The 131,494-nt window shown below is 51.8% G+C and overlaps 8 protein-coding genes and 2 long non-coding RNA genes across 12 annotated transcripts; all 10 read left to right on the top strand.

Moving 5' to 3' along the window:
* Positions 1–8,934: 8,934 nt before the first annotated feature.
* On the top strand, positions 8,935–9,706 carry LOC146758325 (uncharacterized). The gene is made up of 2 exons (XR_014934736.1): positions 8,935–9,047; positions 9,145–9,706. It is a non-coding gene; the product is annotated as an uncharacterized LOC146758325 (long non-coding RNA).
* Positions 9,707–11,284: 1,578 nt separating this feature from the next.
* On the top strand, positions 11,285–19,767 carry LOC146758324 (uncharacterized). Of its 3 annotated transcripts, none has more exons than XR_014934735.1 (6): positions 11,285–11,640; positions 12,482–12,580; positions 13,497–13,659; positions 18,593–18,695; positions 18,782–18,845; positions 19,206–19,767. XR_014934735.1 is itself a non-coding variant. In XM_085516639.1 (6 exons), exons 4-6 carry the CDS (start codon positions 18,596–18,598, stop codon positions 19,278–19,280), a joined length of 447 nt encoding a protein of 148 aa, XP_085372765.1. In that variant the 5' UTR covers positions 11,285–11,640; positions 12,482–12,580; positions 13,497–13,659; positions 18,593–18,595; the 3' UTR covers positions 19,281–19,767. The 3 variants fall into 3 exon arrangements, 1 of the variants encoding a protein (XP_085372765.1); XM_085516639.1 differs by having other exon boundaries at positions 18,998–19,767; XR_014934734.1 differs by lacking the exon at positions 11,285–11,640 and having other exon boundaries at positions 12,155–12,580.
* A 2,817-nt stretch (positions 19,768–22,584) lies between these two features.
* On the top strand, positions 22,585–130,425 carry LOC146758316 (uncharacterized). Its single transcript, XM_085516638.1, has 6 exons — positions 22,585–22,641; positions 23,558–23,720; positions 28,657–28,759; positions 28,846–28,909; positions 129,656–129,766; positions 129,864–130,425. The coding sequence occupies exons 3-6, from the start codon at positions 28,660–28,662 to the stop codon at positions 129,898–129,900; spliced, it is 312 nt and encodes a 103-aa protein (XP_085372764.1). The 5' UTR covers positions 22,585–22,641; positions 23,558–23,720; positions 28,657–28,659; the 3' UTR covers positions 129,901–130,425.
* Positions 30,521–39,234, top strand: LOC146758323 (uncharacterized). Its single transcript, XM_085516633.1, has 4 exons — positions 30,521–31,763; positions 32,605–32,703; positions 33,620–33,782; positions 38,719–39,234. Exon 1 carries the CDS (start codon positions 30,793–30,795, stop codon positions 31,651–31,653), a length of 861 nt encoding a protein of 286 aa, XP_085372759.1. The 5' UTR covers positions 30,521–30,792; the 3' UTR covers positions 31,654–31,763; positions 32,605–32,703; positions 33,620–33,782; positions 38,719–39,234.
* On the top strand, positions 40,587–49,296 carry LOC146758322 (uncharacterized). The gene is made up of 4 exons (XM_085516634.1): positions 40,587–41,825; positions 42,667–42,765; positions 43,682–43,844; positions 48,781–49,296. Exon 1 carries the CDS (start codon positions 40,855–40,857, stop codon positions 41,713–41,715), a length of 861 nt encoding a protein of 286 aa, XP_085372760.1. The 5' UTR covers positions 40,587–40,854; the 3' UTR covers positions 41,716–41,825; positions 42,667–42,765; positions 43,682–43,844; positions 48,781–49,296.
* On the top strand, positions 50,645–54,065 carry LOC146758321 (uncharacterized). The gene is made up of 3 exons (XM_085516637.1): positions 50,645–51,887; positions 52,729–52,827; positions 53,744–54,065. The coding sequence occupies exon 1, from the start codon at positions 50,917–50,919 to the stop codon at positions 51,775–51,777; it is 861 nt and encodes a 286-aa protein (XP_085372763.1). The 5' UTR covers positions 50,645–50,916; the 3' UTR covers positions 51,778–51,887; positions 52,729–52,827; positions 53,744–54,065.
* LOC146758320 (uncharacterized) lies at positions 91,195–94,563 on the top strand. Its single transcript, XM_085516095.1, has 2 exons — positions 91,195–93,045; positions 93,962–94,563. The coding sequence occupies exon 1, from the start codon at positions 91,195–91,197 to the stop codon at positions 91,993–91,995; it is 801 nt and encodes a 266-aa protein (XP_085372221.1). The 3' UTR covers positions 91,996–93,045; positions 93,962–94,563.
* On the top strand, positions 101,074–104,627 carry LOC146758319 (uncharacterized). Its single transcript, XM_085516636.1, has 2 exons — positions 101,074–103,109; positions 104,026–104,627. The coding sequence occupies exon 1, from the start codon at positions 101,199–101,201 to the stop codon at positions 102,057–102,059; it is 861 nt and encodes a 286-aa protein (XP_085372762.1). The 5' UTR covers positions 101,074–101,198; the 3' UTR covers positions 102,060–103,109; positions 104,026–104,627.
* LOC146758318 (uncharacterized) lies at positions 111,138–114,691 on the top strand. Its single transcript, XM_085516635.1, has 2 exons — positions 111,138–113,173; positions 114,090–114,691. The coding sequence occupies exon 1, from the start codon at positions 111,263–111,265 to the stop codon at positions 112,121–112,123; it is 861 nt and encodes a 286-aa protein (XP_085372761.1). The 5' UTR covers positions 111,138–111,262; the 3' UTR covers positions 112,124–113,173; positions 114,090–114,691.
* LOC146758317 (uncharacterized) lies at positions 121,966–124,753 on the top strand. The gene is made up of 2 exons (XR_014934733.1): positions 121,966–123,235; positions 124,152–124,753. It is a non-coding gene; the product is annotated as an uncharacterized LOC146758317 (long non-coding RNA).
* Positions 130,426–131,494: the final 1,069 nt, after the last annotated feature.

Here is a 131,494-nt window from a genome sequence, read left to right as displayed (position 1 = left end):
TGTGCATCAGCCTCCCCTTGAGGCCCAAGGAGTTGTTTGTTTTTATGTATTCACTATTGGTGTGGCATTTTGTTGTTTTGTTCTGCTTAGAGATCAAGGGGTAATTTAACACCGTTGGAAGTCATTGGGGTTCAGGAGTAGCACATGTAGAATTTTGATCATGCAGCAAGTTGTGATTTCTACTGTGTTAAAGAACTGGCACACACATATATGCCTGCAGCCGGAGCTTGATTGACTCTCGTCAATACGGCCTTCCAAAGCCCGGCCCTGGGGAGTTGTCCAAAAATTTTCCAACCTTTTGTATTACCTAAGTTTATTTTAAGCAGACAAGGAGGAGTAATCTCTTAAAGGCTTTTTTAAAGGCATTGGACTAGGTTTTGATTATCACGTCTCAGGAAGCTTCTGCATTCCACCTAGTGCTAATGTGATACATCAAGAGCAGATGACACAAGAGATTCAGGCCTTGCTGCCAGTCTTTTACGAATCAGAACTTTGTTTCATGTTGCCAGATATTGTGGTTTCCTTTTCAGGGGATTCCTTTGCTGTATAATAAGAAGGCCGAGGGCATCCTGGCCTGCATGGGAAACAGTGTTGCCAGCAGGAGCAGAGAGGTGATTGTCCCCCTGTTCTCAGCACTGATGAGGCCGCAGCTCGAGTGCTGTGTTCAGTTTTGGGCCCCTCAGTGCAAGAAAGACATCGAGGCCCTGGAACGCGTTCAGAGGAGGGCAACAAAGCTGGTGAGGGGTCTGGAGCACAGGCCGTATGAGGAGCGGCTGAGGGAGCTGGGATTGTTCAGCCTGGAGAAGAGGAGGCTCAGGGGAGACCTCATTGCTCTCTCTAACTTCCTGAAGGGAGGCTGTAGTGAGCTGGGGCTCGGCCTCTTCTCTCGTGTCATTAATGAGAGGACCAGAGGGAATGGCTTCAAGCTGCGACAGGGGAGATTCAGGCTGGACACTACGAGGTATTACTGCTCAGAAAGGGTGGCCAGGCACTGGAATGGACACAGGGAGGTGGTGAAGGGAAGGGGACGAGGGCGAGGAAGGAAGGAAGGGAAGGGGAAGGTAAAGGAAGGAAAGCGAGAGGAAAGACACGAAATGAGACGTGAATTTTGGGTCCTTTTCCGGCAGCCGCCCCCCCCCAACAGGCCCCAGCCCGGCCTGAGCCACGTGACAGTGCCAGTGCCAGTGACAGGAAGTGCTTCCTGCAGGCGGCGGAGAGCACTTCCGGGCCATGGCGGCATGGCGGCCATGAGCGGGGCCGGGAGGAGCGGGCTCTGTGCTGCGAACGGGGTCGGGCCTCGGGGCGGGGGCACGGAGGGGCTGTCGGGGGAGGAGCTCGCGGCGCTGCCGGCACCCAGAGGCGGCTCCCGGGCGGCTCCACGGTCTCGCTGTGCTGCGGAGTCACCCGGCCGGCCCCAAAAGCCTGGAGGCAGAGCCTGAGCCGGCCCCGGCCCGGATCGTGTGGTGCGGCTCCGGCCGTGCTGGGCTGTGCGGCAGGAAGATGACTTGCGGAATCAAACTCTATAACCCAAAGATGGGTTCTAAAGCAGGTATGTTTATTCCAGCGTTGCGCAGCGCCGGGTGCAAGCGGGAGAGCTCCACCAAACTTGCACACCGTAAGGAGAAAAGTGTGTTACAGATATAGGTTAAGCTAATACGTAATCAATAGTCTCCTCCTCAGTTTGATTACATATTCATTACATTCCCTAGGACCCCGTTCCCCGCGACCCTTGCCGTTGTTTTGGGGTGAAATTCTTCTTCTGTTTTCTTCTTGGTGTTATCTGCTGGTATCGTTCTCCCATGTCAGCATCATCTTGCCCGGGGGTATCTAATCCTTCTTCTTGTCAGAGGTCTCCGGACAATTTCTTCTTATCTTTATTGCCCTCTTCTCTGGTTTTATTTTGACTAAGTGTCTGTAATTCCCCCTATCCCTGCACTTTTAAATGTAAACTATCTGCAGTTACCCTTTGTCTCGGATTCTGTGAAGTTCCCCTTTCCCTTTCTATAGCAGAGTGTTACCTTGCCTCCATTTCAGTCTTTGGGTCCCCAGGGAGGCTCTCCCTGGGGGTGTCCCGATTCGAAGGCAGGATTCAATCCCGCCGCAGCCCGTCCATGGCAGGCAAACGCTTCTCTCCTCTGCTCTTGGGACTCAGCAGTGCCAGGGGTTTCACAGCGCGCGTGTTGCAGTGGCTGGCAGCCTCCGTGTGTTTCTCTATTGCATACAGGATCCCATGGTGGAGCCGCGTCAGAAGCAGACGTTGGTGTCTTGTGGCAGGAGCAAGGGCAGTGGAAGCGCTGCCCAGGGCAGGGCGGTGGTGACTGCCATGAGAGCGGAGGTCTGATGCCATCTGCGAGGGATGGGATTTGCATCCGGTGGCTTTTCCGTTGCAGAATGTCCAGCAGCAGAGCGTGAGTGGCCGTGAAATGAAGCTGGGCCCCAGGAGAGCCGCCTGGAGCTGCGTCACGAGCTTCGTGCGTGGCCAGCGCAAGGTAGGTGTGCCTTACTGTAAGCGTGCGCTGAAGCAGTGTTGGTTAAGCACGGCTCACTCCTCTGTCTGCAACAGATGGGCTTTCTGCGCGCTTTATTGCTGTGGCCGTAGAATTCCCTCTTTCTTACCATCTGATCTGTGAAGGCTTTTGTGTGGGAAGGTTTTGAGGAATGAGGGAGTAGAAATTGCTTTAGTCACGAGTCATCTGGAAAGGTTTCACAGAAACGGTGACATTTGCAGAAGGAACGTATTGGCATTGGCAGTTGTGCCAAATACTCACTGGGATGGAGAGGAGGGAGTACCTGCAGAAGACCGTTCTCTTCTGGTTTTGAGGAAGCCGGGCAGAGCTCAGATTGCAGCTTAAGCAATGTTCTTTTGTCACACTCTGTGTCCTGTGTTGCGTTCTCTCCTTTCGATTCCAGTTCTCCTGACAGGTTAGGCTTGAATTCAGCATAATATCTGCTTCTCCCTGGGTTCAGGTTCTTTGGGTCTCCTGCCTGCTTTTCTCCCTTTTCTTAATGGAGAGTGGAGTTTCTACCACAGAGCAAAGTTTCGTGATTGACAGAAACAAATATGGAACATATTAGATGAACACAGCTCTGCATTTTTTTCTTCCTCCGAACAGCAAGGGACTCCTGTGCTCTCATTAATATCATCAGTGAGTAGATGCTGCCTTCTGCTGGAGCCTAAAATGCTTTCTGCAGTTGAGTGGTTGGAAACATAGGGTTTTAACTTAAAATTGTTTGCGCAGGGTGAAGGTTGGGAATACAATTAGAATACAGTTACACAGTGCTCTATCCCCAGAACTTTCCATCATTTTTCTTAACACAGCTTACGGTTCATTTCAAAACAAACTAACAAAGATGAACTTGGGTTAGCGTAGCCTCTTTTAAATGATCCTTCTGTGTCTTTTCCAGGCTGGTAGCAGAATGGAGACTTTCCTGAGGCACTGGGGAACAGACACAAGCTTCTTTTGAAGGCTTCAATGAAATTCTGCCCCAGCAGTATCTGTGGTCTTTTGATGCTAAGGAGCTGGACGTAAAGGATTCTTTGACTATTGCCAGATCCAGGCTGCTACAGGTATGTCACGGTTTAAACTAAAAATCCACCTGCGTCCGTGACAGGGACTGTGGGCCCAGCAGGGGCCCTAGGCCAAAAGGAAAAAAAATTAATTAGGAAAAGAAAACAGCAGCAACAATCTAAGGAGGCACACTTATTTACTAAATTACTATATCGAAATACAGGATAACACAGTATAATACAATATAATTGAAAATTGAGCTAACGAATCAAGCAAAATAGGAGAGAGAATGAGTCCCGAAACCGAGAGGCCTACTGTAAATCTAGGCGAAACGGTGAAGGCTCCCACACACTCCCCTGAACGCCAGAAGTCGAAAGACGTCAGTCTAGCCTGCGACAGAGTTAATATAGTGTCCAGGTCCCGTGACCTCGTGTTGTTCTCTGGGAGATGTAGTCTTCTGTAAGTTGCAGATTCAGTAAAATTATTCATGCTTTATATGATGTTATGATGTGGAATACTGATAGCAAAATTACAAAATTATTAAACCATGACAAGGTAATACTTGCATTTCAGTCAGTGTCTGAAGAGCAAAGTTCATTAAGGCTGGCGGTTCTGTTTTCAGGATGTGTGAGAGAAGCCTTATGTATCAGTTAGTATTTGGTTACTGTGTTGGTCTTCACTTTCTTCTTTGCAACCAATTTACACGTTTCTAACGTTAAGATTCTGCCAGCATAAATTTTTTGGCTAACAGTGTTTTTGTAGTCCTTGACAATGTGATTTGCGTGTGTCTAAAGAGTGAGCAACTAGAAAGCAAGGGAGAAAAGAACCAAATATCAGCGGATGGTCAAATTACTGAGTGGAGCAGGTTTTAGCTGCTCTTGGGTTCTCCAAGTTATACTCTACAGCAGAACATCGTATTTCTAGCACAGAATGGTACGGTTAGGTAAAGACAAAGTACGTTGTTAGTTTGAATGTCTAAATACAAATGTTTTCATGAGTGGTATTTCTCTTTTGTGGCCTCTCCACATTTTCTTTGTGAGCGGATGTTATTATTTGCTATGAAAGTTTGAGAGTTTAATATTAAAAACGAGTGTAGTGTGATTGCAGGTGCTTTTAAGTACAGTAGTATTTCAGTACAATAGTCTTGCTGTAGAAGCAAAGTAGTAGGTTGTAGTTTCAATGATTCCATGTGGGTGCCCAGCCCAACGTGGGGATTCCCTTATGAAAGGAGGGGGAGGGTGAAGGAGGCCGAGGGCCCTTTTCTCGGGGCCAGCTCTCTGTGCCCTCTTGCTGGCCGGAGAGAAGGGCTGCCCGCTGGACACAGGGAGTGCCTTGTAGCTCCCGTGCCGTGCCCTGCCCTCCAGCCCCCTCCTCATCCTATGCGGAACACCACTCCCAGCAGCACAGGTGCCATTTTGGAATCTTCCCCATGTCACAGCTGTCACCTTGGTTGCTGCGGCTCCACCCGACTCACTCACCTCTGAGAGTGCTGGGCAGGTAGCAGCCATGTCCAGCATGAAGCGAGGGCGAGAGGAATGTAGTGAGGATTTAAGTGGGAGAAGGAGCTGGGGGCCCCAGAACCGAAGAGGAGGAGGGTGCCCGCCATAACCATCAAATGGAGGAGGGGGAAAGGAGCCCGTTTCCATCATGCCTGGACCAGCCCTGTGACCACCACCCATGTGGAGCCGATGGAGGTGGATCCCCCTCCGGAGGAACCGATGGAGGTGGATCCCCCTCCGGAGGAACCGATGGAGGTGGATCCCCCTCCGGAGGAACCGATGGAGGTGGATCCCCCTCCGGAGGAACCGATGGAGGTGGATCCCCCTCCAGAGGAGCCCATGGACGTGGATCCGCCCGCAGCATAGCTGGCCTGGCACCACACCACCGTGCCAGGCCCCGCGTTGGCATGGTCACAGCTTCACCATCGCTGGTCCAGGCACTCGGCTCCTTTCCTGCTGCGCGGCCCCTGCCCCCAGCATGAGCTGGGTGGCATTATTTAACATCTTCTTCTCCTCCACCTCGTTGCTCCTCCGGTTCTGTGGGCCCCCAGTTCCTTCTTCCCCCTGTTGTAGTTAGGTGTTTGCTCTGTTCTTTGTTTTGATGGTTGTGTTAGGTTAGTGTTAGTGTTCAGTTTAGTTTTAGCGTTAGGGATAGGTTCCTGTTTGTTCTTTAGAGTTAGGCATAGGTTCCTGTTTGTTCTTTAGGGTTAGGCATAGGTTTCTGTTGTTATTTTAGAGTTAGGCGTAGGTTAGTGTTCGTACTTACAGTCAGGCATTGGCTGCTACACTCAAGTAAAAGTAACCGCTGCTCCTGGGTAAGCACACAGTGTTGCCATCAGGGCTCAAGCTCAGGCAGCCAGCTGACCGGGGCAGAATTTGTGTTAGACGCTGCTCAGTGACAACACCCAGAACAAAGTAGCAAGGATGCGAAGTGCAGGAGACTACTTGCGCTTAGCACATTCTGTCTGCTGTAACAGCATTACTCTAAGATTTCTAATCAGGCCAAGATCTTTGTGATGCAGCAGTTTGTTCATTACTGCCATCATGGGCGCAACACCCTACTGGCGAGGAATGGAAGGCCCTATATGCTGGCCCGACCCTACCCGCAGGGAGGTGTGCTCCCTCCCCTGGGCACGGGTCAGGGACATTGCTGGGAGACTTCCCAGTCTGATCTGCCCTTCTGTCTACTATCCCCTGCTGATAGTTCAGGCTGGCAGTGAAGAAGTTAGTAAAAAAAGCCTGAAGGCTATCAAAGATGATTTCAGGGGACTGGGGCGGGTAATCGAAGGAACAGGTGTGCGGGTGGTTATTGCATCTGTACTTTCAGTGGCAGGGAGGGATACTGAGTTGGACCTAAAAACCCACCTCTTAAACAAATGGTTAAAGAGTCGGTGCAGACATAGGAGTCTTGGTGTTTTTCACCATGGGGCAATTTATTTGGCTCCTGGCATGACAGCTACAGACGGAAGCGGCCTGTCTCAAAGGGGTAAGAGGGTTCTAGCTGAGGAACTGTCAGGACCCCACCAAAAACCTGCACCCTGACTTGTAAAATGGTTACACAGATATAGGTACACCTCATACATAGTCAATGATGTAAGGAAGGACACTGGACACACCTTCGTTGGCTCCACAGCCGCAGTCCAACACGGCGCCCAGGCCCGTCGATCCATTCCTTTGCTTGCTGCCAGTTCCCACAGGGAGTCCTCACTCAGACACCTGAAACAACAACGCACACAAACACATCAGGCAAACAACAGACACGCACACAAACACAAAACGCCCTCCTCGGATCCCGCCACTCACCCTTCCTTTGCCAACTTCTCTCGCTCACCTTCAGGGCAGTGCCAGCCCCTTCAACCCGATCACAGAATCACAGAATGACCCGGGTTGGAAGGGACCTCAAGGATCATGAAGCACCAACCCCCGCCTGGCTGCGGGGCTGTGGCAGCCGGTGTGGCTGGGTGCAGCACGTGGGCATGTGGGAGGGCCTGCAGCAGGGATGTGGGGTGTAATCAGAGTGACTGGAATTCCAATTCAGTCAGAGGTCTTAATTGTAGGTAAGGGTTGAATCCGCCGAGGTGCCGCACAAGGAGAGGCGCTGGGTGCGACTATGGAAAGCAGAGCTTGTGTGTCCCAGGAGGCAGGCGTAGTCAGGTCCCCTTTGGAGCCTGCCGTTGTTGGTGCTCAGCTCAGGAGCCCCATCAGGAGCTGCTGCGTGCTGCGTCTGTGTCACGGACTTATCTAGATCAATATGATTGACTGATCAATCTATGATCTCCAGATGATGTTATGATGTGAAATACCAATAGAAAAAAATACAAAACCACAACAGTATGGCAGCCCAAAAAGATTCCCTTGTGGAAGAAGGGGGAGGGTGAAGGAAGGTGAAGGAGGGTGAAGGAGGCCGAGGGCCCTTTACTTGGGGCCGGCTCGTCTGTGCCCTCTTGCTGGCCAGAGAGAAGGGCTGCCCGCTGGGCACAGGGAGCACCTTGTAGCTCCCGTACCATGCCCTGCCCTCCAGCCCCCTCCTCATCCTATGTGGAACTCCAGTGCCAGCAGTGCGGCCGCCATTTTAGAACCCTCTCCATGTCACCATGGTCACCGTTGCCGCATGCCTCTGACAGTTGTGGCAGTTAACAGCCATGCCTGCTGCAAAGAGGGCGAGGGTTGAAGTTTCTGGTGGGAGGATGGAGCTGGGGGCCCTAGGAGTCAGAAGGAGGAGGGGGCCCGCCATGACCATCAGGCAGAGGAGGGGTAAGAGAGCCATTATCCATCATGCCTGGACCAGCCCTGTGACCACCACCCATGTGGAGCCGATGGAGGTGGATCCCCCTCCGGAGGAACCGATGGAGGTGGATCCCCCTCCAGAGGAGCCCATGGACGTGGATCCGCCCGCGGCATAGCTGGCCTGGCACCACACCACCGTGCCAGGCCCCGCGTTGGCATGGTCACAGCTTCACCATCGCTGGTCCAGGCACTCGGCTCCTTTCCTGCTGCGCGGCCCCTGCCCCCAGCATTAGCTGGGTGGCATTATTTAACATCTTCTGCTCCTCCACCTTGTTGCTCCTCTGGTTCTGTGGGCCCCCAGTTCCATCTTCCCCCTGTTAGGTTAGGTGTTTGTTATGTTCTTTTTTGTTGATGGTAGTGTTAAGTTAGTGTTAGTGTTCAGTTTAGTTTTAGTGTTAGGGATAGGTTCCTGTTCGTTTTTTAGAGTTAGGCATAGGTTCCTGTTTGTTCTTTAGGGTTAGGTATAGGTTTTTGTTGTTATTTTAGAGTTAGGTATAGGTTTTTGTTGTTATTTTAGAGTTAGGTATAGGTTTCTGTTGTTATTTTAGAGTTAGGCATAGGTTAGTGTTCGTACTTGCAGTCAGGCATTGGCTGTTACACTCAAGTAAAAGTAACCGCTGCTCCTTGGGTAAGCATGCAGCTGGTTGCTCACCCCGAGCAATGAGTGCGACTGCCCTGACAGTTTGATGACATCTGCGATGAACTGAATTTCCCTCTTGGGACTTTTCCTTTGCAGAACATGGAGGAGCAGAGCGTGAGTGGGCTGAGAAATGGAGCTGGGACTCAGGAGAGCAACACGTGGCTGTGTCCCAGAGCTCCCAAAGTGTGGCCATTGCAAGGTAGGAGTGCCTTACCGAAAGCGTTGTTCAAGCACAGCTCCTGGCACTGTCTGCAACAGATCCGCTCTCTGCGTGCTTTCTTTCAGTCGCTGGTGTTGTGCAGCACAGCCACGGCACGGCCCTCAGTGCGTACGCGAGGAGCGTGGAAAGGTAGGTGGTGAATTTTCATCTTGCTAACGCTAGGATTAGGAATGGTGAGCATTCCTAAAAGAGTGGCCACAAAGGTGTGATCTGCCTCGGGGAGAAGTTGATTCTCGCCTCTTCAGCTTTTCCCTTCTTTTCTGTCCACCTGTCCTTTCCAGCTCCTCCTCCCCTCAGCTGCAAGTGGGGCAGTGCTCGAGTGTGAGGACTCTTCCTTGGCATGCGGTAACAGACAATGCAGATGTGACTTTTGTGTCCTTCCTTGTTCTTGGGTTTGTAGCCCAGGGATATCTTGCGAGCAGCTCTCTAAGTCAGACTGTGCTGGCAGCGTGCGTGAGTGAAATAGTGCCTCTTTTTTCCCTCTTGCAGCAAGCTTGCCGAGGCAAGGCAAGCGCTACTCAGCTGAGGAAGAAAGCCGAGAAGGAAAGCAGAAAGCAACGATGAGGGCTTGAGCAAGAAGCTACAAAGGACAGCAGAACCACCTGCAACGCTTCCTCGGAGGTGGCACCAAGAGCTGCTGACTCAACAGCCCAGTTTACTGGCACAGCCGTGCTTTCCCTGTCATGGACGGTGGAGATGATGGAAGTGAACTGGACAGGAAGGACTTGTGCTGCGTTAGAAGCAATGAGGGCTTCACATAGGCAGGACTTGGTGTATGGCAAGAGCTGGAGACGCTGCGTTCCTTCAGGGTGTGTCTCTTGAGGTCCAGGCCTGGTGTAGGGTTAGGTTGAAATAGGGCTGGCTGGGACTGGAGAGGGAGGAGGTGACGTAGCCCCGGGGTTTGGCTTCTCCTTGGGTCTGACTGGAGGCTGAGTGACTGATTGCTAAGCGGCAATCCTGGGCACTGGGGTTTCATTTTGGGGTGTGGGCGGGGCAATAAATAGAAGCCAAATCTTCTTGTACGCAATAAAATTGAAGCGAACTTTCTAAACCTGGTGCTGCCTCTTTCAGTAGCTGGTCAGAACGTCCCTCGCTCGGGCTGGCAATCGCAGGGCGATGAAGCGGTCGGCTTCACGTCTCTCCCTTGACATGGTGCAGTGCAGGTTTTCCGCCGTTTCCTTGTTGGTCTTCCCAACCTGTGGCCTTTCAGCCAACCCGTAAGTGCTGGTGACAGGCTGTGAGCATCTCCTTGCTCTCTGAGGACTGACAGAAAGAAACCAGAGGAGGGGAAGCAGCCCGGCAGGAAGAAGGGTGTCCCGTGCTCAGCCCCTTGAGTTGGCCTCTCTTCCCTGAGGGCTCTTTCAGCTTCTGATGGATGCACCGTGTGTTGCTGTTTGCCCTGGGAAGCCCAGCTGCACGCTGGCAGCCGTGGCCTGTGCATCAGCCTCCCCTTGAGGCCCAAGGAGTTGTTTGTTTTTATGTATTCACTATTGGTGTGGCATTTTGTTGTTTTGTTCTGCTTAGAGATCAAGGGGTAATTTAACACCGTTGGAAGTCATTGGGGTTCAGGAGTAGCACATGTAGAATTTTGATCATGCAGCAAGTTGTGATTTCTACTGTGTTAAAGAACTGGCACACACATATACGCCTGCAGCCGGAGCTTGATTGACTCTCGTCAATACGGCCTTCCAAAGCCCGGCCCTGGGGAGTTGTCCAAAAATTTTCCAACCTTTTGTATTACCTAAGTTTATTTTAAGCAGACAAGGAGGAGTAATCTCTTAAAGGCTTTTTTAAAGGCATTGGACTAGGTTTTGATTATCACGTCTCAGGAAGCTTCTGCATTCCACCTAGTGCTAATGTGATACATCAAGAGCAGATGACACAAGAGATTCAGGCCTTGCTGCCAGTCTTTTACGAATCAGAACTTTGTTTCATGTTGCCAGATATTGTGGTTTCCTTTTCAGGGGATTCCTTTGCTGTATAATAGAAGAAGGCCGAGGGCATCCTGGCCTGCATGGGAAACAGTGTTGCCAGCAGGAGCAGAGAGGTGATTGTCCCCCTGTTCTCAGCACTGATGAGGCCGCAGCTCGAGTGCTGTGTTCAGTTTTGGGCCCCTCAGTGCAAGAAAGACATCGAGGCCCTGGAACGCGTTCAGAGGAGGGCAACAAAGCTGGTGAGGGGTCTGGAGCACAGGCCGTATGAGGAGCGGCTGAGGGAGCTGGGATTGTTCAGCCTGGAGAAGAGGAGGCTCAGGGGAGACCTCATTGCTCTCTCTAACTTCCTGAAGGGAGGCTGTAGTGAGCTGGGGCTCGGCCTCTTCTCTCGTGTCATTAATGATAGGACCAGAGGGAATGGCTTCAAGCTGCGACAGGGGAGATTCAGGCTGGACACTACGAGGTATTACTGCTCAGAAAGGGTGGCCAGGCACTGGAATGGACACAGGGAGGTGGTGAAGGGAAGGGGACGAGGGCGAGGAAGGAAGGAAGGGAAGGGGAAGGTAAAGGAAGGAAAGCGAGAGGAAAGACACGAAATGAGACGTGAATTTTGGGTCCTTTTCCGGCAGCCGCCCCCCCCCAACAGGCCCCAGCCCGGCCTGAGCCACGTGACAGTGCCAGTGCCAGTGACAGGAAGTGCTTCCTGCAGGCGGCGGAGAGCACTTCCGGGCCATGGCGGCATGGCGGCCATGAGCGGGGCCGGGAGGAGCGGGCTCTGTGCTGCGAACGGGGTCGGGCCTCGGGGCGGGGGCACGGAGGGGCTGTCGGGGGAGGAGCTCGCGGCGCTGCCGGCACCCAGAGGCGGCTCCCGGGCGGCTCCACGGTCTCGCTGTGCTGCGGAGTCACCCGGCCGGCCCCAAAAGCCTGGAGGCAGAGCCTGAGCCGGCCCCGGCCCGGATCGTGTGGTGCGGCTCCGGCCGTGCTGGGCTGTGCGGCAGGAAGATGACTTGCGGAATCAAACTCTATAACCCAAAGATGGGTTCTAAAGCAGGTATGTTTATTCCAGCGTTGCGCAGCGCCGGGTGCAAGCGGGAGAGCTCCACCAAACTTGCACACCGTAAGGAGAAAAGTGTGTTACAGATATAGGTTAAGCTAATACGTAATCAATAGTCTCCTCCTCAGTTTGATTACATATTCATTACATTCCCTAGGACCCCGTTCCCCGCGACCCTTGCCGTTGTTTTGGGGTGAAATTCTTCTTCTGTTTTCTTCTTGGTGTTATCTGCTGGTATCGTTCTCCCATGTCAGCATCATCTTGCCCGGGGGTATCTAATCCTTCTTCTTGTCAGAGGTCTCCGGACAATTTCTTCTTATCTTTATTGCCCTCTTCTCTGGTTTTATTTTGACTAAGTGTCTGTAATTCCCCCTATCCCTGCACTTTTAAATGTAAACTATCTGCAGTTACCCTTTGTCTCGGATTCTGTGAAGTTCCCCTTTCCCTTTCTATAGCAGAGTGTTACCTTGCCTCCATTTCAGTCTTTGGGTCCCCAGGGAGGCTCTCCCTGGGGGTGTCCCGATTCGAAGGCAGGATTCAATCCCGCCGCAGCCCGTCCATGGCAGGCAAACGCTTCTCTCCTCTGCTCTTGGGACTCAGCAGTGCCAGGGGTTTCACAGCGCGCGTGTTGCAGTGGCTGGCAGCCTCCGTGTGTTTCTCTATTGCATACAGGATCCCATGGTGGAGCCGCGTCAGAAGCAGACGTTGGTGTCTTGTGGCAGGAGCAAGGGCAGTGGAAGCGCTGCCCAGGGCAGGGCGGTGGTGACTGCCATGAGAGCGGAGGTCTGATGCCATCTGCGAGGGATGGGATTTGCATCCGGTGGCTTTTCCGTTGCAGAATGTCCAGCAGCAGAGCGTGAGTGGCCGTGAAATGAAGCTGGGCCCCAGGAGAGCCGCCTGGAGCTGCGTCACGAGCTTCGTGCGTGGCCAGCGCAAGGTAGGTGTGCCTTACTGTAAGCGTGCGCTGAAGCAGTGTTGGTTAAGCACGGCTCACTCCTCTGTCTGCAACAGATGGGCTTTCTGCGCGCTTTATTGCTGTGGCCGTAGAATTCCCTCTTTCTTACCATCTGATCTGTGAAGGCTTTTGTGTGGGAAGGTTTTGAGGAATGAGGGAGTAGAAATTGCTTTAGTCACGAGTCATCTGGAAAGGTTTCACAGAAACGGTGACATTTGCAGAAGGAACGTATTGGCATTGGCAGTTGTGCCAAATACTCACTGGGATGGAGAGGAGGGAGTACCTGCAGAAGACCGTTCTCTTCTGGTTTTGAGGAAGCCGGGCAGAGCTCAGATTGCAGCTTAAGCAATGTTCTTTTGTCACACTCTGTGTCCTGTGTTGCGTTCTCTCCTTTCGATTCCAGTTCTCCTGACAGGTTAGGCTTGAATTCAGCATAATATCTGCTTCTCCCTGGGTTCAGGTTCTTTGGGTCTCCTGCCTGCTTTTCTCCCTTTTCTTAATGGAGAGTGGAGTTTCTACCACAGAGCAAAGTTTCGTGATTGACAGAAACAAATATGGAACATATTAGATGAACACAGCTCTGCATTTTTTTCTTCCTCCGAACAGCAAGGGACTCCTGTGCTCTCATTAATATCATCAGTGAGTAGATGCTGCCTTCTGCTGGAGCCTAAAATGCTTTCTGCAGTTGAGTGGTTGGAAACATAGGGTTTTAACTTAAAATTGTTTGCGCAGGGTGAAGGTTGGGAATACAATTAGAATACAGTTACACAGTGCTCTATCCCCAGCACTTTCCATCATTTTTCTTAACACAGCTTACGGTTCATTTCAAAACAAACTAACAAAGATGAACTTGGGTTAGCGTAGCCTGTTTTAAATGATCCTTCTGTGTCTTTTCCAGGCTGGTAGCAGAATGGAGACTTTCCCGAGGCACTGAGGAACAGACACAAGCTTCTTTTGAAGGCTTCAATGAAATTCTGCCCCAGCAGTATCTGTGGTCTTTTGATGCTAAGGAGCTGGACGTAAAGGATTCTTTGACTATTGCCAGATCCAGGCTGCTACAGGTATGTCACGGTTTAAACTAAAAATCCACCTGCGTCCGTGACAGGGACTGTGGGCCCAGCAGGGGCCCTAGGCCGAAAGGAAAAAAAGTTAATTAGGAAAAGAAAACAGCAGCAACAATCTAAGGAGGCACACTTATTTACTAAATTACTATATCGAAATACAGGATAACACAGTATAATACAATATAATTGAAAATTGAGCTAACGAATCAAGCAAAATAGGAGAGAGAATGAGTCCCGAAACCGAGAGGCCTACTGTAAATCTAGGCGAAACGGTGAAGGCTCCCACACACTCCCCTGAACGCCAGAACTCGAAAGACGTCAGTCTAGCCTGCGACAGAGTTAATATAGTGTCCAGGTCCCGTGACCTCGTGTTGTTCTCTGGGAGATGTAGTCTTCTTCTGTAAGTTGCAGATTCAGTAAAACTATTCATGCTTTATATGATGTTATGATGTGGAATACTGATAGCAAAATTACAAAATTATTAAACCATGACAAGGTAATACTTGCATTTCAGTCAGTGTCTGAAGAGCAAAGTTCATTAAGGCTGGCGGTTCTGTTTTCAGGATGTGTGAGAGAAGCCTTATGTATCAGTTAGTATTTGGTTACTGTGTTGGTCTTCACTTTCTTCTTTGCAACCAATTTACACGTTTCTAACGTTAAGATTCTGCCAGCATAAATTTTTTGGCTAACAGTGTTTTTGTAGTCCTTGACAATGTGATTTGCGTGTGTCTAAAGAGTGAGCAACTAGAAAGCAAGGGAGCAAAGAACCAAATATCAGCGGATGGTCAAATTACTGAGTGGAGCAGGTTTTAGCTGCTTTTGGGTTCTCCAAGTTATACTCTACAGCAGAACATCGTATTTCTAGCACAGAATGGTACGGTTAGGTAAAGACAAAGTACGTTGTTAGTTTGAATGTCTAAATACAAATGTTTTCATGAGTGGTATTTCTCTTTTGTGGCCTCTCCACATTTTCTTTGTGAGCGGATGTTATTATTTGCTATGAAAGTTTGAGAGTTTAATATTAAAAACGAGTGTAGTGTGATTGCAGGTGCTTTTAAGTACAGTAGTATTTCAGTACAATAGTCTTGCTGTAGAAGCAAAGTAGTAGGTTGTAGTTTCAATGATTCCATGTGGGTGCCCAGCCCAACGTGGGGATTCCCTTATGAAAGGAGGGGGAGGGTGAAGGAGGCCGAGGGCCCTTTTCTCGGGGCCAGCTCTCTGTGCCCTCTTGCTGGCCGGAGAGAAGGGCTGCCCGCTGGACACAGGGAGTGCCTTGTAGCTCCCGTGCCGTGCCCTGCCCTCCAGCCCCCTCCTCATCCTATGCGGAACACCACTCCCAGCAGCACAGGTGCCATTTTGGAATCTTCCCCATGTCACAGCTGTCACCTTGGTTGCTGCGGCTCCACCCGACTCACTCACCTCTGAGAGTGCTGGGCAGGTAGCAGCCATGTCCAGCACGAAGCGAGGGCGAGAGGAATGTAGTGAGGATTTAAGTGGGGAGAAGGAGCTGGGGGCCCCAGAACCGAAGAGGAGGAGGGTGCCCGCCATAACCATCAAATGGAGGAGGGGGAAAGGAGCCCGTTTCCATCATGCCTGGACCAGCCCTGTGACCACCACCCATGTGGAGCCGATGGAGGTGGATCCCCCTCCGGAGGAACCGATGGAGGTGGATCCCCCTCCAGAGGAGCCCATGGACGTGGATCCGCCCGCGGCATAGCTGGCCTGGCACCACACCACCGTGCCAGGCCCCGCGTTGGCATGGTCACAGCTTCACCATCGCTGGTCCAGGCACTCGGCTCCTTTCCTGCTGCGTGGCCCCTGCCCCCAGCATGAGCTGGGTGGCATTATTTAACATCTTCTTCTCCTCCACCTCGTTGCTCCTCCGGTTCTGTGGGCCCCCAGTTCCTTCTTCCCCCTGTTGTAGTTAGGTGTTTGCTCTGTTCTTTGTTTTGATGGTTGTGTTAGGTTAGTGTTAGTGTTCAGTTTAGTTTTAGCGTTAGGGATAGGTTCCTGTTTGTTCTTTAGAGTTAGGCATAGGTTCCTGTTTGTTCTTTAGGGTTAGGTATAGGTTTCTGTTGTTATTTTAGAGTTAGGCATAGGTTAGTGTTCGTACTTACAGTCAGGCATTGGCTGCTACACTCAAGTAAAAGTAACCGCTGCTCCTGGGTAAGCACACAGTGTTGCCATCAGGGCTCAAGCTCAGGCAGCCAGCTGACCGGGGCAGAATTTGTGTTAGACGCTGCTCAGTGACAACACCCAGAACAAAGTAGCAAGGATGTGAAGTGCAGGAGACTACTTGCGCTTAGCACATTCTGTCTGCTGTAACAGCATTACTCAAAGATTTCTAATCAGGCCAAGATCTTTGTGATGCAGCAGTTTGTTCATTACTGCCATCATGGGCGCACAACCCTACTGGCGAGGAATGGAAGGCCCTATATGCTGGCCCGACCCTACCCGCAGGGAGGTGTGCTCCCTCCCCTGGGCACGGGTCAGGGACATTGCTGGGAGACTTCCCAGTCTGATCTGCCCTTCTGTCTACTATCCCCTGCTGATAGTTCAGGCTGGCAGTGAAGAAGTTAGTAAAAAAAGCCTGAAGGCTATCAAAGATGATTTCAGGGGACTGGGGCGGGTAATCGAAGGAACAGGTGTGCGGGTGGTTATTGCATCTGTACTTTCAGTGGCAGGGAGGGATACTGAGTTGGACCTAAAAACCCACCTCTTAAACAAATGGTTAAAGAGTCGGTGCAGACATAGGAGTCTTGGTGTTTTTCACCATGGGGCAATTTATTTGGCTCCTGGCATGACAGCTACAGACGGAAGCGGCCTGTCTCAAAGGGGTAAGAGGGTTCTAGCTGAGGAACTGTCAGGACCCCACCAAAAACCTGCACCCTGACTTGTAAAATGGTTACACAGATATAGGTACACCTCATACATAGTCAATGATGTAAGGAAGGACACTGGACACACCTTCGTTGGCTCCACAGCCGCAGTCCAACACGGCGCCCAGGCCCGTCGATCCATTCCTTTGCTTGCTGCCAGTTCCCACAGGGAGTCCTCACTCAGACACCTGAAACAACAACGCACACAAACACATCAGGCAAACAACAGACACGCACACAAACACAAAACGCCCTCCTCGGATCCCGCCACTCACCCTTCCTTTGCCAACTTCTCTCGCTCACCTTCAGGGCAGTGCCAGCCCCTTCAACCCGATCACAGAATCACAGAATGACCCGGGTTGGAAGGGACCTCAAGGATCATGAAGCACCAACCCCCGCCTGGCTGCGGGGCTGTGGCAGCCGGTGTGGCTGGGTGCAGCACGTGGGCATGTGGGAGGGCCTGCAGCAGGGATGTGGGGTGTAATCAGAGTGACTGGAATTCCAATTCAGTCAGAGGTCTTAATTGTAGGTAAGGGTTGAATCCGCCGAGGTGCCGCACAAGGAGAGGCGCTGGGTGCGACTATGGAAAGCAGAGCTTGTGTGTCCCAGGAGGCAGGCGTAGTCAGGTCCCCTTTGGAGCCTGCCGTTGTTGGTGCTCAGCTCAGGAGCCCCATCAGGAGCTGCTGCGTGCTGCGTCTGTGTCACGGACTTATCTAGATCAATATGATTGACTGATCAATCTATGATCTCCAGATGATGTTATGATGTGAAATACCAATAGAAAAAAATACAAAACCACAACAGTATGGCAGCCCAAAAAGATTCCCTTGTGGAAGAAGGGGGAGGGTGAAGGAGGGTGAAGGAGGCCGAGGGCCCTTTACTTGGGGCCGGCTCGTCTGTGCCCTCTTGCTGGCCAGAGAGAAGGGCTGCCCGCTGGGCACAGGGAGCACCTTGTAGCTCCCGTACCATGCCCTGCCCTCCAGCCCCCTCCTCATCCTATGTGGAACTCCAGTGCCAGCAGTGCGGCCGCCATTTTAGAACCCTCTCCATGTCACCATGGTCACCGTTGCCGCATGCCTCTGACAGTTGTGGCAGTTAACAGCCATGCCTGCTGCAAAGAGGGCGAGGGTTGAAGTTTCTGGTGGGAGGATGGAGCTGGGGGCCCTAGGAGTCAGAAGGAGGAGGGGGCCCGCCATGACCATCAGGCAGAGGAGGGGTAAGAGAGCCATTATCCATCATGCCTGGACCAGCCCTGTGACCACCACCCATGTGGAGCCTATGGAGGTGGATCCCCCTCCGGAGGAACCGATGGAGGTGGATCCCCCTCCGGAGGAACCGATGGAGGTGGATCCCCCTCCGGAGGAACCGATGGAGGTGGATCCCCCTCCAGAGGAGCCCATGGACGTGGATCCGCCCGCGGCATAGCTGGCCTGGCACCACACCACCGTGCCAGGCCCCGCGTTGGCATGGTCACAGCTTCACCATCGCTGGTCCAGGCACTCGGCTCCTTTCCTGCTGCGCGGCCCCTGCCCCCAGCATTAGCTGGGTGGCATTATTTAACATCTTCTGCTCCTCCACCTTGTTGCTCCTCTGGTTCTGTGGGCCCCCAGTTCCATCTTCCCCCTGTTAGGTTAGGTGTTTGTTATGTTCTTTTTTGTTGATGGTAGTGTTAAGTTAGTGTTAGTGTTAGTGTTCAGTTTAGTTTTAGTGTTAGGGATAGGTTCCTGTTCGTTTTTTAGAGTTAGGCATAGGTTCCTGTTTGTTCTTTAGGGTTAGGTATAGGTTTTTGTTGTTATTTTAGAGTTAGGTATAGGTTTTTGTTGTTATTTTAGAGTTAGGTATAGGTTTCTGTTGTTATTTTAGAGTTAGGCATAGGTTAGTGTTCGTACTTGCAGTCAGGCATTGGCTGTTACACTCAAGTAAAAGTAACCGCTGCTCCTTGGGTAAGCATGCAGCTGGTTGCTCACCCCGAGCAATGAGTGCGACTGCCCTGACAGTTTGATGACATCTGCGATGAACTGAATTTCCCTCTTGGGACTTTTCCTTTGCAGAACATGGAGGAGCAGAGCGTGAGTGGGCTGAGAAATGGAGCTGGGACTCAGGAGAGCAACACGTGGCTGTGTCCTAGAGCTCCCAAAGTGTGGCCATTGCAAGGTAGGAGTGCCTTACCGAAAGCGTTGTTCAAGCACAGCTCCTGGCACTGTCTGCAACAGATCCGCTCTCTGCGTGCTTTCTTTCAGTCGCTGGTGTTGTGCAGCACAGCCACGGCACGGCCCTCAGTGCGTACGCGAGGAGCGTGAAAAGGTAGGTGGTGAATTTTCATCTTGCTAACGCTAGGATTAGGAATGGTGAGCATTCCTAAAAGAGTGGCCACAAAGGTGTGATCTGCCTCGGGGAGAAGTTGATTCTCGCCTCTTCAGCTTTTCCCTTCTTTTCTGTCCACCTGTCCTTTCCAGCTCCTCCTCCCCTCAGCTGCAAGTGGGGCAGTGCTCGAGTGTGAGGACTCTTCCTTGGCATGCGGTAACAGACAATGCAGATGTGACTTTTGTGTCCTTCCTTGTTCTTGGGTTCGTAGCCCAGGGATATCTTGCGAGCAGCTCTCTAAGTCAGACTGTGCTGGCAGCGTGCGTGAGTGAAATAGTGCCTCTTTTTTCCCTCTTGCAGCAAGCTTGCCGAGGCAAGGCAAGCGCTACTCAGCTGAGGAAGAAAGCCGAGAAGGAAAGCAGAAAGCAACGATGAGGGCTTGAGCAAGAAGCTACAAAGGACAGCAGAACCACCTGCAACGCTTCCTCGGAGGTGGCACCAAGAGCTGCTGACTCAACAGCCCAGTTTACTGGCACAGCCGTGCTTTCCCTGTCATGGACGGTGGAGATGATGGAAGTGAACTGGACAGGAAGGACTTGTGCTGCGTTAGAAGCAATGAGGGCTTCACATAGGCAGGACTTGGTGTATGGCAAGAGCTGGAGACGCTGCGTTCCTTCAGGGTGTGTCTCTTGAGGTCCAGGCCTGGTGTAGGGTTAGGTTGAAATAGGGCTGGCTGGGACTGGAGAGGGAGGAGGTGACGTAGCCCCGGGGTTTGGCTTCTCCTTGGGTCTGACTGGAGGCTGAGTGACTGATTGCTAAGCGGCAATCCTGGGCACTGGGGTTTCATTTTGGGGTGTGGGCGGGGCAATAAATAGAAGCCAAATCTTCTTGTACGCAATAAAATTGAAGCGAACTTTCTAAACCTGGTGCTGCCTCTTTCAGTAGCTGGTCAGAACGTCCCTCGCTCGGGCTGGCAATCGCAGGGCGATGAAGCGGTCGGCTTCACGTCTCTCCCTTGACATGGTGCAGTGCAGGTTTTCCCCCGTTTCCTTGTTGGTCTTCCCAACCTGTGGCCTTTCAGCCAACCCGTAAGTGCTGGTGACAGGCTGTGAGCATCTCCTTGCTCTCTGAGGACTGACAGAAAGAAACCAGAGGAGGGGAAGCAGCCCGGCAGGAAGAAGGGTGTCCCGTGCTCAGCCCCTTGAGTTGGCCTCTCTTCCCTGAGGGCTCTTTCAGCTTCTGATGGATGCACCGTGTGTTGCTGTTTGCCCTGGGAAGCCCAGCTGCACGCTGGCAGCCGTGGCCTGTGCATCAGCCTCCCCTTGAGGCCCAAGGAGTTGTTTGTTTTTATGTATTCACTATTGGTGTGGCATTTTGTTGTTTTGTTCTGCTTAGAGATCAAGGGGTAATTTAACACCGTTGGAAGTCATTGGGGTTCAGGAGTAGCACATGTAGAATTTTGATCATGCAGCAAGTTGTGATTTCTACTGTGTTAAAGAACTGGCACACACATATACGCCTGCAGCCGGAGCTTGATTGACTCTCGTCAATACGGCCTTCCAAAGCCCGGCCCTGGGGAGTTGTCCAAAAATTTTCCAACCTTTTGTATTACCTAAGTTTATTTTAAGCAGACAAGGAGGAGTAATCTCTTAAAGGCTTTTTTAAAGGCATTGGACTAGGTTTTGATTATCACGTCTCAGGAAGCTTCTGCATTCCACCTAGTGCTAATGTGATACATCAAGAGCAGATGACACAAGAGATTCAGGCCTTGCTGCCAGTCTTTTACGAATCAGAACTTTGTTTCATGTTGCCAGATATTGTGGTTTCCTTTTCAGGGGATTCCTTTGCTGTATAATAGAAGAAGGCCGAGGGCATCCTGGCCTGCATGGGAAACAGTGTTGCCAGCAGGAGCAGAGAGGTGATTGTCCCCCTGTTCTCAGCACTGATGAGGCCGCAGCTCGAGTGCTGTGTTCAGTTTTGGGCCCCTCAGTGCAAGAAAGACATCGAGGCCCTGGAACGCGTTCAGAGGAGGGCAACAAAGCTGGTGAGGGGTCTGGAGCACAGGCCGTATGAGGAGCGGCTGAGGGAGCTGGGATTGTTCAGCCTGGAGAAGAGGAGGCTCAGGGGAGACCTCATTGCTCTCTCTAACTTCCTGAAGGGAGGCTGTAGTGAGCTGGGGCTCGGCCTCTTCTCTCGTGTCATTAATGATAGGACCAGAGGGAATGGCTTCAAGCTGCGACAGGGGAGATTCAGGCTGGACACTACGAGGTATTACTGCTCAGAAAGGGTGGCCAGGCACTGGAATGGACACAGGGAGGTGGTGAAGGGAAGGGGACGAGGGCGAGGAAGGAAGGAAGGGAAGGGGAAGGTAAAGGAAGGAAAGCGAGAGGAAAGACACGAAATGAGACGTGAATTTTGGGTCCTTTTCCGGCAGCCGCCCCCCCCCAACAGGCCCCAGCCCGGCCTGAGCCACGTGACAGTGCCAGTGCCAGTGACAGGAAGTGCTTCCTGCAGGCGGCGGAGAGCACTTCCGGGCCATGGCGGCATGGCGGCCATGAGCGGGGCCGGGAGGAGCGGGCTCTGTGCTGCGAACGGGGTCGGGCCTCGGGGCGGGGGCACGGAGGGGCTGTCGGGGGAGGAGCTCGCGGCGCTGCCGGCACCCAGAGGCGGCTCCCGGGCGGCTCCACGGTCTCGCTGTGCTGCGGAGTCACCCGGCCGGCCCCAAAAGCCTGGAGGCAGAGCCTGAGCCGGCCCCGGCCCGGATCGTGTGGTGCGGCTCCGGCCGTGCTGGGCTGTGCGGCAGGAAGATGACTTGCGGAATCAAACTCTATAACCCAAAGATGGGTTCTAAAGCAGGTATGTTTATTCCAGCGTTGCGCAGCGCCGGGTGCAAGCGGGAGAGCTCCACCAAACTTGCACACCGTAAGGAGAAAAGTGTGTTACAGATATAGGTTAAGCTAATACGTAATCAATAGTCTCCTCCTCAGTTTGATTACATATTCATTACATTCCCTAGGACCCCGTTCCCCGCGACCCTTGCCGTTGTTTTGGGGTGAAATTCTTCTTCTGTTTTCTTCTTGGTGTTATCTGCTGGTATCGTTCTCCCATGTCAGCATCATCTTGCCCGGGGGTATCTAATCCTTCTTCTTGTCAGAGGTCTCCGGACAATTTCTTCTTATCTTTATTGCCCTCTTCTCTGGTTTTATTTTGACTAAGTGTCTGTAATTCCCCCTATCCCTGCACTTTTAAATGTAAACTATCTGCAGTTACCCTTTGTCTCGGATTCTGTGAAGTTCCCCTTTCCCTTTCTATAGCAAAGTGTTACCTTGCCTCCATTTCAGTCTTTGGGTCCCCAGGGAGGCTCTCCCTGGGGGTGTCCCGATTCGAAGGCAGGATTCAATCCCGCCGCAGCCCGTCCATGGCAGGCAAACGCTTCTCTCCTCTGCTCTTGGGACTCAGCAGTGCCAGGGGTTTCACAGCGCGCGTGTTGCAGTGGCTGGCAGCCTCCGTGTGTTTCTCTATTGCATACAGGATCCCATGGTGGAGCCGCGTCAGAAGCAGATGTTGGTGTCTTGTGGCAGGAGCAAGGGCAGTGGAAGCGCTGCCCAGGGCAGGGCGGTGGTGACTGCCATGAGAGCGGAGGTCTGATGCCATCTGCGAGGGATGGGATTTGCATCCGGTGGCTTTTCCGTTGCAGAATGTCCAGCAGCAGAGCGTGAGTGGCCGTGAAATGAAGCTGGGCCCCAGGAGAGCCGCCTGGAGCTGCGTCACGAGCTTCGTGCGTGGCCAGCGCAAGGTAGGTGTGCCTTACTGTAAGCGTGCGCTGAAGCAGTGTTGGTTAAGCACGGCTCACTCCTCTGTCTGCAACAGATGGGCTTTCTGCGCGCTTTATTGCTGTGGCCGTAGAATTCCCTCTTTCTTACCATCTGATCTGTGAAGGCTTTTGTGTGGGAAGGTTTTGAGGAATGAGGGAGTAGAAATTGCTTTAGTCACGAGTCATCTGGAAAGGTTTCACAGAAACGGTGACATTTGCAGAAGGAACGTATTGGCATTGGCAGTTGTGCCAAATACTCACTGGGATGGAGAGGAGGGAGTACCTGCAGAAGACCGTTCTCTTCTGGTTTTGAGGAAGCCGGGCAGAGCTCAGATTGCAGCTTAAGCAATGTTCTTTTGTCACACTCTGTGTCCTGTGTTGCGTTCTCTCCTTTCGATTCCAGTTCTCCTGACAGGTTAGGCTTGAATTCAGCATAATATCTGCTTCTCCCTGGGTTCAGGTTCTTTGGGTCTCCTGCCTGCTTTTCTCCCTTTTCTTAATGGAGAGTGGAGTTTCTACCACAGAGCAAAGTTTCGTGATTGACAGAAACAAATATGGAACATATTAGATGAACACAGCTCTGCATTTTTTTCTTCCTCCGAACAGCAAGGGACTCCTGTGCTCTCATTAATATCATCAGTGAGTAGATGCTGCCTTCTGCTGGAGCCTAAAATGCTTTCTGCAGTTGAGTGGTTGGAAACATAGGGTTTTAACTTAAAATTGTTTGCGCAGGGTGAAGGTTGGGAATACAATTAGAATACAGTTACACAGTGCTCTATCCCCAGCACTTTCCATCATTTTTCTTAACACAGCTTACGGTTCATTTCAAAACAAACTAACAAAGATGAACTTGGGTTAGCGTAGCCTGTTTTAAATGATCCTTCTGTGTCTTTTCCAGGCTGGTAGCAGAATGGAGACTTTCCCGAGGCACTGAGGAACAGACACAAGCTTCTTTTGAAGGCTTCAATGAAATTCTGCCCCAGCAGTATCTGTGGTCTTTTGATGCTAAGGAGCTGGACGTAAAGGATTCTTTGACTATTGCCAGATCCAGGCTGCTACAGGTATGTCACGGTTTAAACTAAAAATCCACCTGCGTCCGTGACAGGGACTGTGGGCCCAGCAGGGGCCCTAGGCCGAAAGGAAAAAAAGTTAATTAGGAAAAGAAAACAGCAGCAACAATCTAAGGAGGCACACTTATTTACTAAATTACTATATCGAAATACAGGATAACACAGTATAATACAATATAATTGAAAATTGAGCTAACGAATCAAGCAAAATAGGAGAGAGAATGAGTCCCGAAACCGAGAGGCCTACTGTAAATCTAGGCGAAACGGTGAAGGCTCCCACACACTCCCCTGAACGCCAGAACTCGAAAGACGTCAGTCTAGCCTGCGACAGAGTTAATATAGTGTCCAGGTCCCGTGACCTCGTGTTGTTCTCTGGGAGATGTAGTCTTCTTCTGTAAGTTGCAGATTCAGTAAAACTATTCATGCTTTATATGATGTTATGATGTGGAATACTGATAGCAAAATTACAAAATTATTAAACCATGACAAGGTAATACTTGCATTTCAGTCAGTGTCTGAAGAGCAAAGTTCATTAAGGCTGGCGGTTCTGTTTTCAGGATGTGTGAGAGAAGCCTTATGTATCAGTTAGTATTTGGTTACTGTGTTGGTCTTCACTTTCTTCTTTGCAACCAATTTACACGTTTCTAACGTTAAGATTCTGCCAGCATAAATTTTTTGGCTAACAGTGTTTTTGTAGTCCTTGACAATGTGATTTGCGTGTGTCTAAAGAGTGAGCAACTAGAAAGCAAGGGAGCAAAGAACCAAATATCAGCGGATGGTCAAATTACTGAGTGGAGCAGGTTTTAGCTGCTTTTGGGTTCTCCAAGTTATACTCTACAGCAAAACATCGTATTTCTAGCACAGAATGGTACGGTTAGGTAAAGACAAAGTACGTTGTTAGTTTGAATGTCTAAATACAAATGTTTTCATGAGTGGTATTTCTCTTTTGTGGCCTCTCCACATTTTCTTTGTGAGCGGATGTTATTATTTGCTATGAAAGTTTGAGAGTTTAATATTAAAAACGAGTGTAGTGTGATTGCAGGTGCTTTTAAGTACAGTAGTATTTCAGTACAATAGTCTTGCTGTAGAAGCAAAGTAGTAGGTTGTAGTTTCAATGATTCCATGTGGGTGCCCAGCCCAAAGTGGGGATTCCCTTATGAAAGGAGGGGGAGGGTGAAGGAGGCCGAGGGCCCTTTTCTCGGGGCCAGCTCTCTGTGCCCTCTTGCTGGCCGGAGAGAAGGGCTGCCCGCTGGACACAGGGAGTGCCTTGTAGCTCCCGTGCCGTGCCCTGCCCTCCAGCCCCCTCCTCATCCTATGCGGAACACCACTCCCAGCAGCACAGGTGCCATTTTGGAATCTTCCCCATGTCACAGCTGTCACCTTGGTTGCTGCGGCTCCACCCGACTCACTCACCTCTGAGAGTGCTGGGCAGGTAGCAGCCATGTCCAGCACGAAGCGAGGGCGAGAGGAATGTAGTGAGGATTTAAGTGGGAGAAGGAGCTGGGGGCCCCAGAACCGAAGAGGAGGAGGGTGCCCGCCATAACCATCAAATGGAGGAGGGGGAAAGGAGCCCGTTTCCATCATGCCTGGACCAGCCCTGTGACCACCACCCATGTGGAGCCGATGGAGGTGGATCCCCCTCCGGAGGAACCGATGGAGGTGGATCCCCCTCCAGAGGAGCCCATGGACGTGGATCCGCCCGCGGCATAGCTGGCCTGGCACCACACCACCGTGGTCATGGTCATGACCGTTGGCATGGTCACAGCTTCACCATCGCTGGTCCAGGCACTCGGCTCCTTTCCTGCTGCGTGGCCCCTGCCCCCAGCATGAGCTGGGTGGCATTATTTAACATCTTCTTCTCCTCCACCTCGTTGCTCCTCCGGTTCTGTGGGCCCCCAGTTCCTTCTTCCCCCTGTTGTAGTTAGGTGTTTGCTCTGTTCTTTGTTTTGATGGTTGTGTTAGGTTAGTGTTAGTGTTCAGTTTAGTTTTAGCGTTAGGGATAGGTTCCTGTTTGTTCTTTAGAGTTAGGCATAGGTTCCTGTTTGTTCTTTAGGGTTAGGTATAGGTTTCTGTTGTTATTTTAGAGTTAGGCATAGGTTAGTGTTCGTACTTACAGTCAGGCATTGGCTGCTACACTCAAGTAAAAGTAACCGCTGCTCCTGGGTAAGCACACAGTGTTGCCATCAGGGCTCAAGCTCAGGCAGCCAGCTGACCGGGGCAGAATTTGTGTTAGACGCTGCTCAGTGACAACACCCAGAACAAAGTAGCAAGGATGTGAAGTGCAGGAGACTACTTGCGCTTAGCACATTCTGTCTGCTGTAACAGCATTACTCAAAGATTTCTAATCAGGCCAAGATCTTTGTGATGCAGCAGTTTGTTCATTACTGCCATCATGGGCGCACAACCCTACTGGCGAGGAATGGAAGGCCCTATATGCTGGCCCGACCCTACCCGCAGGGAGGTGTGCTCCCTCCCCTGGGCACGGGTCAGGGACATTGCTGGGAGACTTCCCAGTCTGATCTGCCCTTCTGTCTACTATCCCCTGCTGATAGTTCAGGCTGGCAGTGAAGAAGTTAGTAAAAAAAGCCTGAAGGCTATCAAAGATGATTTCAGGGGACTGGGGCGGGTAATCGAAGGAACAGGTGTGCGGGTGGTTATTGCATCTGTACTTTCAGTGGCAGGGAGGGATACTGAGTTGGACCTAAAAACCCACCTCTTAAACAAATGGTTAAAGAGTCGGTGCAGACATAGGAGTCTTGGTGTTTTTCACCATGGGGCAATTTATTTGGCTCCTGGCATGACAGCTACAGACGGAAGCGGCCTGTCTCAAAGGGGTAAGAGGGTTCTAGCTGAGGAACTGTCAGGACCCCACCAAAAACCTGCACCCTGACTTGTAAAATGGTTACACAGATATAGGTACACCTCATACATAGTCAATGATGTAAGGAAGGACACTGGACACACCTTCGTTGGCTCCACAGCCGCAGTCCAACACGGCGCCCAGGCCCGTCGATCCATTCCTTTGCTTGCTGCCAGTTCCCACAGGGAGTCCTCACTCAGACACCTGAAACAACAACGCACACAAACACATCAGGCAAACAACAGACACGCACACAAACACAAAACGCCCTCCTCGGATCCCGCCACTCACCCTTCCTTTGCCAACTTCTCTCGCTCACCTTCAGGGCAGTGCCAGCCCCTTCAACCCGATCACAGAATCACAGAATGACCCGGGTTGGAAGGGACCTCAAGGATCATGAAGCACCAACCCCCGCCTGGCTGCGGGGCTGTGGCAGCCGGTGTGGCTGGGTGCAGCACGTGGGCATGTGGGAGGGCCTGCAGCAGGGATGTGGGGTGTAATCAGAGTGACTGGAATTCCAATTCAGTCAGAGGTCTTAATTGTAGGTAAGGGTTGAATCCGCCGAGGTGCCGCACAAGGAGAGGCGCTGGGTGCGACTATGGAAAGCAGAGCTTGTGTGTCCCAGGAGGCAGGCGTAGTCAGGTCCCCTTTGGAGCCTGCCGTTGTTGGTGCTCAGCTCAGGAGCCCCATCAGGAGCTGCTGCGTGCTGCGTCTGTGTCACGGACTTATCTAGATCAATATGATTGACTGATCAATCTATGATCTCCAGATGATGTTATGATGTGAAATACCAATAGAAAAAAATACAAAACCACAACAGTATGGCAGCCCAAAAAGATTCCCTTGTGGAAGAAGGGGGAGGGTGAAGGAGGGTGAAGGAGGCCGAGGGCCCTTTACTTGGGGCCGGCTCGTCTGTGCCCTCTTGCTGGCCAGAGAGAAGGGCTGCCCGCTGGGCACAGGGAGCACCTTGTAGCTCCCGTACCATGCCCTGCCCTCCAGCCCCCTCCTCATCCTATGTGGAACTCCAGTGCCAGCAGTGCGGCCGCCATTTTAGAACCCTCTCCATGTCACCATGGTCACCGTTGCCGCATGCCTCTGACAGTTGTGGCAGTTAACAGCCATGCCTGCTGCAAAGAGGGCGAGGGTTGAAGTTTCTGGTGGGAGGATGGAGCTGGGGGCCCTAGGAGTCAGAAGGAGGAGGGGGCCCGCCATGACCATCAGGCAGAGGAGGGGTAAGAGAGCCATTATCCATCATGCCTGGACCAGCCCTGTGACCACCACCCATGTGGAGCCTATGGAGGTGGATCCCCCTCCGGAGGAACCGATGGAGGTGGATCCCCCTCCGGAGGAACCGATGGAGGTGGATCCCCCTCCGGAGGAACCGATGGAGGTGGATCCCCCTCCAGAGGAGCCCATGGACGTGGATCCGCCCGCGGCATAGCTGGCCTGGCACCACACCACCGTGCCAGGCCCCGCGTTGGCATGGTCACAGCTTCACCATCGCTGGTCCAGGCACTCGGCTCCTTTCCTGCTGCGCGGCCCCTGCCCCCAGCATGAGCTGGGTGGCATTATTTAACATCTTCTGCTCCTCCACCTTGTTGCTCCTCTGGTTCTGTGGGCCCCCAGTTCCATCTTCCCCCTGTTAGGTTAGGTGTTTGTTATGTTCTTTTTTGTTGATGGTAGTGTTAAGTTAGTGTTAGTGTTAGTGTTCAGTTTAGTTTTAGTGTTAGGGATAGGTTCCTGTTCGTTTTTTAGAGTTAGGCATAGGTTCCTGTTTGTTCTTTAGGGTTAGGTATAGGTTTTTGTTGTTATTTTAGAGTTAGGTATAGGTTTTTGTTGTTATTTTAGAGTTAGGTATAGGTTTCTGTTGTTATTTTAGAGTTAGGCATAGGTTAGTGTTCGTACTTGCAGTCAGGCATTGGCTGTTACACTCAAGTAAAAGTAACCGCTGCTCCTTGGGTAAGCATGCAGCTGGTTGCTCACCCCGAGCAATGAGTGCGACTGCCCTGACAGTTTGATGACATCTGCGATGAACTGAATTTCCCTCTTGGGACTTTTCCTTTGCAGAACATGGAGGAGCAGAGCGTGAGTGGGCTGAGAAATGGAGCTGGGACTCAGGAGAGCAACACGTGGCTGTGTCCCAGAGCTCCCAAAGTGTGGCCATTGCAAGGTAGGAGTGCCTTACCGAAAGCGTTGTTCAAGCACAGCTCCTGGCACTGTCTGCAACAGATCCGCTCTCTGCGTGCTTTCTTTCAGTCGCTGGTGTTGTGCAGCACAGCCACGGCACGGCCCTCAGTGCGTACGCGAGGAGCGTGAAAAGGTAGGTGGTGAATTTTCATCTTGCTAACGCTAGGATTAGGAATGGTGAGCATTCCTAAAAGAGTGGCCACAAAGGTGTGATCTGCCTCGGGGAGAAGTTGATTCTCGCCTCTTCAGCTTTTCCCTTCTTTTCTGTCCACCTGTCCTTTCCAGCTCCTCCTCCCCTCAGCTGCAAGTGGGGCAGTGCTCGAGTGTGAGGACTCTTCCTTGGCATGCGGTAACAGACAATGCAGATGTGACTTTTGTGTCCTTCCTTGTTCTTGGGTTTGTAGCCCAGGGATATCTTGCGAGCAGCTCTCTAAGTCAGACTGTGCTGGCAGCGTGCGTGAGTGAAATAGTGCCTCTTTTTTCCCTCTTGCAGCAAGCTTGCCGAGGCAAGGCAAGCGCTACTCAGCTGAGGAAGAAAGCCGAGAAGGAAAGCAGAAAGCAACGATGAGGGCTTGAGCAAGAAGCTACAAAGGACAGCAGAACCACCTGCAACGCTTCCTCGGAGGTGGCACCAAGAGCTGCTGACTCAACAGCCCAGTTTACTGGCACAGCCGTGCTTTCCCTGTCATGGACGGTGGAGATGATGGAAGTGAACTGGACAGGAAGGACTTGTGCTGCGTTAGAAGCAATGAGGGCTTCACATAGGCAGGACTTGGTGTATGGCAAGAGCTGGAGACGCTGCGTTCCTTCAGGGTGTGTCTCTTGAGGTCCAGGCCTGGTGTAGGGTTAGGTTGAAATAGGGCTGGCTGGGACTGGAGAGGGAGGAGGTGACGTAGCCCCGGGGTTTGGCTTCTCCTTGGGTCTGACTGGAGGCTGAGTGACTGATTGCTAAGCGGCAATCCTGGGCACTGGGGTTTCATTTTGGGGTGTGGGCGGGGCAATAAATAGAAGCCAAATCTTCTTGTACGCAATAAAATTGAAGCGAACTTTCTAAACCTGGTGCTGCCTCTTTCAGTAGCTGGTCAGAACGTCCCTCGCTCGGGCTGGCAATCGCAGGGCGATGAAGCGGTCGGCTTCACGTCTCTCCCTTGACATGGTGCAGTGCAGGTTTTCCCCCGTTTCCTTGTTGGTCTTCCCAACCTGTGGCCTTTCAGCCAACCCGTAAGTGCTGGTGACAGGCTGTGAGCATCTCCTTGCTCTCTGAGGACTGACAGAAAGAAACCAGAGGAGGGGAAGCAGCCCGGCAGGAAGAAGGGTGTCCCGTGCTCAGCCCCTTGAGTTGGCCTCTCTTCCCTGAGGGCTCTTTCAGCTTCTGATGGATGCACCGTGTGTTGCTGTTTGCCCTGGGAAGCCCAGCTGCACGCTGGCAGCCGTGGCCTGTGCATCAGCCTCCCCTTGAGGCCCAAGGAGTTGTTTGTTTTTATGTATTCACTATTGGTGTGGCATTTTGTTGTTTTGTTCTGCTTTGAGATCAAGGGGTAATTTAACACCGTTGGAAGTCATTGGGGTTCAGGAGTAGCACATGTAGAATTTTGATCATGCAGCAAGTTGTGATTTCTACTGTGTTAAAGAACTGGCACACACATATACGCCTGCAGCCGGAGCTTGATTGACTCTCGTCAATACGGCCTTCCAAAGCCCGGCCCTGGGGAGTTGTCCAAAAATTTTCCAACCTTTTGTATTACCTAAGTTTATTTTAAGCAGACAAGGAGGAGTAATCTCTTAAAGGCTTTTTTAAAGGCATTGGACTAGGTTTTGATTATCACGTCTCAGGAAGCTTCTGCATTCCACCTAGTGCTAATGTGATACATCAAGAGCAGATGACACAAGAGATTCAGGCCTTGCTGCCAGTCTTTTACGAATCAGAACTTTGTTTCATGTTGCCAGATATTGTGGTTTCCTTTTCAGGGGATTCCTTTGCTGTATAATAAGAAGGCCGAGGGCATCCTGGCCTGCATGGGAAACAGTGTTGCCAGCAGGAGCAGAGAGGTGATTGTCCCCCTGTTCTCAGCACTGATGAGGCCGCAGCTCGAGTGCTGTGTTCAGTTTTGGGCCCCTCAGTGCAAGAAAGACATCGAGGCCCTGGAACGCGTTCAGAGGAGGGCAACAAAGCTGGTGAGGGGTCTGGAGCACAGGCCGTATGAGGAGCGGCTGAGGGAGCTGGGATTGTTCAGCCTGGAGAAGAGGAGGCTCAGGGGAGACCTCATTGCTCTCTCTAACTTCCTGAAGGGAGGCTGTAGTGAGCTGGGGCTCGGCCTCTTCTCTCGTGTCATTAATGATAGGACCAGAGGGAATGGCTTCAAGCTGCGACAGGGGAGATTCAGGCTGGACACTACGAGGTATTACTGCTCAGAAAGGGTGGCCAGGCACTGGAATGGACACAGGGAGGTGGTGAAGGGAAGGGGACGAGGGCGAGGAAGGAAGGAAGGGAAGGGGAAGGTAAAGGAAGGAAAGCGAGAGGAAAGACACGAAATGAGACGTGAATTTTGGGTCCTTTTCCGGCAGCCGCCCCCCCCCAACAGGCCCCAGCCCGGCCTGAGCCACGTGACAGTGCCAGTGCCAGTGACAGGAAGTGCTTCCTGCAGGCGGCGGAGAGCACTTCCGGGCCATGGCGGCATGGCGGCCATGAGCGGGGCCGGGAGGAGCGGGCTCTGTGCTGCGAACGGGGTCGGGCCTCGGGGCGGGGGCACGGAGGGGCTGTCGGGGGAGGAGCTCGCGGCGCTGCCGGCACCCAGAGGCGGCTCCCGGGCGGCTCCACGGTCTCGCTGTGCTGCGGAGTCACCCGGCCGGCCCCAAAAGCCTGGAGGCAGAGCCTGAGCCGGCCCCGGCCCGGATCGTGTGGTGCGGCTCCGGCCGTGCTGGGCTGTGCGGCAGGAAGATGACTTGCGGAATCAAACTCTATAACCCAAAGATGGGTTCTAAAGCAGGTATGTTTATTCCAGCGTTGCGCAGCGCCGGGTGCAAGCGGGAGAGCTCCACCAAACTTGCACACCGTAAGGAGAAAAGTGTGTTACAGATATAGGTTAAGCTAATACGTAATCAATAGTCTCCTCCTCAGTTTGATTACATATTCATTACATTCCCTAGGACCCCGTTCCCCGCGACCCTTGCCGTTGTTTTGGGGTGAAATTCTTCTTCTGTTTTCTTCTTGGTGTTATCTGCTGGTATCGTTCTCCCATGTCAGCATCATCTTGCCCGGGGGTATCTAATCCTTCTTCTTGTCAGAGGTCTCCGGACAATTTCTTCTTATCTTTATTGCCCTCTTCTCTGGTTTTATTTTGACTAAGTGTCTGTAATTCCCCCTATCCCTGCACTTTTAAATGTAAACTATCTGCAGTTACCCTTTGTCTCGGATTCTGTGAAGTTCCCCTTTCCCTTTCTATAGCAGAGTGTTACCTTGCCTCCATTTCAGTCTTTGGGTCCCCAGGGAGGCTCTCCCTGGGGGTGTCCCGATTCGAAGGCAGGATTCAATCCCGCCGCAGCCCGTCCATGGCAGGCAAACGCTTCTCTCCTCTGCTCTTGGGACTCAGCAGTGCCAGGGGTTTCACAGCGCGCGTGTTGCAGTGGCTGGCAGCCTCCGTGTGTTTCTCTATTGCATACAGGATCCCATGGTGGAGCCGCGTCAGAAGCAGACGTTGGTGTCTTGTGGCAGGAGCAAGGGCAGTGGAAGCGCTGCCCAGGGCAGGGCGGTGGTGACTGCCATGAGAGCGGAGGTCTGATGCCATCTGCGAGGGATGGGATTTGCATCCGGTGGCTTTTCCGTTGCAGAATGTCCAGCAGCAGAGCGTGAGTGGCCGTGAAATGAAGCTGGGCCCCAGGAGAGCCGCCTGGAGCTGCGTCACGAGCTTCGTGCGTGGCCAGCGCAAGGTAGGTGTGCCTTACTGTAAGCGTGCGCTGAAGCAGTGTTGGTTAAGCACGGCTCACTCCTCTGTCTGCAACAGATGGGCTTTCTGCGCGCTTTATTGCTGTGGCCGTAGAATTCCCTCTTTCTTACCATCTGATCTGTGAAGGCTTTTGTGTGGGAAGGTTTTGAGGAATGAGGGAGTAGAAATTGCTTTAGTCACGAGTCATCTGGAAAGGTTTCACAGAAACGGTGACATTTGCAGAAGGAACGTATTGGCATTGGCAGTTGTGCCAAATACTCACTGGGATGGAGAGGAGGGAGTACCTGCAGAAGACCGTTCTCTTCTGGTTTTGAGGAAGCCGGGCAGAGCTCAGATTGCAGCTTAAGCAATGTTCTTTTGTCACACTCTGTGTCCTGTGTTGCGTTCTCTCCTTTCGATTCCAGTTCTCCTGACAGGTTAGGCTTGAATTCAGCATAATATCTGCTTCTCCCTGGGTTCAGGTTCTTTGGGTCTCCTGCCTGCTTTTCTCCCTTTTCTTAATGGAGAGTGGAGTTTCTACCACAGAGCAAAGTTTCGTGATTGACAGAAACAAATATGGAACATATTAGATGAACACAGCTCTGCATTTTTTTCTTCCTCCGAACAGCAAGGGACTCCTGTGCTCTCATTAATATCATCAGTGAGTAGATGCTGCCTTCTGCTGGAGCCTAAAATGCTTTCTGCAGTTGAGTGGTTGGAAACATAGGGTTTTAACTTAAAATTGTTTGCGCAGGGTGAAGGTTGGGAATACAATTAGAATACAGTTACACAGTGCTCTATCCCCAGCACTTTCCATCATTTTTCTTAACACAGCTTACGGTTCATTTCAAAACAAACTAACAAAGATGAACTTGGGTTAGCGTAGCCTGTTTTAAATGATCCTTCTGTGTCTTTTCCAGGCTGGTAGCAGAATGGAGACTTTCCCGAGGCACTGAGGAACAGACACAAGCTTCTTTTGAAGGCTTCAATGAAATTCTGCCCCAGCAGTATCTGTGGTCTTTTGATGCTAAGGAGCTGGACGTAAAGGATTCTTTGACTATTGCCAGATCCAGGCTGCTACAGGTATGTCACGGTTTAAACTAAAAATCCACCTGCGTCCGTGACAGGGACTGTGGGCCCAGCAGGGGCCCTAGGCCGAAAGGAAAAAAAGTTAATTAGGAAAAGAAAACAGCAGCAACAATCTAAGGAGGCACACTTATTTACTAAATTACTATATCGAAATACAGGATAACACAGTATAATACAATATAATTGAAAATTGAGCTAACGAATCAAGCAAAATAGGAGAGAGAATGAGTCCCGAAACCGAGAGGCCTACTGTAAATCTAGGCGAAACGGTGAAGGCTCCCACACACTCCCCTGAACGCCAGAACTCGAAAGACGTCAGTCTAGCCTGCGACAGAGTTAATATAGTGTCCAGGTCCCGTGACCTCGTGTTGTTCTCTGGGAGATGTAGTCTTCTTCTGTAAGTTGCAGATTCAGTAAAACTATTCATGCTTTATATGATGTTATGATGTGGAATACTGATAGCAAAATTACAAAATTATTAAACCATGACAAGGTAATACTTGCATTTCAGTCAGTGTCTGAAGAGCAAAGTTCATTAAGGCTGGCGGTTCTGTTTTCAGGATGTGTGAGAGAAGCCTTATGTATCAGTTAGTATTTGGTTACTGTGTTGGTCTTCACTTTCTTCTTTGCAACCAATTTACACGTTTCTAACGTTAAGATTCTGCCAGCATAAATTTTTTGGCTAACAGTGTTTTTGTAGTCCTTGACAATGTGATTTGCGTGTGTCTAAAGAGTGAGCAACTAGAAAGCAAGGGAGCAAAGAACCAAATATCAGCGGATGGTCAAATTACTGAGTGGAGCAGGTTTTAGCTGCTTTTGGGTTCTCCAAGTTATACTCTACAGCAAAACATCGTATTTCTAGCACAGAATGGTACGGTTAGGTAAAGACAAAGTACGTTGTTAGTTTGAATGTCTAAATACAAATGTTTTCATGAGTGGTATTTCTCTTTTGTGGCCTCTCCACATTTTCTTTGTGAGCGGATGTTATTATTTGCTATGAAAGTTTGAGAGTTTAATATTAAAAACGAGTGTAGTGTGATTGCAGGTGCTTTTAAGTACAGTAGTATTTCAGTACAATAGTCTTGCTGTAGAAGCAAAGTAGTAGGTTGTAGTTTCAATGATTCCATGTGGGTGCCCAGCCCAAAGTGGGGATTCCCTTATGAAAGGAGGGGGAGGGTGAAGGAGGCCGAGGGCCCTTTTCTCGGGGCCAGCTCTCTGTGCCCTCTTGCTGGCCGGAGAGAAGGGCTGCCCGCTGGACACAGGGAGTGCCTTGTAGCTCCCGTGCCGTGCCCTGCCCTCCAGCCCCCTCCTCATCCTATGCGGAACACCACTCCCAGCAGCACAGGTGCCATTTTGGAATCTTCCCCATGTCACAGCTGTCACCTTGGTTGCTGCGGCTCCACCCGACTCACTCACCTCTGAGAGTGCTGGGCAGGTAGCAGCCATGTCCAGCACGAAGCGAGGGCGAGAGGAATGTAGTGAGGATTTAAGTGGGAGAAGGAGCTGGGGGCCCCAGAACCGAAGAGGAGGAGGGTGCCCGCCATAACCATCAAATGGAGGAGGGGGAAAGGAGCCCGTTTCCATCATGCCTGGACCAGCCCTGTGACCACCACCCATGTGGAGCCGATGGAGGTGGATCCCCCTCCGGAGGAACCGATGGAGGTGGATCCCCCTCCAGAGGAGCCCATGGACGTGGATCCGCCCGCGGCATAGCTGGCCTGGCACCACACCACCGTGGTCATGGTCATGACCGTTGGCATGGTCACAGCTTCACCATCGCTGGTCCAGGCACTCGGCTCCTTTCCTGCTGCGTGGCCCCTGCCCCCAGCATGAGCTGGGTGGCATTATTTAACATCTTCTTCTCCTCCACCTCGTTGCTCCTCCGGTTCTGTGGGCCCCCAGTTCCTTCTTCCCCCTGTTGTAGTTAGGTGTTTGCTCTGTTCTTTGTTTTGATGGTTGTGTTAGGTTAGTGTTAGTGTTCAGTTTAGTTTTAGCGTTAGGGATAGGTTCCTGTTTGTTCTTTAGAGTTAGGCATAGGTTCCTGTTTGTTCTTTAGGGTTAGGTATAGGTTTCTGTTGTTATTTTAGAGTTAGGCATAGGTTAGTGTTCGTACTTACAGTCAGGCATTGGCTGCTACACTCAAGTAAAAGTAACCGCTGCTCCTGGGTAAGCACACAGTGTTGCCATCAGGGCTCAAGCTCAGGCAGCCAGCTGACCGGGGCAGAATTTGTGTTAGACGCTGCTCAGTGACAACACCCAGAACAAAGTAGCAAGGATGTGAAGTGCAGGAGACTACTTGCGCTTAGCACATTCTGTCTGCTGTAACAGCATTACTCAAAGATTTCTAATCAGGCCAAGATCTTTGTGATGCAGCAGTTTGTTCATTACTGCCATCATGGGCGCACAACCCTACTGGCGAGGAATGGAAGGCCCTATATGCTGGCCCGACCCTACCCGCAGGGAGACGTGCTCCCTCCCCTGGGCACGGGTCAGGGACATTGCTGGGAGACTTCCCAGTCTGATCTGCCCTTCTGTCTACTATCCCCTGCTGATAGTTCAGGCTGGCAGTGAAGAAGTTAGTAAAAAAAGCCTGAAGGCTATCAAAGATGATTTCAGGGGACTGGGGCGGGTAATCGAAGGAACAGGTGTGCGGGTGGTTATTGCATCTGTACTTTCAGTGGCAGGGAGGGATACTGAGTTGGACCTAAAAACCCACCTCTTAAACAAATGGTTAAAGAGTCGGTGCAGACATAGGAGTCTTGGTGTTTTTCACCATGGGGCAATTTATTTGGCTCCTGGCATGACAGCTACAGACGGAAGCGGCCTGTCTCAAAGGGGTAAGAGGGTTCTAGCTGAGGAACTGTCAGGACCCCACCAAAAACCTGCACCCTGACTTGTAAAATGGTTACACAGATATAGGTACACCTCATACATAGTCAATGATGTAAGGAAGGACACTGGACACACCTTCGTTGGCTCCACAGCCGCAGTCCAACACGGCGGCCAGGCCCGTCGATCCATTCCTTTGCTTGCTGCCAGTTCCCACAGGGAGTCCTCACTCAGACACCTGAAACAACAACGCACACAAACACATCAGGCAAACAACAGACACGCACACAAACACAAAACGCCCTCCTCGGATCCCGCCACTCACCCTTCCTTTGCCAACTTCTCTCGCTCACCTTCAGGGCAGTGCCAGCCCCTTCAACCCGATCACAGAATCACAGAATGACCCGGGTTGGAAGGGACCTCAAGGATCATGAAGCACCAACCCCCGCCTGGCTGCGGGGCTGTGGCAGCCGGTGTGGCTGGGTGCAGCACGTGGGCATGTGGGAGGGCCTGCAGCAGGGATGTGGGGTGTAATCAGAGTGACTGGAATTCCAATTCAGTCAGAGGTCTTAATTGTAGGTAAGGGTTGAATCCGCCGAGGTGCCGCACAAGGAGAGGCGCTGGGTGCGACTATGGAAAGCAGAGCTTGTGTGTCCCAGGAGGCAGGCGTAGTCAGGTCCCCTTTGGAGCCTGCCGTTGTTGGTGCTCAGCTCAGGAGCCCCATCAGGAGCTGCTGCGTGCTGCGTCTGTGTCACGGACTTATCTAGATCAATATGATTGACTGATCAATCTATGATCTCCAGATGATGTTATGATGTGAAATACCAATAGAAAAAAATACAAAACCACAACAGTATGGCAGCCCAAAAAGATTCCCTTGTGGAAGAAGGGGGAGGGTGAAGGAGGGTGAAGGAGGCCGAGGGCCCTTTACTTGGGGCCGGCTCGTCTGTGCCCTCTTGCTGGCCAGAGAGAAGGGCTGCCCGCTGGGCACAGGGAGCACCTTGTAGCTCCCGTACCATGCCCTGCCCTCCAGCCCCCTCCTCATCCTATGTGGAACTCCAGTGCCAGCAGTGCGGCCGCCATTTTAGAACCCTCTCCATGTCACCATGGTCACCGTTGCCGCATGCCTCTGACAGTTGTGGCAGTTAACAGCCATGCCTGCTGCAAAGAGGGCGAGGGTTGAAGTTTCTGGTGGGAGGATGGAGCTGGGGGCCCTAGGAGTCAGAAGGAGGAGGGGGCCCGCCATGACCATCAGGCAGAGGAGGGGTAAGAGAGCCATTATCCATCATGCCTGGACCAGCCCTGTGACCACCACCCATGTGGAGCCTATGGAGGTGGATCCCCCTCCGGAGGAACCGATGGAGGTGGATCCCCCTCCGGAGGAACCGATGGAGGTGGATCCCCCTCCGGAGGAACCGATGGAGGTGGATCCCCCTCCAGAGGAGCCCATGGACGTGGATCCGCCCGCGGCATAGCTGGCCTGGCACCACACCACCGTGCCAGGCCCCGCGTTGGCATGGTCACAGCTTCACCATCGCTGGTCCAGGCACTCGGCTCCTTTCCTGCTGCGCGGCCCCTGCCCCCAGCATTAGCTGGGTGGCATTATTTAACATCTTCTGCTCCTCCACCTTGTTGCTCCTCTGGTTCTGTGGGCCCCCAGTTCCATCTTCCCCCTGTTAGGTTAGGTGTTTGTTATGTTCTTTTTTGTTGATGGTAGTGTTAAGTTAGTGTTAGTGTTAGTGTTCAGTTTAGTTTTAGTGTTAGGGATAGGTTCCTGTTCGTTTTTTAGAGTTAGGCATAGGTTCCTGTTTGTTCTTTAGGGTTAGGTATAGGTTTTTGTTGTTATTTTAGAGTTAGGTATAGGTTTTTGTTGTTATTTTAGAGTTAGGTATAGGTTTCTGTTGTTATTTTAGAGTTAGGCATAGGTTAGTGTTCGTACTTGCAGTCAGGCATTGGCTGTTACACTCAAGTAAAAGTAACCGCTGCTCCTTGGGTAAGCATGCAGCTGGTTGCTCACCCCGAGCAATGAGTGCGACTGCCCTGACAGTTTGATGACATCTGCGATGAACTGAATTTCCCTCTTGGGACTTTTCCTTTGCAGAACATGGAGGAGCAGAGCGTGAGTGGGCTGAGAAATGGAGCTGGGACTCAGGAGAGCAACACGTGGCTGTGTCCCAGAGCTCCCAAAGTGTGGCCATTGCAAGGTAGGAGTGCCTTACCGAAAGCGTTGTTCAAGCACAGCTCCTGGCACTGTCTGCAACAGATCCGCTCTCTGCGTGCTTTCTTTCAGTCGCTGGTGTTGTGCAGCACAGCCACGGCACGGCCCTCAGTGCGTACGCGAGGAGCGTGGAAAGGTAGGTGGTGAATTTTCATCTTGCTAACGCTAGGATTAGGAATGGTGAGCATTCCTAAAAGAGTGGCCACAAAGGTGTGATCTGCCTCGGGGAGAAGTTGATTCTCGCCTCTTCAGCTTTTCCCTTCTTTTCTGTCCACCTGTCCTTTCCAGCTCCTCCTCCCCTCAGCTGCAAGTGGGGCAGTGCTCGAGTGTGAGGACTCTTCCTTGGCATGCGGTAACAGACAATGCAGATGTGACTTTTGTGTCCTTCCTTGTTCTTGGGTTTGTAGCCCAGGGATATCTTGCGAGCAGCTCTCTAAGTCAGACTGTGCTGGCAGCGTGCGTGAGTGAAATAGTGCCTCTTTTTTCCCTCTTGCAGCAAGCTTGCCGAGGCAAGGCAAGCGCTACTCAGCTGAGGAAGAAAGCCGAGAAGGAAAGCAGAAAGCAACGATGAGGGCTTGAGCAAGAAGCTACAAAGGACAGCAGAACCACCTGCAACGCTTCCTCGGAGGTGGCACCAAGAGCTGCTGACTCAACAGCCCAGTTTACTGGCACAGCCGTGCTTTCCCTGTCATGGACGGTGGAGATGATGGAAGTGAACTGGACAGGAAGGACTTGTGCTGCGTTAGAAGCAATGAGGGCTTCACATAGGCAGGACTTGGTGTATGGCAAGAGCTGGAGACGCTGCGTTCCTTCAGGGTGTGTCTCTTGAGGTCCAGGCCTGGTGTAGGGTTAGGTTGAAATAGGGCTGGCTGGGACTGGAGAGGGAGGAGGTGACGTAGCCCCGGGGTTTGGCTTCTCCTTGGGTCTGACTGGAGGCTGAGTGACTGATTGCTAAGCGGCAATCCTGGGCACTGGGGTTTCATTTTGGGGTGTGGGCGGGGCAATAAATAGAAGCCAAATCTTCTTGTACGCAATAAAATTGAAGCGAACTTTCTAAACCTGGTGCTGCCTCTTTCAGTAGCTGGTCAGAACGTCCCTCGCTCGGGCTGGCAATCGCAGGGCGATGAAGCGGTCGGCTTCACGTCTCTCCCTTGACATGGTGCAGTGCAGGTTTTCCCCCGTTTCCTTGTTGGTCTTCCCAACCTGTGGCCTTTCAGCCAACCCGTAAGTGCTGGTGACAGGCTGTGAGCATCTCCTTGCTCTCTGAGGACTGACAGAAAGAAACCAGAGGAGGGGAAGCAGCCCGGCAGGAAGAAGGGTGTCCCGTGCTCAGCCCCTTGAGTTGGCCTCTCTTCCCTGAGGGCTCTTTCAGCTTCTGATGGATGCACCGTGTGTTGCTGTTTGCCCTGGGAAGCCCAGCTGCACGCTGGCAGCCGTGGCCTGTGCATCAGCCTCCCCTTGAGGCCCAAGGAGTTGTTTGTTTTTATGTATTCACTATTGGTGTGGCATTTTGTTGTTTTGTTCTGCTTAGAGATCAAGGGGTAATTTAACACCGTTGGAAGTCATTGGGGTTCAGGAGTAGCACATGTAGAATTTTGATCATGCAGCAAGTTGTGATTTCTACTGTGTTAAAGAACTGGCACACACATATACGCCTGCAGCCGGAGCTTGATTGACTCTCGTCAATACGGCCTTCCAAAGCCCGGCCCTGGGGAGTTGTCCAAAAATTTTCCAACCTTTTGTATTACCTAAGTTTATTTTAAACAGACAAGGAGGAGTAATCTCTTAAAGGCTTTTTTAAAGGCATTGGACTAGGTTTTGATTATCACGTCTCAGGAAGCTTCTGCATTCCACCTAGTGCTAATGTGATACATCAAGAGCAGATGACACAAGAGATTCAGGCCTTGCTGCCAGTCTTTTACGAATCAGAACTTTGTTTCATGTTGCCAGATATTGTGGTTTCCTTTTCAGGGGATTCCTTTGCTGTATAATAAGAAGGCCGAGGGCATCCTGGCCTGCATGGGAAACAGTGTTGCCAGCAGGAGCAGAGAGGTGATTGTCCCCCTGTTCTCAGCACTGATGAGGCCGCAGCTCGAGTGCTGTGTTCAGTTTTGGGCCCCTCAGTGCAAGAAAGACATCGAGGCCCTGGAACGCGTTCAGAGGAGGGCAACAAAGCTGGTGAGGGGTCTGGAGCACAGGCCGTATGAGGAGCGGCTGAGGGAGCTGGGATTGTTCAGCCTGGAGAAGAGGAGGCTCAGGGGAGACCTCATTGCTCTCTCTAACTTCCTGAAGGGAGGCTGTAGTGAGCTGGGGCTCGGCCTCTTCTCTCGTGTCATTAATGATAGGACCAGAGGGAATGGCTTCAAGCTGCGACAGGGGAGATTCAGGCTGGACACTACGAGGTATTACTGCTCAGAAAGGGTGGCCAGGCACTGGAATGGACACAGGGAGGTGGTGAAGGGAAGGGGACGAGGGCGAGGAAGGAAGGAAGGGAAGGGGAAGGTAAAGGAAGGAAAGCGAGAGGAAAGACACGAAATGAGACGTGAATTTTGGGTCCTTTTCCGGCAGCCGCCCCCCCCCAACAGGCCCCAGCCCGGCCTGAGCCACGTGACAGTGCCAGTGCCAGTGACAGGAAGTGCTTCCTGCAGGCGGCGGAGAGCACTTCCGGGCCATGGCGGCATGGCGGCCATGAGCGGGGCCGGGAGGAGCGGGCTCTGTGCTGCGAACGGGGTCGGGCCTCGGGGCGGGGGCACGGAGGGGCTGTCGGGGGAGGAGCTCGCGGCGCTGCCGGCACCCAGAGGCGGCTCCCGGGCGGCTCCACGGTCTCGCTGTGCTGCGGAGTCACCCGGCCGGCCCCAAAAGCCTGGAGGCAGAGCCTGAGCCGGCCCCGGCCCGGATCGTGTGGTGCGGCTCCGGCCGTGCTGGGCTGTGCGGCAGGAAGATGACTTGCGGAATCAAACTCTATAACCCAAAGATGGGTTCTAAAGCAGGTATGTTTATTCCAGCGTTGCGCAGCGCCGGGTGCAAGCGGGAGAGCTCCACCAAACTTGCACACCGTAAGGAGAAAAGTGTGTTACAGATATAGGTTAAGCTAATACGTAATCAATAGTCTCCTCCTCAGTTTGATTACATATTCATTACATTCCCTAGGACCCCGTTCCCCGCGACCCTTGCCGTTGTTTTGGGGTGAAATTCTTCTTCTGTTTTCTTCTTGGTGTTATCTGCTGGTATCGTTCTCCCATGTCAGCATCATCTTGCCCGGGGGTATCTAATCCTTCTTCTTGTCAGAGGTCTCCGGACAATTTCTTCTTATCTTTATTGCCCTCTTCTCTGGTTTTATTTTGACTAAGTGTCTGTAATTCCCCCTATCCCTGCACTTTTAAATGTAAACTATCTGCAGTTACCCTTTGTCTCGGATTCTGTGAAGTTCCCCTTTCCCTTTCTATAGCAAAGTGTTACCTTGCCTCCATTTCAGTCTTTGGGTCCCCAGGGAGGCTCTCCCTGGGGGTGTCCCGATTCGAAGGCAGGATTCAATCCCGCCGCAGCCCGTCCATGGCAGGCAAACGCTTCTCTCCTCTGCTCTTGGGACTCAGCAGTGCCAGGGGTTTCACAGCGCGCGTGTTGCAGTGGCTGGCAGCCTCCGTGTGTTTCTCTATTGCATACAGGATCCCATGGTGGAGCCGCGTCAGAAGCAGACGTTGGTGTCTTGTGGCAGGAGCAAGGGCAGTGGAAGCGCTGCCCAGGGCAGGGCGGTGGTGACTGCCATGAGAGCGGAGGTCTGATGCCATCTGCGAGGGATGGGATTTGCATCCGGTGGCTTTTCCGTTGCAGAATGTCCAGCAGCAGAGCGTGAGTGGCCGTGAAATGAAGCTGGGCCCCAGGAGAGCCGCCTGGAGCTGCGTCACGAGCTTCGTGCGTGGCCAGCGCAAGGTAGGTGTGCCTTACTGTAAGCGTGCGCTGAAGCAGTGTTGGTTAAGCACGGCTCACTCCTCTGTCTGCAACAGATGGGCTTTCTGCGCGCTTTATTGCTGTGGCCGTAGAATTCCCTCTTTCTTACCATCTGATCTGTGAAGACTTTTGTGTGGGAAGGTTTTGAGGAATGAGGGAGTAGAAATTGCTTTAGTCACGAGTCATCTGGAAAGGTTTCACAGAAACGGTGACATTTGCAGAAGGAACGTATTGGCATTGGCAGTTGTGCCAAATACTCACTGGGATGGAGAGGAGGGAGTACCTGCAGAAGACCGTTCTCTTCTGGTTTTGAGGAAGCCGGGCAGAGCTCAGATTGCAGCTTAAGCAATGTTCTTTTGTCACACTCTGTGTCCTGTGTTGCGTTCTCTCCTTTCGATTCCAGTTCTCCTGACAGGTTAGGCTTGAATTCAGCATAATATCTGCTTCTCCCTGGGTTCAGGTTCTTTGGGTCTCCTGCCTGCTTTTCTCCCTTTTCTTAATGGAGAGTGGAGTTTCTACCACAGAGCAAAGTTTCGTGATTGACAGAAACAAATATGGAACATATTAGATGAACACAGCTCTGCATTTTTTTCTTCCTCCGAACAGCAAGGGACTCCTGTGCTCTCATTAATATCATCAGTGAGTAGATGCTGCCTTCTGCTGGAGCCTAAAATGCTTTCTGCAGTTGAGTGGTTGGAAACATAGGGTTTTAACTTAAAATTGTTTGCGCAGGGTGAAGGTTGGGAATACAATTAGAATACAGTTACACAGTGCTCTATCCCCAGCACTTTCCATCATTTTTCTTAACACAGCTTACGGTTCATTTCAAAACAAACTAACAAAGATGAACTTGGGTTAGCGTAGCCTGTTTTAAATGATCCTTCTGTGTCTTTTCCAGGCTGGTAGCAGAATGGAGACTTTCCCGAGGCACTGAGGAACAGACACAAGCTTCTTTTGAAGGCTTCAATGAAATTCTGCCCCAGCAGTATCTGTGGTCTTTTGATGCTAAGGAGCTGGACGTAAAGGATTCTTTGACTATTGCCAGATCCAGGCTGCTACAGGTATGTCACGGTTTAAACTAAAAATCCACCTGCGTCCGTGACAGGGACTGTGGGCCCAGCAGGGGCCCTAGGCCGAAAGGAAAAAAAGTTAATTAGGAAAAGAAAACAGCAGCAACAATCTAAGGAGGCACACTTATTTACTAAATTACTATATCGAAATACAGGATAACACAGTATAATACAATATAATTGAAAATTGAGCTAACGAATCAAGCAAAATAGGAGAGAGAATGAGTCCCGAAACCGAGAGGCCTACTGTAAATCTAGGCGAAACGGTGAAGGCTCCCACACACTCCCCTGAACGCCAGAACTCGAAAGACGTCAGTCTAGCCTGCGACAGAGTTAATATAGTGTCCAGGTCCCGTGACCTCGTGTTGTTCTCTGGGAGATGTAGTCTTCTTCTGTAAGTTGCAGATTCAGTAAAACTATTCATGCTTTATATGATGTTATGATGTGGAATACTGATAGCAAAATTACAAAATTATTAAACCATGACAAGGTAATACTTGCATTTCAGTCAGTGTCTGAAGAGCAAAGTTCATTAAGGCTGGCAGTTCTGTTTTCAGGATGTGTGAGAGAAGCCTTGTGTATCAGTTAGTATTTGGTTACTGTGTTGGTCTTCACTTTCTTCTTTGCAACCAATTTACACGTTTCTAACGTTAAGATTCTGCCAGCATAAATTTTTTGGCTAACAGTGTTTTTGTAGTCCTTGACAATGTGATTTGCGTGTGTCTAAAGAGTGAGCAACTAGAAAGCAAGGGAGCAAAGAACCAAATATCAGCGGATGGTCAAATTACTGAGTGGAGCAGGTTTTAGCTGCTTTTGGGTTCTCCAAGTTATACTCTACAGCAAAACATCGTATTTCTAGCACAGAATGGTACGGTTAGGTAAAGACAAAGTACGTTGTTAGTTTGAATGTCTAAATACAAATGTTTTCATGAGTGGTATTTCTCTTTTGTGGCCTCTCCACATTTTCTTTGTGAGCGGATGTTATTATTTGCTATGAAAGTTTGAGAGTTTAATATTAAAAACGAGTGTAGTGTGATTGCAGGTGCTTTTAAGTACAGTAGTATTTCAGTACAATAGTCTTGCTGTAGAAGCAAAGTAGTAGGTTGTAGTTTCAATGATTCCATGTGGGTGCCCAGCCCAAAGTGGGGATTCCCTTATGAAAGGAGGGGGAGGGTGAAGGAGGCCGAGGGCCCTTTTCTCGGGGCCAGCTCTCTGTGCCCTCTTGCTGGCCGGAGAGAAGGGCTGCCCGCTGGACACAGGGAGTGCCTTGTAGCTCCCGTGCCGTGCCCTGCCCTCCAGCCCCCTCCTCATCCTATGCGGAACACCACTCCCAGCAGCACAGGTGCCATTTTGGAATCTTCCCCATGTCACAGCTGTCACCTTGGTTGCTGCGGCTCCACCCGACTCACTCACCTCTGAGAGTGCTGGGCAGGTAGCAGCCATGTCCAGCACGAAGCGAGGGCGAGAGGAATGTAGTGAGGATTTAAGTGGGAGAAGGAGCTGGGGGCCCCAGAACCGAAGAGGAGGAGGGTGCCCGCCATAACCATCAAATGGAGGAGGGGGAAAGGAGCCCGTTTCCATCATGCCTGGACCAGCCCTGTGACCACCACCCATGTGGAGCCGATGGAGGTGGATCCCCCTCCGGAGGAACCGATGGAGGTGGATCCCCCTCCAGAGGAGCCCATGGACGTGGATCCGCCCGCGGCATAGCTGGCCTGGCACCACACCACCGTGGTCATGGTCATGACCGTTGGCATGGTCACAGCTTCACCATCGCTGGTCCAGGCACTCGGCTCCTTTCCTGCTGCGTGGCCCCTGCCCCCAGCATGAGCTGGGTGGCATTATTTAACATCTTCTTCTCCTCCACCTCGTTGCTCCTCCGGTTCTGTGGGCCCCCAGTTCCTTCTTCCCCCTGTTGTAGTTAGGTGTTTGCTCTGTTCTTTGTTTTGATGGTTGTGTTAGGTTAGTGTTAGTGTTCAGTTTAGTTTTAGCGTTAGGGATAGGTTCCTGTTTGTTCTTTAGAGTTAGGCATAGGTTCCTGTTTGTTCTTTAGGGTTAGGTATAGGTTTCTGTTGTTATTTTAGAGTTAGGCATAGGTTAGTGTTCGTACTTACAGTCAGGCATTGGCTGCTACACTCAAGTAAAAGTAACCGCTGCTCCTGGGTAAGCACACAGTGTTGCCATCAGGGCTCAAGCTCAGGCAGCCAGCTGACCGGGGCAGAATTTGTGTTAGACGCTGCTCAGTGACAACACCCAGAACAAAGTAGCAAGGATGTGAAGTGCAGGAGACTACTTGCGCTTAGCACATTCTGTCTGCTGTAACAGCATTACTCAAAGATTTCTAATCAGGCCAAGATCTTTGTGATGCAGCAGTTTGTTCATTACTGCCATCATGGGCGCACAACCCTACTGGCGAGGAATGGAAGGCCCTATATGCTGGCCCGACCCTACCCGCAGGGAGACGTGCTCCCTCCCCTGGGCACGGGTCAGGGACATTGCTGGGAGACTTCCCAGTCTGATCTGCCCTTCTGTCTACTATCCCCTGCTGATAGTTCAGGCTGGCAGTGAAGAAGTTAGTAAAAAAAGCCTGAAGGCTATCAAAGATGATTTCAGGGGACTGGGGCGGGTAATCGAAGGAACAGGTGTGCGGGTGGTTATTGCATCTGTACTTTCAGTGGCAGGGAGGGATACTGAGTTGGACCTAAAAACCCACCTCTTAAACAAATGGTTAAAGAGTCGGTGCAGACATAGGAGTCTTGGTGTTTTTCACCATGGGGCAATTTATTTGGCTCCTGGCATGACAGCTACAGACGGAAGCGGCCTGTCTCAAAGGGGTAAGAGGGTTCTAGCTGAGGAACTGTCAGGACCCCACCAAAAACCTGCACCCTGACTTGTAAAATGGTTACACAGATATAGGTACACCTCATACATAGTCAATGATGTAAGGAAGGACACTGGACACACCTTCGTTGGCTCCACAGCCGCAGTCCAACACGGCGGCCAGGCCCGTCGATCCATTCCTTTGCTTGCTGCCAGTTCCCACAGGGAGTCCTCACTCAGACACCTGAAACAACAACGCACACAAACACATCAGGCAAACAACAGACACGCACACAAACACAAAACGCCCTCCTCGGATCCCGCCACTCACCCTTCCTTTGCCAACTTCTCTCGCTCACCTTCAGGGCAGTGCCAGCCCCTTCAACCCGATCACAGAATTACAGAATGACCCGGGTTGGAAGGGACCTCAAGGATCATGAAGCACCAACCCCCGCCTGGCTGCGGGGCTGTGGCAGCCGGTGTGGCTGGGTGCAGCACGTGGGCATGTGGGAGGGCCTGCAGCAGGGATGTGGGGTGTAATCAGAGTGACTGGAATTCCAATTCAGTCAGAGGTCTTAATTGTAGGTAAGGGTTGAATCCGCCGAGGTGCCGCACAAGGAGAGGCGCTGGGTGCGACTATGGAAAGCAGAGCTTGTGTGTCCCAGGAGGCAGGCGTAGTCAGGTCCCCTTTGGAGCCTGCCGTTGTTGGTGCTCAGCTCAGGAGCCCCATCAGGAGCTGCTGCGTGCTGCGTCTGTGTCACGGACTTATCTAGATCAATATGATTGACTGATCAATCTATGATCTCCAGATGATGTTATGATGTGAAATACCAATAGAAAAAAATACAAAACCACAACAGTATGGCAGCCCAAAAAGATTCCCTTGTGGAAGAAGGGGGAGGGTGAAGGAGGGTGAAGGAGGCCGAGGGCCCTTTACTTGGGGCCGGCTCGTCTGTGCCCTCTTGCTGGCCAGAGAGAAGGGCTGCCCGCTGGGCACAGGGAGCACCTTGTAGCTCCCGTACCATGCCCTGCCCTCCAGCCCCCTCCTCATCCTATGTGGAACTCCAGTGCCAGCAGTGCGGCCGCCATTTTAGAACCCTCTCCATGTCACCATGGTCACCGTTGCCGCATGCCTCTGACAGTTGTGGCAGTTAACAGCCATGCCTGCTGCAAAGAGGGCGAGGGTTGAAGTTTCTGGTGGGAGGATGGAGCTGGGGGCCCTAGGAGTCAGAAGGAGGAGGGGGCCCGCCATGACCATCAGGCAGAGGAGGGGTAAGAGAGCCATTATCCATCATGCCTGGACCAGCCCTGTGACCACCACCCATGTGGAGCCTATGGAGGTGGATCCCCCTCCGGAGGAACCGATGGAGGTGGATCCCCCTCCGGAGGAACCGATGGAGGTGGATCCCCCTCCGGAGGAACCGATGGAGGTGGATCCCCCTCCAGAGGAGCCCATGGACGTGGATCCGCCCGCGGCATAGCTGGCCTGGCACCACACCACCGTGCCAGGCCCCGCGTTGGCATGGTCACAGCTTCACCATCGCTGGTCCAGGCACTCGGCTCCTTTCCTGCTGCGCGGCCCCTGCCCCCAGCATTAGCTGGGTGGCATTATTTAACATCTTCTGCTCCTCCACCTTGTTGCTCCTCTGGTTCTGTGGGCCCCCAGTTCCATCTTCCCCCTGTTAGGTTAGGTGTTTGTTATGTTCTTTTTTGTTGATGGTAGTGTTAAGTTAGTGTTAGTGTTAGTGTTCAGTTTAGTTTTAGTGTTAGGGATAGGTTCCTGTTCGTTTTTTAGAGTTAGGCATAGGTTCCTGTTTGTTCTTTAGGGTTAGGTATAGGTTTTTGTTGTTATTTTAGAGTTAGGTATAGGTTTTTGTTGTTATTTTAGAGTTAGGTATAGGTTTCTGTTGTTATTTTAGAGTTAGGCATAGGTTAGTGTTCGTACTTGCAGTCAGGCATTGGCTGTTACACTCAAGTAAAAGTAACCGCTGCTCCTTGGGTAAGCATGCAGCTGGTTGCTCACCCCGAGCAATGAGTGCGACTGCCCTGACAGTTTGATGACATCTGCGATGAACTGAATTTCCCTCTTGGGACTTTTCCTTTGCAGAACATGGAGGAGCAGAGCGTGAGTGGGCTGAGAAATGGAGCTGGGACTCAGGAGAGCAACACGTGGCTGTGTCCCAGAGCTCCCAAAGTGTGGCCATTGCAAGGTAGGAGTGCCTTACCGAAAGCGTTGTTCAAGCACAGCTCCTGGCACTGTCTGCAACAGATCCGCTCTCTGCGTGCTTTCTTTCAGTCGCTGGTGTTGTGCAGCACAGCCACGGCACGGCCCTCAGTGCGTACGCGAGGAGCGTGGAAAGGTAGGTGGTGAATTTTCATCTTGCTAACGCTAGGATTAGGAATGGTGAGCATTCCTAAAAGAGTGGCCACAAAGGTGTGATCTGCCTCGGGGAGAAGTTGATTCTCGCCTCTTCAGCTTTTCCCTTCTTTTCTGTCCACCTGTCCTTTCCAGCTCCTCCTCCCCTCAGCTGCAAGTGGGGCAGTGCTCGAGTGTGAGGACTCTTCCTTGGCATGCGGTAACAGACAATGCAGATGTGACTTTTGTGTCCTTCCTTGTTCTTGGGTTTGTAGCCCAGGGATATCTTGCGAGCAGCTCTCTAAGTCAGACTGTGCTGGCAGCGTGCGTGAGTGAAATAGTGCCTCTTTTTTCCCTCTTGCAGCAAGCTTGCCGAGGCAAGGCAAGCGCTACTCAGCTGAGGAAGAAAGCCGAGAAGGAAAGCAGAAAGCAACGATGAGGGCTTGAGCAAGAAGCTACAAAGGACAGCAGAACCACCTGCAACGCTTCCTCGGAGGTGGCACCAAGAGCTGCTGACTCAACAGCCCAGTTTACTGGCACAGCCGTGCTTTCCCTGTCATGGACGGTGGAGATGATGGAAGTGAACTGGACAGGAAGGACTTGTGCTGCGTTAGAAGCAATGAGGGCTTCACATAGGCAGGACTTGGTGTATGGCAAGAGCTGGAGACGCTGCGTTCCTTCAGGGTGTGTCTCTTGAGGTCCAGGCCTGGTGTAGGGTTAGGTTGAAATAGGGCTGGCTGGGACTGGAGAGGGAGGAGGTGACGTAGCCCCGGGGTTTGGCTTCTCCTTGGGTCTGACTGGAGGCTGAGTGACTGATTGCTAAGCGGCAATCCTGGGCACTGGGGTTTCATTTTGGGGTGTGGGCGGGGCAATAAATAGAAGCCAAATCTTCTTGTACGCAATAAAATTGAAGCGAACTTTCTAAACCTGGTGCTGCCTCTTTCAGTAGCTGGTCAGAACGTCCCTCGCTCGGGCTGGCAATCGCAGGGCGATGAAGCGGTCGGCTTCACGTCTCTCCCTTGACATGGTGCAGTGCAGGTTTTCCCCCGTTTCCTTGTTGGTCTTCCCAACCTGTGGCCTTTCAGCCAACCCGTAAGTGCTGGTGACAGGCTGTGAGCATCTCCTTGCTCTCTGAGGACTGACAGAAAGAAACCAGAGGAGGGGAAGCAGCCCGGCAGGAAGAAGGGTGTCCCGTGCTCAGCCCCTTGAGTTGGCCTCTCTTCCCTGAGGGCTCTTTCAGCTTCTGATGGATGCACCGTGTGTTGCTGTTTGCCCTGGGAAGCCCAGCTGCACGCTGGCAGCCGTGGCCTGTGCATCAGCCTCCCCTTGAGGCCCAAGGAGTTGTTTGTTTTTATGTATTCACTATTGGTGTGGCATTTTGTTGTTTTGTTCTGCTTAGAGATCAAGGGGTAATTTAACACCGTTGGAAGTCATTGGGGTTCAGGAGTAGCACATGTAGAATTTTGATCATGCAGCAAGTTGTGATTTCTACTGTGTTAAAGAACTGGCACACACATATACGCCTGCAGCCGGAGCTTGATTGACTCTCGTCAATACGGCCTTCCAAAGCCCGGCCCTGGGGAGTTGTCCAAAAATTTTCCAACCTTTTGTATTACCTAAGTTTATTTTAAGCAGACAAGGAGGAGTAATCTCTTAAAGGCTTTTTTAAAGGCATTGGACTAGGTTTTGATTATCACGTCTCAGGAAGCTTCTGCATTCCACCTAGTGCTAATGTGATACATCAAGAGCAGATGACACAAGAGATTCAGGCCTTGCTGCCAGTCTTTTACGAATCAGAACTTTGTTTCATGTTGCCAGATATTGTGGTTTCCTTTTCAGGGGATTCCTTTGCTGTATAATAAGAAGGCCGAGGGCATCCTGGCCTGCATGGGAAACAGTGTTGCCAGCAGGAGCAGAGAGGTGATTGTCCCCCTGTTCTCAGCACTGATGAGGCCGCAGCTCGAGTGCTGTGTTCAGTTTTGGGCCCCTCAGTGCAAGAAAGACATCGAGGCCCTGGAACGCGTTCAGAGGAGGGCAACAAAGCTGGTGAGGGGTCTGGAGCACAGGCCGTATGAGGAGCGGCTGAGGGAGCTGGGATTGTTCAGCCTGGAGAAGAGGAGGCTCAGGGGAGACCTCATTGCTCTCTCTAACTTCCTGAAGGGAGGCTGTAGTGAGCTGGGGCTCGGCCTCTTCTCTCGTGTCATTAATGATAGGACCAGAGGGAATGGCTTCAAGCTGCGACAGGGGAGATTCAGGCTGGACACTACGAGGTATTACTGCTCAGAAAGGGTGGCCAGGCACTGGAATGGACACAGGGAGGTGGTGAAGGGAAGGGGACGAGGGCGAGGAAGGAAGGAAGGGAAGGGGAAGGTAAAGGAAGGAAAGCGAGAGGAAAGACACGAAATGAGACGTGAATTTTGGGTCCTTTTCCGGCAGCCGCCCCCCCCCAACAGGCCCCAGCCCGGCCTGAGCCACGTGACAGTGCCAGTGCCAGTGACAGGAAGTGCTTCCTGCAGGCGGCGGAGAGCACTTCCGGGCCATGGCGGCATGGCGGCCATGAGCGGGGCCGGGAGGAGCGGGCTCTGTGCTGCGAACGGGGTCGGGCCTCGGGGCGGGGGCACGGAGGGGCTGTCGGGGGAGGAGCTCGCGGCGCTGCCGGCACCCAGAGGCGGCTCCCGGGCGGCTCCACGGTCTCGCTGTGCTGCGGAGTCACCCGGCCGGCCCCAAAAGCCTGGAGGCAGAGCCTGAGCCGGCCCCGGCCCGGATCGTGTGGTGCGGCTCCGGCCGTGCTGGGCTGTGCGGCAGGAAGATGACTTGCGGAATCAAACTCTATAACCCAAAGATGGGTTCTAAAGCAGGTATGTTTATTCCAGCGTTGCGCAGCGCCGGGTGCAAGCGGGAGAGCTCCACCAAACTTGCACACCGTAAGGAGAAAAGTGTGTTACAGATATAGGTTAAGCTAATACGTAATCAATAGTCTCCTCCTCAGTTTGATTACATATTCATTACATTCCCTAGGACCCCGTTCCCCGCGACCCTTGCCGTTGTTTTGGGGTGAAATTCTTCTTCTGTTTTCTTCTTGGTGTTATCTGCTGGTATCGTTCTCCCATGTCAGCATCATCTTGCCCGGGGGTATCTAATCCTTCTTCTTGTCAGAGGTCTCCGGACAATTTCTTCTTATCTTTATTGCCCTCTTCTCTGGTTTTATTTTGACTAAGTGTCTGTAATTCCCCCTATCCCTGCACTTTTAAATGTAAACTATCTGCAGTTACCCTTTGTCTCGGATTCTGTGAAGTTCCCCTTTCCCTTTCTATAGCAGAGTGTTACCTTGCCTCCATTTCAGTCTTTGGGTCCCCAGGGAGGCTCTCCCTGGGGGTGTCCCGATTCGAAGGCAGGATTCAATCCCGCCGCAGCCCGTCCATGGCAGGCAAACGCTTCTCTCCTCTGCTCTTGGGACTCAGCAGTGCCAGGGGTTTCACAGCGCGCGTGTTGCAGTGGCTGGCAGCCTCCGTGTGTTTCTCTATTGCATACAGGATCCCATGGTGGAGCCGCGTCAGAAGCAGACGTTGGTGTCTTGTGGCAGGAGCAAGGGCAGTGGAAGCGCTGCCCAGGGCAGGGCGGTGGTGACTGCCATGAGAGCGGAGGTCTGATGCCATCTGCGAGGGATGGGATTTGCATCCGGTGGCTTTTCCGTTGCAGAATGTCCAGCAGCAGAGCGTGAGTGGCCGTGAAATGAAGCTGGGCCCCAGGAGAGCCGCCTGGAGCTGCGTCACGAGCTTCGTGCGTGGCCAGCGCAAGGTAGGTGTGCCTTACTGTAAGCGTGCGCTGAAGCAGTGTTGGTTAAGCACGGCTCACTCCTCTGTCTGCAACAGATGGGCTTTCTGCGCGCTTTATTGCTGTGGCCGTAGAATTCCCTCTTTCTTACCATCTGATCTGTGAAGGCTTTTGTGTGGGAAGGTTTTGAGGAATGAGGGAGTAGAAATTGCTTTAGTCACGAGTCATCTGGAAAGGTTTCACAGAAACGGTGACATTTGCAGAAGGAACGTATTGGCATTGGCAGTTGTGCCAAATACTCACTGGGATGGAGAGGAGGGAGTACCTGCAGAAGACCGTTCTCTTCTGGTTTTGAGGAAGCCGGGCAGAGCTCAGATTGCAGCTTAAGCAATGTTCTTTTGTCACACTCTGTGTCCTGTGTTGCGTTCTCTCCTTTCGATTCCAGTTCTCCTGACAGGTTAGGCTTGAATTCAGCATAATATCTGCTTCTCCCTGGGTTCAGGTTCTTTGGGTCTCCTGCCTGCTTTTCTCCCTTTTCTTAATGGAGAGTGGAGTTTCTACCACAGAGCAAAGTTTCGTGATTGACAGAAACAAATATGGAACATATTAGATGAACACAGCTCTGCATTTTTTTCTTCCTCCGAACAGCAAGGGACTCCTGTGCTCTCATTAATATCATCAGTGAGTAGATGCTGCCTTCTGCTGGAGCCTAAAATGCTTTCTGCAGTTGAGTGGTTGGAAACATAGGGTTTTAACTTAAAATTGTTTGCGCAGGGTGAAGGTTGGGAATACAATTAGAATACAGTTACACAGTGCTCTATCCCCAGCACTTTCCATCATTTTTCTTAACACAGCTTACGGTTCATTTCAAAACAAACTAACAAAGATGAACTTGGGTTAGCGTAGCCTCTTTTAAATGATCCTTCTGTGTCTTTTCCAGGCTGGTAGCAGAATGGAGACTTTCCCGAGGCACTGAGGAACAGACACAAGCTTCTTTTGAAGGCTTCAATGAAATTCTGCCCCAGCAGTATCTGTGGTCTTTTGATGCTAAGGAGCTGGACGTAAAGGATTCTTTGACTATTGCCAGATCCAGGCTGCTACAGGTATGTCACGGTTTAAACTAAAAATCCACCTGCGTCCGTGACAGGGACTGTGGGCCCAGCAGGGGCCCTAGGCCGAAAGGAAAAAAAGTTAATTAGGAAAAGAAAACAGCAGCAACAATCTAAGGAGGCACACTTATTTACTAAATTACTATATCGAAATACAGGATAACACAGTATAATACAATATAATTGAAAATTGAGCTAACGAATCAAGCAAAATAGGAGAGAGAATGAGTCCCGAAACCGAGAGGCCTACTGTAAATCTAGGCGAAACGGTGAAGGCTCCCACACACTCCCCTGAACGCCAGAACTCGAAAGACGTCAGTCTAGCCTGCGACAGAGTTAATATAGTGTCCAGGTCCCGTGACCTCGTGTTGTTCTCTGGGAGATGTAGTCTTCTTCTGTAAGTTGCAGATTCAGTAAAACTATTCATGCTTTATATGATGTTATGATGTGGAATACTGATAGCAAAATTACAAAATTATTAAACCATGACAAGGTAATACTTGCATTTCAGTCAGTGTCTGAAGAGCAAAGTTCATTAAGGCTGGCGGTTCTGTTTTCAGGATGTGTGAGAGAAGCCTTATGTATCAGTTAGTATTTGGTTACTGTGTTGGTCTTCACTTTCTTCTTTGCAACCAATTTACACGTTTCTAACGTTAAGATTCTGCCAGCATAAATTTTTTGGCTAACAGTGTTTTTGTAGTCCTTGACAATGTGATTTGCGTGTGTCTAAAGAGTGAGCAACTAGAAAGCAAGGGAGCAAAGAACCAAATATCAGCGGATGGTCAAATTACTGAGTGGAGCAGGTTTTAGCTGCTTTTGGGTTCTCCAAGTTATACTCTACAGCAAAACATCGTATTTCTAGCACAGAATGGTACGGTTAGGTAAAGACAAAGTACGTTGTTAGTTTGAATGTCTAAATACAAATGTTTTCATGAGTGGTATTTCTCTTTTGTGGCCTCTCCACATTTTCTTTGTGAGCGGATGTTATTATTTGCTATGAAAGTTTGAGAGTTTAATATTAAAAACGAGTGTAGTGTGATTGCAGGTGCTTTTAAGTACAGTAGTATTTCAGTACAATAGTCTTGCTGTAGAAGCAAAGTAGTAGGTTGTAGTTTCAATGATTCCATGTGGGTGCCCAGCCCAAAGTGGGGATTCCCTTATGAAAGGAGGGGGAGGGTGAAGGAGGCCGAGGGCCCTTTTCTCGGGGCCAGCTCTCTGTGCCCTCTTGCTGGCCGGAGAGAAGGGCTGCCCGCTGGACACAGGGAGTGCCTTGTAGCTCCCGTGCCGTGCCCTGCCCTCCAGCCCCCTCCTCATCCTATGCGGAACACCACTCCCAGCAGCACAGGTGCCATTTTGGAATCTTCCCCATGTCACAGCTGTCACCTTGGTTGCTGCGGCTCCACCCGACTCACTCACCTCTGAGAGTGCTGGGCAGGTAGCAGCCATGTCCAGCACGAAGCGAGGGCGAGAGGAATGTAGTGAGGATTTAAGTGGGAGAAGGAGCTGGGGGCCCCAGAACCGAAGAGGAGGAGGGTGCCCGCCATAACCATCAAATGGAGGAGGGGGAAAGGAGCCCGTTTCCATCATGCCTGGACCAGCCCTGTGACCACCACCCATGTGGAGCCGATGGAGGTGGATCCCCCTCCGGAGGAACCGATGGAGGTGGATCCCCCTCCAGAGGAGCCCATGGACGTGGATCCGCCCGCGGCATAGCTGGCCTGGCACCACACCACCGTGGTCATGGTCATGACCGTTGGCATGGTCACAGCTTCACCATCGCTGGTCCAGGCACTCGGCTCCTTTCCTGCTGCGTGGCCCCTGCCCCCAGCATGAGCTGGGTGGCATTATTTAACATCTTCTTCTCCTCCACCTCGTTGCTCCTCCGGTTCTGTGGGCCCCCAGTTCCTTCTTCCCCCTGTTGTAGTTAGGTGTTTGCTCTGTTCTTTGTTTTGATGGTTGTGTTAGGTTAGTGTTAGTGTTCAGTTTAGTTTTAGCGTTAGGGATAGGTTCCTGTTTGTTCTTTAGAGTTAGGCATAGGTTCCTGTTTGTTCTTTAGGGTTAGGTATAGGTTTCTGTTGTTATTTTAGAGTTAGGCATAGGTTAGTGTTCGTACTTACAGTCAGGCATTGGCTGCTACACTCAAGTAAAAGTAACCGCTGCTCCTGGGTAAGCACACAGTGTTGCCATCAGGGCTCAAGCTCAGGCAGCCAGCTGACCGGGGCAGAATTTGTGTTAGACGCTGCTCAGTGACAACACCCAGAACAAAGTAGCAAGGATGTGAAGTGCAGGAGACTACTTGCGCTTAGCACATTCTGTCTGCTGTAACAGCATTACTCAAAGATTTCTAATCAGGCCAAGATCTTTGTGATGCAGCAGTTTGTTCATTACTGCCATCATGGGCGCACAACCCTACTGGCGAGGAATGGAAGGCCCTATATGCTGGCCCGACCCTACCCGCAGGGAGACGTGCTCCCTCCCCTGGGCACGGGTCAGGGACATTGCTGGGAGACTTCCCAGTCTGATCTGCCCTTCTGTCTACTATCCCCTGCTGATAGTTCAGGCTGGCAGTGAAGAAGTTAGTAAAAAAAGCCTGAAGGCTATCAAAGATGATTTCAGGGGACTGGGGCGGGTAATCGAAGGAACAGGTGTGCGGGTGGTTATTGCATCTGTACTTTCAGTGGCAGGGAGGGATACTGAGTTGGACCTAAAAACCCACCTCTTAAACAAATGGTTAAAGAGTCGGTGCAGACATAGGAGTCTTGGTGTTTTTCACCATGGGGCAATTTATTTGGCTCCTGGCATGACAGCTACAGACGGAAGCGGCCTGTCTCAAAGGGGTAAGAGGGTTCTAGCTGAGGAACTGTCAGGACCCCACCAAAAACCTGCACCCTGACTTGTAAAATGGTTACACAGATATAGGTACACCTCATACATAGTCAATGATGTAAGGAAGGACACTGGACACACCTTCGTTGGCTCCACAGCCGCAGTCCAACACGGCGGCCAGGCCCGTCGATCCATTCCTTTGCTTGCTGCCAGTTCCCACAGGGAGTCCTCACTCAGACACCTGAAACAACAACGCACACAAACACATCAGGCAAACAACAGACACGCACACAAACACAAAACGCCCTCCTCGGATCCCGCCACTCACCCTTCCTTTGCCAACTTCTCTCGCTCACCTTCAGGGCAGTGCCAGCCCCTTCAACCCGATCACAGAATCACAGAATGACCCGGGTTGGAAGGGACCTCAAGGATCATGAAGCACCAACCCCCGCCTGGCTGCGGGGCTGTGGCAGCCGGTGTGGCTGGGTGCAGCACGTGGGCATGTGGGAGGGCCTGCAGCAGGGATGTGGGGTGTAATCAGAGTGACTGGAATTCCAATTCAGTCAGAGGTCTTAATTGTAGGTAAGGGTTGAATCCGCCGAGGTGCCGCACAAGGAGAGGCGCTGGGTGCGACTATGGAAAGCAGAGCTTGTGTGTCCCAGGAGGCAGGCGTAGTCAGGTCCCCTTTGGAGCCTGCCGTTGTTGGTGCTCAGCTCAGGAGCCCCATCAGGAGCTGCTGCGTGCTGCGTCTGTGTCACGGACTTATCTAGATCAATATGATTGACTGATCAATCTATGATCTCCAGATGATGTTATGATGTGAAATACCAATAGAAAAAAATACAAAACCACAACAGTATGGCAGCCCAAAAAGATTCCCTTGTGGAAGAAGGGGGAGGGTGAAGGAGGGTGAAGGAGGCCGAGGGCCCTTTACTTGGGGCCGGCTCGTCTGTGCCCTCTTGCTGGCCAGAGAGAAGGGCTGCCCGCTGGGCACAGGGAGCACCTTGTAGCTCCCGTACCATGCCCTGCCCTCCAGCCCCCTCCTCATCCTATGTGGAACTCCAGTGCCAGCAGTGCGGCCGCCATTTTAGAACCCTCTCCATGTCACCATGGTCACCGTTGCCGCATGCCTCTGACAGTTGTGGCAGTTAACAGCCATGCCTGCTGCAAAGAGGGCGAGGGTTGAAGTTTCTGGTGGGAGGATGGAGCTGGGGGCCCTAGGAGTCAGAAGGAGGAGGGGGCCCGCCATGACCATCAGGCAGAGGAGGGGTAAGAGAGCCATTATCCATCATGCCTGGACCAGCCCTGTGACCACCACCCATGTGGAGCCTATGGAGGTGGATCCCCCTCCGGAGGAACCGATGGAGGTGGATCCCCCTCCGGAGGAACCGATGGAGGTGGATCCCCCTCCGGAGGAACCGATGGAGGTGGATCCCCCTCCAGAGGAGCCCATGGACGTGGATCCGCCCGCGGCATAGCTGGCCTGGCACCACACCACCGTGCCAGGCCCCGCGTTGGCATGGTCACAGCTTCACCATCGCTGGTCCAGGCACTCGGCTCCTTTCCTGCTGCGCGGCCCCTGCCCCCAGCATTAGCTGGGTGGCATTATTTAACATCTTCTGCTCCTCCACCTTGTTGCTCCTCTGGTTCTGTGGGCCCCCAGTTCCATCTTCCCCCTGTTAGGTTAGGTGTTTGTTATGTTCTTTTTTGTTGATGGTAGTGTTAAGTTAGTGTTAGTGTTAGTGTTCAGTTTAGTTTTAGTGTTAGGGATAGGTTCCTGTTCGTTTTTTAGAGTTAGGCATAGGTTCCTGTTTGTTCTTTAGGGTTAGGTATAGGTTTTTGTTGTTATTTTAGAGTTAGGTATAGGTTTTTGTTGTTATTTTAGAGTTAGGTATAGGTTTCTGTTGTTATTTTAGAGTTAGGCATAGGTTAGTGTTCGTACTTGCAGTCAGGCATTGGCTGTTACACTCAAGTAAAAGTAACCGCTGCTCCTTGGGTAAGCATGCAGCTGGTTGCTCACCCCGAGCAATGAGTGCGACTGCCCTGACAGTTTGATGACATCTGCGATGAACTGAATTTCCCTCTTGGGACTTTTCCTTTGCAGAACATGGAGGAGCAGAGCGTGAGTGGGCTGAGAAATGGAGCTGGGACTCAGGAGAGCAACACGTGGCTGTGTCCCAGAGCTCCCAAAGTGTGGCCATTGCAAGGTAGGAGTGCCTTACCGAAAGCGTTGTTCAAGCACAGCTCCTGGCACTGTCTGCAACAGATCCGCTCTCTGCGTGCTTTCTTTCAGTCGCTGGTGTTGTGCAGCACAGCCACGGCACGGCCCTCAGTGCGTACGCGAGGAGCGTGGAAAGGTAGGTGGTGAATTTTCATCTTGCTAACGCTAGGATTAGGAATGGTGAGCATTCCTAAAAGAGTGGCCACAAAGGTGTGATCTGCCTCGGGGAGAAGTTGATTCTCGCCTCTTCAGCTTTTCCCTTCTTTTCTGTCCACCTGTCCTTTCCAGCTCCTCCTCCCCTCAGCTGCAAGTGGGGCAGTGCTCGAGTGTGAGGACTCTTCCTTGGCATGCGGTAACAGACAATGCAGATGTGACTTTTGTGTCCTTCCTTGTTCTTGGGTTTGTAGCCCAGGGATATCTTGCGAGCAGCTCTCTAAGTCAGACTGTGCTGGCAGCGTGCGTGAGTGAAATAGTGCCTCTTTTTTCCCTCTTGCAGCAAGCTTGCCGAGGCAAGGCAAGCGCTACTCAGCTGAGGAAGAAAGCCGAGAAGGAAAGCAGAAAGCAACGATGAGGGCTTGAGCAAGAAGCTACAAAGGACAGCAGAACCACCTGCAACGCTTCCTCGGAGGTGGCACCAAGAGCTGCTGACTCAACAGCCCAGTTTACTGGCACAGCCGTGCTTTCCCTGTCATGGACGGTGGAGATGATGGAAGTGAACTGGACAGGAAGGACTTGTGCTGCGTTAGAAGCAATGAGGGCTTCACATAGGCAGGACTTGGTGTATGGCAAGAGCTGGAGACGCTGCGTTCCTTCAGGGTGTGTCTCTTGAGGTCCAGGCCTGGTGTAGGGTTAGGTTGAAATAGGGCTGGCTGGGACTGGAGAGGGAGGAGGTGACGTAGCCCCGGGGTTTGGCTTCTCCTTGGGTCTGACTGGAGGCTGAGTGACTGATTGCTAAGCGGCAATCCTGGGCACTGGGGTTTCATTTTGGGGTGTGGGCGGGGCAATAAATAGAAGCCAAATCTTCTTGTACGCAATAAAATTGAAGCGAACTTTCTAAACCTGGTGCTGCCTCTTTCAGTAGCTGGTCAGAACGTCCCTCGCTCGGGCTGGCAATCGCAGGGCGATGAAGCGGTCGGCTTCACGTCTCTCCCTTGACATGGTGCAGTGCAGGTTTTCCCCCGTTTCCTTGTTGGTCTTCCCAACCTGTGGCCTTTCAGCCAACCCGTAAGTGCTGGTGACAGGCTGTGAGCATCTCCTTGCTCTCTGAGGACTGACAGAAAGAAACCAGAGGAGGGGAAGCAGCCCGGCAGGAAGAAGGGTGTCCCGTGCTCAGCCCCTTGAGTTGGCCTCTCTTCCCTGAGGGCTCTTTCAGCTTCTGATGGATGCACCGTGTGTTGCTGTTTGCCCTGGGAAGCCCAGCTGCACGCTGGCAGCCGTGGCCTGTGCATCAGCCTCCCCTTGAGGCCCAAGGAGTTGTTTGTTTTTATGTATTCACTATTGGTGTGGCATTTTGTTGTTTTGTTCTGCTTAGAGATCAAGGGGTAATTTAACACCGTTGGAAGTCATTGGGGTTCAGGAGTAGCACATGTAGAATTTTGATCATGCAGCAAGTTGTGATTTCTACTGTGTTAAAGAACTGGCACACACATATACGCCTGCAGCCGGAGCTTGATTGACTCTCGTCAATACGGCCTTCCAAAGCCCGGCCCTGGGGAGTTGTCCAAAAATTTTCCAACCTTTTGTATTACCTAAGTTTATTTTAAACAGACAAGGAGGAGTAATCTCTTAAAGGCTTTTTTAAAGGCATTGGACTAGGTTTTGATTATCACGTCTCAGGAAGCTTCTGCATTCCACCTAGTGCTAATGTGATACATCAAGAGCAGATGACACAAGAGATTCAGGCCTTGCTGCCAGTCTTTTACGAATCAGAACTTTGTTTCATGTTGCCAGATATTGTGGTTTCCTTTTCAGGGGATTCCTTTGCTGTATAATAAGAAGGCCGAGGGCATCCTGGCCTGCATGGGAAACAGTGTTGCCAGCAGGAGCAGAGAGGTGATTGTCCCCCTGTTCTCAGCACTGATGAGGCCGCAGCTCGAGTGCTGTGTTCAGTTTTGGGCCCCTCAGTGCAAGAAAGACATCGAGGCCCTGGAACGCGTTCAGAGGAGGGCAACAAAGCTGGTGAGGGGTCTGGAGCACAGGCCGTATGAGGAGCGGCTGAGGGAGCTGGGATTGTTCAGCCTGGAGAAGAGGAGGCTCAGGGGAGACCTCATTGCTCTCTCTAACTTCCTGAAGGGAGGCTGTAGTGAGCTGGGGCTCGGCCTCTTCTCTCGTGTCATTAATGATAGGACCAGAGGGAATGGCTTCAAGCTGCGACAGGGGAGATTCAGGCTGGACACTACGAGGTATTACTGCTCAGAAAGGGTGGCCAGGCACTGGAATGGACACAGGGAGGTGGTGAAGGGAAGGGGACGAGGGCGAGGAAGGAAGGAAGGGAAGGGGAAGGTAAAGGAAGGAAAGCGAGAGGAAAGACACGAAATGAGACGTGAATTTTGGGTCCTTTTCCGGCAGCCGCCCCCCCCCAACAGGCCCCAGCCCGGCCTGAGCCACGTGACAGTGCCAGTGCCAGTGACAGGAAGTGCTTCCTGCAGGCGGCGGAGAGCACTTCCGGGCCATGGCGGCATGGCGGCCATGAGCGGGGCCGGGAGGAGCGGGCTCTGTGCTGCGAACGGGGTCGGGCCTCGGGGCGGGGGCACGGAGGGGCTGTCGGGGGAGGAGCTCGCGGCGCTGCCGGCACCCAGAGGCGGCTCCCGGGCGGCTCCACGGTCTCGCTGTGCTGCGGAGTCACCCGGCCGGCCCCAAAAGCCTGGAGGCAGAGCCTGAGCCGGCCCCGGCCCGGATCGTGTGGTGCGGCTCCGGCCGTGCTGGGCTGTGCGGCAGGAAGATGACTTGCGGAATCAAACTCTATAACCCAAAGATGGGTTCTAAAGCAGGTATGTTTATTCCAGCGTTGCGCAGCGCCGGGTGCAAGCGGGAGAGCTCCACCAAACTTGCACACCGTAAGGAGAAAAGTGTGTTACAGATATAGGTTAAGCTAATACGTAATCAATAGTCTCCTCCTCAGTTTGATTACATATTCATTACATTCCCTAGGACCCCATTCCCCGCGACCCTTGCCGTTGTTTTGGGGTGAAATTCTTCTTCTGTTTTCTTCTTGGTGTTATCTGCTGGTATCGTTCTCCCATGTCAGCATCATCTTGCCCGGGGGTATCTAATCCTTCTTCTTGTCAGAGGTCTCCGGACAATTTCTTCTTATCTTTATTGCCCTCTTCTCTGGTTTTATTTTGACTAAGTGTCTGTAATTCCCCCTATCCCTGCACTTTTAAATGTAAACTATCTGCAGTTACCCTTTGTCTCGGATTCTGTGAAGTTCCCCTTTCCCTTTCTATAGCAGAGTGTTACCTTGCCTCCATTTCAGTCTTTGGGTCCCCAGGGAGGCTCTCCCTGGGGGTGTCCCGATTCGAAGGCAGGATTCAATCCCGCCGCAGCCCGTCCATGGCAGGCAAACGCTTCTCTCCTCTGCTCTTGGGACTCAGCAGTGCCAGGGGTTTCACAGCGCGCGTGTTGCAGTGGCTGGCAGCCTCCGTGTGTTTCTCTATTGCATACAGGATCCCATGGTGGAGCCGCGTCAGAAGCAGACGTTGGTGTCTTGTGGCAGGAGCAAGGGCAGTGGAAGCGCTGCCCAGGGCAGGGCGGTGGTGACTGCCATGAGAGCGGAGGTCTGATGCCATCTGCGAGGGATGGGATTTGCATCCGGTGGCTTTTCCGTTGCAGAATGTCCAGCAGCAGAGCGTGAGTGGCCGTGAAATGAAGCTGGGCCCCAGGAGAGCCGCCTGGAGCTGCGTCACGAGCTTCGTGCGTGGCCAGCGCAAGGTAGGTGTGCCTTACTGTAAGCGTGCGCTGAAGCAGTGTTGGTTAAGCACGGCTCACTCCTCTGTCTGCAACAGATGGGCTTTCTGCGCGCTTTATTGCTGTGGCCGTAGAATTCCCTCTTTCTTACCATCTGATCTGTGAAGACTTTTGTGTGGGAAGGTTTTGAGGAATGAGGGAGTAGAAATTGCTTTAGTCACGAGTCATCTGGAAAGGTTTCACAGAAACGGTGACATTTGCAGAAGGAACGTATTGGCATTGGCAGTTGTGCCAAATACTCACTGGGATGGAGAGGAGGGAGTACCTGCAGAAGACCGTTCTCTTCTGGTTTTGAGGAAGCCGGGCAGAGCTCAGATTGCAGCTTAAGCAATGTTCTTTTGTCACACTCTGTGTCCTGTGTTGCGTTCTCTCCTTTCGATTCCAGTTCTCCTGACAGGTTAGGCTTGAATTCAGCATAATATCTGCTTCTCCCTGGGTTCAGGTTCTTTGGGTCTCCTGCCTGCTTTTCTCCCTTTTCTTAATGGAGAGTGGAGTTTCTACCACAGAGCAAAGTTTCGTGATTGACAGAAACAAATATGGAACATATTAGATGAACACAGCTCTGCATTTTTTTCTTCCTCCGAACAGCAAGGGACTCCTGTGCTCTCATTAATATCATCAGTGAGTAGATGCTGCCTTCTGCTGGAGCCTAAAATGCTTTCTGCAGTTGAGTGGTTGGAAACATAGGGTTTTAACTTAAAATTGTTTGCGCAGGGTGAAGGTTGGGAATACAATTAGAATACAGTTACACAGTGCTCTATCCCCAGCACTTTCCATCATTTTTCTTAACACAGCTTACGGTTCATTTCAAAACAAACTAACAAAGATGAACTTGGGTCAGCGTAGCCTCTTTTAAATGATCCTTCTGTGTCTTTTCCAGGCTGGTAGCAGAATGGAGACTTTCCCGAGGCACTGAGGAACAGACACAAGCTTCTTTTGAAGGCTTCAATGAAATTCTGCCCCAGCAGTATCTGTGGTCTTTTGATGCTAAGGAGCTGGACGTAAAGGATTCTTTGACTATTGCCAGATCCAGGCTGCTACAGGTATGTCACGGTTTAAACTAAAAATCCACCTGCGTCCGTGACAGGGACTGTGGGCCCAGCAGGGGCCCTAGGCCGAAAGGAAAAAAAGTTAATTAGGAAAAGAAAACAGCAGCAACAATCTAAGGAGGCACACTTATTTACTAAATTACTATATCGAAATACAGGATAACACAGTATAATACAATATAATTGAAAATTGAGCTAACGAATCAAGCAAAATAGGAGAGAGAATGAGTCCCGAAACCGAGAGGCCTACTGTAAATCTAGGCGAAACGGTGAAGGCTCCCACACACTCCCCTGAACGCCAGAACTCGAAAGACGTCAGTCTAGCCTGCGACAGAGTTAATATAGTGTCCAGGTCCCGTGACCTCGTGTTGTTCTCTGGGAGATGTAGTCTTCTTCTGTAAGTTGCAGATTCAGTAAAACTATTCATGCTTTATATGATGTTATGATGTGGAATACTGATAGCAAAATTACAAAATTATTAAACCATGACAAGGTAATACTTGCATTTCAGTCAGTGTCTGAAGAGCAAAGTTCATTAAGGCTGGCGGTTCTGTTTTCAGGATGTGTGAGAGAAGCCTTATGTATCAGTTAGTATTTGGTTACTGTGTTGGTCTTCACTTTCTTCTTTGCAACCAATTTACACGTTTCTAACGTTAAGATTCTGCCAGCATAAATTTTTTGGCTAACAGTGTTTTTGTAGTCCTTGACAATGTGATTTGCGTGTGTCTAAAGAGTGAGCAACTAGAAAGCAAGGGAGCAAAGAACCAAATATCAGCGGATGGTCAAATTACTGAGTGGAGCAGGTTTTAGCTGCTTTTGGGTTCTCCAAGTTATACTCTACAGCAAAACATCGTATTTCTAGCACAGAATGGTACGGTTAGGTAAAGACAAAGTACGTTGTTAGTTTGAATGTCTAAATACAAATGTTTTCATGAGTGGTATTTCTCTTTTGTGGCCTCTCCACATTTTCTTTGTGAGCGGATGTTATTATTTGCTATGAAAGTTTGAGAGTTTAATATTAAAAACGAGTGTAGTGTGATTGCAGGTGCTTTTAAGTACAGTAGTATTTCAGTACAATAGTCTTGCTGTAGAAGCAAAGTAGTAGGTTGTAGTTTCAATGATTCCATGTGGGTGCCCAGCCCAAAGTGGGGATTCCCTTATGAAAGGAGGGGGAGGGTGAAGGAGGCCGAGGGCCCTTTTCTCGGGGCCAGCTCTCTGTGCCCTCTTGCTGGCCGGAGAGAAGGGCTGCCCGCTGGACACAGGGAGTGCCTTGTAGCTCCCGTGCCGTGCCCTGCCCTCCAGCCCCCTCCTCATCCTATGCGGAACACCACTCCCAGCAGCACAGGTGCCATTTTGGAATCTTCCCCATGTCACAGCTGTCACCTTGGTTGCTGCGGCTCCACCCGACTCACTCACCTCTGAGAGTGCTGGGCAGGTAGCAGCCATGTCCAGCACGAAGCGAGGGTGAGAGGAATGTAGTGAGGATTTAAGTGGGAGAAGGAGCTGGGGGCCCCAGAACCGAAGAGGAGGAGGGTGCCCGCCATAACCATCAAATGGAGGAGGGGGAAAGGAGCCCGTTTCCATCATGCCTGGACCAGCCCTGTGACCACCACCCATGTGGAGCCGATGGAGGTGGATCCCCCTCCGGAGGAACCGATGGAGGTGGATCCCCCTCCAGAGGAGCCCATGGACGTGGATCCGCCCGCGGCATAGCTGGCCTGGCACCACACCACCGTGGTCATGGTCATGACCGTTGGCATGGTCACAGCTTCACCATCGCTGGTCCAGGCACTCGGCTCCTTTCCTGCTGCGTGGCCCCTGCCCCCAGCATGAGCTGGGTGGCATTATTTAACATCTTCTTCTCCTCCACCTCGTTGCTCCTCCGGTTCTGTGGGCCCCCAGTTCCTTCTTCCCCCTGTTGTAGTTAGGTGTTTGCTCTGTTCTTTGTTTTGATGGTTGTGTTAGGTTAGTGTTAGTGTTCAGTTTAGTTTTAGCGTTAGGGATAGGTTCCTGTTTGTTCTTTAGAGTTAGGCATAGGTTCCTGTTTGTTCTTTAGGGTTAGGTATAGGTTTCTGTTGTTATTTTAGAGTTAGGCATAGGTTAGTGTTCGTACTTACAGTCAGGCATTGGCTGCTACACTCAAGTAAAAGTAACCGCTGCTCCTGGGTAAGCACACAGTGTTGCCATCAGGGCTCAAGCTCAGGCAGCCAGCTGACCGGGGCAGAATTTGTGTTAGACACTGCTCAGTGACAACACCCAGAACAAAGTAGCAAGGATGTGAAGTGCAGGAGACTACTTGCGCTTAGCACATTCTGTCTGCTGTAACAGCATTACTCAAAGATTTCTAATCAGGCCAAGATCTTTGTGATGCAGCAGTTTGTTCATTACTGCCATCATGGGCGCACAACCCTACTGGCGAGGAATGGAAGGCCCTATATGCTGGCCCGACCCTACCCGCAGGGAGGTGTGCTCCCTCCCCTGGGCACGGGTCAGGGACATTGCTGGGAGACTTCCCAGTCTGATCTGTTCTTCTGTCTACTATCCCCTGCTGATAGTTCAGGCTGGCAGTGAAGAAGTTAGTAAAAAAAGCCTGAAGGCTATCAAAGATGATTTCAGGGGACTGGGGCGGGTAATCGAAGGAACAGGTGTGCGGGTGGTTATTGCATCTGTACTTTCAGTGGCAGGGAGGGATACTGAGTTGGACCTAAAAACCCACCTCTTAAACAAATGGTTAAAGAGTCGGTGCAGACATAGGAGTCTTGGTGTTTTTCACCATGGGGCAATTTATTTGGCTCCTGGCATGACAGCTACAGACGGAAGCGGCCTGTCTCAAAGGGGTAAGAGGGTTCTAGCTGAGGAACTGTCAGGACCCCACCAAAAACCTGCACCCTGACTTGTAAAATGGTTACACAGATATAGGTACACCTCATACATAGTCAATGATGTAAGGAAGGACACTGGACACACCTTCGTTGGCTCCACAGCCGCAGTCCAACACGGCGGCCAGGCCCGTCGATCCATTCCTTTGCTTGCTGCCAGTTCCCACAGGGAGTCCTCACTCAGACACCTGAAACAACAACGCACACAAACACATCAGGCAAACAACAGACACGCACACAAACACAAAACGCCCTCCTCGGATCCCGCCACTCACCCTTCCTTTGCCAACTTCTCTCGCTCACCTTCAGGGCAGTGCCAGCCCCTTCAACCCGATCACAGAATCACAGAATGACCCGGGTTGGAAGGGACCTCAAGGATCATGAAGCACCAACCCCCGCCTGGCTGCGGGGCTGTGGCAGCCGGTGTGGCTGGGTGCAGCACGTGGGCATGTGGGAGGGCCTGCAGCAGGGATGTGGGGTGTAATCAGAGTGACTGGAATTCCAATTCAGTCAGAGGTCTTAATTGTAGGTAAGGGTTGAATCCGCCGAGGTGCCGCACAAGGAGAGGCGCTGGGTGCGACTATGGAAAGCAGAGCTTGTGTGTCCCAGGAGGCAGGCGTAGTCAGGTCCCCTTTGGAGCCTGCCGTTGTTGGTGCTCAGCTCAGGAGCCCCATCAGGAGCTGCTGCGTGCTGCGTCTGTGTCACGGACTTATCTAGATCAATATGATTGACTGATCAATCTATGATCTCCAGATGATGTTATGATGTGAAATACCAATAGAAAAAAATACAAAACCACAACAGTATGGCAGCCCAAAAAGATTCCCTTGTGGAAGAAGGGGGAGGGTGAAGGAGGGTGAAGGAGGCCGAGGGCCCTTTACTTGGGGCCGGCTCGTCTGTGCCCTCTTGCTGGCCAGAGAGAAGGGCTGCCCGCTGGGCACAGGGAGCACCTTGTAGCTCCCGTACCATGCCCTGCCCTCCAGCCCCCTCCTCATCCTATGTGGAACTCCAGTGCCAGCAGTGCGGCCGCCATTTTAGAACCCTCTCCATGTCACCATGGTCACCGTTGCCGCATGCCTCTGACAGTTGTGGCAGTTAACAGCCATGCCTGCTGCAAAGAGGGCGAGGGTTGAAGTTTCTGGTGGGAGGATGGAGCTGGGGGCCCTAGGAGTCAGAAGGAGGAGGGGGCCCGCCATGACCATCAGGCAGAGGAGGGGTAAGAGAGCCATTATCCATCATGCCTGGACCAGCCCTGTGACCACCACCCATGTGGAGCCTATGGAGGTGGATCCCCCTCCGGAGGAACCGATGGAGGTGGATCCCCCTCCGGAGGAACCGATGGAGGTGGATCCCCCTCCAGAGGAGCCCATGGACGTGGATCCGCCCGCGGCATAGCTGGCCTGGCACCACACCACCGTGCCAGGCCCCGCGTTGGCATGGTCACAGCTTCACCATCGCTGGTCCAGGCACTCGGCTCCTTTCCTGCTGCGCGGCCCCTGCCCCCAGCATTAGCTGGGTGGCATTATTTAACATCTTCTGCTCCTCCACCTTGTTGCTCCTCTGGTTCTGTGGGCCCCCAGTTCCATCTTCCCCCTGTTAGGTTAGGTGTTTGTTATGTTCTTTTTTGTTGATGGTAGTGTTAAGTTAGTGTTAGTGTTAGTGTTCAGTTTAGTTTTAGTGTTAGGGATAGGTTCCTGTTCGTTTTTTAGAGTTAGGCATAGGTTCCTGTTTGTTCTTTAGGGTTAGGTATAGGTTTTTGTTGTTATTTTAGAGTTAGGTATAGGTTTTTGTTGTTATTTTAGAGTTAGGTATAGGTTTCTGTTGTTATTTTAGAGTTAGGCATAGGTTAGTGTTCGTACTTGCAGTCAGGCATTGGCTGTTACACTCAAGTAAAAGTAACCGCTGCTCCTTGGGTAAGCATGCAGCTGGTTGCTCACCCCGAGCAATGAGTGCGACTGCCCTGACAGTTTGATGACATCTGCGATGAACTGAATTTCCCTCTTGGGACTTTTCCTTTGCAGAACATGGAGGAGCAGAGCGTGAGTGGGCTGAGAAATGGAGCTGGGACTCAGGAGAGCAACACGTGGCTGTGTCCCAGAGCTCCCAAAGTGTGGCCATTGCAAGGTAGGAGTGCCTTACCGAAAGCGTTGTTCAAGCACAGCTCCTGGCACTGTCTGCAACAGATCCGCTCTCTGCGTGCTTTCTTTCAGTCGCTGGTGTTGTGCAGCACAGCCACGGCACGGCCCTCAGTGCGTACGCGAGGAGCGTGGAAAGGTAGGTGGTGAATTTTCATCTTGCTAACGCTAGGATTAGGAATGGTGAGCATTCCTAAAAGAGTGGCCACAAAGGTGTGATCTGCCTCGGGGAGAAGTTGATTCTCGCCTCTTCAGCTTTTCCCTTCTTTTCTGTCCACCTGTCCTTTCCAGCTCCTCCTCCCCTCAGCTGCAAGTGGGGCAGTGCTCGAGTGTGAGGACTCTTCCTTGGCATGCGGTAACAGACAATGCAGATGTGACTTTTGTGTCCTTCCTTGTTCTTGGGTTTGTAGCCCAGGGATATCTTGCGAGCAGCTCTCTAAGTCAGACTGTGCTGGCAGCGTGCGTGAGTGAAATAGTGCCTCTTTTTTCCCTCTTGCAGCAAGCTTGCCGAGGCAAGGCAAGCGCTACTCAGCTGAGGAAGAAAGCCGAGAAGGAAAGCAGAAAGCAACGATGAGGGCTTGAGCAAGAAGCTACAAAGGACAGCAGAACCACCTGCAACGCTTCCTCGGAGGTGGCACCAAGAGCTGCTGACTCAACAGCCCAGTTTACTGGCACAGCCGTGCTTTCCCTGTCATGGACGGTGGAGATGATGGAAGTGAACTGGACAGGAAGGACTTGTGCTGCGTTAGAAGCAATGAGGGCTTCACATAGGCAGGACTTGGTGTATGGCAAGAGCTGGAGACGCTGCGTTCCTTCAGGGTGTGTCTCTTGAGGTCCAGGCCTGGTGTAGGGTTAGGTTGAAATAGGGCTGGCTGGGACTGGAGAGGGAGGAGGTGACGTAGCCCCGGGGTTTGGCTTCTCCTTGGGTCTGACTGGAGGCTGAGTGACTGATTGCTAAGCGGCAATCCTGGGCACTGGGGTTTCATTTTGGGGTGTGGGCGGGGCAATAAATAGAAGCCAAATCTTCTTGTACGCAATAAAATTGAAGCGAACTTTCTAAACCTGGTGCTGCCTCTTTCAGTAGCTGGTCAGAACGTCCCTCGCTCGGGCTGGCAATCGCAGGGCGATGAAGCGGTCGGCTTCACGTCTCTCCCTTGACATGGTGCAGTGCAGGTTTTCCCCCGTTTCCTTGTTGGTCTTCCCAACCTGTGGCCTTTCAGCCAACCCGTAAGTGCTGGTGACAGGCTGTGAGCATCTCCTTGCTCTCTGAGGACTGACAGAAAGAAACCAGAGGAGGGGAAGCAGCCCGGCAGGAAGAAGGGTGTCCCGTGCTCAGCCCCTTGAGTTGGCCTCTCTTCCCTGAGGGCTCTTTCAGCTTCTGATGGATGCACCGTGTGTTGCTGTTTGCCCTGGGAAGCCCAGCTGCACGCTGGCAGCCGTGGCCTGTGCATCAGCCTCCCCTTGAGGCCCAAGGAGTTGTTTGTTTTTATGTATTCACTATTGGTGTGGCATTTTGTTGTTTTGTTCTGCTTAGAGATCAAGGGGTAATTTAACACCGTTGGAAGTCATTGGGGTTCAGGAGTAGCACATGTAGAATTTTGATCATGCAGCAAGTTGTGATTTCTACTGTGTTAAAGAACTGGCACACACATATACGCCTGCAGCCGGAGCTTGATTGACTCTCGTCAATACGGCCTTCCAAAGCCCGGCCCTGGGGAGTTGTCCAAAAATTTTCCAACCTTTTGTATTACCTAAGTTTATTTTAAGCAGACAAGGAGGAGTAATCTCTTAAAGGCTTTTTTAAAGGCATTGGACTAGGTTTTGATTATCACGTCTCAGGAAGCTTCTGCATTCCACCTAGTGCTAATGTGATACATCAAGAGCAGATGACACAAGAGATTCAGGCCTTGCTGCCAGTCTTTTACGAATCAGAACTTTGTTTCATGTTGCCAGATATTGTGGTTTCCTTTTCAGGGGATTCCTTTGCTGTATAATAAGAAGGCCGAGGGCATCCTGGCCTGCATGGGAAACAGTGTTGCCAGCAGGAGCAGAGAGGTGATTGTCCCCCTGTTCTCAGCACTGATGAGGCCGCAGCTCGAGTGCTGTGTTCAGTTTTGGGCCCCTCAGTGCAAGAAAGACATCGAGGCCCTGGAACGCGTTCAGAGGAGGGCAACAAAGCTGGTGAGGGGTCTGGAGCACAGGCCGTATGAGGAGCGGCTGAGGGAGCTGGGATTGTTCAGCCTGGAGAAGAGGAGGCTCAGGGGAGACCTCATTGCTCTCTCTAACTTCCTGAAGGGAGGCTGTAGTGAGCTGGGGCTCGGCCTCTTCTCTCGTGTCATTAATGATAGGACCAGAGGGAATGGCTTCAAGCTGCGACAGGGGAGATTCAGGCTGGACACTACGAGGTATTACTGCTCAGAAAGGGTGGCCAGGCACTGGAATGGACACAGGGAGGTGGTGAAGGGAAGGGGACGAGGGCGAGGAAGGAAGGAAGGGAAGGGGAAGGTAAAGGAAGGAAAGCGAGAGGAAAGACACGAAATGAGACGTGAATTTTGGGTCCTTTTCCGGCAGCCGCCCCCCCCCAACAGGCCCCAGCCCGGCCTGAGCCACGTGACAGTGCCAGTGCCAGTGACAGGAAGTGCTTCCTGCAGGCGGCGGAGAGCACTTCCGGGCCATGGCGGCATGGCGGCCATGAGCGGGGCCGGGAGGAGCGGGCTCTGTGCTGCGAACGGGGTCGGGCCTCGGGGCGGGGGCACGGAGGGGCTGTCGGGGGAGGAGCTCGCGGCGCTGCCGGCACCCAGAGGCGGCTCCCGGGCGGCTCCACGGTCTCGCTGTGCTGCGGAGTCACCCGGCCGGCCCCAAAAGCCTGGAGGCAGAGCCTGAGCCGGCCCCGGCCCGGATCGTGTGGTGCGGCTCCGGCCGTGCTGGGCTGTGCGGCAGGAAGATGACTTGCGGAATCAAACTCTATAACCCAAAGATGGGTTCTAAAGCAGGTATGTTTATTCCAGCGTTGCGCAGCGCCGGGTGCAAGCGGGAGAGCTCCACCAAACTTGCACACCGTAAGGAGAAAAGTGTGTTACAGATATAGGTTAAGCTAATACGTAATCAATAGTCTCCTCCTCAGTTTGATTACATATTCATTACATTCCCTAGGACCCCGTTCCCCGCGACCCTTGCCGTTGTTTTGGGGTGAAATTCTTCTTCTGTTTTCTTCTTGGTGTTATCTGCTGGTATCGTTCTCCCATGTCAGCATCATCTTGCCCGGGGGTATCTAATCCTTCTTCTTGTCAGAGGTCTCCGGACAATTTCTTCTTATCTTTATTGCCCTCTTCTCTGGTTTTATTTTGACTAAGTGTCTGTAATTCCCCCTATCCCTGCACTTTTAAATGTAAACTATCTGCAGTTACCCTTTGTCTCGGATTCTGTGAAGTTCCCCTTTCCCTTTCTATAGCAGAGTGTTACCTTGCCTCCATTTCAGTCTTTGGGTCCCCAGGGAGGCTCTCCCTGGGGGTGTCCCGATTCGAAGGCAGGATTCAATCCCGCCGCAGCCCGTCCATGGCAGGCAAACGCTTCTCTCCTCTGCTCTTGGGACTCAGCAGTGCCAGGGGTTTCACAGCGCGCGTGTTGCAGTGGCTGGCAGCCTCCGTGTGTTTCTCTATTGCATACAGGATCCCATGGTGGAGCCGCGTCAGAAGCAGACGTTGGTGTCTTGTGGCAGGAGCAAGGGCAGTGGAAGCGCTGCCCAGGGCAGGGCGGTGGTGACTGCCATGAGAGCGGAGGTCTGATGCCATCTGCGAGGGATGGGATTTGCATCCGGTGGCTTTTCCGTTGCAGAATGTCCAGCAGCAGAGCGTGAGTGGCCGTGAAATGAAGCTGGGCCCCAGGAGAGCCGCCTGGAGCTGCGTCACGAGCTTCGTGCGTGGCCAGCGCAAGGTAGGTGTGCCTTACTGTAAGCGTGCGCTGAAGCAGTGTTGGTTAAGCACGGCTCACTCCTCTGTCTGCAACAGATGGGCTTTCTGCGCGCTTTATTGCTGTGGCCGTAGAATTCCCTCTTTCTTACCATCTGATCTGTGAAGACTTTTGTGTGGGAAGGTTTTGAGGAATGAGGGAGTAGAAATTGCTTTAGTCACGAGTCATCTGGAAAGGTTTCACAGAAACGGTGACATTTGCAGAAGGAACGTATTGGCATTGGCAGTTGTGCCAAATACTCACTGGGATGGAGAGGAGGGAGTACCTGCAGAAGACCGTTCTCTTCTGGTTTTGAGGAAGCCGGGCAGAGCTCAGATTGCAGCTTAAGCAATGTTCTTTTGTCACACTCTGTGTCCTGTGTTGCGTTCTCTCCTTTCGATTCCAGTTCTCCTGACAGGTTAGGCTTGAATTCAGCATAATATCTGCTTCTCCCTGGGTTCAGGTTCTTTGGGTCTCCTGCCTGCTTTTCTCCCTTTTCTTAATGGAGAGTGGAGTTTCTACCACAGAGCAAAGTTTCGTGATTGACAGAAACAAATATGGAACATATTAGATGAACACAGCTCTGCATTTTTTTCTTCCTCCGAACAGCAAGGGACTCCTGTGCTCTCATTAATATCATCAGTGAGTAGATGCTGCCTTCTGCTGGAGCCTAAAATGCTTTCTGCAGTTGAGTGGTTGGAAACATAGGGTTTTAACTTAAAATTGTTTGCGCAGGGTGAAGGTTGGGAATACAATTAGAATACAGTTACACAGTGCTCTATCCCCAGCACTTTCCATCATTTTTCTTAACACAGCTTACGGTTCATTTCAAAACAAACTAACAAAGATGAACTTGGGTTAGCGTAGCCTCTTTTAAATGATCCTTCTGTGTCTTTTCCAGGCTGGTAGCAGAATGGAGACTTTCCCGAGGCACTGAGGAACAGACACAAGCTTCTTTTGAAGGCTTCAATGAAATTCTGCCCCAGCAGTATCTGTGGTCTTTTGATGCTAAGGAGCTGGACGTAAAGGATTCTTTGACTATTGCCAGATCCAGGCTGCTACAGGTATGTCACGGTTTAAACTAAAAATCCACCTGCGTCCGTGACAGGGACTGTGGGCCCAGCAGGGGCCCTAGGCCGAAAGGAAAAAAAGTTAATTAGGAAAAGAAAACAGCAGCAACAATCTAAGGAGGCACACTTATTTACTAAATTACTATATCGAAATACAGGATAACACAGTATAATACAATATAATTGAAAATTGAGCTAACGAATCAAGCAAAATAGGAGAGAGAATGAGTCCCGAAACCGAGAGGCCTACTGTAAATCTAGGCGAAACGGTGAAGGCTCCCACACACTCCCCTGAACGCCAGAACTCGAAAGACGTCAGTCTAGCCTGCGACAGAGTTAATATAGTGTCCAGGTCCCGTGACCTCGTGTTGTTCTCTGGGAGATGTAGTCTTCTTCTGTAAGTTGCAGATTCAGTAAAATTATTCATGCTTTATATGATGTTATGATGTGGAATACTGATAGCAAAATTACAAAATTATTAAACCATGACAAGGTAATACTTGCATTTCAGTCAGTGTCTGAAGAGCAAAGTTCATTAAGGCTGGCGGTTCTGTTTTCAGGATGTGTGAGAGAAGCCTTATGTATCAGTTAGTATTTGGTTACTGTGTTGGTCTTCACTTTCTTCTTTGCAACCAATTTACACGTTTCTAACGTTAAGATTCTGCCAGCATAAATTTTTTGGCTAACAGTGTTTTTGTAGTCCTTGACAATGTGATTTGCGTGTGTCTAAAGAGTGAGCAACTAGAAAGCAAGGGAGCAAAGAACCAAATATCAGCGGATGGTCAAATTACTGAGTGGAGCAGGTTTTAGCTGCTCTTGGGTTCTCCAAGTTATACTCTACAGCAAAACATCGTATTTCTAGCACAGAATGGTACGGTTAGGTAAAGACAAAGTACGTTGTTAGTTTGAATGTCTAAATACAAATGTTTTCATGAGTGGTATTTCTCTTTTGTGGCCTCTCCACATTTTCTTTGTGAGCGGATGTTATTATTTGCTATGAAAGTTTGAGAGTTTAATATTAAAAACGAGTGTAGTGTGATTGCAGGTGCTTTTAAGTACAGTAGTATTTCAGTACAATAGTCTTGCTGTAGAAGCAAAGTAGTAGGTTGTAGTTTCAATGATTCCATGTGGGTGCCCAGCCCAAAGTGGGGATTCCCTTATGAAAGGAGGGGGAGGGTGAAGGAGGCCGAGGGCCCTTTTCTCGGGGCCAGCTCTCTGTGCCCTCTTGCTGGCCGGAGAGAAGGGCTGCCCGCTGGACACAGGGAGTGCCTTGTAGCTCCCGTGCCGTGCCCTGCCCTCCAGCCCCCTCCTCATCCTATGCGGAACACCACTCCCAGCAGCACAGGTGCCATTTTGGAATCTTCCCCATGTCACAGCTGTCACCTTGGTTGCTGCGGCTCCACCCGACTCACTCACCTCTGAGAGTGCTGGGCAGGTAGCAGCCATGTCCAGCACGAAGCGAGGGCGAGAGGAATGTAGTGAGGATTTAAGTGGGAGAAGGAGCTGGGGGCCCCAGAACCGAAGAGGAGGAGGGTGCCCGCCATAACCATCAAATGGAGGAGGGGGAAAGGAGCCCGTTTCCATCATGCCTGGACCAGCCCTGTGACCACCACCCATGTGGAGCCGATGGAGGTGGATCCCCCTCCGGAGGAACCGATGGAGGTGGATCCCCCTCCAGAGGAGCCCATGGACGTGGATCCGCCCGCGGCATAGCTGGCCTGGCACCACACCACCGTGGTCATGGTCATGACCGTTGGCATGGTCACAGCTTCACCATCGCTGGTCCAGGCACTCGGCTCCTTTCCTGCTGCGTGGCCCCTGCCCCCAGCATGAGCTGGGTGGCATTATTTAACATCTTCTTCTCCTCCACCTCGTTGCTCCTCCGGTTCTGTGGGCCCCCAGTTCCTTCTTCCCCCTGTTGTAGTTAGGTGTTTGCTCTGTTCTTTGTTTTGATGGTTGTGTTAGGTTAGTGTTAGTGTTCAGTTTAGTTTTAGCGTTAGGGATAGGTTCCTGTTTGTTCTTTAGAGTTAGGCATAGGTTCCTGTTTGTTCTTTAGGGTTAGGTATAGGTTTCTGTTGTTATTTTAGAGTTAGGCATAGGTTAGTGTTCGTACTTACAGTCAGGCATTGGCTGCTACACTCAAGTAAAAGTAACCGCTGCTCCTGGGTAAGCACACAGTGTTGCCATCAGGGCTCAAGCTCAGGCAGCCAGCTGACCGGGGCAGAATTTGTGTTAGACACTGCTCAGTGACAACACCCAGAACAAAGTAGCAAGGATGTGAAGTGCAGGAGACTACTTGCGCTTAGCACATTCTGTCTGCTGTAACAGCATTACTCAAAGATTTCTAATCAGGCCAAGATCTTTGTGATGCAGCAGTTTGTTCATTACTGCCATCATGGGCGCACAACCCTACTGGCGAGGAATGGAAGGCCCTATATGCTGGCCCGACCCTACCCGCAGGGAGGTGTGCTCCCTCCCCTGGGCACGGGTCAGGGACATTGCTGGGAGACTTCCCAGTCTGATCTGCCCTTCTGTCTACTATCCCCTGCTGATAGTTCAGGCTGGCAGTGAAGAAGTTAGTAAAAAAAGCCTGAAGGCTATCAAAGATGATTTCAGGGGACTGGGGCGGGTAATCGAAGGAACAGGTGTGCGGGTGGTTATTGCATCTGTACTTTCAGTGGCAGGGAGGGATACTGAGTTGGACCTAAAAACCCACCTCTTAAACAAATGGTTAAAGAGTCGGTGCAGACATAGGAGTCTTGGTGGTTTTCACCATGGGGCAATTTATTTGGCTCCTGGCATGACAGCTACAGACGGAAGCGGCCTGTCTCAAAGGGGTAAGAGGGTTCTAGCTGAGGAACTGTCAGGACCCCACCAAAAACCTGCACCCTGACTTGTAAAATGGTTACACAGATATAGGTACACCTCATACATAGTCAATGATGTAAGGAAGGACACTGGACACACCTTCGTTGGCTCCACAGCCGCAGTCCAACACGGCGGCCAGGCCCGTCGATCCATTCCTTTGCTTGCTGCCAGTTCCCACAGGGAGTCCTCACTCAGACACCTGAAACAACAACGCACACAAACACATCAGGCAAACAACAGACACGCACACAAACACAAAACGCCCTCCTCGGATCCCGCCACTCACCCTTCCTTTGCCAACTTCTCTCGCTCACCTTCAGGGCAGTGCCAGCCCCTTCAACCCGATCACAGAATCACAGAATGACCCGGGTTGGAAGGGACCTCAAGGATCATGAAGCACCAACCCCCGCCTGGCTGCGGGGCTGTGGCAGCCGGTGTGGCTGGGTGCAGCACGTGGGCATGTGGGAGGGCCTGCAGCAGGGATGTGGGGTGTAATCAGAGTGACTGGAATTCCAATTCAGTCAGAGGTCTTAATTGTAGGTAAGGGTTGAATCCGCCGAGGTGCCGCACAAGGAGAGGCGCTGGGTGCGACTATGGAAAGCAGAGCTTGTGTGTCCCAGGAGGCAGGCGTAGTCAGGTCCCCTTTGGAGCCTGCCGTTGTTGGTGCTCAGCTCAGGAGCCCCATCAGGAGCTGCTGCGTGCTGCGTCTGTGTCACGGACTTATCTAGATCAATATGATTGACTGATCAATCTATGATCTCCAGATGATGTTATGATGTGAAATACCAATAGAAAAAAATACAAAACCACAACAGTATGGCAGCCCAAAAAGATTCCCTTGTGGAAGAAGGGGGAGGGTGAAGGAGGGTGAAGGAGGCCGAGGGCCCTTTACTTGGGGCCGGCTCGTCTGTGCCCTCTTGCTGGCCAGAGAGAAGGGCTGCCCGCTGGGCACAGGGAGCACCTTGTAGCTCCCGTACCATGCCCTGCCCTCCAGCCCCCTCCTCATCCTATGTGGAACTCCAGTGCCAGCAGTGCGGCCGCCATTTTAGAACCCTCTCCATGTCACCATGGTCACCGTTGCCGCATGCCTCTGACAGTTGTGGCAGTTAACAGCCATGCCTGCTGCAAAGAGGGCGAGGGTTGAAGTTTCTGGTGGGAGGATGGAGCTGGGGGCCCTAGGAGTCAGAAGGAGGAGGGGGCCCGCCATGACCATCAGGCAGAGGAGGGGTAAGAGAGCCATTATCCATCATGCCTGGACCAGCCCTGTGACCACCACCCATGTGGAGCCTATGGAGGTGGATCCCCCTCCGGAGGAACCGATGGAGGTGGATCCCCCTCCGGAGGAACCGATGGAGGTGGATCCCCCTCCGGAGGAACCGATGGAGGTGGATCCCCCTCCAGAGGAGCCCATGGACGTGGATCCGCCCGCGGCATAGCTGGCCTGGCACCACACCACCGTGCCAGGCCCCGCGTTGGCATGGTCACAGCTTCACCATCGCTGGTCCAGGCACTCGGCTCCTTTCCTGCTGCGCGGCCCCTGCCCCCAGCATTAGCTGGGTGGCATTATTTAACATCTTCTGCTCCTCCACCTTGTTGCTCCTCTGGTTCTGTGGGCCCCCAGTTCCATCTTCCCCCTGTTAGGTTAGGTGTTTGTTATGTTCTTTTTTGTTGATGGTAGTGTTAAGTTAGTGTTAGTGTTAGTGTTCAGTTTAGTTTTAGTGTTAGGGATAGGTTCCTGTTCGTTTTTTAGAGTTAGGCATAGGTTCCTGTTTGTTCTTTAGGGTTAGGTATAGGTTTTTGTTGTTATTTTAGAGTTAGGTATAGGTTTTTGTTGTTATTTTAGAGTTAGGTATAGGTTTCTGTTGTTATTTTAGAGTTAGGCATAGGTTAGTGTTCGTACTTGCAGTCAGGCATTGGCTGTTACACTCAAGTAAAAGTAACCGCTGCTCCTTGGGTAAGCATGCAGCTGGTTGCTCACCCCGAGCAATGAGTGCGACTGCCCTGACAGTTTGATGACATCTGCGATGAACTGAATTTCCCTCTTGGGACTTTTCCTTTGCAGAACATGGAGGAGCAGAGCGTGAGTGGGCTGAGAAATGGAGCTGGGACTCAGGAGAGCAACACGTGGCTGTGTCCCAGAGCTCCCAAAGTGTGGCCATTGCAAGGTAGGAGTGCCTTACCGAAAGCGTTGTTCAAGCACAGCTCCTGGCACTGTCTGCAACAGATCCGCTCTCTGCGTGCTTTCTTTCAGTCGCTGGTGTTGTGCAGCACAGCCACGGCACGGCCCTCAGTGCGTACGCGAGGAGCGTGGAAAGGTAGGTGGTGAATTTTCATCTTGCTAACGCTAGGATTAGGAATGGTGAGCATTCCTAAAAGAGTGGCCACAAAGGTGTGATCTGCCTCGGGGAGAAGTTGATTCTCGCCTCTTCAGCTTTTCCCTTCTTTTCTGTCCACCTGTCCTTTCCAGCTCCTCCTCCCCTCAGCTGCAAGTGGGGCAGTGCTCGAGTGTGAGGACTCTTCCTTGGCATGCGGTAACAGACAATGCAGATGTGACTTTTGTGTCCTTCCTTGTTCTTGGGTTTGTAGCCCAGGGATATCTTGCGAGCAGCTCTCTAAGTCAGACTGTGCTGGCAGCGTGCGTGAGTGAAATAGTGCCTCTTTTTTCCCTCTTGCAGCAAGCTTGCCGAGGCAAGGCAAGCGCTACTCAGCTGAGGAAGAAAGCCGAGAAGGAAAGCAGAAAGCAACGATGAGGGCTTGAGCAAGAAGCTACAAAGGACAGCAGAACCACCTGCAACGCTTCCTCGGAGGTGGCACCAAGAGCTGCTGACTCAACAGCCCAGTTTACTGGCACAGCCGTGCTTTCCCTGTCATGGACGGTGGAGATGATGGAAGTGAACTGGACAGGAAGGACTTGTGCTGCGTTAGAAGCAATGAGGGCTTCACATAGGCAGGACTTGGTGTATGGCAAGAGCTGGAGACGCTGCGTTCCTTCAGGGTGTGTCTCTTGAGGTCCAGGCCTGGTGTAGGGTTAGGTTGAAATAGGGCTGGCTGGGACTGGAGAGGGAGGAGGTGACGTAGCCCCGGGGTTTGGCTTCTCCTTGGGTCTGACTGGAGGCTGAGTGACTGATTGCTAAGCGGCAATCCTGGGCACTGGGGTTTCATTTTGGGGTGTGGGCGGGGCAATAAATAGAAGCCAAATCTTCTTGTACGCAATAAAATTGAAGCGAACTTTCTAAACCTGGTGCTGCCTCTTTCAGTAGCTGGTCAGAACGTCCCTCGCTCGGGCTGGCAATCGCAGGGCGATGAAGCGGTCGGCTTCACGTCTCTCCCTTGACATGGTGCAGTGCAGGTTTTCCCCCGTTTCCTTGTTGGTCTTCCCAACCTGTGGCCTTTCAGCCAACCCGTAAGTGCTGGTGACAGGCTGTGAGCATCTCCTTGCTCTCTGAGGACTGACAGAAAGAAACCAGAGGAGGGGAAGCAGCCCGGCAGGAAGAAGGGTGTCCCGTGCTCAGCCCCTTGAGTTGGCCTCTCTTCCCTGAGGGCTCTTTCAGCTTCTGATGGATGCACCGTGTGTTGCTGTTTGCCCTGGGAAGCCCAGCTGCACGCTGGCAGCCGTGGCCTGTGCATCAGCCTCCCCTTGAGGCCCAAGGAGTTGTTTGTTTTTATGTATTCACTATTGGTGTGGCATTTTGTTGTTTTGTTCTGCTTAGAGATCAAGGGGTAATTTAACACCGTTGGAAGTCATTGGGGTTCAGGAGTAGCACATGTAGAATTTTGATCATGCAGCAAGTTGTGATTTCTACTGTGTTAAAGAACTGGCACACACATATACGCCTGCAGCCGGAGCTTGATTGACTCTCGTCAATACGGCCTTCCAAAGCCCGGCCCTGGGGAGTTGTCCAAAAATTTTCCAACCTTTTGTATTACCTAAGTTTATTTTAAGCAGACAAGGAGGAGTAATCTCTTAAAGGCTTTTTTAAAGGCATTGGACTAGGTTTTGATTATCACGTCTCAGGAAGCTTCTGCATTCCACCTAGTGCTAATGTGATACATCAAGAGCAGATGACACAAGAGATTCAGGCCTTGCTGCCAGTCTTTTACGAATCAGAACTTTGTTTCATGTTGCCAGATATTGTGGTTTCCTTTTCAGGGGATTCCTTTGCTGTATAATAAGAAGGCCGAGGGCATCCTGGCCTGCATGGGAAACAGTGTTGCCAGCAGGAGCAGAGAGGTGATTGTCCCCCTGTTCTCAGCACTGATGAGGCCGCAGCTCGAGTGCTGTGTTCAGTTTTGGGCCCCTCAGTGCAAGAAAGACATCGAGGCCCTGGAACGCGTTCAGAGGAGGGCAACAAAGCTGGTGAGGGGTCTGGAGCACAGGCCGTATGAGGAGCGGCTGAGGGAGCTGGGATTGTTCAGCCTGGAGAAGAGGAGGCTCAGGGGAGACCTCATTGCTCTCTCTAACTTCCTGAAGGGAGGCTGTAGTGAGCTGGGGCTCGGCCTCTTCTCTCGTGTCATTAATGATAGGACCAGAGGGAATGGCTTCAAGCTGCGACAGGGGAGATTCAGGCTGGACACTACGAGGTATTACTGCTCAGAAAGGGTGGCCAGGCACTGGAATGGACACAGGGAGGTGGTGAAGGGAAGGGGACGAGGGCGAGGAAGGAAGGAAGGGAAGGGGAAGGTAAAGGAAGGAAAGCGAGAGGAAAGACACGAAATGAGACGTGAATTTTGGGTCCTTTTCCGGCAGCCGCCCCCCCCCAACAGGCCCCAGCCCGGCCTGAGCCACGTGACAGTGCCAGTGCCAGTGACAGGAAGTGCTTCCTGCAGGCGGCGGAGAGCACTTCCGGGCCATGGCGGCATGGCGGCCATGAGCGGGGCCGGGAGGAGCGGGCTCTGTGCTGCGAACGGGGTCGGGCCTCGGGGCGGGGGCACGGAGGGGCTGTCGGGGGAGGAGCTCGCGGCGCTGCCGGCACCCAGAGGCGGCTCCCGGGCGGCTCCACGGTCTCGCTGTGCTGCGGAGTCACCCGGCCGGCCCCAAAAGCCTGGAGGCAGAGCCTGAGCCGGCCCCGGCCCGGATCGTGTGGTGCGGCTCCGGCCGTGCTGGGCTGTGCGGCAGGAAGATGACTTGCGGAATCAAACTCTATAACCCAAAGATGGGTTCTAAAGCAGGTATGTTTATTCCAGCGTTGCGCAGCGCCGGGTGCAAGCGGGAGAGCTCCACCAAACTTGCACACCGTAAGGAGAAAAGTGTGTTACAGATATAGGTTAAGCTAATACGTAATCAATAGTCTCCTCCTCAGTTTGATTACATATTCATTACATTCCCTAGGACCCCGTTCCCCGCGACCCTTGCCGTTGTTTTGGGGTGAAATTCTTCTTCTGTTTTCTTCTTGGTGTTATCTGCTGGTATCGTTCTCCCATGTCAGCATCATCTTGCCCGGGGGTATCTAATCCTTCTTCTTGTCAGAGGTCTCCGGACAATTTCTTCTTATCTTTATTGCCCTCTTCTCTGGTTTTATTTTGACTAAGTGTCTGTAATTCCCCCTATCCCTGCACTTTTAAATGTAAACTATCTGCAGTTACCCTTTGTCTCGGATTCTGTGAAGTTCCCCTTTCCCTTTCTATAGCAGAGTGTTACCTTGCCTCCATTTCAGTCTTTGGGTCCCCAGGGAGGCTCTCCCTGGGGGTGTCCCGATTCGAAGGCAGGATTCAATCCCGCCGCAGCCCGTCCATGGCAGGCAAACGCTTCTCTCCTCTGCTCTTGGGACTCAGCAGTGCCAGGGGTTTCACAGCGCGCGTGTTGCAGTGGCTGGCAGCCTCCGTGTGTTTCTCTATTGCATACAGGATCCCATGGTGGAGCCGCGTCAGAAGCAGACGTTGGTGTCTTGTGGCAGGAGCAAGGGCAGTGGAAGCGCTGCCCAGGGCAGGGCGGTGGTGACTGCCATGAGAGCGGAGGTCTGATGCCATCTGCGAGGGATGGGATTTGCATCCGGTGGCTTTTCCGTTGCAGAATGTCCAGCAGCAGAGCGTGAGTGGCCGTGAAATGAAGCTGGGCCCCAGGAGAGCCGCCTGGAGCTGCGTCACGAGCTTCGTGCGTGGCCAGCGCAAGGTAGGTGTGCCTTACTGTAAGCGTGCGCTGAAGCAGTGTTGGTTAAGCACGGCTCACTCCTCTGTCTGCAACAGATGGGCTTTCTGCGCGCTTTATTGCTGTGGCCGTAGAATTCCCTCTTTCTTACCATCTGATCTGTGAAGGCTTTTGTGTGGGAAGGTTTTGAGGAATGAGGGAGTAGAAATTGCTTTAGTCACGAGTCATCTGGAAAGGTTTCACAGAAACGGTGACATTTGCAGAAGGAACGTATTGGCATTGGCAGTTGTGCCAAATACTCACTGGGATGGAGAGGAGGGAGTACCTGCAGAAGACCGTTCTCTTCTGGTTTTGAGGAAGCCGGGCAGAGCTCAGATTGCAGCTTAAGCAATGTTCTTTTGTCACACTCTGTGTCCTGTGTTGCGTTCTCTCCTTTCGATTCCAGTTCTCCTGACAGGTTAGGCTTGAATTCAGCATAATATCTGCTTCTCCCTGGGTTCAGGTTCTTTGGGTCTCCTGCCTGCTTTTCTCCCTTTTCTTAATGGAGAGTGGAGTTTCTACCACAGAGCAAAGTTTCGTGATTGACAGAAACAAATATGGAACATATTAGATGAACACAGCTCTGCATTTTTTTCTTCCTCCGAACAGCAAGGGACTCCTGTGCTCTCATTAATATCATCAGTGAGTAGATGCTGCCTTCTGCTGGAGCCTAAAATGCTTTCTGCAGTTGAGTGGTTGGAAACATAGGGTTTTAACTTAAAATTGTTTGCGCAGGGTGAAGGTTGGGAATACAATTAGAATACAGTTACACAGTGCTCTATCCCCAGAACTTTCCATCATTTTTCTTAACACAGCTTACGGTTCATTTCAAAACAAACTAACAAAGATGAACTTGGGTTAGCGTAGCCTCTTTTAAATGATCCTTCTGTGTCTTTTCCAGGCTGGTAGCAGAATGGAGACTTTCCTGAGGCACTGGGGAACAGACACAAGCTTCTTTTGAAGGCTTCAATGAAATTCTGCCCCAGCAGTATCTGTGGTCTTTTGATGCTAAGGAGCTGGACGTAAAGGATTCTTTGACTATTGCCAGATCCAGGCTGCTACAGGTATGTCACGGTTTAAACTAAAAATCCACCTGCGTCCGTGACAGGGACTGTGGGCCCAGCAGGGGCCCTAGGCCGAAAGGAAAAAAAGTTAATAAGGAAAAGAAAACAGCAGCAACAATCTAAGGAGGCACACTTATTTACTAAATTACTATATCGAAATACAGGATAACACAGTATAATACAATATAATTGAAAATTGAGCTAACGAATCAAGCAAAATAGGAGAGAGAATGAGTCCCGAAACCGAGAGGCCTACTGTAAATCTAGGCGAAACGGTGAAGGCTCCCACACACTCCCCTGAACGCCAGAACTCGAAAGACGTCAGTCTAGCCTGCGACAGAGTTAATATAGTGTCCAGGTCCCGTGACCTCGTGTTGTTCTCTGGGAGATGTAGTCTTCTTCTGTAAGTTGCAGATTCAGTAAAACTATTCATGCTTTATATGATGTTATGATGTGGAATACTGATAGCAAAATTACAAAATTATTAAACCATGACAAGGTAATACTTGCATTTCAGTCAGTGTCTGAAGAGCAAAGTTCATTAAGGCTGGCGGTTCTGTTTTCAGGATGTGTGAGAGAAGCCTTATGTATCAGTTAGTATTTGGTTACTGTGTTGGTCTTCACTTTCTTCTTTGCAACCAATTTACACGTTTCTAACGTTAAGATTCTGCCAGCATAAATTTTTTGGCTAACAGTGTTTTTGTAGTCCTTGACAATGTGATTTGCGTGTGTCTAAAGAGTGAGCAACTAGAAAGCAAGGGAGCAAAGAACCAAATATCAGCGGATGGTCAAATTACTGAGTGGAGCAGGTTTTAGCTGCTTTTGGGTTCTCCAAGTTATACTCTACAGCAAAACATCGTATTTCTAGCACAGAATGGTACGGTTAGGTAAAGACAAAGTACGTTGTTAGTTTGAATGTCTAAATACAAATGTTTTCATGAGTGGTATTTCTCTTTTGTGGCCTCTCCACATTTTCTTTGTGAGCGGATGTTATTATTTGCTATGAAAGTTTGAGAGTTTAATATTAAAAACGAGTGTAGTGTGATTGCAGGTGCTTTTAAGTACAGTAGTATTTCAGTACAATAGTCTTGCTGTAGAAGCAAAGTAGTAGGTTGTAGTTTCAATGATTCCATGTGGGTGCCCAGCCCAAAGTGGGGATTCCCTTATGAAAGGAGGGGGAGGGTGAAGGAGGCCGAGGGCCCTTTTCTCGGGGCCAGCTCTCTGTGCCCTCTTGCTGGCCGGAGAGAAGGGCTGCCCGCTGGACACAGGGAGTGCCTTGTAGCTCCCGTGCCGTGCCCTGCCCTCCAGCCCCCTCCTCATCCTATGCGGAACACCACTCCCAGCAGCACAGGTGCCATTTTGGAATCTTCCCCATGTCACAGCTGTCACCTTGGTTGCTGCGGCTCCACCCGACTCACTCACCTCTGAGAGTGCTGGGCAGGTAGCAGCCATGTCCAGCACGAAGCGAGGGCGAGAGGAATGTAGTGAGGATTTAAGTGGGAGAAGGAGCTGGGGGCCCCAGAACCGAAGAGGAGGAGGGTGCCCGCCATAACCATCAAATGGAGGAGGGGGAAAGGAGCCCGTTTCCATCATGCCTGGACCAGCCCTGTGACCACCACCCATGTGGAGCCGATGGAGGTGGATCCCCCTCCAGAGGAGCCCATGGACGTGGATCCGCCCGCGGCATAGCTGGCCTGGCACCACACCACCGTGGTCATGGTCATGACCGTTGGCATGGTCACAGCTTCACCATCGCTGGTCCAGGCACTCGGCTCCTTTCCTGCTGCGTGGCCCCTGCCCCCAGCATGAGCTGGGTGGCATTATTTAACATCTTCTTCTCCTCCACCTCGTTGCTCCTCCGGTTCTGTGGGCCCCCAGTTCCTTCTTCCCCCTGTTGTAGTTAGGTGTTTGCTCTGTTCTTTGTTTTGATGGTTGTGTTAGGTTAGTGTTAGTGTTCAGTTTAGTTTTAGCGTTAGGGATAGGTTCCTGTTTGTTCTTTAGAGTTAGGCATAGGTTCCTGTTTGTTCTTTAGGGTTAGGTATAGGTTTCTGTTGTTATTTTAGAGTTAGGCATAGGTTAGTGTTCGTACTTACAGTCAGGCATTGGCTGCTACACTCAAGTAAAAGTAACCGCTGCTCCTGGGTAAGCACACAGTGTTGCCATCAGGGCTCAAGCTCAGGCAGCCAGCTGACCGGGGCAGAATTTGTGTTAGACGCTGCTCAGTGACAACACCCAGAACAAAGTAGCAAGGATGTGAAGTGCAGGAGACTACTTGCGCTTATCACATTCTGTCTGCTGTAACAGCATTACTCAAAGATTTCTAATCAGGCCAAGATCTTTGTGATGCAGCAGTTTGTTCATTACTGCCATCATGGGCGCACAACCCTACTGGCGAGGAATGGAAGGCCCTATATGCTGGCCCGACCCTACCCGCAGGGAGGTGTGCTCCCTCCCCTGGGCACGGGTCAGGGACATTGCTGGGAGACTTCCCAGTCTGATCTGCCCTTCTGTCTACTATCCCCTGCTGATAGTTCAGGCTGGCAGTGAAGAAGTTAGTAAAAAAAGCCTGAAGGCTATCAAAGATGATTTCAGGGGACTGGGGCGGGTAATCGAAGGAACAGGTGTGCGGGTGGTTATTGCATCTGTACTTTCAGTGGCAGGGAGGGATACTGAGTTGGACCTAAAAACCCACCTCTTAAACAAATGGTTAAAGAGTCGGTGCAGACATAGGAGTCTTGGTGTTTTTCACCATGGGGCAATTTATTTGGCTCCTGGCATGACAGCTACAGACGGAAGCGGCCTGTCTCAAAGGGGTAAGAGGGTTCTAGCTGAGGAACTGTCAGGACCCCACCAAAAACCTGCACCCTGACTTGTAAAATGGTTACACAGATATAGGTACACCTCATACATAGTCAATGATGTAAGGAAGGACACTGGACACACCTTCGTTGGCTCCACAGCCGCAGTCCAACACGGCGGCCAGGCCCGTCGATCCATTCCTTTGCTTGCTGCCAGTTCCCACAGGGAGTCCTCACTCAGACACCTGAAACAACAACGCACACAAACACATCAGGCAAACAACAGACACGCACACAAACACAAAACGCCCTCCTCGGATCCCGCCACTCACCCTTCCTTTGCCAACTTCTCTCGCTCACCTTCAGGGCAGTGCCAGCCCCTTCAACCCGATCACAGAATCACAGAATGACCCGGGTTGGAAGGGACCTCAAGGATCATGAAGCACCAACCCCCGCCTGGCTGCGGGGCTGTGGCAGCCGGTGTGGCTGGGTGCAGCACGTGGGCATGTGGGAGGGCCTGCAGCAGGGATGTGGGGTGTAATCAGAGTGACTGGAATTCCAATTCAGTCAGAGGTCTTAATTGTAGGTAAGGGTTGAATCCGCCGAGGTGCCGCACAAGGAGAGGCGCTGGGTGCGACTATGGAAAGCAGAGCTTGTGTGTCCCAGGAGGCAGGCGTAGTCAGGTCCCCTTTGGAGCCTGCCGTTGTTGGTGCTCAGCTCAGGAGCCCCATCAGGAGCTGCTGCGTGCTGCGTCTGTGTCACGGACTTATCTAGATCAATATGATTGACTGATCAATCTATGATCTCCAGATGATGTTATGATGTGAAATACCAATAGAAAAAAATACAAAACCACAACAGTATGGCAGCCCAAAAAGATTCCCTTGTGGAAGAAGGGGGAGGGTGAAGGAGGGTGAAGGAGGCCGAGGGCCCTTTACTTGGGGCCGGCTCGTCTGTGCCCTCTTGCTGGCCAGAGAGAAGGGCTGCCCGCTGGGCACAGGGAGCACCTTGTAGCTCCCGTACCATGCCCTGCCCTCCAGCCCCCTCCTCATCCTATGTGGAACTCCAGTGCCAGCAGTGCGGCCGCCATTTTAGAACCCTCTCCATGTCACCATGGTCACCGTTGCCGCATGCCTCTGACAGTTGTGGCAGTTAACAGCCATGCCTGCTGCAAAGAGGGCGAGGGTTGAAGTTTCTGGTGGGAGGATGGAGCTGGGGGCCCTAGGAGTCAGAAGGAGGAGGGGGCCCGCCATGACCATCAGGCAGAGGAGGGGTAAGAGAGCCATTATCCATCATGCCTGGACCAGCCCTGTGACCACCACCCATGTGGAGCCTATGGAGGTGGATCCCCCTCCGGAGGAACCGATGGAGGTGGATCCCCCTCCGGAGGAACCGATGGAGGTGGATCCCCCTCCGGAGGAACCGATGGAGGTGGATCCCCCTCCGGAGGAACCGATGGAGGTGGATCCCCCTCCAGAGGAGCCCATGGACGTGGATCCGCCCGCGGCATAGCTGGCCTGGCACCACACCACCGTGCCAGGCCCCGCGTTGGCATGGTCACAGCTTCACCATCGCTGGTCCAGGCACTCGGCTCCTTTCCTGCTGCGCGGCCCCTGCCCCCAGCATTAGCTGGGTGGCATTATTTAACATCTTCTGCTCCTCCACCTTGTTGCTCCTCTGGTTCTGTGGGCCCCCAGTTCCATCTTCCCCCTGTTAGGTTAGGTGTTTGTTATGTTCTTTTTTGTTGATGGTAGTGTTAAGTTAGTGTTAGTGTTAGTGTTCAGTTTAGTTTTAGTGTTAGGGATAGGTTCCTGTTCGTTTTTTAGAGTTAGGCATAGGTTCCTGTTTGTTCTTTAGGGTTAGGTATAGGTTTTTGTTGTTATTTTAGAGTTAGGTATAGGTTTTTGTTGTTATTTTAGAGTTAGGTATAGGTTTCTGTTGTTATTTTAGAGTTAGGCATAGGTTAGTGTTCGTACTTGCAGTCAGGCATTGGCTGTTACACTCAAGTAAAAGTAACCGCTGCTCCTTGGGTAAGCATGCAGCTGGTTGCTCACCCCGAGCAATGAGTGCGACTGCCCTGACAGTTTGATGACATCTGCGATGAACTGAATTTCCCTCTTGGGACTTTTCCTTTGCAGAACATGGAGGAGCAGAGCGTGAGTGGGCTGAGAAATGGAGCTGGGACTCAGGAGAGCAACACGTGGCTGTGTCCCAGAGCTCCCAAAGTGTGGCCATTGCAAGGTAGGAGTGCCTTACCGAAAGCGTTGTTCAAGCACAGCTCCTGGCACTGTCTGCAACAGATCCGCTCTCTGCGTGCTTTCTTTCAGTCGCTGGTGTTGTGCAGCACAGCCACGGCACGGCCCTCAGTGCGTACGCGAGGAGCGTGGAAAGGTAGGTGGTGAATTTTCATCTTGCTAACGCTAGGATTAGGAATGGTGAGCATTCCTAAAAGAGTGGCCACAAAGGTGTGATCTGCCTCGGGGAGAAGTTGATTCTCGCCTCTTCAGCTTTTCCCTTCTTTTCTGTCCACCTGTCCTTTCCAGCTCCTCCTCCCCTCAGCTGCAAGTGGGGCAGTGCTCGAGTGTGAGGACTCTTCCTTGGCATGCGGTAACAGACAATGCAGATGTGACTTTTGTGTCCTTCCTTGTTCTTGGGTTTGTAGCCCAGGGATATCTTGCGAGCAGCTCTCTAAGTCAGACTGTGCTGGCAGCGTGCGTGAGTGAAATAGTGCCTCTTTTTTCCCTCTTGCAGCAAGCTTGCCGAGGCAAGGCAAGCGCTACTCAGCTGAGGAAGAAAGCCGAGAAGGAAAGCAGAAAGCAACGATGAGGGCTTGAGCAAGAAGCTACAAAGGACAGCAGAACCACCTGCAACGCTTCCTCGGAGGTGGCACCAAGAGCTGCTGACTCAACAGCCCAGTTTACTGGCACAGCCGTGCTTTCCCTGTCATGGACGGTGGAGATGATGGAAGTGAACTGGACAGGAAGGACTTGTGCTGCGTTAGAAGCAATGAGGGCTTCACATAGGCAGGACTTGGTGTATGGCAAGAGCTGGAGACGCTGCGTTCCTTCAGGGTGTGTCTCTTGAGGTCCAGGCCTGGTGTAGGGTTAGGTTGAAATAGGGCTGGCTGGGACTGGAGAGGGAGGAGGTGACGTAGCCCCGGGGTTTGGCTTCTCCTTGGGTCTGACTGGAGGCTGAGTGACTGATTGCTAAGCGGCAATCCTGGGCACTGGGGTTTCATTTTGGGGTGTGGGCGGGGCAATAAATAGAAGCCAAATCTTCTTGTACGCAATAAAATTGAAGCGAACTTTCTAAACCTGGTGCTGCCTCTTTCAGTAGCTGGTCAGAACGTCCCTCGCTCGGGCTGGCAATCGCAGGGCGATGAAGCGGTCGGCTTCACGTCTCTCCCTTGACATGGTGCAGTGCAGGTTTTCCCCCGTTTCCTTGTTGGTCTTCCCAACCTGTGGCCTTTCAGCCAACCCGTAAGTGCTGGTGACAGGCTGTGAGCATCTCCTTGCTCTCTGAGGACTGACAGAAAGAAACCAGAGGAGGGGAAGCAGCCCGGCAGGAAGAAGGGTGTCCCGTGCTCAGCCCCTTGAGTTGGCCTCTCTTCCCTGAGGGCTCTTTCAGCTTCTGATGGATGCACCGTGTGTTGCTGTTTGCCCTGGGAAGCCCAGCTGCACGCTGGCAGCCGTGGCCTGTGCATCAGCCTCCCCTTGAGGCCCAAGGAGTTGTTTGTTTTTATGTATTCACTATTGGTGTGGCATTTTGTTGTTTTGTTCTGCTTAGAGATCAAGGGGTAATTTAACACCGTTGGAAGTCATTGGGGTTCAGGAGTAGCACATGTAGAATTTTGATCATGCAGCAAGTTGTGATTTCTACTGTGTTAAAGAACTGGCACACACATATACGCCTGCAGCCGGAGCTTGATTGACTCTCGTCAATACGGCCTTCCAAAGCCCGGCCCTGGGGAGTTGTCCAAAAATTTTCCAACCTTTTGTATTACCTAAGTTTATTTTAAGCAGACAAGGAGGAGTAATCTCTTAAAGGCTTTTTTAAAGGCATTGGACTAGGTTTTGATTATCACGTCTCAGGAAGCTTCTGCATTCCACCTAGTGCTAATGTGATACATCAAGAGCAGATGACACAAGAGATTCAGGCCTTGCTGCCAGTCTTTTACGAATCAGAACTTTGTTTCATGTTGCCAGATATTGTGGTTTCCTTTTCAGGGGATTCCTTTGCTGTATAATAAGAAGGCCGAGGGCATCCTGGCCTGCATGGGAAACAGTGTTGCCAGCAGGAGCAGAGAGGTGATTGTCCCCCTGTTCTCAGCACTGATGAGGCCGCAGCTCGAGTGCTGTGTTCAGTTTTGGGCCCCTCAGTGCAAGAAAGACATCGAGGCCCTGGAACGCGTTCAGAGGAGGGCAACAAAGCTGGTGAGGGGTCTGGAGCACAGGCCGTATGAGGAGCGGCTGAGGGAGCTGGGATTGTTCAGCCTGGAGAAGAGGAGGCTCAGGGGAGACCTCATTGCTCTCTCTAACTTCCTGAAGGGAGGCTGTAGTGAGCTGGGGCTCGGCCTCTTCTCTCGTGTCATTAATGATAGGACCAGAGGGAATGGCTTCAAGCTGCGACAGGGGAGATTCAGGCTGGACACTACGAGGTATTACTGCTCAGAAAGGGTGGCCAGGCACTGGAATGGACACAGGGAGGTGGTGAAGGGAAGGGGACGAGGGCGAGGAAGGAAGGAAGGGAAGGGGAAGGTAAAGGAAGGAAAGCGAGAGGAAAGACACGAAATGAGACGTGAATTTTGGGTCCTTTTCCGGCAGCCGCCCCCCCCCAACAGGCCCCAGCCCGGCCTGAGCCACGTGACAGTGCCAGTGCCAGTGACAGGAAGTGCTTCCTGCAGGCGGCGGAGAGCACTTCCGGGCCATGGCGGCATGGCGGCCATGAGCGGGGCCGGGAGGAGCGGGCTCTGTGCTGCGAACGGGGTCGGGCCTCGGGGCGGGGGCACGGAGGGGCTGTCGGGGGAGGAGCTCGCGGCGCTGCCGGCACCCAGAGGCGGCTCCCGGGCGGCTCCACGGTCTCGCTGTGCTGCGGAGTCACCCGGCCGGCCCCAAAAGCCTGGAGGCAGAGCCTGAGCCGGCCCCGGCCCGGATCGTGTGGTGCGGCTCCGGCCGTGCTGGGCTGTGCGGCAGGAAGATGACTTGCGGAATCAAACTCTATAACCCAAAGATGGGTTCTAAAGCAGGTATGTTTATTCCAGCGTTGCGCAGCGCCGGGTGCAAGCGGGAGAGCTCCACCAAACTTGCACACCGTAAGGAGAAAAGTGTGTTACAGATATAGGTTAAGCTAATACGTAATCAATAGTCTCCTCCTCAGTTTGATTACATATTCATTACATTCCCTAGGACCCCGTTCCCCGCGACCCTTGCCGTTGTTTTGGGGTGAAATTCTTCTTCTGTTTTCTTCTTGGTGTTATCTGCTGGTATCGTTCTCCCATGTCAGCATCATCTTGCCCGGGGGTATCTAATCCTTCTTCTTGTCAGAGGTCTCCGGACAATTTCTTCTTATCTTTATTGCCCTCTTCTCTGGTTTTATTTTGACTAAGTGTCTGTAATTCCCCCTATCCCTGCACTTTTAAATGTAAACTATCTGCAGTTACCCTTTGTCTCGGATTCTGTGAAGTTCCCCTTTCCCTTTCTATAGCAGAGTGTTACCTTGCCTCCATTTCAGTCTTTGGGTCCCCAGGGAGGCTCTCCCTGGGGGTGTCCCGATTCGAAGGCAGGATTCAATCCCGCCGCAGCCCGTCCATGGCAGGCAAACGCTTCTCTCCTCTGCTCTTGGGACTCAGCAGTGCCAGGGGTTTCACAGCGCGCGTGTTGCAGTGGCTGGCAGCCTCCGTGTGTTTCTCTATTGCATACAGGATCCCATGGTGGAGCCGCGTCAGAAGCAGACGTTGGTGTCTTGTGGCAGGAGCAAGGGCAGTGGAAGCGCTGCCCAGGGCAGGGCGGTGGTGACTGCCATGAGAGCGGAGGTCTGATGCCATCTGCGAGGGATGGGATTTGCATCCGGTGGCTTTTCCGTTGCAGAATGTCCAGCAGCAGAGCGTGAGTGGCCGTGAAATGAAGCTGGGCCCCAGGAGAGCCGCCTGGAGCTGCGTCACGAGCTTCGTGCGTGGCCAGCGCAAGGTAGGTGTGCCTTACTGTAAGCGTGCGCTGAAGCAGTGTTGGTTAAGCACGGCTCACTCCTCTGTCTGCAACAGATGGGCTTTCTGCGCGCTTTATTGCTGTGGCCGTAGAATACCCTCTTTCTTACCATCTGATCTGTGAAGGCTTTTGTGTGGGAAGGTTTTGAGGAATGAGGGAGTAGAAATTGCTTTAGTCACGAGTCATCTGGAAAGGTTTCACAGAAACGGTGACATTTGCAGAAGGAACGTATTGGCATTGGCAGTTGTGCCAAATACTCACTGGGATGGAGAGGAGGGAGTACCTGCAGAAGACCGTTCTCTTCTGGTTTTGAGGAAGCCGGGCAGAGCTCAGATTGCAGCTTAAGCAATGTTCTTTTGTCACACTCTGTGTCCTGTGTTGCGTTCTCTCCTTTCGATTCCAGTTCTCCTGACAGGTTAGGCTTGAATTCAGCATAATATCTGCTTCTCCCTGGGTTCAGGTTCTTTGGGTCTCCTGCCTGCTTTTCTCCCTTTTCTTAATGGAGAGTGGAGTTTCTACCACAGAGCAAAGTTTCGTGATTGACAGAAACAAATATGGAACATATTAGATGAACACAGCTCTGCATTTTTTTCTTCCTCCGAACAGCAAGGGACTCCTGTGCTCTCATTAATATCATCAGTGAGTAGATGCTGCCTTCTGCTGGAGCCTAAAATGCTTTCTGCAGTTGAGTGGTTGGAAACATAGGGTTTTAACTTAAAATTGTTTGCGCAGGGTGAAGGTTGGGAATACAATTAGAATACAGTTACACAGTGCTCTATCCCCAGAACTTTCCATCATTTTTCTTAACACAGCTTACGGTTCATTTCAAAACAAACTAACAAAGATGAACTTGGGTTAGCGTAGCCTCTTTTAAATGATCCTTCTGTGTCTTTTCCAGGCTGGTAGCAGAATGGAGACTTTCCTGAGGCACTGGGGAACAGACACAAGCTTCTTTTGAAGGCTTCAATGAAATTCTGCCCCAGCAGTATCTGTGGTCTTTTGATGCTAAGGAGCTGGACGTAAAGGATTCTTTGACTATTGCCAGATCCAGGCTGCTACAGGTATGTCACGGTTTAAACTAAAAATCCACCTGCGTCCGTGACAGGGACTGTGGGCCCAGCAGGGGCCCTAGGCCGAAAGGAAAAAAAGTTAATTAGGAAAAGAAAACAGCAGCAACAATCTAAGGAGGCACACTTATTTACTAAATTACTATATCGAAATACAGGATAACACAGTATAATACAATATAATTGAAAATTGAGCTAACGAATCAAGCAAAATAGGAGAGAGAATGAGTCCCGAAACCGAGAGGCCTACTGTAAATCTAGGCGAAACGGTGAAGGCTCCCACACACTCCCCTGAACGCCAGAACTCGAAAGACGTCAGTCTAGCCTGCGACAGAGTTAATATAGTGTCCAGGTCCCGTGACCTCGTGTTGTTCTCTGGGAGATGTAGTCTTCTTCTGTAAGTTGCAGATTCAGTAAAATTATTCATGCTTTATATGATGTTATGATGTGGAATACTGATAGCAAAATTACAAAATTATTAAACCATGACAAGGTAATACTTGCATTTCAGTCAGTGTCTGAAGAGCAAAGTTCATTAAGGCTGGCGGTTCTGTTTTCAGGATGTGTGAGAGAAGCCTTATGTATCAGTTAGTATTTGGTTACTGTGTTGGTCTTCACTTTCTTCTTTGCAACCAATTTACACGTTTCTAACGTTAAGATTCTGCCAGCATAAATTTTTTGGCTAACAGTGTTTTTGTAGTCCTTGACAATGTGATTTGCGTGTGTCTAAAGAGTGAGCAACTAGAAAGCAAGGGAGCAAAGAACCAAATATCAGCGGATGGTCAAATTACTGAGTGGAGCAGGTTTTAGCTGCTCTTGGGTTCTCCAAGTTATACTCTACAGCAAAACATCGTATTTCTAGCACAGAATGGTACGGTTAGGTAAAGACAAAGTACGTTGTTAGTTTGAATGTCTAAATACAAATGTTTTCATGAGTGGTATTTCTCTTTTGTGGCCTCTCCACATTTTCTTTGTGAGCGGATGTTATTATTTGCTATGAAAGTTTGAGAGTTTAATATTAAAAACGAGTGTAGTGTGATTGCAGGTGCTTTTAAGTACAGTAGTATTTCAGTACAATAGTCTTGCTGTAGAAGCAAAGTAGTAGGTTGTAGTTTCAATGATTCCATGTGGGTGCCCAGCCCAAAGTGGGGATTCCCTTATGAAAGGAGGGGGAGGGTGAAGGAGGCCGAGGGCCCTTTTCTCGGGGCCAGCTCTCTGTGCCCTCTTGCTGGCCGGAGAGAAGGGCTGCCCGCTGGACACAGGGAGTGCCTTGTAGCTCCCGTGCCGTGCCCTGCCCTCCAGCCCCCTCCTCATCCTATGCGGAACACCACTCCCAGCAGCACAGGTGCCATTTTGGAATCTTCCCCATGTCACAGCTGTCACCTTGGTTGCTGCGGCTCCACCCGACTCACTCACCTCTGAGAGTGCTGGGCAGGTAGCAGCCATGTCCAGCACGAAGCGAGGGCGAGAGGAATGTAGTGAGGATTTAAGTGGGAGAAGGAGCTGGGGGCCCCAGAACCGAAGAGGAGGAGGGTGCCCGCCATAACCATCAAATGGAGGAGGGGGAAAGGAGCCCGTTTCCATCATGCCTGGACCAGCCCTGTGACCACCACCCATGTGGAGCCGATGGAGGTGGATCCCCCTCCGGAGGAACCGATGGAGGTGGATCCCCCTCCAGAGGAGCCCATGGACGTGGATCCGCCCGCGGCATAGCTGGCCTGGCACCACACCACCGTGGTCATGGTCATGACCGTTGGCATGGTCACAGCTTCACCATCGCTGGTCCAGGCACTCGGCTCCTTTCCTGCTGCGTGGCCCCTGCCCCCAGCATGAGCTGGGTGGCATTATTTAACATCTTCTTCTCCTCCACCTCGTTGCTCCTCCGGTTCTGTGGGCCCCCAGTTCCTTCTTCCCCCTGTTGTAGTTAGGTGTTTGCTCTGTTCTTTGTTTTGATGGTTGTGTTAGGTTAGTGTTAGTGTTCAGTTTAGTTTTAGCGTTAGGGATAGGTTCCTGTTTGTTCTTTAGAGTTAGGCATAGGTTCCTGTTTGTTCTTTAGGGTTAGGTATAGGTTTCTGTTGTTATTTTAGAGTTAGGCATAGGTTAGTGTTCGTACTTACAGTCAGGCATTGGCTGCTACACTCAAGTAAAAGTAACCGCTGCTCCTGGGTAAGCACACAGTGTTGCCATCAGGGCTCAAGCTCAGGCAGCCAGCTGACCGGGGCAGAATTTGTGTTAGACGCTGCTCAGTGACAACACCCAGAACAAAGTAGCAAGGATGTGAAGTGCAGGAGACTACTTGCGCTTAGCACATTCTGTCTGCTGTAACAGCATTACTCAAAGATTTCTAATCAGGCCAAGATCTTTGTGATGCAGCAGTTTGTTCATTACTGCCATCATGGGCGCACAACCCTACTGGCGAGGAATGGAAGGCCCTATATGCTGGCCCGACCCTACCCGCAGGGAGGTGTGCTCCCTCCCCTGGGCACGGGTCAGGGACATTGCTGGGAGACTTCCCAGTCTGATCTGCCCTTCTGTCTACTATCCCCTGCTGATAGTTCAGGCTGGCAGTGAAGAAGTTAGTAAAAAAAGCCTGAAGGCTATCAAAGATGATTTCAGGGGACTGGGGCGGGTAATCGAAGGAACAGGTGTGCGGGTGGTTATTGCATCTGTACTTTCAGTGGCAGGGAGGGATACTGAGTTGGACCTAAAAACCCACCTCTTAAACAAATGGTTAAAGAGTCGGTGCAGACATAGGAGTCTTGGTGTTTTTCACCATGGGGCAATTTATTTGGCTCCTGGCATGACAGCTACAGACGGAAGCGGCCTGTCTCAAAGGGGTAAGAGGGTTCTAGCTGAGGAACTGTCAGGACCCCACCAAAAACCTGCACCCTGACTTGTAAAATGGTTACACAGATATAGGTACACCTCATACATAGTCAATGATGTAAGGAAGGACACTGGACACACCTTCGTTGGCTCCACAGCCGCAGTCCAACACGGCGCCCAGGCCCGTCGATCCATTCCTTTGCTTGCTGCCAGTTCCCACAGGGAGTCCTCACTCAGACACCTGAAACAACAACGCACACAAACACATCAGGCAAACAACAGACACGCACACAAACACAAAACGCCCTCCTCGGATCCCGCCACTCACCCTTCCTTTGCCAACTTCTCTCGCTCACCTTCAGGGCAGTGCCAGCCCCTTCAACCCGATCACAGAATCACAGAATGACCCGGGTTGGAAGGGACCTCAAGGATCATGAAGCACCAACCCCCGCCTGGCTGCGGGGCTGTGGCAGCCGGTGTGGCTGGGTGCAGCACGTGGGCATGTGGGAGGGCCTGCAGCAGGGATGTGGGGTGTAATCAGAGTGACTGGAATTCCAATTCAGTCAGAGGTCTTAATTGTAGGTAAGGGTTGAATCCGCCGAGGTGCCGCACAAGGAGAGGCGCTGGGTGCGACTATGGAAAGCAGAGCTTGTGTGTCCCAGGAGGCAGGCGTAGTCAGGTCCCCTTTGGAGCCTGCCGTTGTTGGTGCTCAGCTCAGGAGCCCCATCAGGAGCTGCTGCGTGCTGCGTCTGTGTCACGGACTTATCTAGATCAATATGATTGACTGATCAATCTATGATCTCCAGATGATGTTATGATGTGAAATACCAATAGAAAAAAATACAAAACCACAACAGTATGGCAGCCCAAAAAGATTCCCTTGTGGAAGAAGGGGGAGGGTGAAGGAGGGTGAAGGAGGCCGAGGGCCCTTTACTTGGGGCCGGCTCGTCTGTGCCCTCTTGCTGGCCAGAGAGAAGGGCTGCCCGCTGGGCACAGGGAGCACCTTGTAGCTCCCGTACCATGCCCTGCCCTCCAGCCCCCTCCTCATCCTATGTGGAACTCCAGTGCCAGCAGTGCGGCCGCCATTTTAGAACCCTCTCCATGTCACCATGGTCACCGTTGCCGCATGCCTCTGACAGTTGTGGCAGTTAACAGCCATGCCTGCTGCAAAGAGGGCGAGGGTTGAAGTTTCTGGTGGGAGGATGGAGCTGGGGGCCCTAGGAGTCAGAAGGAGGAGGGGGCCCGCCATGACCATCAGGCAGAGGAGGGGTAAGAGAGCCATTATCCATCATGCCTGGACCAGCCCTGTGACCACCACCCATGTGGAGCCTATGGAGGTGGATCCCCCTCCGGAGGAACCGATGGAGGTGGATCCCCCTCCGGAGGAACCGATGGAGGTGGATCCCCCTCCGGAGGAACCGATGGAGGTGGATCCCCCTCCAGAGGAGCCCATGGACGTGGATCCGCCCGCGGCATAGCTGGCCTGGCACCACACCACCGTGCCAGGCCCCGCGTTGGCATGGTCACAGCTTCACCATCGCTGGTCCAGGCACTCGGCTCCTTTCCTGCTGCGCGGCCCCTGCCCCCAGCATTAGCTGGGTGGCATTATTTAACATCTTCTGCTCCTCCACCTTGTTGCTCCTCTGGTTCTGTGGGCCCCCAGTTCCATCTTCCCCCTGTTAGGTTAGGTGTTTGTTATGTTCTTTTTTGTTGATGGTAGTGTTAAGTTAGTGTTAGTGTTAGTGTTCAGTTTAGTTTTAGTGTTAGGGATAGGTTCCTGTTCGTTTTTTAGAGTTAGGCATAGGTTCCTGTTTGTTCTTTAGGGTTAGGTATAGGTTTTTGTTGTTATTTTAGAGTTAGGTATAGGTTTTTGTTGTTATTTTAGAGTTAGGTATAGGTTTCTGTTGTTATTTTAGAGTTAGGCATAGGTTAGTGTTCGTACTTGCAGTCAGGCATTGGCTGTTACACTCAAGTAAAAGTAACCGCTGCTCCTTGGGTAAGCATGCAGCTGGTTGCTCACCCCGAGCAATGAGTGCGACTGCCCTGACAGTTTGATGACATCTGCGATGAACTGAATTTCCCTCTTGGGACTTTTCCTTTGCAGAACATGGAGGAGCAGAGCGTGAGTGGGCTGAGAAATGGAGCTGGGACTCAGGAGAGCAACACGTGGCTGTGTCCCAGAGCTCCCAAAGTGTGGCCATTGCAAGGTAGGAGTGCCTTACCGAAAGCGTTGTTCAAGCACAGCTCCTGGCACTGTCTGCAACAGATCCGCTCTCTGCGTGCTTTCTTTCAGTCGCTGGTGTTGTGCAGCACAGCCACGGCACGGCCCTCAGTGCGTACGCGAGGAGCGTGGAAAGGTAGGTGGTGAATTTTCATCTTGCTAACGCTAGGATTAGGAATGGTGAGCATTCCTAAAAGAGTGGCCACAAAGGTGTGATCTGCCTCGGGGAGAAGTTGATTCTCGCCTCTTCAGCTTTTCCCTTCTTTTCTGTCCACCTGTCCTTTCCAGCTCCTCCTCCCCTCAGCTGCAAGTGGGGCAGTGCTCGAGTGTGAGGACTCTTCCTTGGCATGCGGTAACAGACAATGCAGATGTGACTTTTGTGTCCTTCCTTGTTCTTGGGTTTGTAGCCCAGGGATATCTTGCGAGCAGCTCTCTAAGTCAGACTGTGCTGGCAGCGTGCGTGAGTGAAATAGTGCCTCTTTTTTCCCTCTTGCAGCAAGCTTGCCGAGGCAAGGCAAGCGCTACTCAGCTGAGGAAGAAAGCCGAGAAGGAAAGCAGAAAGCAACGATGAGGGCTTGAGCAAGAAGCTACAAAGGACAGCAGAACCACCTGCAACGCTTCCTCGGAGGTGGCACCAAGAGCTGCTGACTCAACAGCCCAGTTTACTGGCACAGCCGTGCTTTCCCTGTCATGGACGGTGGAGATGATGGAAGTGAACTGGACAGGAAGGACTTGTGCTGCGTTAGAAGCAATGAGGGCTTCACATAGGCAGGACTTGGTGTATGGCAAGAGCTGGAGACGCTGCGTTCCTTCAGGGTGTGTCTCTTGAGGTCCAGGCCTGGTGTAGGGTTAGGTTGAAATAGGGCTGGCTGGGACTGGAGAGGGAGGAGGTGACGTAGCCCCGGGGTTTGGCTTCTCCTTGGGTCTGACTGGAGGCTGAGTGACTGATTGCTAAGCGGCAATCCTGGGCACTGGGGTTTCATTTTGGGGTGTGGGCGGGGCAATAAATAGAAGCCAAATCTTCTTGTACGCAATAAAATTGAAGCGAACTTTCTAAACCTGGTGCTGCCTCTTTCAGTAGCTGGTCAGAACGTCCCTCGCTCGGGCTGGCAATCGCAGGGCGATGAAGCGGTCGGCTTCACGTCTCTCCCTTGACATGGTGCAGTGCAGGTTTTCCCCCGTTTCCTTGTTGGTCTTCCCAACCTGTGGCCTTTCAGCCAACCCGTAAGTGCTGGTGACAGGCTGTGAGCATCTCCTTGCTCTCTGAGGACTGACAGAAAGAAACCAGAGGAGGGGAAGCAGCCCGGCAGGAAGAAGGGTGTCCCGTGCTCAGCCCCTTGAGTTGGCCTCTCTTCCCTGAGGGCTCTTTCAGCTTCTGATGGATGCACCGTGTGTTGCTGTTTGCCCTGGGAAGCCCAGCTGCACGCTGGCAGCCGTGGCCTGTGCATCAGCCTCCCCTTGAGGCCCAAGGAGTTGTTTGTTTTTATGTATTCACTATTGGTGTGGCATTTTGTTGTTTTGTTCTGCTTAGAGATCAAGGGGTAATTTAACACCGTTGGAAGTCATTGGGGTTCAGGAGTAGCACATGTAGAATTTTGATCATGCAGCAAGTTGTGATTTCTACTGTGTTAAAGAACTGGCACACACATATACGCCTGCAGCCGGAGCTTGATTGACTCTCGTCAATACGGCCTTCCAAAGCCCGGCCCTGGGGAGTTGTCCAAAAATTTTCCAACCTTTTGTATTACCTAAGTTTATTTTAAGCAGACAAGGAGGAGTAATCTCTTAAAGGCTTTTTTAAAGGCATTGGACTAGGTTTTGATTATCACGTCTCAGGAAGCTTCTGCATTCCACCTAGTGCTAATGTGATACATCAAGAGCAGATGACACAAGAGATTCAGGCCTTGCTGCCAGTCTTTTACGAATCAGAACTTTGTTTCATGTTGCCAGATATTGTGGTTTCCTTTTCAGGGGATTCCTTTGCTGTATAATAGAAGAAGGCCGAGGGCATCCTGGCCTGCATGGGAAACAGTGTTGCCAGCAGGAGCAGAGAGGTGATTGTCCCCCTGTTCTCAGCACTGATGAGGCCGCAGCTCGAGTGCTGTGTTCAGTTTTGGGCCCCTCAGTGCAAGAAAGACATCGAGGCCCTGGAACGCGTTCAGAGGAGGGCAACAAAGCTGGTGAGGGGTCTGGAGCACAGGCCGTATGAGGAGCGGCTGAGGGAGCTGGGATTGTTCAGCCTGGAGAAGAGGAGGCTCAGGGGAGACCTCATTGCTCTCTCTAACTTCCTGAAGGGAGGCTGTAGTGAGCTGGGGCTCGGCCTCTTCTCTCGTGTCATTAATGATAGGACCAGAGGGAATGGCTTCAAGCTGCGACAGGGGAGATTCAGGCTGGACACTACGAGGTATTACTGCTCAGAAAGGGTGGCCAGGCACTGGAATGGACACAGGGAGGTGGTGAAGGGAAGGGGACGAGGGCGAGGAAGGAAGGAAGGGAAGGGGAAGGTAAAGGAAGGAAAGCGAGAGGAAAGACACGAAATGAGACGTGAATTTTGGGTCCTTTTCCGGCAGCCGCCCCCCCCCAACAGGCCCCAGCCCGGCCTGAGCCACGTGACAGTGCCAGTGCCAGTGACAGGAAGTGCTTCCTGCAGGCGGCGGAGAGCACTTCCGGGCCATGGCGGCATGGCGGCCATGAGCGGGGCCGGGAGGAGCGGGCTCTGTGCTGCGAACGGGGTCGGGCCTCGGGGCGGGGGCACGGAGGGGCTGTCGGGGGAGGAGCTCGCGGCGCTGCCGGCACCCAGAGGCGGCTCCCGGGCGGCTCCACGGTCTCGCTGTGCTGCGGAGTCACCCGGCCGGCCCCAAAAGCCTGGAGGCAGAGCCTGAGCCGGCCCCGGCCCGGATCGTGTGGTGCGGCTCCGGCCGTGCTGGGCTGTGCGGCAGGAAGATGACTTGCGGAATCAAACTCTATAACCCAAAGATGGGTTCTAAAGCAGGTATGTTTATTCCAGCGTTGCGCAGCGCCGGGTGCAAGCGGGAGAGCTCCACCAAACTTGCACACCGTAAGGAGAAAAGTGTGTTACAGATATAGGTTAAGCTAATACGTAATCAATAGTCTCCTCCTCAGTTTGATTACATATTCATTACATTCCCTAGGACCCCGTTCCCCGCGACCCTTGCCGTTGTTTTGGGGTGAAATTCTTCTTCTGTTTTCTTCTTGGTGTTATCTGCTGGTATCGTTCTCCCATGTCAGCATCATCTTGCCCGGGGGTATCTAATCCTTCTTCTTGTCAGAGGTCTCCGGACAATTTCTTCTTATCTTTATTGCCCTCTTCTCTGGTTTTATTTTGACTAAGTGTCTGTAATTCCCCCTATCCCTGCACTTTTAAATGTAAACTATCTGCAGTTACCCTTTGTCTCGGATTCTGTGAAGTTCCCCTTTCCCTTTCTATAGCAGAGTGTTACCTTGCCTCCATTTCAGTCTTTGGGTCCCCAGGGAGGCTCTCCCTGGGGGTGTCCCGATTCGAAGGCAGGATTCAATCCCGCCGCAGCCCGTCCATGGCAGGCAAACGCTTCTCTCCTCTGCTCTTGGGACTCAGCAGTGCCAGGGGTTTCACAGCGCGCGTGTTGCAGTGGCTGGCAGCCTCCGTGTGTTTCTCTATTGCATACAGGATCCCATGGTGGAGCCGCGTCAGAAGCAGACGTTGGTGTCTTGTGGCAGGAGCAAGGGCAGTGGAAGCGCTGCCCAGGGCAGGGCGGTGGTGACTGCCATGAGAGCGGAGGTCTGATGCCATCTGCGAGGGATGGGATTTGCATCCGGTGGCTTTTCCGTTGCAGAATGTCCAGCAGCAGAGCGTGAGTGGCCGTGAAATGAAGCTGGGCCCCAGGAGAGCCGCCTGGAGCTGCGTCACGAGCTTCGTGCGTGGCCAGCGCAAGGTAGGTGTGCCTTACTGTAAGCGTGCGCTGAAGCAGTGTTGGTTAAGCACGGCTCACTCCTCTGTCTGCAACAGATGGGCTTTCTGCGCGCTTTATTGCTGTGGCCGTAGAATTCCCTCTTTCTTACCATCTGATCTGTGAAGGCTTTTGTGTGGGAAGGTTTTGAGGAATGAGGGAGTAGAAATTGCTTTAGTCACGAGTCATCTGGAAAGGTTTCACAGAAACGGTGACATTTGCAGAAGGAACGTATTGGCATTGGCAGTTGTGCCAAATACTCACTGGGATGGAGAGGAGGGAGTACCTGCAGAAGACCGTTCTCTTCTGGTTTTGAGGAAGCCGGGCAGAGCTCAGATTGCAGCTTAAGCAATGTTCTTTTGTCACACTCTGTGTCCTGTGTTGCGTTCTCTCCTTTCGATTCCAGTTCTCCTGACAGGTTAGGCTTGAATTCAGCATAATATCTGCTTCTCCCTGGGTTCAGGTTCTTTGGGTCTCCTGCCTGCTTTTCTCCCTTTTCTTAATGGAGAGTGGAGTTTCTACCACAGAGCAAAGTTTCGTGATTGACAGAAACAAATATGGAACATATTAGATGAACACAGCTCTGCATTTTTTTCTTCCTCCGAACAGCAAGGGACTCCTGTGCTCTCATTAATATCATCAGTGAGTAGATGCTGCCTTCTGCTGGAGCCTAAAATGCTTTCTGCAGTTGAGTGGTTGGAAACATAGGGTTTTAACTTAAAATTGTTTGCGCAGGGTGAAGGTTGGGAATACAATTAGAATACAGTTACACAGTGCTCTATCCCCAGAACTTTCCATCATTTTTCTTAACACAGCTTACGGTTCATTTCAAAACAAACTAACAAAGATGAACTTGGGTTAGCGTAGCCTCTTTTAAATGATCCTTCTGTGTCTTTTCCAGGCTGGTAGCAGAATGGAGACTTTCCTGAGGCACTGGGGAACAGACACAAGCTTCTTTTGAAGGCTTCAATGAAATTCTGCCCCAGCAGTATCTGTGGTCTTTTGATGCTAAGGAGCTGGACGTAAAGGATTCTTTGACTATTGCCAGATCCAGGCTGCTACAGGTATGTCACGGTTTAAACTAAAAATCCACCTGCGTCCGTGACAGGGACTGTGGGCCCAGCAGGGGCCCTAGGCCGAAAGGAAAAAAAGTTAATTAGGAAAAGAAAACAGCAGCAACAATCTAAGGAGGCACACTTATTTACTAAATTACTATATCGAAATACAGGATAACACAGTATAATACAATATAATTGAAAATTGAGCTAACGAATCAAGCAAAATAGGAGAGAGAATGAGTCCCGAAACCGAGAGGCCTACTGTAAATCTAGGCGAAACGGTGAAGGCTCCCACACACTCCCCTGAACGCCAGAACTCGAAAGACGTCAGTCTAGCCTGCGACAGAGTTAATATAGTGTCCAGGTCCCGTGACCTCGTGTTGTTCTCTGGGAGATGTAGTCTTCTTCTGTAAGTTGCAGATTCAGTAAAATTATTCATGCTTTATATGATGTTATGATGTGGAATACTGATAGCAAAATTACAAAATTATTAAACCATGACAAGGTAATACTTGCATTTCAGTCAGTGTCTGAAGAGCAAAGTTCATTAAGGCTGGCGGTTCTGTTTTCAGGATGTGTGAGAGAAGCCTTATGTATCAGTTAGTATTTGGTTACTGTGTTGGTCTTCACTTTCTTCTTTGCAACCAATTTACACGTTTCTAACGTTAAGATTCTGCCAGCATAAATTTTTTGGCTAACAGTGTTTTTGTAGTCCTTGACAATGTGATTTGCGTGTGTCTAAAGAGTGAGCAACTAGAAAGCAAGGGAGCAAAGAACCAAATATCAGCGGATGGTCAAATTACTGAGTGGAGCAGGTTTTAGCTGCTCTTGGGTTCTCCAAGTTATACTCTACAGCAAAACATCGTATTTCTAGCACAGAATGGTACGGTTAGGTAAAGACAAAGTACGTTGTTAGTTTGAATGTCTAAATACAAATGTTTTCATGAGTGGTATTTCTCTTTTGTGGCCTCTCCACATTTTCTTTGTGAGCGGATGTTATTATTTGCTATGAAAGTTTGAGAGTTTAATATTAAAAACGAGTGTAGTGTGATTGCAGGTGCTTTTAAGTACAGTAGTATTTCAGTACAATAGTCTTGCTGTAGAAGCAAAGTAGTAGGTTGTAGTTTCAATGATTCCATGTGGGTGCCCAGCCCAAAGTGGGGATTCCCTTATGAAAGGAGGGGGAGGGTGAAGGAGGCCGAGGGCCCTTTTCTCGGGGCCAGCTCTCTGTGCCCTCTTGCTGGCCGGAGAGAAGGGCTGCCCGCTGGACACAGGGAGTGCCTTGTAGCTCCCGTGCCGTGCCCTGCCCTCCAGCCCCCTCCTCATCCTATGCGGAACACCACTCCCAGCAGCACAGGTGCCATTTTGGAATCTTCCCCATGTCACAGCTGTCACCTTGGTTGCTGCGGCTCCACCCGACTCACTCACCTCTGAGAGTGCTGGGCAGGTAGCAGCCATGTCCAGCACGAAGCGAGGGCGAGAGGAATGTAGTGAGGATTTAAGTGGGAGAAGGAGCTGGGGGCCCCAGAACCGAAGAGGAGGAGGGTGCCCGCCATAACCATCAAATGGAGGAGGGGGAAAGGAGCCCGTTTCCATCATGCCTGGACCAGCCCTGTGACCACCACCCATGTGGAGCCGATGGAGGTGGATCCCCCTCCGGAGGAACCGATGGAGGTGGATCCCCCTCCAGAGGAGCCCATGGACGTGGATCCGCCCGCGGCATAGCTGGCCTGGCACCACACCACCGTGGTCATGGTCATGACCGTTGGCATGGTCACAGCTTCACCATCGCTGGTCCAGGCACTCGGCTCCTTTCCTGCTGCGTGGCCCCTGCCCCCAGCATGAGCTGGGTGGCATTATTTAACATCTTCTTCTCCTCCACCTCGTTGCTCCTCCGGTTCTGTGGGCCCCCAGTTCCTTCTTCCCCCTGTTGTAGTTAGGTGTTTGCTCTGTTCTTTGTTTTGATGGTTGTGTTAGGTTAGTGTTAGTGTTCAGTTTAGTTTTAGCGTTAGGGATAGGTTCCTGTTTGTTCTTTAGAGTTAGGCATAGGTTCCTGTTTGTTCTTTAGGGTTAGGTATAGGTTTCTGTTGTTATTTTAGAGTTAGGCATAGGTTAGTGTTCGTACTTACAGTCAGGCATTGGCTGCTACACTCAAGTAAAAGTAACCGCTGCTCCTGGGTAAGCACACAGTGTTGCCATCAGGGCTCAAGCTCAGGCAGCCAGCTGACCGGGGCAGAATTTGTGTTAGACGCTGCTCAGTGACAACACCCAGAACAAAGTAGCAAGGATGTGAAGTGCAGGAGACTACTTGCGCTTAGCACATTCTGTCTGCTGTAACAGCATTACTCAAAGATTTCTAATCAGGCCAAGATCTTTGTGATGCAGCAGTTTGTTCATTACTGCCATCATGGGCGCACAACCCTACTGGCGAGGAATGGAAGGCCCTATATGCTGGCCCGACCCTACCCGCAGGGAGGTGTGCTCCCTCCCCTGGGCACGGGTCAGGGACATTGCTGGGAGACTTCCCAGTCTGATCTGCCCTTCTGTCTACTATCCCCTGCTGATAGTTCAGGCTGGCAGTGAAGAAGTTAGTAAAAAAAGCCTGAAGGCTATCAAAGATGATTTCAGGGGACTGGGGCGGGTAATCGAAGGAACAGGTGTGCGGGTGGTTATTGCATCTGTACTTTCAGTGGCAGGGAGGGATACTGAGTTGGACCTAAAAACCCACCTCTTAAACAAATGGTTAAAGAGTCGGTGCAGACATAGGAGTCTTGGTGTTTTTCACCATGGGGCAATTTATTTGGCTCCTGGCATGACAGCTACAGACGGAAGCGGCCTGTCTCAAAGGGGTAAGAGGGTTCTAGCTGAGGAACTGTCAGGACCCCACCAAAAACCTGCACCCTGACTTGTAAAATGGTTACACAGATATAGGTACACCTCATACATAGTCAATGATGTAAGGAAGGACACTGGACACACCTTCGTTGGCTCCACAGCCGCAGTCCAACACGGCGCCCAGGCCCGTCGATCCATTCCTTTGCTTGCTGCCAGTTCCCACAGGGAGTCCTCACTCAGACACCTGAAACAACAACGCACACAAACACATCAGGCAAACAACAGACACGCACACAAACACAAAACGCCCTCCTCGGATCCCGCCACTCACCCTTCCTTTGCCAACTTCTCTCGCTCACCTTCAGGGCAGTGCCAGCCCCTTCAACCCGATCACAGAATCACAGAATGACCCGGGTTGGAAGGGACCTCAAGGATCATGAAGCACCAACCCCCGCCTGGCTGCGGGGCTGTGGCAGCCGGTGTGGCTGGGTGCAGCACGTGGGCATGTGGGAGGGCCTGCAGCAGGGATGTGGGGTGTAATCAGAGTGACTGGAATTCCAATTCAGTCAGAGGTCTTAATTGTAGGTAAGGGTTGAATCCGCCGAGGTGCCGCACAAGGAGAGGCGCTGGGTGCGACTATGGAAAGCAGAGCTTGTGTGTCCCAGGAGGCAGGCGTAGTCAGGTCCCCTTTGGAGCCTGCCGTTGTTGGTGCTCAGCTCAGGAGCCCCATCAGGAGCTGCTGCGTGCTGCGTCTGTGTCACGGACTTATCTAGATCAATATGATTGACTGATCAATCTATGATCTCCAGATGATGTTATGATGTGAAATACCAATAGAAAAAAATACAAAACCACAACAGTATGGCAGCCCAAAAAGATTCCCTTGTGGAAGAAGGGGGAGGGTGAAGGAGGGTGAAGGAGGCCGAGGGCCCTTTACTTGGGGCCGGCTCGTCTGTGCCCTCTTGCTGGCCAGAGAGAAGGGCTGCCCGCTGGGCACAGGGAGCACCTTGTAGCTCCCGTACCATGCCCTGCCCTCCAGCCCCCTCCTCATCCTATGTGGAACTCCAGTGCCAGCAGTGCGGCCGCCATTTTAGAACCCTCTCCATGTCACCATGGTCACCGTTGCCGCATGCCTCTGACAGTTGTGGCAGTTAACAGCCATGCCTGCTGCAAAGAGGGCGAGGGTTGAAGTTTCTGGTGGGAGGATGGAGCTGGGGGCCCTAGGAGTCAGAAGGAGGAGGGGGCCCGCCATGACCATCAGGCAGAGGAGGGGTAAGAGAGCCATTATCCATCATGCCTGGACCAGCCCTGTGACCACCACCCATGTGGAGCCTATGGAGGTGGATCCCCCTCCGGAGGAACCGATGGAGGTGGATCCCCCTCCGGAGGAACCGATGGAGGTGGATCCCCCTCCGGAGGAACCGATGGAGGTGGATCCCCCTCCAGAGGAGCCCATGGACGTGGATCCGCCCGCGGCATAGCTGGCCTGGCACCACACCACCGTGCCAGGCCCCGCGTTGGCATGGTCACAGCTTCACCATCGCTGGTCCAGGCACTCGGCTCCTTTCCTGCTGCGCGGCCCCTGCCCCCAGCATTAGCTGGGTGGCATTATTTAACATCTTCTGCTCCTCCACCTTGTTGCTCCTCTGGTTCTGTGGGCCCCCAGTTCCATCTTCCCCCTGTTAGGTTAGGTGTTTGTTATGTTCTTTTTTGTTGATGGTAGTGTTAAGTTAGTGTTAGTGTTAGTGTTCAGTTTAGTTTTAGTGTTAGGGATAGGTTCCTGTTCGTTTTTTAGAGTTAGGCATAGGTTCCTGTTTGTTCTTTAGGGTTAGGTATAGGTTTTTGTTGTTATTTTAGAGTTAGGTATAGGTTTTTGTTGTTATTTTAGAGTTAGGTATAGGTTTCTGTTGTTATTTTAGAGTTAGGCATAGGTTAGTGTTCGTACTTGCAGTCAGGCATTGGCTGTTACACTCAAGTAAAAGTAACCGCTGCTCCTTGGGTAAGCATGCAGCTGGTTGCTCACCCCGAGCAATGAGTGCGACTGCCCTGACAGTTTGATGACATCTGCGATGAACTGAATTTCCCTCTTGGGACTTTTCCTTTGCAGAACATGGAGGAGCAGAGCGTGAGTGGGCTGAGAAATGGAGCTGGGACTCAGGAGAGCAACACGTGGCTGTGTCCCAGAGCTCCCAAAGTGTGGCCATTGCAAGGTAGGAGTGCCTTACCGAAAGCGTTGTTCAAGCACAGCTCCTGGCACTGTCTGCAACAGATCCGCTCTCTGCGTGCTTTCTTTCAGTCGCTGGTGTTGTGCAGCACAGCCACGGCACGGCCCTCAGTGCGTACGCGAGGAGCGTGGAAAGGTAGGTGGTGAATTTTCATCTTGCTAACGCTAGGATTAGGAATGGTGAGCATTCCTAAAAGAGTGGCCACAAAGGTGTGATCTGCCTCGGGGAGAAGTTGATTCTCGCCTCTTCAGCTTTTCCCTTCTTTTCTGTCCACCTGTCCTTTCCAGCTCCTCCTCCCCTCAGCTGCAAGTGGGGCAGTGCTCGAGTGTGAGGACTCTTCCTTGGCATGCGGTAACAGACAATGCAGATGTGACTTTTGTGTCCTTCCTTGTTCTTGGGTTTGTAGCCCAGGGATATCTTGCGAGCAGCTCTCTAAGTCAGACTGTGCTGGCAGCGTGCGTGAGTGAAATAGTGCCTCTTTTTTCCCTCTTGCAGCAAGCTTGCCGAGGCAAGGCAAGCGCTACTCAGCTGAGGAAGAAAGCCGAGAAGGAAAGCAGAAAGCAACGATGAGGGCTTGAGCAAGAAGCTACAAAGGACAGCAGAACCACCTGCAACGCTTCCTCGGAGGTGGCACCAAGAGCTGCTGACTCAACAGCCCAGTTTACTGGCACAGCCGTGCTTTCCCTGTCATGGACGGTGGAGATGATGGAAGTGAACTGGACAGGAAGGACTTGTGCTGCGTTAGAAGCAATGAGGGCTTCACATAGGCAGGACTTGGTGTATGGCAAGAGCTGGAGACGCTGCGTTCCTTCAGGGTGTGTCTCTTGAGGTCCAGGCCTGGTGTAGGGTTAGGTTGAAATAGGGCTGGCTGGGACTGGAGAGGGAGGAGGTGACGTAGCCCCGGGGTTTGGCTTCTCCTTGGGTCTGACTGGAGGCTGAGTGACTGATTGCTAAGCGGCAATCCTGGGCACTGGGGTTTCATTTTGGGGTGTGGGCGGGGCAATAAATAGAAGCCAAATCTTCTTGTACGCAATAAAATTGAAGCGAACTTTCTAAACCTGGTGCTGCCTCTTTCAGTAGCTGGTCAGAACGTCCCTCGCTCGGGCTGGCAATCGCAGGGCGATGAAGCGGTCGGCTTCACGTCTCTCCCTTGACATGGTGCAGTGCAGGTTTTCCCCCGTTTCCTTGTTGGTCTTCCCAACCTGTGGCCTTTCAGCCAACCCGTAAGTGCTGGTGACAGGCTGTGAGCATCTCCTTGCTCTCTGAGGACTGACAGAAAGAAACCAGAGGAGGGGAAGCAGCCCGGCAGGAAGAAGGGTGTCCCGTGCTCAGCCCCTTGAGTTGGCCTCTCTTCCCTGAGGGCTCTTTCAGCTTCTGATGGATGCACCGTGTGTTGCTGTTTGCCCTGGGAAGCCCAGCTGCACGCTGGCAGCCGTGGCCTGTGCATCAGCCTCCCCTTGAGGCCCAAGGAGTTGTTTGTTTTTATGTATTCACTATTGGTGTGGCATTTTGTTGTTTTGTTCTGCTTAGAGATCAAGGGGTAATTTAACACCGTTGGAAGTCATTGGGGTTCAGGAGTAGCACATGTAGAATTTTGATCATGCAGCAAGTTGTGATTTCTACTGTGTTAAAGAACTGGCACACACATATACGCCTGCAGCCGGAGCTTGATTGACTCTCGTCAATACGGCCTTCCAAAGCCCGGCCCTGGGGAGTTGTCCAAAAATTTTCCAACCTTTTGTATTACCTAAGTTTATTTTAAGCAGACAAGGAGGAGTAATCTCTTAAAGGCTTTTTTAAAGGCATTGGACTAGGTTTTGATTATCACGTCTCAGGAAGCTTCTGCATTCCACCTAGTGCTAATGTGATACATCAAGAGCAGATGACACAAGAGATTCAGGCCTTGCTGCCAGTCTTTTACGAATCAGAACTTTGTTTCATGTTGCCAGATATTGTGGTTTCCTTTTCAGGGGATTCCTTTGCTGTATAATAGAAGAAGGCCGAGGGCATCCTGGCCTGCATGGGAAACAGTGTTGCCAGCAGGAGCAGAGAGGTGATTGTCCCCCTGTTCTCAGCACTGATGAGGCCGCAGCTCGAGTGCTGTGTTCAGTTTTGGGCCCCTCAGTGCAAGAAAGACATCGAGGCCCTGGAACGCGTTCAGAGGAGGGCAACAAAGCTGGTGAGGGGTCTGGAGCACAGGCCGTATGAGGAGCGGCTGAGGGAGCTGGGATTGTTCAGCCTGGAGAAGAGGAGGCTCAGGGGAGACCTCATTGCTCTCTCTAACTTCCTGAAGGGAGGCTGTAGTGAGCTGGGGCTCGGCCTCTTCTCTCGTGTCATTAATGATAGGACCAGAGGGAATGGCTTCAAGCTGCGACAGGGGAGATTCAGGCTGGACACTACGAGGTATTACTGCTCAGAAAGGGTGGCCAGGCACTGGAATGGACACAGGGAGGTGGTGAAGGGAAGGGGACGAGGGCGAGGAAGGAAGGAAGGGAAGGGGAAGGTAAAGGAAGGAAAGCGAGAGGAAAGACACGAAATGAGACGTGAATTTTGGGTCCTTTTCCGGCAGCCGCCCCCCCCCAACAGGCCCCAGCCCGGCCTGAGCCACGTGACAGTGCCAGTGCCAGTGACAGGAAGTGCTTCCTGCAGGCGGCGGAGAGCACTTCCGGGCCATGGCGGCATGGCGGCCATGAGCGGGGCCGGGAGGAGCGGGCTCTGTGCTGCGAACGGGGTCGGGCCTCGGGGCGGGGGCACGGAGGGGCTGTCGGGGGAGGAGCTCGCGGCGCTGCCGGCACCCAGAGGCGGCTCCCGGGCGGCTCCACGGTCTCGCTGTGCTGCGGAGTCACCCGGCCGGCCCCAAAAGCCTGGAGGCAGAGCCTGAGCCGGCCCCGGCCCGGATCGTGTGGTGCGGCTCCGGCCGTGCTGGGCTGTGCGGCAGGAAGATGACTTGCGGAATCAAACTCTATAACCCAAAGATGGGTTCTAAAGCAGGTATGTTTATTCCAGCGTTGCGCAGCGCCGGGTGCAAGCGGGAGAGCTCCACCAAACTTGCACACCGTAAGGAGAAAAGTGTGTTACAGATATAGGTTAAGCTAATACGTAATCAATAGTCTCCTCCTCAGTTTGATTACATATTCATTACATTCCCTAGGACCCCGTTCCCCGCGACCCTTGCCGTTGTTTTGGGGTGAAATTCTTCTTCTGTTTTCTTCTTGGTGTTATCTGCTGGTATCGTTCTCCCATGTCAGCATCATCTTGCCCGGGGGTATCTAATCCTTCTTCTTGTCAGAGGTCTCCGGACAATTTCTTCTTATCTTTATTGCCCTCTTCTCTGGTTTTATTTTGACTAAGTGTCTGTAATTCCCCCTATCCCTGCACTTTTAAATGTAAACTATCTGCAGTTACCCTTTGTCTCGGATTCTGTGAAGTTCCCCTTTCCCTTTCTATAGCAGAGTGTTACCTTGCCTCCATTTCAGTCTTTGGGTCCCCAGGGAGGCTCTCCCTGGGGGTGTCCCGATTCGAAGGCAGGATTCAATCCCGCCGCAGCCCGTCCATGGCAGGCAAACGCTTCTCTCCTCTGCTCTTGGGACTCAGCAGTGCCAGGGGTTTCACAGCGCGCGTGTTGCAGTGGCTGGCAGCCTCCGTGTGTTTCTCTATTGCATACAGGATCCCATGGTGGAGCCGCGTCAGAAGCAGACGTTGGTGTCTTGTGGCAGGAGCAAGGGCAGTGGAAGCGCTGCCCAGGGCAGGGCGGTGGTGACTGCCATGAGAGCGGAGGTCTGATGCCATCTGCGAGGGATGGGATTTGCATCCGGTGGCTTTTCCGTTGCAGAATGTCCAGCAGCAGAGCGTGAGTGGCCGTGAAATGAAGCTGGGCCCCAGGAGAGCCGCCTGGAGCTGCGTCACGAGCTTCGTGCGTGGCCAGCGCAAGGTAGGTGTGCCTTACTGTAAGCGTGCGCTGAAGCAGTGTTGGTTAAGCACGGCTCACTCCTCTGTCTGCAACAGATGGGCTTTCTGCGCGCTTTATTGCTGTGGCCGTAGAATTCCCTCTTTCTTACCATCTGATCTGTGAAGGCTTTTGTGTGGGAAGGTTTTGAGGAATGAGGGAGTAGAAATTGCTTTAGTCACGAGTCATCTGGAAAGGTTTCACAGAAACGGTGACATTTGCAGAAGGAACGTATTGGCATTGGCAGTTGTGCCAAATACTCACTGGGATGGAGAGGAGGGAGTACCTGCAGAAGACCGTTCTCTTCTGGTTTTGAGGAAGCCGGGCAGAGCTCAGATTGCAGCTTAAGCAATGTTCTTTTGTCACACTCTGTGTCCTGTGTTGCGTTCTCTCCTTTCGATTCCAGTTCTCCTGACAGGTTAGGCTTGAATTCAGCATAATATCTGCTTCTCCCTGGGTTCAGGTTCTTTGGGTCTCCTGCCTGCTTTTCTCCCTTTTCTTAATGGAGAGTGGAGTTTCTACCACAGAGCAAAGTTTCGTGATTGACAGAAACAAATATGGAACATATTAGATGAACACAGCTCTGCATTTTTTTCTTCCTCCGAACAGCAAGGGACTCCTGTGCTCTCATTAATATCATCAGTGAGTAGATGCTGCCTTCTGCTGGAGCCTAAAATGCTTTCTGCAGTTGAGTGGTTGGAAACATAGGGTTTTAACTTAAAATTGTTTGCGCAGGGTGAAGGTTGGGAATACAATTAGAATACAGTTACACAGTGCTCTATCCCCAGAACTTTCCATCATTTTTCTTAACACAGCTTACGGTTCATTTCAAAACAAACTAACAAAGATGAACTTGGGTTAGCGTAGCCTCTTTTAAATGATCCTTCTGTGTCTTTTCCAGGCTGGTAGCAGAATGGAGACTTTCCTGAGGCACTGGGGAACAGACACAAGCTTCTTTTGAAGGCTTCAATGAAATTCTGCCCCAGCAGTATCTGTGGTCTTTTGATGCTAAGGAGCTGGACGTAAAGGATTCTTTGACTATTGCCAGATCCAGGCTGCTACAGGTATGTCACGGTTTAAACTAAAAATCCACCTGCGTCCGTGACAGGGACTGTGGGCCCAGCAGGGGCCCTAGGCCGAAAGGAAAAAAAGTTAATTAGGAAAAGAAAACAGCAGCAACAATCTAAGGAGGCACACTTATTTACTAAATTACTATATCGAAATACAGGATAACACAGTATAATACAATATAATTGAAAATTGAGCTAACGAATCAAGCAAAATAGGAGAGAGAATGAGTCCCGAAACCGAGAGGCCTACTGTAAATCTAGGCGAAACGGTGAAGGCTCCCACACACTCCCCTGAACGCCAGAACTCGAAAGACGTCAGTCTAGCCTGCGACAGAGTTAATATAGTGTCCAGGTCCCGTGACCTCGTGTTGTTCTCTGGGAGATGTAGTCTTCTTCTGTAAGTTGCAGATTCAGTAAAATTATTCATGCTTTATATGATGTTATGATGTGGAATACTGATAGCAAAATTACAAAATTATTAAACCATGACAAGGTAATACTTGCATTTCAGTCAGTGTCTGAAGAGCAAAGTTCATTAAGGCTGGCGGTTCTGTTTTCAGGATGTGTGAGAGAAGCCTTATGTATCAGTTAGTATTTGGTTACTGTGTTGGTCTTCACTTTCTTCTTTGCAACCAATTTACACGTTTCTAACGTTAAGATTCTGCCAGCATAAATTTTTTGGCTAACAGTGTTTTTGTAGTCCTTGACAATGTGATTTGCGTGTGTCTAAAGAGTGAGCAACTAGAAAGCAAGGGAGCAAAGAACCAAATATCAGCGGATGGTCAAATTACTGAGTGGAGCAGGTTTTAGCTGCTCTTGGGTTCTCCAAGTTATACTCTACAGCAAAACATCGTATTTCTAGCACAGAATGGTACGGTTAGGTAAAGACAAAGTACGTTGTTAGTTTGAATGTCTAAATACAAATGTTTTCATGAGTGGTATTTCTCTTTTGTGGCCTCTCCACATTTTCTTTGTGAGCGGATGTTATTATTTGCTATGAAAGTTTGAGAGTTTAATATTAAAAACGAGTGTAGTGTGATTGCAGGTGCTTTTAAGTACAGTAGTATTTCAGTACAATAGTCTTGCTGTAGAAGCAAAGTAGTAGGTTGTAGTTTCAATGATTCCATGTGGGTGCCCAGCCCAAAGTGGGGATTCCCTTATGAAAGGAGGGGGAGGGTGAAGGAGGCCGAGGGCCCTTTTCTCGGGGCCAGCTCTCTGTGCCCTCTTGCTGGCCGGAGAGAAGGGCTGCCCGCTGGACACAGGGAGTGCCTTGTAGCTCCCGTGCCGTGCCCTGCCCTCCAGCCCCCTCCTCATCCTATGCGGAACACCACTCCCAGCAGCACAGGTGCCATTTTGGAATCTTCCCCATGTCACAGCTGTCACCTTGGTTGCTGCGGCTCCACCCGACTCACTCACCTCTGAGAGTGCTGGGCAGGTAGCAGCCATGTCCAGCACGAAGCGAGGGCGAGAGGAATGTAGTGAGGATTTAAGTGGGAGAAGGAGCTGGGGGCCCCAGAACCGAAGAGGAGGAGGGTGCCCGCCATAACCATCAAATGGAGGAGGGGGAAAGGAGCCCGTTTCCATCATGCCTGGACCAGCCCTGTGACCACCACCCATGTGGAGCCGATGGAGGTGGATCCCCCTCCGGAGGAACCGATGGAGGTGGATCCCCCTCCAGAGGAGCCCATGGACGTGGATCCGCCCGCGGCATAGCTGGCCTGGCACCACACCACCGTGGTCATGGTCATGACCGTTGGCATGGTCACAGCTTCACCATCGCTGGTCCAGGCACTCGGCTCCTTTCCTGCTGCGTGGCCCCTGCCCCCAGCATGAGCTGGGTGGCATTATTTAACATCTTCTTCTCCTCCACCTCGTTGCTCCTCCGGTTCTGTGGGCCCCCAGTTCCTTCTTCCCCCTGTTGTAGTTAGGTGTTTGCTCTGTTCTTTGTTTTGATGGTTGTGTTAGGTTAGTGTTAGTGTTCAGTTTAGTTTTAGCGTTAGGGATAGGTTCCTGTTTGTTCTTTAGAGTTAGGCATAGGTTCCTGTTTGTTCTTTAGGGTTAGGTATAGGTTTCTGTTGTTATTTTAGAGTTAGGCATAGGTTAGTGTTCGTACTTACAGTCAGGCATTGGCTGCTACACTCAAGTAAAAGTAACCGCTGCTCCTGGGTAAGCACACAGTGTTGCCATCAGGGCTCAAGCTCAGGCAGCCAGCTGACCGGGGCAGAATTTGTGTTAGACGCTGCTCAGTGACAACACCCAGAACAAAGTAGCAAGGATGTGAAGTGCAGGAGACTACTTGCGCTTAGCACATTCTGTCTGCTGTAACAGCATTACTCAAAGATTTCTAATCAGGCCAAGATCTTTGTGATGCAGCAGTTTGTTCATTACTGCCATCATGGGCGCACAACCCTACTGGCGAGGAATGGAAGGCCCTATATGCTGGCCCGACCCTACCCGCAGGGAGGTGTGCTCCCTCCCCTGGGCACGGGTCAGGGACATTGCTGGGAGACTTCCCAGTCTGATCTGCCCTTCTGTCTACTATCCCCTGCTGATAGTTCAGGCTGGCAGTGAAGAAGTTAGTAAAAAAAGCCTGAAGGCTATCAAAGATGATTTCAGGGGACTGGGGCGGGTAATCGAAGGAACAGGTGTGCGGGTGGTTATTGCATCTGTACTTTCAGTGGCAGGGAGGGATACTGAGTTGGACCTAAAAACCCACCTCTTAAACAAATGGTTAAAGAGTCGGTGCAGACATAGGAGTCTTGGTGTTTTTCACCATGGGGCAATTTATTTGGCTCCTGGCATGACAGCTACAGACGGAAGCGGCCTGTCTCAAAGGGGTAAGAGGGTTCTAGCTGAGGAACTGTCAGGACCCCACCAAAAACCTGCACCCTGACTTGTAAAATGGTTACACAGATATAGGTACACCTCATACATAGTCAATGATGTAAGGAAGGACACTGGACACACCTTCGTTGGCTCCACAGCCGCAGTCCAACACGGCGCCCAGGCCCGTCGATCCATTCCTTTGCTTGCTGCCAGTTCCCACAGGGAGTCCTCACTCAGACACCTGAAACAACAACGCACACAAACACATCAGGCAAACAACAGACACGCACACAAACACAAAACGCCCTCCTCGGATCCCGCCACTCACCCTTCCTTTGCCAACTTCTCTCGCTCACCTTCAGGGCAGTGCCAGCCCCTTCAACCCGATCACAGAATCACAGAATGACCCGGGTTGGAAGGGACCTCAAGGATCATGAAGCACCAACCCCCGCCTGGCTGCGGGGCTGTGGCAGCCGGTGTGGCTGGGTGCAGCACGTGGGCATGTGGGAGGGCCTGCAGCAGGGATGTGGGGTGTAATCAGAGTGACTGGAATTCCAATTCAGTCAGAGGTCTTAATTGTAGGTAAGGGTTGAATCCGCCGAGGTGCCGCACAAGGAGAGGCGCTGGGTGCGACTATGGAAAGCAGAGCTTGTGTGTCCCAGGAGGCAGGCGTAGTCAGGTCCCCTTTGGAGCCTGCCGTTGTTGGTGCTCAGCTCAGGAGCCCCATCAGGAGCTGCTGCGTGCTGCGTCTGTGTCACGGACTTATCTAGATCAATATGATTGACTGATCAATCTATGATCTCCAGATGATGTTATGATGTGAAATACCAATAGAAAAAAATACAAAACCACAACAGTATGGCAGCCCAAAAAGATTCCCTTGTGGAAGAAGGGGGAGGGTGAAGGAGGGTGAAGGAGGCCGAGGGCCCTTTACTTGGGGCCGGCTCGTCTGTGCCCTCTTGCTGGCCAGAGAGAAGGGCTGCCCGCTGGGCACAGGGAGCACCTTGTAGCTCCCGTACCATGCCCTGCCCTCCAGCCCCCTCCTCATCCTATGTGGAACTCCAGTGCCAGCAGTGCGGCCGCCATTTTAGAACCCTCTCCATGTCACCATGGTCACCGTTGCCGCATGCCTCTGACAGTTGTGGCAGTTAACAGCCATGCCTGCTGCAAAGAGGGCGAGGGTTGAAGTTTCTGGTGGGAGGATGGAGCTGGGGGCCCTAGGAGTCAGAAGGAGGAGGGGGCCCGCCATGACCATCAGGCAGAGGAGGGGTAAGAGAGCCATTATCCATCATGCCTGGACCAGCCCTGTGACCACCACCCATGTGGAGCCTATGGAGGTGGATCCCCCTCCGGAGGAACCGATGGAGGTGGATCCCCCTCCGGAGGAACCGATGGAGGTGGATCCCCCTCCGGAGGAACCGATGGAGGTGGATCCCCCTCCAGAGGAGCCCATGGACGTGGATCCGCCCGCGGCATAGCTGGCCTGGCACCACACCACCGTGCCAGGCCCCGCGTTGGCATGGTCACAGCTTCACCATCGCTGGTCCAGGCACTCGGCTCCTTTCCTGCTGCGCGGCCCCTGCCCCCAGCATTAGCTGGGTGGCATTATTTAACATCTTCTGCTCCTCCACCTTGTTGCTCCTCTGGTTCTGTGGGCCCCCAGTTCCATCTTCCCCCTGTTAGGTTAGGTGTTTGTTATGTTCTTTTTTGTTGATGGTAGTGTTAAGTTAGTGTTAGTGTTAGTGTTCAGTTTAGTTTTAGTGTTAGGGATAGGTTCCTGTTCGTTTTTTAGAGTTAGGCATAGGTTCCTGTTTGTTCTTTAGGGTTAGGTATAGGTTTTTGTTGTTATTTTAGAGTTAGGTATAGGTTTTTGTTGTTATTTTAGAGTTAGGTATAGGTTTCTGTTGTTATTTTAGAGTTAGGCATAGGTTAGTGTTCGTACTTGCAGTCAGGCATTGGCTGTTACACTCAAGTAAAAGTAACCGCTGCTCCTTGGGTAAGCATGCAGCTGGTTGCTCACCCCGAGCAATGAGTGCGACTGCCCTGACAGTTTGATGACATCTGCGATGAACTGAATTTCCCTCTTGGGACTTTTCCTTTGCAGAACATGGAGGAGCAGAGCGTGAGTGGGCTGAGAAATGGAGCTGGGACTCAGGAGAGCAACACGTGGCTGTGTCCCAGAGCTCCCAAAGTGTGGCCATTGCAAGGTAGGAGTGCCTTACCGAAAGCGTTGTTCAAGCACAGCTCCTGGCACTGTCTGCAACAGATCCGCTCTCTGCGTGCTTTCTTTCAGTCGCTGGTGTTGTGCAGCACAGCCACGGCACGGCCCTCAGTGCGTACGCGAGGAGCGTGGAAAGGTAGGTGGTGAATTTTCATCTTGCTAACGCTAGGATTAGGAATGGTGAGCATTCCTAAAAGAGTGGCCACAAAGGTGTGATCTGCCTCGGGGAGAAGTTGATTCTCGCCTCTTCAGCTTTTCCCTTCTTTTCTGTCCACCTGTCCTTTCCAGCTCCTCCTCCCCTCAGCTGCAAGTGGGGCAGTGCTCGAGTGTGAGGACTCTTCCTTGGCATGCGGTAACAGACAATGCAGATGTGACTTTTGTGTCCTTCCTTGTTCTTGGGTTTGTAGCCCAGGGATATCTTGCGAGCAGCTCTCTAAGTCAGACTGTGCTGGCAGCGTGCGTGAGTGAAATAGTGCCTCTTTTTTCCCTCTTGCAGCAAGCTTGCCGAGGCAAGGCAAGCGCTACTCAGCTGAGGAAGAAAGCCGAGAAGGAAAGCAGAAAGCAACGATGAGGGCTTGAGCAAGAAGCTACAAAGGACAGCAGAACCACCTGCAACGCTTCCTCGGAGGTGGCACCAAGAGCTGCTGACTCAACAGCCCAGTTTACTGGCACAGCCGTGCTTTCCCTGTCATGGACGGTGGAGATGATGGAAGTGAACTGGACAGGAAGGACTTGTGCTGCGTTAGAAGCAATGAGGGCTTCACATAGGCAGGACTTGGTGTATGGCAAGAGCTGGAGACGCTGCGTTCCTTCAGGGTGTGTCTCTTGAGGTCCAGGCCTGGTGTAGGGTTAGGTTGAAATAGGGCTGGCTGGGACTGGAGAGGGAGGAGGTGACGTAGCCCCGGGGTTTGGCTTCTCCTTGGGTCTGACTGGAGGCTGAGTGACTGATTGCTAAGCGGCAATCCTGGGCACTGGGGTTTCATTTTGGGGTGTGGGCGGGGCAATAAATAGAAGCCAAATCTTCTTGTACGCAATAAAATTGAAGCGAACTTTCTAAACCTGGTGCTGCCTCTTTCAGTAGCTGGTCAGAACGTCCCTCGCTCGGGCTGGCAATCGCAGGGCGATGAAGCGGTCGGCTTCACGTCTCTCCCTTGACATGGTGCAGTGCAGGTTTTCCCCCGTTTCCTTGTTGGTCTTCCCAACCTGTGGCCTTTCAGCCAACCCGTAAGTGCTGGTGACAGGCTGTGAGCATCTCCTTGCTCTCTGAGGACTGACAGAAAGAAACCAGAGGAGGGGAAGCAGCCCGGCAGGAAGAAGGGTGTCCCGTGCTCAGCCCCTTGAGTTGGCCTCTCTTCCCTGAGGGCTCTTTCAGCTTCTGATGGATGCACCGTGTGTTGCTGTTTGCCCTGGGAAGCCCAGCTGCACGCTGGCAGCCGTGGCCTGTGCATCAGCCTCCCCTTGAGGCCCAAGGAGTTGTTTGTTTTTATGTATTCACTATTGGTGTGGCATTTTGTTGTTTTGTTCTGCTTAGAGATCAAGGGGTAATTTAACACCGTTGGAAGTCATTGGGGTTCAGGAGTAGCACATGTAGAATTTTGATCATGCAGCAAGTTGTGATTTCTACTGTGTTAAAGAACTGGCACACACATATACGCCTGCAGCCGGAGCTTGATTGACTCTCGTCAATACGGCCTTCCAAAGCCCGGCCCTGGGGAGTTGTCCAAAAATTTTCCAACCTTTTGTATTACCTAAGTTTATTTTAAGCAGACAAGGAGGAGTAATCTCTTAAAGGCTTTTTTAAAGGCATTGGACTAGGTTTTGATTATCACGTCTCAGGAAGCTTCTGCATTCCACCTAGTGCTAATGTGATACATCAAGAGCAGATGACACAAGAGATTCAGGCCTTGCTGCCAGTCTTTTACGAATCAGAACTTTGTTTCATGTTGCCAGATATTGTGGTTTCCTTTTCAGGGGATTCCTTTGCTGTATAATAAGAAGGCCGAGGGCATCCTGGCCTGCATGGGAAACAGTGTTGCCAGCAGGAGCAGAGAGGTGATTGTCCCCCTGTTCTCAGCACTGATGAGGCCGCAGCTCGAGTGCTGTGTTCAGTTTTGGGCCCCTCAGTGCAAGAAAGACATCGAGGCCCTGGAACGCGTTCAGAGGAGGGCAACAAAGCTGGTGAGGGGTCTGGAGCACAGGCCGTATGAGGAGCGGCTGAGGGAGCTGGGATTGTTCAGCCTGGAGAAGAGGAGGCTCAGGGGAGACCTCATTGCTCTCTCTAACTTCCTGAAGGGAGGCTGTAGTGAGCTGGGGCTCGGCCTCTTCTCTCGTGTCATTAATGATAGGACCAGAGGGAATGGCTTCAAGCTGCGACAGGGGAGATTCAGGCTGGACACTACGAGGTATTACTGCTCAGAAAGGGTGGCCAGGCACTGGAATGGACACAGGGAGGTGGTGAAGGGAAGGGGACGAGGGCGAGGAAGGAAGGAAGGGAAGGGGAAGGTAAAGGAAGGAAAGCGAGAGGAAAGACACGAAATGAGACGTGAATTTTGGGTCCTTTTCCGGCAGCCGCCCCCCCCCAACAGGCCCCAGCCCGGCCTGAGCCACGTGACAGTGCCAGTGCCAGTGACAGGAAGTGCTTCCTGCAGGCGGCGGAGAGCACTTCCGGGCCATGGCGGCATGGCGGCCATGAGCGGGGCCGGGAGGAGCGGGCTCTGTGCTGCGAACGGGGTCGGGCCTCGGGGCGGGGGCACGGAGGGGCTGTCGGGGGAGGAGCTCGCGGCGCTGCCGGCACCCAGAGGCGGCTCCCGGGCGGCTCCACGGTCTCGCTGTGCTGCGGAGTCACCCGGCCGGCCCCAAAAGCCTGGAGGCAGAGCCTGAGCCGGCCCCGGCCCGGATCGTGTGGTGCGGCTCCGGCCGTGCTGGGCTGTGCGGCAGGAAGATGACTTGCGGAATCAAACTCTATAACCCAAAGATGGGTTCTAAAGCAGGTATGTTTATTCCAGCGTTGCGCAGCGCCGGGTGCAAGCGGGAGAGCTCCACCAAACTTGCACACCGTAAGGAGAAAAGTGTGTTACAGATATAGGTTAAGCTAATACGTAATCAATAGTCTCCTCCTCAGTTTGATTACATATTCATTACATTCCCTAGGACCCCGTTCCCCGCGACCCTTGCCGTTGTTTTGGGGTGAAATTCTTCTTCTGTTTTCTTCTTGGTGTTATCTGCTGGTATCGTTCTCCCATGTCAGCATCATCTTGCCCGGGGGTATCTAATCCTTCTTCTTGTCAGAGGTCTCCGGACAATTTCTTCTTATCTTTATTGCCCTCTTCTCTGGTTTTATTTTGACTAAGTGTCTGTAATTCCCCCTATCCCTGCACTTTTAAATGTAAACTATCTGCAGTTACCCTTTGTCTCGGATTCTGTGAAGTTCCCCTTTCCCTTTCTATAGCAGAGTGTTACCTTGCCTCCATTTCAGTCTTTGGGTCCCCAGGGAGGCTCTCCCTGGGGGTGTCCCGATTCGAAGGCAGGATTCAATCCCGCCGCAGCCCGTCCATGGCAGGCAAACGCTTCTCTCCTCTGCTCTTGGGACTCAGCAGTGCCAGGGGTTTCACAGCGCGCGTGTTGCAGTGGCTGGCAGCCTCCGTGTGTTTCTCTATTGCATACAGGATCCCATGGTGGAGCCGCGTCAGAAGCAGACGTTGGTGTCTTGTGGCAGGAGCAAGGGCAGTGGAAGCGCTGCCCAGGGCAGGGCGGTGGTGACTGCCATGAGAGCGGAGGTCTGATGCCATCTGCGAGGGATGGGATTTGCATCCGGTGGCTTTTCCGTTGCAGAATGTCCAGCAGCAGAGCGTGAGTGGCCGTGAAATGAAGCTGGGCCCCAGGAGAGCCGCCTGGAGCTGCGTCACGAGCTTCGTGCGTGGCCAGCGCAAGGTAGGTGTGCCTTACTGTAAGCGTGCGCTGAAGCAGTGTTGGTTAAGCACGGCTCACTCCTCTGTCTGCAACAGATGGGCTTTCTGCGCGCTTTATTGCTGTGGCCGTAGAATTCCCTCTTTCTTACCATCTGATCTGTGAAGGCTTTTGTGTGGGAAGGTTTTGAGGAATGAGGGAGTAGAAATTGCTTTAGTCACGAGTCATCTGGAAAGGTTTCACAGAAACGGTGACATTTGCAGAAGGAACGTATTGGCATTGGCAGTTGTGCCAAATACTCACTGGGATGGAGAGGAGGGAGTACCTGCAGAAGACCGTTCTCTTCTGGTTTTGAGGAAGCCGGGCAGAGCTCAGATTGCAGCTTAAGCAATGTTCTTTTGTCACACTCTGTGTCCTGTGTTGCGTTCTCTCCTTTCGATTCCAGTTCTCCTGACAGGTTAGGCTTGAATTCAGCATAATATCTGCTTCTCCCTGGGTTCAGGTTCTTTGGGTCTCCTGCCTGCTTTTCTCCCTTTTCTTAATGGAGAGTGGAGTTTCTACCACAGAGCAAAGTTTCGTGATTGACAGAAACAAATATGGAACATATTAGATGAACACAGCTCTGCATTTTTTTCTTCCTCCGAACAGCAAGGGACTCCTGTGCTCTCATTAATATCATCAGTGAGTAGATGCTGCCTTCTGCTGGAGCCTAAAATGCTTTCTGCAGTTGAGTGGTTGGAAACATAGGGTTTTAACTTAAAATTGTTTGCGCAGGGTGAAGGTTGGGAATACAATTAGAATACAGTTACACAGTGCTCTATCCCCAGAACTTTCCATCATTTTTCTTAACACAGCTTACGGTTCATTTCAAAACAAACTAACAAAGATGAACTTGGGTTAGCGTAGCCTCTTTTAAATGATCCTTCTGTGTCTTTTCCAGGCTGGTAGCAGAATGGAGACTTTCCTGAGGCACTGGGGAACAGACACAAGCTTCTTTTGAAGGCTTCAATGAAATTCTGCCCCAGCAGTATCTGTGGTCTTTTGATGCTAAGGAGCTGGACGTAAAGGATTCTTTGACTATTGCCAGATCCAGGCTGCTACAGGTATGTCACGGTTTAAACTAAAAATCCACCTGCGTCCGTGACAGGGACTGTGGGCCCAGCAGGGGCCCTAGGCCGAAAGGAAAAAAAGTTAATTAGGAAAAGAAAACAGCAGCAACAATCTAAGGAGGCACACTTATTTACTAAATTACTATATCGAAATACAGGATAACACAGTATAATACAATATAATTGAAAATTGAGCTAACGAATCAAGCAAAATAGGAGAGAGAATGAGTCCCGAAACCGAGAGGCCTACTGTAAATCTAGGCGAAACGGTGAAGGCTCCCACACACTCCCCTGAACGCCAGAACTCGAAAGACGTCAGTCTAGCCTGCGACAGAGTTAATATAGTGTCCAGGTCCCGTGACCTCGTGTTGTTCTCTGGGAGATGTAGTCTTCTTCTGTAAGTTGCAGATTCAGTAAAATTATTCATGCTTTATATGATGTTATGATGTGGAATACTGATAGCAAAATTACAAAATTATTAAACCATGACAAGGTAATACTTGCATTTCAGTCAGTGTCTGAAGAGCAAAGTTCATTAAGGCTGGCGGTTCTGTTTTCAGGATGTGTGAGAGAAGCCTTATGTATCAGTTAGTATTTGGTTACTGTGTTGGTCTTCACTTTCTTCTTTGCAACCAATTTACACGTTTCTAACGTTAAGATTCTGCCAGCATAAATTTTTTGGCTAACAGTGTTTTTGTAGTCCTTGACAATGTGATTTGCGTGTGTCTAAAGAGTGAGCAACTAGAAAGCAAGGGAGCAAAGAACCAAATATCAGCGGATGGTCAAATTACTGAGTGGAGCAGGTTTTAGCTGCTCTTGGGTTCTCCAAGTTATACTCTACAGCAAAACATCGTATTTCTAGCACAGAATGGTACGGTTAGGTAAAGACAAAGTACGTTGTTAGTTTGAATGTCTAAATACAAATGTTTTCATGAGTGGTATTTCTCTTTTGTGGCCTCTCCACATTTTCTTTGTGAGCGGATGTTATTATTTGCTATGAAAGTTTGAGAGTTTAATATTAAAAACGAGTGTAGTGTGATTGCAGGTGCTTTTAAGTACAGTAGTATTTCAGTACAATAGTCTTGCTGTAGAAGCAAAGTAGTAGGTTGTAGTTTCAATGATTCCATGTGGGTGCCCAGCCCAAAGTGGGGATTCCCTTATGAAAGGAGGGGGAGGGTGAAGGAGGCCGAGGGCCCTTTTCTCGGGGCCAGCTCTCTGTGCCCTCTTGCTGGCCGGAGAGAAGGGCTGCCCGCTGGACACAGGGAGTGCCTTGTAGCTCCCGTGCCGTGCCCTGCCCTCCAGCCCCCTCCTCATCCTATGCGGAACACCACTCCCAGCAGCACAGGTGCCATTTTGGAATCTTCCCCATGTCACAGCTGTCACCTTGGTTGCTGCGGCTCCACCCGACTCACTCACCTCTGAGAGTGCTGGGCAGGTAGCAGCCATGTCCAGCACGAAGCGAGGGCGAGAGGAATGTAGTGAGGATTTAAGTGGGAGAAGGAGCTGGGGGCCCCAGAACCGAAGAGGAGGAGGGTGCCCGCCATAACCATCAAATGGAGGAGGGGGAAAGGAGCCCGTTTCCATCATGCCTGGACCAGCCCTGTGACCACCACCCATGTGGAGCCGATGGAGGTGGATCCCCCTCCGGAGGAACCGATGGAGGTGGATCCCCCTCCAGAGGAGCCCATGGACGTGGATCCGCCCGCGGCATAGCTGGCCTGGCACCACACCACCGTGGTCATGGTCATGACCGTTGGCATGGTCACAGCTTCACCATCGCTGGTCCAGGCACTCGGCTCCTTTCCTGCTGCGTGGCCCCTGCCCCCAGCATGAGCTGGGTGGCATTATTTAACATCTTCTTCTCCTCCACCTCGTTGCTCCTCCGGTTCTGTGGGCCCCCAGTTCCTTCTTCCCCCTGTTGTAGTTAGGTGTTTGCTCTGTTCTTTGTTTTGATGGTTGTGTTAGGTTAGTGTTAGTGTTCAGTTTAGTTTTAGCGTTAGGGATAGGTTCCTGTTTGTTCTTTAGAGTTAGGCATAGGTTCCTGTTTGTTCTTTAGGGTTAGGTATAGGTTTCTGTTGTTATTTTAGAGTTAGGCATAGGTTAGTGTTCGTACTTACAGTCAGGCATTGGCTGCTACACTCAAGTAAAAGTAACCGCTGCTCCTGGGTAAGCACACAGTGTTGCCATCAGGGCTCAAGCTCAGGCAGCCAGCTGACCGGGGCAGAATTTGTGTTAGACGCTGCTCAGTGACAACACCCAGAACAAAGTAGCAAGGATGTGAAGTGCAGGAGACTACTTGCGCTTATCACATTCTGTCTGCTGTAACAGCATTACTCAAAGATTTCTAATCAGGCCAAGATCTTTGTGATGCAGCAGTTTGTTCATTACTGCCATCATGGGCGCACAACCCTACTGGCGAGGAATGGAAGGCCCTATATGCTGGCCCGACCCTACCCGCAGGGAGGTGTGCTCCCTCCCCTGGGCACGGGTCAGGGACATTGCTGGGAGACTTCCCAGTCTGATCTGCCCTTCTGTCTACTATCCCCTGCTGATAGTTCAGGCTGGCAGTGAAGAAGTTAGTAAAAAAAGCCTGAAGGCTATCAAAGATGATTTCAGGGGACTGGGGCGGGTAATCGAAGGAACAGGTGTGCGGGTGGTTATTGCATCTGTACTTTCAGTGGCAGGGAGGGATACTGAGTTGGACCTAAAAACCCACCTCTTAAACAAATGGTTAAAGAGTCGGTGCAGACATAGGAGTCTTGGTGTTTTTCACCATGGGGCAATTTATTTGGCTCCTGGCATGACAGCTACAGACGGAAGCGGCCTGTCTCAAAGGGGTAAGAGGGTTCTAGCTGAGGAACTGTCAGGACCCCACCAAAAACCTGCACCCTGACTTGTAAAATGGTTACACAGATATAGGTACACCTCATACATAGTCAATGATGTAAGGAAGGACACTGGACACACCTTCGTTGGCTCCACAGCCGCAGTCCAACACGGCGGCCAGGCCCGTCGATCCATTCCTTTGCTTGCTGCCAGTTCCCACAGGGAGTCCTCACTCAGACACCTGAAACAACAACGCACACAAACACATCAGGCAAACAACAGACACGCACACAAACACAAAACGCCCTCCTCGGATCCCGCCACTCACCCTTCCTTTGCCAACTTCTCTCGCTCACCTTCAGGGCAGTGCCAGCCCCTTCAACCCGATCACAGAATCACAGAATGACCCGGGTTGGAAGGGACCTCAAGGATCATGAAGCACCAACCCCCGCCTGGCTGCGGGGCTGTGGCAGCCGGTGTGGCTGGGTGCAGCACGTGGGCATGTGGGAGGGCCTGCAGCAGGGATGTGGGGTGTAATCAGAGTGACTGGAATTCCAATTCAGTCAGAGGTCTTAATTGTAGGTAAGGGTTGAATCCGCCGAGGTGCCGCACAAGGAGAGGCGCTGGGTGCGACTATGGAAAGCAGAGCTTGTGTGTCCCAGGAGGCAGGCGTAGTCAGGTCCCCTTTGGAGCCTGCCGTTGTTGGTGCTCAGCTCAGGAGCCCCATCAGGAGCTGCTGCGTGCTGCGTCTGTGTCACGGACTTATCTAGATCAATATGATTGACTGATCAATCTATGATCTCCAGATGATGTTATGATGTGAAATACCAATAGAAAAAAATACAAAACCACAACAGTATGGCAGCCCAAAAAGATTCCCTTGTGGAAGAAGGGGGAGGGTGAAGGAGGGTGAAGGAGGCCGAGGGCCCTTTACTTGGGGCCGGCTCGTCTGTGCCCTCTTGCTGGCCAGAGAGAAGGGCTGCCCGCTGGGCACAGGGAGCACCTTGTAGCTCCCGTACCATGCCCTGCCCTCCAGCCCCCTCCTCATCCTATGTGGAACTCCAGTGCCAGCAGTGCGGCCGCCATTTTAGAACCCTCTCCATGTCACCATGGTCACCGTTGCCGCATGCCTCTGACAGTTGTGGCAGTTAACAGCCATGCCTGCTGCAAAGAGGGCGAGGGTTGAAGTTTCTGGTGGGAGGATGGAGCTGGGGGCCCTAGGAGTCAGAAGGAGGAGGGGGCCCGCCATGACCATCAGGCAGAGGAGGGGTAAGAGAGCCATTATCCATCATGCCTGGACCAGCCCTGTGACCACCACCCATGTGGAGCCTATGGAGGTGGATCCCCCTCCGGAGGAACCGATGGAGGTGGATCCCCCTCCGGAGGAACCGATGGAGGTGGATCCCCCTCCGGAGGAACCGATGGAGGTGGATCCCCCTCCAGAGGAGCCCATGGACGTGGATCCGCCCGCGGCATAGCTGGCCTGGCACCACACCACCGTGCCAGGCCCCGCGTTGGCATGGTCACAGCTTCACCATCGCTGGTCCAGGCACTCGGCTCCTTTCCTGCTGCGCGGCCCCTGCCCCCAGCATTAGCTGGGTGGCATTATTTAACATCTTCTGCTCCTCCACCTTGTTGCTCCTCTGGTTCTGTGGGCCCCCAGTTCCATCTTCCCCCTGTTAGGTTAGGTGTTTGTTATGTTCTTTTTTGTTGATGGTAGTGTTAAGTTAGTGTTAGTGTTAGTGTTCAGTTTAGTTTTAGTGTTAGGGATAGGTTCCTGTTCGTTTTTTAGAGTTAGGCATAGGTTCCTGTTTGTTCTTTAGGGTTAGGTATAGGTTTTTGTTGTTATTTTAGAGTTAGGTATAGGTTTTTGTTGTTATTTTAGAGTTAGGTATAGGTTTCTGTTGTTATTTTAGAGTTAGGCATAGGTTAGTGTTCGTACTTGCAGTCAGGCATTGGCTGTTACACTCAAGTAAAAGTAACCGCTGCTCCTTGGGTAAGCATGCAGCTGGTTGCTCACCCCGAGCAATGAGTGCGACTGCCCTGACAGTTTGATGACATCTGCGATGAACTGAATTTCCCTCTTGGGACTTTTCCTTTGCAGAACATGGAGGAGCAGAGCGTGAGTGGGCTGAGAAATGGAGCTGGGACTCAGGAGAGCAACACGTGGCTGTGTCCCAGAGCTCCCAAAGTGTGGCCATTGCAAGGTAGGAGTGCCTTACCGAAAGCGTTGTTCAAGCACAGCTCCTGGCACTGTCTGCAACAGATCCGCTCTCTGCGTGCTTTCTTTCAGTCGCTGGTGTTGTGCAGCACAGCCACGGCATGGCCCTCAGTGCGTACGCGAGGAGCGTGAAAAGGTAGGTGGTGAATTTTCATCTTGCTAACGCTAGGATTAGGAATGGTGAGCATTCCTAAAAGAGTGGCCACAAAGGTGTGATCTGCCTCGGGGAGAAGTTGATTCTCGCCTCTTCAGCTTTTCCCTTCTTTTCTGTCCACCTGTCCTTTCCAGCTCCTCCTCCCCTCAGCTGCAAGTGGGGCAGTGCTCGAGTGTGAGGACTCTTCCTTGGCATGTGGTAACAGACAATGCAGATGTGACTTTTGTGTCCTTCCTTGTTCTTGGGTTTGTAGCCCAGGGATATCTTGCGAGCAGCTCTCTAAGTCAGACTGTGCTGGCAGCGTGCGTGAGTGAAATAGTGCCTCTTTTTTCCCTCTTGCAGCAAGCTTGCCGAGGCAAGGCAAGCGCTACTCAGCTGAGGAAGAAAGCCGAGAAGGAAAGCAGAAAGCAACGATGAGGGCTTGAGCAAGAAGCTACAAAGGACAGCAGAACCACCTGCAACGCTTCCTCGGAGGTGGCACCAAGAGCTGCTGACTCAACAGCCCAGTTTACTGGCACAGCCGTGCTTTCCCTGTCATGGACGGTGGAGATGATGGAAGTGAACTGGACAGGAAGGACTTGTGCTGCGTTAGAAGCAATGAGGGCTTCACATAGGCAGGACTTGGTGTATGGCAAGAGCTGGAGACGCTGCGTTCCTTCAGGGTGTGTCTCTTGAGGTCCAGGCCTGGTGTAGGGTTAGGTTGAAATAGGGCTGGCTGGGACTGGAGAGGGAGGAGGTGACGTAGCCCCGGGGTTTGGCTTCTCCTTGGGTCTGACTGGAGGCTGAGTGACTGATTGCTAAGCGGCAATCCTGGGCACTGGGGTTTCATTTTGGGGTGTGGGCGGGGCAATAAATAGAAGCCAAATCTTCTTGTACGCAATAAAATTGAAGCGAACTTTCTAAACCTGGTGCTGCCTCTTTCAGTAGCTGGTCAGAACGTCCCTCGCTCGGGCTGGCAATCGCAGGGCGATGAAGCGGTCGGCTTCACGTCTCTCCCTTGACATGGTGCAGTGCAGGTTTTCCCCCGTTTCCTTGTTGGTCTTCCCAACCTGTGGCCTTTCAGCCAACCCGTAAGTGCTGGTGACAGGCTGTGAGCATCTCCTTGCTCTCTGAGGACTGACAGAAAGAAACCAGAGGAGGGGAAGCAGCCCGGCAGGAAGAAGGGTGTCCCGTGCTCAGCCCCTTGAGTTGGCCTCTCTTCCCTGAGGGCTCTTTCAGCTTCTGATGGATGCACCGTGTGTTGCTGTTTGCCCTGGGAAGCCCAGCTGCACGCTGGCAGCCGTGGCCTGTGCATCAGCCTCCCCTTGAGGCCCAAGGAGTTGTTTGTTTTTATGTATTCACTATTGGTGTGGCATTTTGTTGTTTTGTTCTGCTTAGAGATCAAGGGGTAATTTAACACCGTTGGAAGTCATTGGGGTTCAGGAGTAGCACATGTAGAATTTTGATCATGCAGCAAGTTGTGATTTCTACTGTGTTAAAGAACTGGCACACACATATACGCCTGCAGCCGGAGCTTGATTGACTCTCGTCAATACGGCCTTCCAAAGCCCGGCCCTGGGGAGTTGTCCAAAAATTTTCCAACCTTTTGTATTACCTAAGTTTATTTTAAACAGACAAGGAGGAGTAATCTCTTAAAGGCTTTTTTAAAGGCATTGGACTAGGTTTTGATTATCACGTCTCAGGAAGCTTCTGCATTCCACCTAGTGCTAATGTGATACATCAAGAGCAGATGACACAAGAGATTCAGGCCTTGCTGCCAGTCTTTTACGAATCAGAACTTTGTTTCATGTTGCCAGATATTGTGGTTTCCTTTTCAGGGGATTCCTTTGCTGTATAATAAGAAGGCCGAGGGCATCCTGGCCTGCATGGGAAACAGTGTTGCCAGCAGGAGCAGAGAGGTGATTGTCCCCCTGTTCTCAGCACTGATGAGGCCGCAGCTCGAGTGCTGTGTTCAGTTTTGGGCCCCTCAGTGC

This window comes from Coturnix japonica, chromosome 15 (genome assembly GCF_054131305.1).
Source record: "Coturnix japonica strain WE chromosome 15, WE-NBRP24, whole genome shotgun sequence".
Lineage (NCBI taxonomy): Eukaryota > Metazoa > Chordata > Aves > Galliformes > Phasianidae > Coturnix > Coturnix japonica.
This window is presented reverse-complemented; position numbering and strand designations above follow the sequence as displayed.

Bases quoted from the DNA above. Each gene is read 5' to 3' on its own strand.
- LOC146758320 (XM_085516095.1), top strand. From the start codon at position 91,195: ATGAGGCCGCAGCTCGAGTGCTGTGTTCAGTTTTGGGCCCCTCAGTGC.
- LOC146758322 (XM_085516634.1), top strand. From the start codon at position 40,855: ATGGGAAACAGTGTTGCCAGCAGGAGCAGAGAGGTGATTGTCCCCCTG.
- LOC146758321 (XM_085516637.1), top strand. From the start codon at position 50,917: ATGGGAAACAGTGTTGCCAGCAGGAGCAGAGAGGTGATTGTCCCCCTG.
- LOC146758318 (XM_085516635.1), top strand. From the start codon at position 111,263: ATGGGAAACAGTGTTGCCAGCAGGAGCAGAGAGGTGATTGTCCCCCTG.
- LOC146758316 (XM_085516638.1), top strand. From the start codon at position 28,660: ATGGAGGAGCAGAGCGTGAGTGGGCTGAGAAATGGAGCTGGGACTCAG. The intron at 28,910-129,655 runs GTAGGTGGTGAA...TGTCCTTTCCAG, and splicing joins TACGCGAGGAGCGTGAAAAG to CTCCTCCTCCCCTCAGCTGC. The intron at 129,767-129,863 runs GTTTGTAGCCCA...TCCCTCTTGCAG, and splicing joins GTGTCCTTCCTTGTTCTTGG to CAAGCTTGCCGAGGCAAGGC.
- LOC146758323 (XM_085516633.1), top strand. From the start codon at position 30,793: ATGGGAAACAGTGTTGCCAGCAGGAGCAGAGAGGTGATTGTCCCCCTG.
- LOC146758324 (XM_085516639.1), top strand. From the start codon at position 18,596: ATGGAGGAGCAGAGCGTGAGTGGGCTGAGAAATGGAGCTGGGACTCAG. The intron at 18,696-18,781 runs GTAGGAGTGCCT...GCTTTCTTTCAG, and splicing joins CAAAGTGTGGCCATTGCAAG to TCGCTGGTGTTGTGCAGCAC. The intron at 18,846-18,997 runs GTAGGTGGTGAA...TGTCCTTTCCAG, and splicing joins TACGCGAGGAGCGTGAAAAG to CTCCTCCTCCCCTCAGCTGC.
- LOC146758319 (XM_085516636.1), top strand. From the start codon at position 101,199: ATGGGAAACAGTGTTGCCAGCAGGAGCAGAGAGGTGATTGTCCCCCTG.